Source organism: Petromyzon marinus, chromosome 2 (genome assembly GCF_048934315.1).
Source record: "Petromyzon marinus isolate PM22_M1 ecotype Great Lakes invasive population chromosome 2, UKy_Petmar_22M1.pri1.0, whole genome shotgun sequence".
Taxonomy (NCBI): domain Eukaryota; kingdom Metazoa; phylum Chordata; class Hyperoartia; order Petromyzontiformes; family Petromyzontidae; genus Petromyzon; species Petromyzon marinus.
In genome coordinates, this window is record NC_133668.1 from 19,548,580 (window position 1) to 19,684,424 (window position 135,845).

The 135,845-nt window shown below is 41.0% G+C and overlaps 1 protein-coding gene across 3 annotated transcripts; it reads left to right on the forward strand.

The window, feature by feature from the left end:
* Positions 1-808: 808 nt before the first annotated feature.
* On the forward strand, positions 809-119,379 carry MYG1 (MYG1 exonuclease). 3 transcript variants are annotated; one of them, XM_032959826.2, is made up of 7 exons: positions 835-1,141; positions 2,463-2,575; positions 5,772-5,931; positions 10,016-10,165; positions 116,610-116,732; positions 117,362-117,543; positions 118,057-119,379. In XM_032959826.2, the coding sequence occupies exons 1-7, from the start codon at positions 959-961 to the stop codon at positions 118,244-118,246; spliced, it is 1,101 nt and encodes a 366-aa protein (XP_032815717.2). In that variant the 5' UTR covers positions 835-958; the 3' UTR covers positions 118,247-119,379. The 3 variants fall into 3 exon arrangements, with proteins under 3 accessions (XP_032815724.2, XP_075927304.1, XP_032815717.2); XM_076071189.1 differs by lacking the exon at positions 10,016-10,165 and having other exon boundaries at positions 824-1,141; XM_032959833.2 differs by lacking the exons at positions 116,610-116,732; positions 117,362-117,543; positions 118,057-119,379 and adding an exon at positions 28,615-52,750 and having other exon boundaries at positions 809-1,141.
* Positions 119,380-135,845: the final 16,466 nt, after the last annotated feature.

Here is a 135,845-nt window from a genome sequence, read left to right on the forward strand (position 1 = left end):
ACTACGACGAATGTGAACGAACTCCATGTGCCTTACGTAAACAGCTCGGATAATTCGCCTGTGTTAGGTCCTCGACGTGCATCTTTGCACACCTGTATTCTTGCCGGGAAGATTAAAGCCTAGTCTTTTTTTAAATTTCAAATATTTTTTTGTCGGTGGACTGTATTCATGTATTTCTTTTTAACGTTTGCTCTGTGAACTCTCTCCTGTGTTGAGCTTACAATCACACGACTCACAGCCAACTACTCCACACTAGGGCTGAACGATTTGGGCAAAATATCTAATTGCGATAAAATAAAAATTAAGTCAAGCTTCAGGTCAATATTCACTGTGTAATAGATTTAAAACATGTGATGGAGCATTACCACATTATACCATCAAAATATGAACTGCTCTATATATTATAATGCAAGGATGAGAACTTAAAAGATATTAATTGCTTCCAAGATGTATTTAATTTTTTTTTAAATGAAATAGAACAATCAAACATAGAACAATTGTTAAGCTAAATAAATGACATTATAATAATAAATAAAACAATTCAAACTAGAAAATAATAGGACTTTTCAAATCGCCCAAAGAAAAATTGTTAATGGCATTGTTCAAAATAGCGATTTCAATTTGAAATCGATTAATCGTTCAGCCCTACTCCACGCCCCCGATGCCAGAGTGTCCCTCCCCCCACCCCCCCCGTGTGCTCTTCGTTCAATTTTAGAAGATATCTCTTCACTCATTTGCAGAGGGGATGGGGGGAGGGCACTTTCGCCGATAAGACATCGTCAGTGTGGGAGGCCGCCACACATGTTAAACCATTGGGGGGGGTTGACGGCAGCACGACGTTGATGATGATTATGGGGTTTTTGTCTTTTCTCATTTGTGTGTGTGTATTGTTGCACTAAAGGCCACCGCCAGAGGCCGCTAAGTGACCCGCTGGCCCTGAAATGAAGAACACCGCCCGATGCTGCTGCCACTGATGCCACTGCTGCGCTTCCCCCTGGCGGTGACGCCTCTTCTGATGTCCCCCGGGCCCGGCTCCCCCAAGCGACTCCGCACTATGGCCACGATCGGCACGCACGACGGCACCTTCCACTGCGACGAGGTGCTCGCCTGCTTCTTGCTGCGACAGCTACCGCGCTACAAGGTGCGTTGAGTTGAGTGAGAGCGAAAGAGAGGGAGGGAGGCCGGCCGGGCGGGCCCCGACCGTGCACGCGTGGGCCGCTCCTGCCGGCGGAGAGGCGAGGTGGGCGGCAGCGGCGGCGGCGGTCGAGCGAGGCCCCGGCTCCTCGAGGCCCCCCGGCCTCGTTCCGGGGAGTGGGGGAAAGAGTTCCCGCAGTTGAATTCGGCGATGTCGTGTCGGCTCCCAAGCGGGCAAGTGAGGTGTTTGTGGCGATAGTACTGTGTTGTTGTTTGTGTGTGTGTCTGCGATGTTGGTTTGACAGACGGAACACGTGCGTCCATTGGCATGGAGCACTGTACGGCGCACGTGTGTATACAGTGTAGTCACCAACGCGGCCGGTACAGTTTACGCGAGCACGCGATATGTTTATAGTTACTTTGAAGGTGACTTGTGCAAATAATCCATAAACTAGATTCGAGGCTTTCGTGACTGCAGGAATCAACCGGGTAGGGGGTGTTTGACTTGTTGCGTTGGCCGACTCTCTGTGTTGTATTGCATTAATATGTCTAAGCTTTACTAGGTCTGTCGTCCCGTTAATTCTTACCTGATGATGGTCGCTTGTGGTTCAATCGAAACGTCGTATTCTCTTATTATTGCATTTCTTTCTTTCAACGTGACTTTGCCGATAGAACCAAACGGTGTATAATCCATGTTTACAAATACCGGTTGTCATGCTGTAAGGGTGGTCCAGATGTCTTGTGACACCGCCACTCCCCATTTAATTCTCTAAAACTTAATAGTTTTTTTTTTCAAATAAGGTTGATTTAAAACAGAGTTGAATATGCACAGACATACTGGGACTGACACGCTCAGACTCAAATGTACAAACACATGCTTGGCCGGGCTCTTGCATGCGTAGACTGTACCCACACCATTGATATACCTCCTTAAGTTAAAATGCATGCGCGCAAAAGCACTGTTAGAAGTATTGCTAGCAGACTTGCAGTGGTGCAGGTGTATAGGCGGTGTGCATTCATTCATTTATTCGTATTGCTACGTACCTGTGTGCAAACGCGTGTTTAGAGTAAGACCAAAAAACGTGTACAAACCTGTGCACCCACAAATGCGTGCGCACTTGTCCAAGCACTCGCACTGCTGATGCCAGCACTAGCATACGTGATCCACCAACCCTGTCTCCACAAAGTGCTGGTATGGCATCTCGGGGAGACCGCCATCCAGCTGTCGGTGATGTTTGCTGGTGTCTTGTACCTTGATTGGAATGTTCATAAGCAGTCCAAGCCAGGCTGACCCCTGGGTCCCTGTGTGTTCCTCTGCGCGTGGACAGGATGCCAAGGTGGTACGTACCCGTGACCCAAAGGCTTTGGCCACATGTGATGTAGTGGTGGACGTCGGTGGTGAGTATGACCCTGGACGTCACCGCTATGACCACCACCAAAGGTCGGGCTCGCAACTCTTCACTAAGTTCCACCAATACAGCACAAAGCGTCGTTTTAATGTTTTAACCGATGATACGGAACTTAAGTTCATGTTGACATGTAGACTTTCGCGACCAATATCATCCATAATTGAGATTTTTGGGTTAGATCGCGTAAATATATAAATGTGTCGTTCAAACCCGCCACCACCGACACGGCCAACTAGTAAGGGTTGTCACGTAAACAGAACGTGGTCAATTCGTCACTAGTACAGCACACCGGTGTGTTGGAGAGCCAAGCCACAACATTTACAATCTGAGTATGACTCTGCATTCAGATAGGTGTCAGTATACGTTTTCTCTCGGTAAACACTGTTTTATTTTATAATTTTTACCCCGTCCGAGTAGAATATCCAGAAATGGTAGAGTTCTGTCAGCCTCCACTTCCATGTTGAACTTATGGATGGGGTTTTGTGAGTTGAGATGATTTAGAAATGCGTTTACCGTGTGGCCAGACCACCAATGTGTCATCCACATATCTAAACCAAGCAGATGGTTTTAGTGTGCTTTCTATCTACGTGGCTTTACCGAAAGACCCAAAGAATATGAATTCCTGCAGTCACGAAAGCTTTAAGTCAATATTTAACACACACTGTTTACCGAAAGTAAACGCATACTGACGCCTATCTGAATGCAGAGTCACACCATCACCCCGCACAGAAATCTGCTCTTATCAAGATGCTCATTCATCAAGCTAATAAAGTGTCAGATGGTGACAGTCTGAGAAGTGAAATTCAACATGTTAAAAAAACGCTGCAAATGAACGGTTACAATGATGCACAAATCAACAGGGCATTGAATGCCAAAACCAAATAAAATAACAAGAGCATTGAAACTGTCCAAGCAATTAAAACGATCAAAATACCCTGCATTGTGGGAGTAACTGATAAACTAGCCAGATGTTTGGAAAAACAAAACATCCGAGTCAGATTTAGCATGGTACATGAATACAGAAATTAATATCTGGTACAAAAAATGTATTACTGAAACTATCAACAGACGGTGTGTACAGGATTAACTGCACGTGTGGTAAATGTTATGTTGGGCAAACAGGACGAATGATCAGCACGAGACTAAACATCAGAGAAATATAAAATGATCCCAAATACAACTGTCAGCAGTAGCAGAACACGCGTGCCAACAAGGACACTCAATTGATTTTGATAATGTTGAAGTTTTGTGCAAAACTAGCTACTACTGGCCAAGACTAATTAGAGAATCTATCGAAATTGAACGAAATCAAAATAACTTTAACCGTTCGGATAGCTACCGTCTTAGTGCTGCGTGGAACTGAATCATCAAATAATAAATTATTTAAATGCATGCCTACAAAAGGCAGCGTACACATCTACACCTCTATATAAGGAACGAAACAGTGAGACACCCACAAATCTGTCTGTCGCCTGATGACGATAGTTGTAATTACCTGCGAAACGTCGTACTCAGATTGTAAATGTTGTGGCTTGGCTCTCCAACACACCGGTGTGCTCTACTAGTGACGAATTGGCCACGTTCTGTTTACGTGACAACCCTTACTAGTTGGCTCTGTCAGGTGGTGGCGGGTTTTAACGACACATATTTTCGTGATCTAACCCATAAACCTCTATTATGGAACAAGTTCATATTCTTTGGTTATTTCGGTAAAGCCACGTAGATAGAAAATAATAAGAAAAATATGATAATAGGGTTTTTCCCCTTTTTTCTGGCAAGAAAATTGAAACCTTTTTACAAGGATTCATGTCTGCATTAACCACAATACCTGCAGTCAAAATTCAAACAAAACACATACTATGATAATATATGCATTGTCCTTGAAATTGATTGCGGTCAAAACGTCATGTATTTTACTTATTTTATTAGGGTCGGCTTGGTGTGGACCAATCAGTTTCAAGGACAATGCATATATTATCATAGTATTTTTTTGTTTGCATTTTGACTGCAGGTATTGTGGTTAATGCAGACATGAATCTTTGTAAAAAGGTTTCAGTTTTGTTGCCAGAAAAAAAGGGGAAAAATCCTATTATTATATTTTGGTACTGGCAAAGGAGGTTTAATGATGAAAAAGAAAATATAATTTAAAAATAATTAAAACCCAAAACTCGACCGCTTGTGTTGCAATCGAAACGTCATGAGTTTTTGGTTTTTATAAATGTTTTTTTACTTACTTTATTATTATTTTCTATCTACGTGACTTTACTGAAAGAAGCAAAGAATATGAATTCCCGCAGTCACGAAAGTTTTAAGTCGACAGTGGAACTTAAGTTCTTTCATCACACAATGTTTTTTTTATTTATTGTGATGCACCGTGAAATATCTCAATTGTGACGCTTGATTTGTCTCTGCAGTACAATATATCATCACCATGTACAATGTTTACAGAGGGGGGGGGTTCGTTTTTCGTTGTCTGGAATCGAGTTGGGGTTGCACAGGGGCTCACCATAAGAGCCCCATTCACAGCACACGGCCCACCTCCTCCTCTGTCGCACAGTGTGTCAGGAAAGCCAGAATGCCTCCAGTTAGCTGGGCACAGTAGAACTCCTGCCACACCCTGGCAGAGACCAGTGCCTTGAATGGCATCTCCTTTTTAACATAGTGTCTCATCTTTGCCTGGCTGTTAATTATTCTCAAGATACTATTGGGGTTCACTGAATCACTTCGCCACGAGGCGTTTAATATTCCATCGATTATGATTTACGGTTGATTATTGTGCTTACAATTTCATGCATTGAACCTCGTGTGTAAAAAAAAAATACCTCTTCACTTATTTCCACCAAGACATTTCATCTTTATGTATTTCATTTCATTAGCACATTCGACGAATCTTGTGTTCATTTATCACTGAAACACTGTTTTAAATGTCTTCGAATGCAGAATCTTCAAATAGCAATTTAACATTTAGTCTAATGCAGCAATCAAAACTGCACAAACAGGACAGAATGAAAATAAATAATAATGATAATGTTATGGTAAACATTAGATGAGAAAAAACTTTACCCTTGAATTGTGATGGTTTAGTGAATCGTGGGATGTATAGTAATTTATAATATCCCCACTTTCCAGAATTTCCAAATATGCCTGAATTACAAAATTACAATGCACACCGCATTATATATATTAACAAACTGTGGTTGCCATTTGTGCTTGCGCGTGTATGCACAGGTCATTTGCGGAGACCATGCATAGCCTGTGTGCAGAGAAGCCGTGGGTGACAAAGCTGAGCAGTGCGGGGCTGGTGTACATGCACTTTGGAGAGGAAGTCATCACCAGCATCACGGGTCTGGGTAAAGAGGATGCCAATGTCACGACGCTCTACAACAAGGTAACTTAGAATACGGTGTTTCACGTATGGGGTTTGATTCGCATTGGCGGAGGGCTAATTAAACCTGGTGGAGCCCCTTCATCTTGGTTGAGCTGAAGGGAAAACTCTAGAGAGTACTGCCCGACTTAATGGCTCTCTGCCAATATGTGAATCGCACCCAGAATGTATAGATTAAAACAAAAACTTCGAGTATTAGACTGATAACAACAGCTTATCATATTCGTGCCCGGGTTGATACATTTCTGGCTATTAAGCAACACATTTTGCTGTTTTTCCACCAAATGTTGGTGTGAAGATTTGATTTAAGATTTACAAATCGGCAGCTGCTTTGGTAAAGCACATTTGAGGAAATGTTTACGTGAAAAAAATTATCCATAAAAAAATAATTAGTGACCGTATAATGTAGTGATAATTTAATCTTTATCACCATATGCCACTGTGTGAAGATAAACACTTGCTTGCATCACGTTGAGGTGAAGACATTTGAGCTCACATTTCTCCAACTGCAAAACTCAGCAGTGTTCAGTATGGCACCCGAATTTGGCTCAACTGTTGTCCCTGACAACGTTGTTTTGTATAACTGTGTGATATAGTGCTTTGGTTAGATTGCACTGGACCAGAAGCTCCCCCAACGTTTCTGGATCCACTTGATATTCATTGTGATTGGAAAGTGTTACATTATTTGATTATATAAACCGGTCCTGGGTCTTGCCTAGGTCAACTCAGCCATATATGAGTATAAAATAGGTGACGTTTTGGTCAATTGTCCTTCATTGCACACATTACGCTCATGGAAATCACCGACTAGACTGATTTTGTTTATTGAATGTGTCGGTGTACCATTGTTAAATATCCAGCAGGGGGCAATGTTACATTGGGCACGAATGATATAATACATCTCATACACCCTGAAATGTAAATTGCACGCCTTGTTACACATTCTTCAAGGAAGCCAAATTGGCACAGAGTTGTGTGTTTCTACATTGAAGTGTATTTACGGTTTCTTCAATGTTTTGGAATGGGGTTCACTCCTCAAAATACTTGCCTCTTAATTACATCAACAATTTTTTTTATTTAAAGCTTTCGTGACTGCAGTAATTCATATTCTTAGTTTTTTCGGTAAAGTCACGTTGAAGAGAAACAACAAAATAACAAAATATATATAAAACAATAAAAAATTTCGACCATAACTCAAACGGTCATCATCAGGTGTGCACACCTGATGATGACCGTTTGAGTTATGGTCGAAACGTCGTGAGAATTTTTTATTGTTTTATATATATTTTGTTATTTTGTTGTTTCTCTTCAACGTGACTTTACCGAAAAAACTAAGAATATACATCAACAATGTTTTGATCGTGATAAGATTTTGATAAAGTGAATGAGTTATGAACATTACCTCCTTGTAATTTTTGTTCTCAATGGCACATTAATTACCCAGGGGTTTGCTATGGATGGGGCACTCATCTGATGCTGTGTATGGTGCTTACTGTGTAGTTTTTGAGTGTTTGTGTCATGTCCATCCACCGGGTTTTTTGCATTTTCAGTAGAGCGATAAACATTGTGTATTTGTGTGGCCATCTGCCCATCGCTGCTGATTGTTAATTAGGCTTAATATATTCTGCAGCGATGATGAAACGGGGATGGATAAAGCGACTGCGTCTACATGTTTTGTGAACAAGCCTTAGCTAATGAGGATCAGGTTGCATTAAATCCCAGAGTAAAATAACTCGAATGAATGTGAATGCCATATCCGCTTGCAGTATGTGATTATGTCTGGGTGTTTGCATATCAGAGTAAGCCAAACTATAATAAAGTCGCTGGTTTAATTCGATCTCCAGCCGTTGAAACAATGAGAGCATTGCTGAAATATCCCTACCCCTCTTCTTTGGTTCTTTCGGTAAAGTCACGTAGAATGAGAATAAAATAATACATTTATAAAATAACACAATAATAATCTCACGACGTTTCGGCCACAACACAAGCGCTTGTGTTGTGGCCGAAACGTCGTGAGAATATTATTGTGTTATGTTATTTTATTTTATCAATTTATTATTTTATTCTCATTCTACGTGACTTCACCGAAAGAACCAAAGAAGGTGAATCCTTGCAGTTACAAAAGCTTTAAATCGAAATCCCTACCCCTCTGTCCATCCAGCAGTATAAATATTTGCAGCACTGTTAGGCGATTGACAGGTCCGTGGGGTGAAAGTTTAGTATTCTCCTCTGCTGCCAACTTGTCTGGCTGGCCAAATGCTCTCTATAGGGGCTCTCTACAGTCCCCTTCTAGTGGAGGCTCTTCTGCCAGCAGTGGTGAGAGCAAGCAATTGCAGGGCTGCACCCTTACGTTTTATATACACACTTATTTCTGTAATGATCCCACAATTATAAATGCCGTTTTCCGCATTTTCATTCATTACATGAATACATATACATTGTGTAACAAAACCCACTGATTTGACATTGGGCACATTGATATTCATATTACAATTCTGCCAGTGTAATTTTTCTTGGATTTGCATTTAGAAGTGATGTCTGGGAACTGGGTTAGTTCAACACTGGTGTACATTCTGTGTACTCTACTGTAATTATGCACGGAAGTTCAGAAGGAAGCTGACTTAAGCCTAACATTCAGTGAACTCAGTGCAAGTATAAAGGTGCTGCTGGACCCAATTGAATATTTTTTATTTTGCATTTTTGTAAGTTTGAAACTTCATTTTAAAATACAAAAATATAATTTGAGATGCCTATTACGTTTAAAAATGTCACACGTAGGCTTTCGCGACCAATATGAATCATTCTTTATATTTGACTCGAATTGTGTCAGTGAAATGTGTCGTAAACCCTCCTCCACCCGACACAGCCAACATAAAAAAATGCCTCTTAAGCCATTGGGTTTAACGTCGATGGGTGTGTTGTGCAGTGCAAATGCATGTCACCAACTTGCGAGGATATTTGAATGGAAACTCTTGATGCATTGTTAACTGTTTTATATTTTACATTTTAAAATAATAATTGTTCACGTGCATTTTGGAAGGGACTGCATGCCTGACATGACAGCTGAAAGAACAGTGTAATTGTGTGCCTGAGGGAAGGAGATGCATCAACTTTACAACGTTTTAGTTCTTCTAGTTTGTTTCCCTAGGACGCAGAGGATCGAAAATAATTATTTGCACACCAAACGTTGGCGCGTCTGCTGACATTACATAATTTTCCAAACCACAAGAGCAGGTAGACAATTTTCAACAACAAAAAAAAATTGTGTTGAAAACAAACAGTTTGGGTGGAATTTGAACGAGACAAGCAGCAGAGTAGCAGTACTAATTTCAGAATACAGTAATGAAATGCTTATGGAGCTATTCGTAAATATCACATTTTTTTCCAGAAGGTAGATAACGTGGGTCAATATGCTGGCAGAGAATCGGGTTTAGTGTTGAAATCACTGTACGAAAACACATATTTTGTAAGTATTGGTTTTGAATTTCATTTGGTCCTATTGCAGCTCTGAGAATTAAAAACACCGGTTTTTCATTGGATAAAAAGTCATAGAATGTTATGGAAACTGCTATCTCAACTCTGTAATGGATAAAAATGCGACATGAAGCGTTGATTTTCTAAATGTAAGTGAATATTGTTGTGATTCTCTCGCTCATGGGGAGGGGGTCACTGCACTGCGAGAGTGGATATTTATCTGCATGTAACACATTTGATAACCTTCTTTGGTTCTTTCGGTAAAGTCACGTAGAATGAGAATAAAATACTAAATTGATAAAATAACAATAAAATGCTCACAGCGCTGTCCTTCCAGACAGTCTTGTCCCTTCAACTGATGAAGGCCGCTTGTGCGGTGGCGGAAACGTCGTGAGAATTTTATTGTGTTATTTTATTTTATCAATTTATTATTTTATTCTCATTCTACGTGGTGACTTTACCGAAAGAACCAAAGAAGATGATTCCTTGCAGTCGCGAAAGCTTTAAATCGAAACATTTGATAACATCAAAGTGATGGAGGGGCCTTGTTGTGCGCTGTTGTCCGTGTCCCCGAAGGATCATCATTCTGTGTGGCCATTTTTCCGCCCGCTAGATGTATGAGAAATTTGTCGAGGAAGTGGATGCCATCGACAACGGAATCTCGCAGCATGACGGCGAGCCTCGCTATGCCATCACGACCGGGCTGAGCGCGCGTGTTGGGAGGCTCAACCCGATGTGGAATGACCCCGACCAGAGCGGCGATGTGAGTACACGTGCGTATGTGCAAGGCGGATGTAAAAAAAAAAAAAGCGTGCAGAAACGCACATGAAAAGCACACGTCAATCTTTTGTGCATTTTCCAAAACGCATCAGCAACTGCTGAGGAAGTACATTGGGGTCTTATGGCGACTCATCAGTCCTCATCACAGCTAACGCCACATCACCGCTTAAGCGACGTTGATTGTGAATGTTCAAAATAATTAGTGTATGCTCCTGTTATTCTGAGTTCAAATCCAGACAGCAGAGTCCTTTATTACAACTGGTTCGCAATTCGATTGTGCTGATGGTCCCAGGCCAATCCACATTGGCGGCACCAAAGTACATAATGTATTGCGTAAATAAGTACTTTTGCCTTCATCTATTATTGTAACTCGATCATTGCCATGCACCTAACTTCATGAAGCATAATCGAGTGGCATGTGGTGCTGAGTAAAAGCCTTAACATGTGACTACAACGTCCTGTGGTGTCACTTTTTCACCAGCTGCTCGCTGTGTATTGCGGCTGTTAAATTTTGCAATGTTGGAAAAAAACGGTGCTTTCCTGCATCAGATGACTGATAGCATAATTGAGATTGACGTGAAATAGTGAAACAAATCTTAAAACCGTAAATAATTAAAGATACTCAGATTTGTATCAATCTCTTCAATGATTTGCTGATCTGAATCAAATTCAATGACCTTTTCAAGCTGTTTGGGGAAATTCAGCAGCCAAAATAAAGTGACATGGAGCCCAAAAACTAACTGTAATATTTAGACAGAGGTGCACTGAACAGGGAAACATAACAAAACTCCCAGTATGCTTTATGTCAAGATGCCATGACCATTCTTGCTCATGGTCTGAAAAATACCACAACCTCCGGCTTCCTTTAGCCGGTGGCTATCACTGTCTTTGCAGAATGTGTAAGAATGATCATTATAAATATTGTCATGTACTTTAAACCTACAAACTTAGAGGTATTTACACTTTGGTCTAATGACATTAAACCGGTCGTGTGTCAATTAAACATCCACTCTGATGCTAAAAAGAAATCACTTAAAAGACGTTAAAATAATCGTTGGCTGCCTGCTTCAGAATATTTTTTTTATCGCTGAGATTCTGTTTTAGAATCCCAAAGTTCCATGCCAAGTAAAAAACAAGGTTTCTTGTTTATTACATTGGTGGTCATAGCTTGATGGAAAATATATAAATTCAGTCTGGCACTTCTCAGAGTACATTTATTTGATAGTTGCTGCAAAAGTAACACCAATTTATTTTGCATTAAATGCAGAATAGTACAGAGATGAGACTAGGGTCTTTATGCATCCTTCCAAATTATCTTTTAAATTATGTGCATTCACACTGGTAGCAACACTGGGTCTGTACTTCACATTGGGAGCTGCTCGTGAAACGTTCATGAAACAGAGCAGTGATCAGATGTCCTTCTAGATAAAAATGTATCTTGAATTAACAACCATTATTGAATTGTATTTATTATTATTGTATCGTACAAGTACCTTTCGGATATTCTTTGCGTCTTTTGGTAAAATCACGTAGATAGGTTTTTTTTATATTCTTGGTTCTTTCGGTAAAGTCACGTAGATGGGAAACAATAAAATAATAAAAATATAAAACAATAAAATTCTCACGACGTTTCGACTGCAACACAAGCAATTATCAGCAGGTGTGAAAACCACGGCACACCTGATTGCTTGTGGTGCAGTCGAAACGCCGTGATGATTTTATTGTTTTATATTTTTATTATTTTATTGTTTCCCTTCTACGTGACTTTGCCGAAAGACCCAAAGAATATGAATTCCTGCAGTCACGAAAGCTTTAAGTCGAGATTTACCATCCGGATGATTGGTATTCGGGAAAAAATAGTGGAGAAAGGCACCTGAAGAAAACACTTGCACTGAACAGCCTTCGAGATGTTTGACTGCGGTGAACCCCAGGACAGCTGTCAAACTGACCTTTACTGATTGATGATACAATCAATAAAACAATACAGATTATGCATGTGTATACATATAGCACTCAACGTGTGGAGTATCCCTGGGTGATTTACAATAAAAAAAGCAAAAGCCATTGTCGAATCAATCAAATTGCATCACACAGTGTAAGGGTGATGTTGAGGCTCAAAATTGGTCATCATGCTGTTCAGACGATCATTCATAGCCTTGGAACCTCATAAACCCTTGTTTTCGGTGAGCGTTTCACATATTGACCCCATTTCACAAATAAACACCGTGACAAAGTCGGACGTGTGACGTGAGCTTGACAAGGTCATTGTGCAAAATGTGTTAACTGTGTTCCCCCCATCCACCCTAACAGCCCAGACTTGGGTTTGTTTTGTTCTTCGATGGTGCTGATGAATACAGTTTTAATAATGATGTTGTAAAGGATGTATTTTTTTTAAAAGTTGCATGAAGCTAATCGATGGATATATTTACTGCCTACATTTTATACTCTCACACGCGCGCACATTAGGGTAATGTGGATTTTTTTTTATTTGTGTTCTTTGAAGCTGTCTGTATATAAATGGTTGTTTTTCCTTGTAAAATGTGCAAAATTATTTACACATACGGAATTCGTGTCTATACCAACTTAAGTGCAATTTTTCTCTTCCCAATGTGTTTTACGTTTTGTGAATTTTGATTTTATGAGGTGTTGCAAAACTCTCTCCTGCCTAGGCCATCTGTAGAATAACAACCAGTACAAGACTGATTAATTATAAGCAGTCTGTACATTCACATGGTGATATAAAACTCATTTGTGTGGTGTTGCAAAATGCCACAATACCAGTGGAAAAATCCGTCGGTAGTACAAGTCAATGCTAGATGCATCATAGGAGACATCAAAAGGAGATTTTTTGGGCGTTATATCTTCCAATGTTAGTCCCCAGTGTGATTTTTCCATGAAAGCTTTGCTGAGTCAATATTCATTTTCAGGAGGGTTCTGCATTTAGGATTTTTGGCCAGTCTAGTTAATGTAACTTGAAGTGTTATTGAATGTAGGCAGAACATTTCTGGAGCTGATTCTTAAAAAGTAGTACCCTCGACTGCTTTGGCCGAATCGTTATATAGTAACTGAATATGACTACAGTTTGATTATTATATAATTATGTGCTAAATATGGGAATTAGAAGGCAAAGGTCTTCACGTAGCTTTCAGAGAGCCCAAGTGTTAATGTGCTTTAGCACTCATTAAAAGTCTGTCATTGCAGATACACCAACAGCACCAGGCCATGACCCCATTACTCCTTCCCAATGCAGTAAGGATTTACTGCTGGAATGCGTACGTTTGTGTCAGTATAATACCACTATAGATGTCGTGTCGGGTGAGTTCTAATATTTGCATTTGCTCTGCGGAGAACATCAGCATACAGCCACAACCATTCACAAATGGCAAATCATTTTATCATATAATTCCACATACCTACAAAATATACACATTCACTTATACAAAAAACACACAATAACATGTATTTACAAGGTGCATACCAAATCTCCCTGCCAAGCGCTTCACTCGCCGCCTCCTGAGCAAGGTTTATCGGAATGGCACAGACGTTTGATATGCACCTCTTACAAATGTTATTGCAGGCCGCCAAATAAATAACGAACGCTCTTAGCAGTGATATTTACGGCCCAATGTGCTCTGGTTGAAACCAACAATGCCATTAACTCATAGGTGTATATGTACACAGCAAGCTTTCCAGATTACAGTCCTCGAAAAAATACATGTCAATCGTGACCACTCCTCATGGCAAGCAAATATACCGACTGAATATTCTGCTAATTTGCCAAAATTAAATCCATAATTCACAAAGCTGCAATATCCAACAATTAATGTATTTTTTTTTACCCTTCTTGCTTTCCCATTATTGGGAAATGTACTCTTGACTGCAAAGATTGTGTTGATGTCTTGTCAACTTTGATCAAGCGCAAACGGTTACGCGTACTGTGTGAGCAGCTGGGCTGATTTCTTAACAGGGTCATCAGGTTGGGACTAGTTGTAGCATGTTTAACTCGATGGTGTTTGATACCACATTTTAGTTGACTCAACCTTCATGTCCATAACTTTGTACATTTTACTGTTTTGGTAAGATAACTTTTATACAATGCAGTGCCTTGCTCATAGCATATGAAACTGAATTCCACCCCCAGGAAATAAAAAAAAAAATACCTTAAAAAACACTAGCTCATCTGTGCTCATGGCTTCCAGTTCAAACCCACATTAATTCTCCTACTTGTGTTTAAGGCTTTAAATGAGCTTCCTCCACCATACATGCAGGAGTTGATTCAGCAACACACCTCCACTGAGATCTCTTGAGCTCTACGAATCGTGCCCTACTCGGCTGTAACCGTGCTCCAGGCTTCGAACCTGTGCTGACCACCGGACTGTCTGCATGGTGCCCAGGCTCTGGAATTCCCTGCCCCTGGTGGTCAGGAACTCGCAGTCAATGGAGACTTTTTAAGTTCCACATTAAGACACCACCGCCTGTTTATCAAGGCTTCATATCTCTCTCTCTCTATGGTACTCTCCCTCGTCTCTTTAGTCTTTTTCTTCGTGGTTATTTCTCACTTATTTTCCTTATTTATATGCATGGCGCTCTGCGATCCACTGTTTAAGGGTGCCTTATAAATCAAAATTATTATACATGCATGGACAGGGTGAGGCAGATATATTTCCTAATGGTGTGATCACTCAGCCCTGCCACGAAGGAATTGTCCTGAACGTGTCCCAGTGTTTGTGCCCGATAACCTGGCTGACCACTATTAATACTAGCTGAGATTTTGGTGTGATGGGTTTGCAGTCCATGTACAAATACATATCTTTGTGATTTGTGTTTGAAAAAGCTATTAAATTGTTAGGTAGTTTTACCTTTTTGTCTGTAAAATGTATGCATGCCGTGCTCTATTTAAGTGAATGGAAATGCTAAATTTGTAAGCATGTCAAATATTACATTGGGGAAATGTTTATTGAAAATGGGACAAAACCACAATGATGTTTAAAATTATATTCCAACTCATTTATTTTTTTGAGAAAAGGTTCACCAGACTCTGAAGACTCTTCGGGATGTTTGTTTACCCAGGAATGCCTCACTGAGTCAAAACTCTTTCATGAGGGTCCTGTCAAGTTGTCAGAGTGGGGAGTGATATTGATCTTTGCAATCCAAATTGTGTAATTTGCAGATAATCTTTCAGCATTGGGATGTTTGGCCAATACCATTAACCAAAAATGTGTACCTTTACATACTAGGAATGATCAGTTTAAGTCGGGGTTACGTTCCTAGAAAACGCGACTTAAGCTAACATGACGTTAACTTATCAGCTATTTCCTATAATAATTTACTAAAATACAGGAGTTGCTTTCCTGCACTCTAATACTCCATATGTAAAGTCTTAATAAATAACGAATTATGCAATTTTATGATGAAGAATAACACTAAGCAATAGTGGAAATTAAGTACAAGGTATATTTACACGCAAATAAAACGTATCTTCCATAAACCCATAAAATATGATACGTAATAGGGTACTCATCGTTTGATAGGTACAATTTTTTTACATAAGAGTGTATATTTTTTATATTAGGGAGCAATGTGACGCGAGTTAGTCGAGCGAGGTGGAGTGCCGAGTTGTGGAGACATACGTGGGCGAACGACAACAACAAATGAAGCATGAGAGTATCACTACGCTGCTCAAAGTAGTCCCTCTGCCACCATGCAAGACAACAACAAATGAAGCATGAGAGTATCACTACGCTGCTCAAAGTAGTCCCTCTGCCACCACGCAAGACAACAACAAATGAAGCATGAGAGTATCACTACGCTGCTCAAAGTAGTCCCTCTGCCACCACGCAAGAGCAAGCGCGTGCAGCACAACAAAAAAAACAATTTAGTGAGTGATCGAGCAACTCACAAGTGATAACAAGCAATTTTGTGATACGATGGAAAACTAATAGATGACTTGAGCTGATAATGTCCCTGATTTGGCAACGATGGTAAAACGATAAAACGTAAACTGATGCAACTTAAACTGGTAGATTATTTTTAAAGCTGTACTATTTGCAATTTGACAATTTTTCACTGTTTTCATTTGTCCAGGTCTCTTAAAATCATGTGTATGCATGGCCTCTGACCTTTGAAGGTTATATACATCTGTCAATTAAAGACAGTTTTCTTTTAGTAGGAATATATATTTTTTTTGAAGGCAAGGGGGCCCTCTTTCAGCTAAATATTCTCTTGGGGCAAAGTGTTGTTAATGAACATGGCACATAGGGGTGATGTGGTCAGGACCATACATGCGTGGCTGCTTTTGGTTCCCCAATGTGTAGAGGTTTTCATATCTTCAAGGTAAAAATTTTATTCTGCAACAAGCCGAGAAGAGGTGCAGTTTTCCGAAATCCATTTAATCACAGGCTCCATTGGGGAATGGAACACATAAAATGTTGATATTATGATGCCCTCTTATTAATATTTTTTAGCACCTTGTTTCGTGCCATTGACTGATGCTGCACAATTTGCAGTTTCTTTCTCGATTTTTATCAGCACAGGCTGGGATTACAGGACTGAAGGATTGCACTGGAAAATGTGTTTTGTTATTGATCAAAAACTGACATTTTTACGTGTGAAAAGTGTGTATCCCGGAGGGGCTAATTTAATCAGCGGAATTCAGAAAGTAGGGAGAGTGGAGATGGGATGCATGAATGTTGCCACAAGGCGGCCAAATTGGAAGCTATAAAACATACATTTTCGGTGGATTTATTATAAATTGTGTTTCATTGACCCCATGAACTATACTATACATAGTACACAGAAAACTTTAGTGCGTCATTTGCCTAGCTTTTTTTGAAAATGTGTATATAGTAGAACATTGCCTAGCTCTACAATGATGAATGTCTTCATGAAATCTACATCATGGGCTTATCAACCAAGCATTTAAATTTTGATTTAAAGCTTTCGTGACTGCAGTAATTCATATTCTTAGTTCTTTCGGTAAAGTCACGTTGAAGGGAAACAACAAAATAATAATATATATATATAACAATAAAAAAAATTCTCACGACGTTTCGACCGTTTGTGTTATGGTCGAAACGTCGTGAGAATTTTTATTGTTTTATGTTTATTTTATTGTTTTGTTGTTTCCCTTCAACGTGACTTTACCGAAAAAACTAAGAATATCAACCAAGCATTGTTTTTTTTTCTTCCGTTAACCTTTTTCTCCAAATGTATTCCAATTGTGCTATTGGTGTCATGTCATGAGTCAAAGGTAATGCCCATTCTGAGCTGTTATGGAGCCTTGTAAGAGCTCTAACCGTGGGTAAGAGAATGGCCTGTGGAAGGTGATACTACAGGTAACCTATTAGCCGCACCCGGGGTCCAATTATTACTTAGCATGGCAGTGAAATCAGAGGTGAATTTTACCGAATTAAGTGAAAACCCTAATTGAATAATAAGGGGTTTTTTCCGGTTATTTCTGACTTTCCTAACACCATCTGCTGTCTGCACTTGAGAATCCATTTCATCACATACGGTTACCAGGCTTTGAACCAAGGAACTAAGTGGTGCGGCCTCAGTGTTATTGCCACCTTCAAGAATAAGTATCTGGTGCGCTCCATGGCCAAATAAAAAAACCATGGCCAAATATTGAATGCAAAGCAATTGAAATATTATATTTTCATTGACTGCAAAGGCATTTGGTGTGGTGAAAATGTATGCAGTCGTGTATGATTTCACAAGCTCAAGTGTTAATGAGTATATATCCAGATTTTTTTCTAAGTTAGATTTATAAGGATGGAACAAGTGACACTGAGAGTGCATGAAGTAGTCATGCTCCCACCAAGGTAATGCACAATCCTTCCATTGTAGTCGCGTGGTTCTTAATGTCGGGTTAATGGTGACATGGTAGCGCTTCAACCATCTCTTTGAACAGGCAATTTGAATGTTGAATGAATAGTTGATCCACCGATAAGGCACGCAGCGACTTCAGTTAATGCACAGACTATGACAGCTTTCATAATAAAGGTTTTTGGGTTAGATCGCGTTTATTTATAAATGTGTCGTAACCCTCCACCACCTGACACGGCCAATCAGCAAAAAAAGTGTCACGTTGACAAAAAGACAAATAGTTCGCTACTTTAGCCCACCAGTGTGTTGAAGAGTGAATCCACATTTACAGTTTGAGTACGACGTTTCGCTGGTAAATACATCCAGCATCATCGGGCAATTCGCCAGAATGGGAAAGCCCTCGCTTGCTCCCAGTTTTATATAGAGCAGCAGGGTGACGTCATCACTTAACTCATATCAGGTGTAGTGATTAGAGGCGGAGGGGGGGTATTGTAATTATATAATCTATTAGTAATCAGTTGTAGATTAGTAATTTTTTTATATCAAAATGTAATGTGTATTATTTAATAATACGCTTCCAGGCCGCACTAAGCCTGTAGCTGTCAGAGCGATTAAAGTTATTCTTGTTCCTCTCAATTTCAATGGATTCTCTAATTAGTCTTTGCCAGTAATAATTAGTTTTACACACCACTGCAACATTGTCAAAATCAATTGAGTGTCCTTGTTGACAAGCATGTTCTGCCACTGCCGACAGTTGTGTTTGAGATAGTCTTACACTGATGTTACTTCCCGTCTGCCCAATGTAGCAGCTGCCACATAAACAATTAATCCGATATACACCTTCTGTCGATAATTTAGGTAATGCGTCTTTAGTGCAAGATACTAGTTTTTGAATTTTGTGTACTGTACCAAATCTTCCTGTAATGTTTTGCTTTTGCAAAACACGGGCTAATTTGTCAGTTACTCCTGAGATATATGGAATTTTTATTGTTTTAAGAATCTGGTCGCTTTCAGCAGTATTGCTTTGCGATCGTGATTTGGCATTCAGTGCTGTTAATTTGAGCATTATTGTAGCCATTCTGTCGTAGTGCGTCTTTAACGTGCTTAATCTCTCTCACTAGACTCTCACCATCTGACACTGTTTTAGCCCGATGTATGAGCGTCTTGATAAGAGAGGATTTCTGAGCTGGATGATGATGTGATTCTGCATTCAGATAGGCATCAGTGTGCGTTTGCTTTCTGTAAACGCTGTGTGTTATTTTACCGTTTAGGCCATGTCCAAGCAAAATATCTAGGAATGGGAGTGTGTTATTCACCTCCATTTCCATGGTGAACTGGATGGCTGGGTTTTGTGCATTGAGATGATTTAGAAAATCATTAAGTGTATCTTTACCATGTGGCCAGACAACCAAAGTGTCATCCACATATCTAAACCAAAAGGATGGTTTTAATGTGCTCGAGGCAAGTGCTCTTATTTCAAAGTTTTCCATGTACAAATTTGCTATAGCAGGGGATAAAGGAGAACCCATTGCTGCTCCTTCCTTTTGTTTAAAGAAATCCCCTCTCCATAAGAAGTAAGTGTTATTTAAACAATGGCCAGCAAGTTTCGGAATATCTTTTGGTAAACCGGTATTCTTTACTAGTGTATCAAGTAATTTAAGCGATTCGTCCACTGGAACCTTAGTGAATAGAGAAATCACATCAAAACTTACCAGAATATCATCAGGAGTAAGTTTAATATCTTTAATCACTTTCACAAGATGTTCTGAATTTTTTATGAATGAAGATGTCCAACCGATGTAGGGCTGTATTTGTTTGGTTATATATTTTGCTAATTGATATGTGGCAGAGCCAATTGTACTGACTATGGGTTGTAATGGGATGCCGATTTTATGAATCTTTGGCAGCCCATAGAGTCTAGGTGGTTTTGAGGCCCTTAGCTTAATTTGGTATTGCTCATTTTTAGGGATTAATGAATTTGCAATTATTGCAGTGGTCTTACGTTCTAAAGTATTAGTTGGATCTCGTTTAATTTTAATGTAGGTACTTTCCTCTAGTAAACTTCTAATTTTATTATCATAATCGGCTCGTGACATCACTACAGCTTTCTTTGCAAAGCAACGATTGATTTGATATTTCAATCATTTCAGTAGGAATGTTTTGGCCACTCCAGCTCGACCAGTGATGAGAAGACTCTTTAAGTGTTCACGAGAGTATTAACTTTCAGGGTCTTCATGCAAATGTATGTTAATGCTTTTTGCGACCATTCAAAACATTTCCTGCGGTCCTACATTCATTGCTGTACGTACCGATTGGAATTGTTTTTCATCCATTGGCACATCTGCCACCTCTTCTTCATCTACCATTTGAACTGGTATAGCTTCTTCGAGATTGTTGAGTGCATGAACTTGATGTAATGCGTTCTTCAGTTGTCCGTCGCGTTCACGATGCACTTGCACGTGGTCACTCATCTGTTTGAGCTGTTGTGCATTTGCCAGAAATGCTTCCTTTGCAGTATCAAATCCTCGCAATAGGTCTTGTTAACTTCTGTATGAATTTAGATTTAAAGCTTTCATGACTGCAGTAATTCATATTCTTAGCTCTTTCGGTAAAGTCACGTGACTTTACCGAAAGAGCTAAGAATGTGAACTTCTGTATGGTTTGTATTGGACCAGAAGGCTAGAATAGTACTTTTCATGATCTGTTGCAACCCCAAGTTATGGCACTCTTAGCAACTACTGGAACAGTTATTTTCAGCACTTGTGTTCTATCAGTGAGCGTGGTGATCTCTCTTCCTCTTGCAGAGTTTTCTACCTCTTCATATGCATCTTAATCGATATTAACTTGAATACCGTCTTGTGCTTTTGCATTGTGGTTCTAACAACATTGCAACCTCTACCAAGCAGATATTTTGATATTGCAAAGGGACGCTTTTCGTATCGTTTAAAGATGTTGGCGCAACATCCAGATGCCTGACCTTGTTCATTGAATCTCAACATCCAGATGCCTTACCTTGTTCATTGAATCTCAACATCCAGATGCCTGACCTTGTTCATTGAATCTCAACATCCAGATGCCTGACCTTGTTCATTGAATCTCAACATCCAGATGCCTTACCTTGTTCATTGAATCTCAACATCCAGATGCCTTACCTTGTTCATTGAATCTCAACATCCAGATGCCTGACCTTGTTCATTGAATCTCAACATCCAGATGCCTGACCTTGTTCATTGAATCTCAACATCCAGATGCCTGACCTTGTTCATTGAATCTCAACATCCAGATGCCTGACCTTGTTCATTGAATCTCAACATCCAGATGCCTGACCTTGTTCATTGAATCTCAACATCCAGATGCCTGACCTTGTTCATTGAATCTCAACATCCAGATGCCTGACCTTGTTCATTGAATCTCAACATCCAGATGCCTGACCTTGTTCATTGAATCTCAACATCCAGATGCCTGACCTTGTTCATTGAATCTCAACATCCAGATGCCTGACCTTGTTCATTGAATCTCAACATCCAGATGCCTTACCTTGTTCATTGAATCTCAACATCCAGATGCCTTACCTTGTTCATTGAATCTCAACATCCAGATGCCTGACCTTGTTCATTGAATCTCAACATCCAGATGCCTGACCTTGTTCATTGAATCTCAACATCCAGATGCCTGACCTTGTTCATTGAATCTCAACATCCAGATGCCTGACCTTGTTCATTGAATCTCAACATCCAGATGCCTGACCTTGTTCATTGAATCTCAACATCCAGATGCCTGACCTTGTTCATTGAATCTCAACATCCAGATGCCTTACCTTGTTCATTGAATCTCAACATCCAGATGCCTGACCTTGTTCATTGAATCTCAACATCCAGATGCCTGACCTTGTTCATTGAATCTCAGCACTCTGCATGGCTGCTCCCGTTTTCGAGTATTGAGGAAGACACATTTTCTTGAACTCGCTCGAAGTTTGAGATGACATAATCGGAATACACATTCACTAGCTCAAACCTGTTGCTCCTTCATTATTCTCATGCAGACCTTGAACAGTTTGCGGTACACATAATTTTCTTCAAGTCGAATTTGCTGTATTGCTTGTCTGACTCCTGGGGAAAGCCCTGTTGGTTCAGATTTTGCAATGTAGTACGCGATTGACTAATTTGATCCACATGGCTGGATGTCCATATTTCCTTTGCAGAGGTTGAGTAGTGTAGGATTGTAATTGTTAATCCATCAGTCTTCCTATCTTCGCTTCAGCAAGCATATTCGACCACCATTGCTAATGAAGTCATCAGATGTTTTAAGAGACGATGTGGGTTTCAGCACAAACTTGTCGTGGGAATTTGAAGCGGCACGCTATTTGAGTCGTCATCATTCTCCTTGCATGCGTTTGTATGATGGTGAACCTGACACTTTTTCACAAGCTCATATAGTATTCTTGGTTCTTTCGGTAAAGTCACGTAGAAGGGAAACAATAAAATAATAAAAATATAAAACAATACAATTCTCACGACGTTTCGACTGCAACACAAGCAATCATCAGGTGTGAAAACCACAACAAGAAAAATTTGTGAGAATTGTATTGTTTTATATTTGTATTATTTTATTGTTTCCCTTCTACGTGACTTTACCGAAAGAACCAAGAATATGAATCCCCGCAGTCACGAAAGCTTTAAATCAAAATTTAAGCTCATATAGCTCAGAAGTCTCGTCCGGTTATTTTTGCTGTGCACACTTAATCAATTTTGTTGGTTCCCTCAGGTGTATTGAATAAGGGATGATCTCCTGTCCACACGAGCACGTCTAAGTAGATGTGGACTTCCACGTTTTTGTAACTCGATTCGCCACCAGTAATCCTTCAATCGACCACCAAAACACTTCGTGATTATTTGTCAATCATTTAATAAGTGCGTTAAATCGAATAGTCGAGTGACTATGACCAGGATACTGTTCGATCAATCGTTGTGTGGCATATATGTTGAGTTCATTTGGACCTTCATTGGGTCTTCCATCAGCTCATAAGAGTGCCTTGTGCATATCAAGCCAATTCAAATCATCACAGCTGAATGTCCCGAAGTATGTTGGTGGTCCTATTGAACGTGTTTGTCTGATCAATTCATTCAGCACTGTTTGCCAATATGCAGCTGATCCTCGAAGGTTCTTAAGGTAGAGGTGAAGATCTTCTACTCTACCATGTTGTCCTTGAACCTTCTTTCCACAAGCTGAGATGTTAGAATGGATGTGATAATCCTCGAACATTGATAATGCGTATAAGAAGTAGTTTTGTTGAAATGGTGTATCACTACCCACATTTCTGAATTGAAAGTAGTCCAATGGAGTGATTCTAGCAGGTCTTACTTCTTTGAGTCAATTGCTTCCTTTTGGGAAGAGGTAGAACCATGCAAACTCTTCAACTTTCAAATCATGTGCTTTGTTGGCAATGTTGTTGGTTGTTTTAGGCCTTATTTCGTGAGTATTATCACAGACTTCGTATTCGTCCTTCACATTTGGCTGATCACAATCTATGGAAGCCATGACTGATGTTTGCACAGGCATCGATTCCACTTGTGCTGCCGTAGTTTATTGTATTGCCTCTCGCAGATGTGGTGATGAATCTTCTTCTCGCATTCCTGGATTGACAATGTAATTTATCGGATTAACATCTATGAAGTTGATGGTGAATTGAACATATCTTGATCCTGTTGATCGTCTGCAGATTCGTTCAAGTTCTTCAATTGTGTCGCACTCGATTATGCATGCTCTGCCATTGCCTGCCGGTGCACCTTTCTGACCACATGCATGTGAATCGGTGAAGTAGTATTTGTCATCGTAATACATAATTCCTAGTGATTTCGATCATGTTATTAGTACGGCAGCCTGATGATTTGTGAACAAATCATTAAATGCATCGCCCAAAGTGATTCCTTGTGAATCGCCTTCATCGACTGAGTCTTGTAGACTTCCAACGAGAGTAGTGTTTCCTCATCATCGGCTATTGAGAATGAGTTGTTGAACATAATGAAGTCGTTTCTTGTGGCATCGAAATGTTTGACTTGCAGATATCCGTTAGCTGTCATTGGATATCCTAGATCCGCTAGTTTGGTCAAACGAATGGTTTCATACATTTCATCACTCGCAATCAAGTTCACGTTCAATGTGTTTGTGGTCCATATGCTTGGTGGCAGTATAGCAGCTCTTACAATATTTGCCAACACCATTGCACAACATTGAACACCTGCATTGGCCCATGTAAACACATCTTTATTTGCTTGATGCCATGCAGCGCAAACAAATCTCGATCTTTCATTGATTGGCATGTAAGCATTTGCAGGATCTTTGCGGCTGATTTTGCCCCACTGGTTGTTGCGCAGGAATAGCAATTGAATGTACATCAGCGATGTTTGCTTCATTGATTTTCACATCCCAATAGAGTGGTTTGTTTTGAATTAGCCAGCTGAGTGCATTGTAAATTGTAAATCTGTTCACGATGTATAGAGAATGCACGTGTGATGTTGAGATTTTCAAGATGTTCTGTGATGACAACCATTCCAGTATTAGCCATTGCTCGTGGACGTGTGTTACTAACTTCAAAGATGTCCATAGCAAAGAGCACTGCCTGTCCACGGAAGCCATGTTGACCGAATACTCGAGTTAATTTGATGATGTTCACGAAAGGTTTAACGCTTGATAATATTCGTTGTTCTGGCTGTGGTAAGACTCGAATCACATCTGGAATTTGACCAGGATCCAAATTATTCCAGTGAGCTTTTGGCAGTGCAGCTCTATTGTTACTGCTGATGTGTGGCTTGCAACGTGAACACATTTGCAATGTTTGCTTTGATGACAATTCGGTTGGTAAATAGTGCAATGCATTTTCATTACCTCGTATTTGGATAGCAGCGTTTGGTGCGGACTTCACAGATTTGATTGCAGAATGTTTTGAAAAGGGCAACACTCAATTCATTTGTCCACCACAACCAGCTTAATTTTGAAATGGAAAAAAAACATCAATATTAATGTCAAAAGTTCGCTTTAAATGGGGTTAGTGCAAAAATGACGTCACTAACCATGCATTGTCCCATTGCATGCACTACATCATAATAAACTTTAGTAAAGACGCCAAAGCATTGAATGCGACTGTTGACCTTAAATAAGGAAAAATACAAGATAGTACCAAAAAAAATATGTTCCAGGCGAGTTTCGAACTCTCGACTCCTATGTTGATATTAATATATTGTTCATAATAAAGGTTTTTGGGTTAGATCGCGTTATTTATAAATGTGTCGTAACCCTCCACCACCAGACACGGTCAAGCAGCAAAAACGTGTCATGTTGACAAAAGACAAATAGTTCAGTACTTTAGCCCACCGGTGTGTTGAAGAGTGATTCCACAACATTTACAGTTTGAGTGCGACGTTTCGCTGGTAATTACATCCAGCAGCATCGGGCAATTCGCCAGAATTGGTAAGCCCTCACTTGCTCCCGGTCTTAAATAGAGCAGCAGGGTGACGTCATCATTTAACTCATTCAGGTGCAGTGATTTGGGGGGGGGGGGTATTGTAATTATATAATCGATTGGTAATCAGTCAATGGTTATTTTTAGCAATGAGTGGTAGATTAGTAATTAGTTGTAATGTGTGTTATTGTGATTATATGCTACGTTAGTAATCCGTTAATTAGTATGTGTTTCCCCTATAAGGAATTGTAATATGTATTATTTAATAATACGCTTCCAAGCCGCACTAAGTCTGTAGCTGTCAGAGCGATTACAGTTATTCTTGTTCCTCTCAATTTTAATGGATTCTCTAATTAGGTTTTGCCAGTAATAATTAGTTTTACACAACACTTCAACGTTATCAAAATCAATTGAGTGTCCTTGTTGACAAGCATGTTCTGCCACTGCCGACAGTTGTGTTTGAGATCATTTAATATTTCTTTGGCGTTCTTTTAGTCTTATGCTGATGTTACGTCCCGTCTGTCCAATATAGCATCTGCCACATAAACAATTAATCCGATATACACCTTCTGTTGATAATTTAGGTAATTCGTCTTTACTGTAAAGGCTGTGTTATTTTACCATTTAGGCCATGTCCAAGCAAAATATCTAGGAACGGGAGTGTGTTATTCTCCTCTATTTCCATGGTGAACTGTATGGCCGGGTTTTGTGCATTGAGATGATTTAGAAAATCATTAAGTGTATCTTTACCATGTGGCTAGACAACCAAAGTGTCATCCACATATCTCAACCAAAAATATGGTTTTAATGTGCTCGAGGCAAGTGCTCTGATTTCAAAGTTTTCCATGGACAGATTTACTATAGCAGGAGGTAAAGGAGAGCCCATTGCTGCTCCTTCCTTTTGTTTAAAGAAATCCCCTCTCCATAAGAAGTAAGTGTTATTTAAACAATGGTCAGCAAGTTTCGGAATATCTTTTGGTAAACCTGTATTCTTCACCAGTGTATCAAGTAATTTAAGCGATTCGTTCACTGGAACCTTAGTGAATAGAGAAATCACATCAAAACTTACCCGAATATCATTAGGGTTAAGTTTAATATATTTAATCACATTCACAAGATGTTCTGAAATTTGTATGAATGAAGATGTCCTACCGATGTAGGGCTGTATTTGTTCAGTTATATATTTTGCTAATTTATATGTGGCAGAGCCAATTGTACTGACTATGGGTCGTAATGGGATGCCGATTTTATGAATCTCTTTGGTAGCCCATACAGTCTATGTGGTTATGAGGCCCTTGGCTTAATTTGGTATTGCTCATTCTTAGGGATTAATGAATTTACAATGATTGCAGTAGTTGAAGTGTTGTGTAAAACTAATGATTACTGGCAAAGACTAATTTTGGGAATCCATTGAAATTGAGAGAAATAAAAAGAACTTTTATCGCTCTGACAGCTACAGGCTTAGTGCGGCTTGGAAGCGTATTATTAAATAATACATATTACAATTCCTTATAGGGGAAACACATACTCATTAACGGATTACTAACGTAGCATATAATCACAATAATACACATTACAACTAACTACTAATCTACAACTCATTACTAAAACTAACCATTGATTACAAATCGATTATATAATTACAATACCCCCCCCTCCGCCTCAAATCACTGCACCTGAATGAGTTAAATGTGACGTCACCCTGCTGCTCTATTTAAGACTGGGAACAAGTGAGGGCTTTACCATTCTGGCAAATTGCCCAATGATGCTGGATGTAATTACTAGCGAAATGTCGTACTCAAACTGTAAATGTTGTGGATTCACTCTTCAACACACCGGTGGGCTAAAGTAGTGAACTATTTGTCTTTTGTCAACGTGACACTTTTTTGCTGATTGGCCGTGTCGGGTGGTGGAGGGTTACGACACATTTATAAATAATGCGATCTAACCCAAAAATCTTTATTATGAATAATATTGGTCGCGAAAGTAATATGTGTTAAATTAATATATTGTTTTCACAAAACCTGTTCACAAAGCACTCGTCGAATAAGGCTTGCATACAAAATATAATTTGCTTCAAACGAGGCAAGTAATTGATGCCGATTTTGATTCAGGCATGCATTGTGTCTGGATCTGAGTGTGTGTGCTAAAGTTGGGATCGATTGGACAACGGAAACTGGACAACATTTTGATTACAAGATTAAATCACGGCATACAGAGGAATGAAGTTTCATAACTCGATTGGAAAAGGGGAACAGGACGACATTTTGATTACAAGATTTGACGACGACATACAAACAGAGGAATGAAGTTGAATTTTTTTCACAATTTCGTTTAAATCACCGTCGAGAAGTACATCAATGATGCCACTCCTGCTGCCACATCAATGCTTGCCTGATTTAATTGATTATTTTAGAAATGAACCTGCCTCAGACAAGTGGTGCCTGCTTCTTGGGCGAGACGATTCGAGAGTGTAGGGACCGCGGCGTTTTTGACTTACACAAATCTTTATATATATAAATAATAAGGCGTCCATACGAAATGTTAATTGCTTTAAAGGAGCCAATTAATTGCTTAATTGATAAGGATTTTGATACAGGCATGCATTGTCACCGGATCTGAGTACGTGTGCGAAATTAGGGATTGATTGGACAACGGGAAGTGGACGAAATGTAGATTACAAGATTTGACCAAGACACAGCTTTCAAGTTAAATCAAACCGTTGAAAAATAAGGCATCAATCACAGTACACGATACTAATAGTCGCTGAGACAGAAAAACGAGTTGCTCAACCTATTTCAATAAAAACAGGGCAATTTTACTTTGAATAAGTTGAATAATTTATCCTACCATTTTAATGGCAACCCACTGACTGTACACGTATTAATTCATTTTTAATGTATCCCCATGTCTCCCCTTCAAAGGAGATTTTATTCATTGGGCTCTCACTTGGTTGTAAATTAAATTTATGAACGAAACAGTCATTCCATTCTTACTGACCATGTAGCCACCCCTATGAAGTGTATCTTATTTACTTTTGTATACTGCATGAGTAGCATTGCTTAGTGATCAATCATAATGGTGTCATGAATGTTTACAAGTTTTTTTTTCAAGACTGGTCTACATTTTGCAAATATCGTCATCAGTCGCTTGCTCCTGTCCGGAGCGCGTCGCGGTCCCCACGAGACACCGCAAGGCAACCCCATCCTGAGCGCGCCCCCACTGAGAGCAGTCCAAGACCGTGGTGTTTGACGTCAGCCTCAACAGTGGCATACATCCACATCAACCATCGTCTCTTCCGATGTCGGCTCCAGTCCCGTGGTATAGCGCCGCTGTTGATGATGATGGTGCACATGGCTCTGGTGCGATCGGCTGTGGCGTCCGCCCCGGGCAACATCGGTCCAAAGGGAGAGAAGGTGATGGACCTCGGCGTCGGTGATGCACTCGCCGAAGTCGATGCCGAGTATCCGTCACAGACACCGCTGGTCGATTGCGTCCGGTTTCCTACGCAGATACGCTGTCATTGACCACGTCTCTGAGCCGTACACCAGTACGGTGGAGGATGCATGCTTTGTTGAGGCAGATGTTTGTTGCCAGTGTAATCCTGGAGCGCCAGATGTATCTGTCGTGCAGTTTTTCACACTGGTTGCGCCGAGTTAGGTGAACGATTTTACCACTTGAGCATTGTTGCGTGCTGTTTGCGCTTGGTTCAGAGCATGTGGCTGCTCAAAAGTGGTCTGTATTTTGGTTTTTGCCCAGGCCAAATTTTCAAGTTTCAATTTGCATGATCTCCAGTGCAAGGCGTAGCACCTCGAGCATCTCAGCCAGCAGGGCAACATCGTCTGCATAGTCCAGGTCGGTGAACACTTGGGGGCCTAGGCTTGCTCCCAGGTTACGTTGGTGGACGGTGCATTGCACAATCCAGTCCATTGGGGCAAATATGGTATTCTTTTAAATCACACGTGTATTTAAATTTGTGGGACTTTGGGCTGCAAGATGATAAGAATGCACTTGCAACTTTGCATCACGAAGGACAAGACTGCCATAGAGTGGATCACAACTAACTTTAACTGAAGCCCTTTTACTCAGAATTGCCTAATTTTCAAGACTTGCAAAATGTCGTCGTTCGTATGGGTTACACGAAGGTGGAAACCAGAGAACCGAGAGAAAACATACATGAATGATGGGAGAATCTAAATTACAAATACATCGAGAGTGATCAGCAACAAACTGGCTGTACTACCTCCTGCAGGCACATTTTCTTCCTGTAGGTGGGTGTCTCGAGCACCAGTACACCCCATCCAAGACATCGCATTAAGGAGAGATGCGCCACCACACCTGGCTAACTTAGGTAGCCATTTTACTGTTTCCTTATGCTGTTCACCAATTCTGGTAACGTCTTCAAAAAGAGGAGAAGCATACTTGGAATGACGTGGGCTATAGAACACAAGCAGGTTAAATTTATTATATTGACTGTTGAGAAAAGTAAGCAAGTGGGTTTGGCCAGGGGCACTGTGCTGGAAGGGGATGATGGCCGTTGGTTAAGAATGTTGATTAGTGGCGGCAGCCAAAGGAGGGAATTCACCCAGCAGAATGTCCACCATGGAGATGGAGCAATGAAATCAGCTCGTGCAGGCTGGACTTATTCCACAGGACCGTGGGTAATGTCGTCGGCTTGGCGTGACCTTGGTCCAGCAGTGGATTGATCATGGCTTTTGTGATGATGACTCGCGATATCTTCCAGGCCGTATGAGATGACGTTACATGGCGGTATGATGGGCCGACGTGAGATGGCGTCGCACCGTGACATCATTGTGTGTGACATTGTTCGGAGGCATGGCATCTGACATCGCCTTGGTGAAAAGGCGCTACTATTTAGAGCTTTTTTTTCTTCACTGCGTTTTGGAAAACTCTTTGATCAAATTGGGCAGTTTTAAATCGAATAAGTCCCTTCTAGCAACAATTTAGTTTTTTTTACAAAAATTGCAAAGTCTTGTTCACATTGGGTCATCTCTACATGACCTCTCTACAGATGGACAACAAAGCAAATTATTTCAATCCGAGCTGGAAAGTATTAAAACAACAATTACTAACCCATACTCTCTAATTAATATACAATATTTCCATAATGGTTACTGCAGCTCTTTGGGCAGAGCTAGATTATGAAAGTTAAACGTCATCTTCATAATGATGCTGACAAATTGCAGGTAATTCATACCTTTGACAAAAGTGCCAGTTTGGGAACGAGATCCAATGGGGGTGATTAGAGAGCACTGTGCATGAGCAATGTGGCTGTCAAGTACACCTCAAGGCTGCGCTGAATGCCTTACATTATATTTACTTTTGGTGCTATAAAACCTCACGTTGAGCTTATAGTGGGACTCCGAATGATCCGCTCGAGAAAGGCAGTTGGCGTGCTCGTGAAGCTTCACGTGTGTGTATGTCTGCGCCTTTGTGAGTGCTCTGTGAATTTTGAGGTCGGAGTAATTGCATGACTGCAGTTGTATATTGTGTGTGCTTTGGTGACTGCCTGAGTACAGTGTATATAAGCCTGCTCACACACAACCTTGGCATTGTAATGACCGGTAAGTTGCCCCGTACTTTACCAGGCGTCAGGAAAATTGATTTGAATGCAATGGATACAGACAGCTTGTGCAAGATGTTTATGTGGGTCCGTGTTGTCTTCTCGAACAACTTTCAATCACTCCCTCAGTCTGTTAGTGCATTCATCATACGGCAGTGACGACTTACCAATTAGGCAGCTATTTTGAATATAGTTGCAAAGCCATGGTTTGAAGCGAAATGCTGTTTTGCTCTCTATGGTTTCAAACATTAGGGCTGTCCTCCTGTGGCCCATAATGTAACGTTTTTTACAACTCAATTTGTTCTCATGATTGGTCAAGATTTGTATTTTCAGCTCTTTTACTATTGTGCCGATTAAAAGTTAACATTGCAAAACTTATGTAATGTCATGACGATCAATATTGTTAGAATCGCTTGAAATGTAAAATAAAGCAAATTACACACACTGAAAAGTAGTCTGTCCAATGCCTTTCAATCAAATTCAGGTACATACCTAAATTTGTAGCTATACTGCATAGCATGGTTTGTTAAACTAATAGCACACTGTGAAACTTGGTGCATAAAAGCCATCCTAAGGTATTGATTGGATTGTGATGAATATAGTAGGTATGAACAGCGAAGGGTGAAGCTGGTGATTAATTAAACAAACCCAACATTTTCTTTGGCTCTTTCGGTAAAGTCACGTAGAATGAGAATAAAATAATAAAATAACACAATGAACTTCTCACGACGTTTCAGCCACAACGCAAGCGGCCGTCTTCAGGTGAAAGGTACAGAACTGTCGGGACGGACAGAGCTTCAATGAACGATGTTAAGATTCGTAGCGACTTTTTAAGCTGGTTGGGAGAAGTGAGGCACCTTGACAAAGGGGTTTACATATCAATAGCTGAGGGATTAGCTTGTGACTGGTCACAAGCTAATTACCAACCATGCTAATCCGAGGTAGACAGAGCCATGGTGTTCAATGTGTGAATTGTTATGACATTGACTATTGAATAAGAATCATGGTTACAAAATTTGTCTTCTCCCAAACTAAGATTATTCATTGAGTTAGCCCACATGTTTTAGAAGGCTGCTACTAATCAGATGAATTAAATGATTGACATGTCTTCTCTACCAGATACTAATTACAGTGAGGAATAACATGTTTTCCCATTTTGATAATCCTCATGACATTGCAATGGCCAGAGGTGGTATAGTCGGTATCATACCATATAGTCCAGACTTTATTTTGAGGATGGTGAATTGGTTTATTTAGGAAGGACGATTGTAGGATTATTGTGAGCATTGTTAATATTTGCTTGTGTTGTGATCGAAACGTCGTCATATTGTTGTTATTTTGATTATTTGTATCTATTTACGTGGCTTTACCGAAAGACCCAAATAATATTGTTAATATAGTACGTTATTCAACAAAATGGTGTGCATATTTTTGTTATGTGGGGAAACTGATGAACTGAGCTACGTGGATGAGCCTGTTTTACATTAGCTTCATGACTGCAGTTTTTTGATGAACAGTTATTTCCAGGGCTCTCTTGTAAAATCCATTTCTCAATGGTCTCTCGCCTAACTTTATGCAACGTCTTTACTCATAAGATTATTATTATTGCAGAAAAAAAATTGGGATGTTCAGAAATGTATATAATCCACTAACCATAAGCTTAATATACATGGGCCATCAGCAAATGCGTTCTGACCTGATCTTGTTTGACCAAACAATATTTTCTTCCTGCATATAGCAGATTTTTTTGCTACTTTAGATGGACAGGGGACGTTGTTCTAGATTTAACAATTTTACAGATTATATATTTTAGCTCGTCTATAAATTTGTTTTGTTTCACCCCCTCATGTGGGACATTTTATATCAAATATTTACAGCAAGGAGAAGTTATTGCTGTATCTATTTTCTATCAACGGTTGGCGAGTGTAGGCAGTGTACATAGTCAAAGCAAGCTCTTGAAACAAAGTTCCCAATTGTTTTGGGCATTGCAGACATCGGATTTTCGAATGCATTTTGGAAAGTTTTAAGCGCATCAGTCCTAATCTTGACCCAACACCTTCAATATAAAGTTTGTGAAAAGTGTAATGTGTTACAAACACAGCATTGCACACTTGTCACGTGACCACCGTGAAGATGAGGGGGAGTATATTATTACACGAAATATTTAACCCTAACTCTTTACCTAAACTCCATACGAGGTAAGGCCCACTTAGCTATATAGCTCTTTTGTTAAATGACAGCTCAACGAAGTGGCTTGTCACATGGCAATGCTAATGCAGCCAAATACTCGAAACGCGTGTTTTAAATGTGGAGGGAAAAACCGGAGGATCTGGAGAAAATTCCATGCGACCACGGAAAGAACGTGCAAACTCCAAATGTGCAGGCCGTCAAAGGTCGAGATTGAACACACGACCTCCAATGTAAATTGTAGATGCCAATGTTAAATTACTGAATTATACTGTTAGTCAAAATAAAAAAATAAATAATAAGACTATCCTGTTATCAATTATCCTGTTATTCCAATTTAGTCTTTTATTACTGTGACATCGTATATAAATCAGCCCCCAGTACTGTACTGAAGAAGCTTGACTCAATTTATCACTCGGCCTTAAGGTTGCCATTGAGCTGCCCATATAGGACTCACCACTGTGATCTCTACATTGGGGCAAACTTAACATCTATTAATGTTCGATGGCTTGTGCACCAGATCTTATTTATTCACGATGTACTTACAAAAAAATGTACAGACTACCTGCTGGATCTCCTCTCTGTTTCGAAGAACAAATGTGACCCAAGGTCTTGGCTCATTTACCAGCTTCACATTCCTTTTTGCCGTACAAATACTGGAGGAAGGGCCTTTGCCATTGATGCCCCCAGGGTCTGGAATGCTATTGCCAATAAACTACAACTTGAATCACAACCTATGAGATCTTCACTCAAAACTGCTCTAGAGGAGTTGTACACCCCTAGCTGCCACTGCTATTCAGTGGCCTAAAATCAAATGTTTTGCTCCAGATGACCGCTGTAAAGTATGATCTTGTGTTTTGATTTAGTGTGCTAATCTTTAAAGGTCCATTGAAAATTTTTGATAGTCCTACTGATGCTCCTGCTGTTGTGGAGTGACTCATGCAGCCAGCTATGGCTACAGGGTTTGGTGGTACATGTTGTTTATGTCGTTTATTGTGACATTTCGGTCACAGTTCCTATGATCACTGTTACATTGCTTTTATGGCTTTATTTTGGTGATTTCGAAAACTCATTTGGTTTGGCCATGTTTGTTTGTTGTAGTACGTAGTTAGACTGATGGTTTTAATTTAAGTTGTCTTGTTGTTGTTTGACTTGCATCCCACTGGGATTTTTGCACACAGCGTTGGTGTACGGTGCTATATCAGGAATATTTTGATGTTTTTTCAAGGATTATTTTGTTTGCGCGTAGTCACTTGTAGATGTTTTCTTGTTTTTGTTTTTTGTTTGTTGCGGTTGCACCCGATTCAAGAGCCGAATGGCTCACAGGGCTATACCAAATAAATGAAAAAGCTTTAATAAATTATGGATAACTAGCCTTTTGCCCTTCCTAGGATGGAAGCTGTAATATTTAGGAAAAAATTGAGCAGAGTATAATTTTATCTTGTGTAAATTTAATTGCAGTGAATCTTGCACGAAAGTATGTCATCAAACACTTCATTGCTTTTCACTGTAGCACTGTATTAATGGCAGTGATTCTTGCACAAAACTACGTCATAAAACACCTCACTTCATGTCACTGTAGCACTGTATATAACTGACCTTCAATTTGTTCAAATTCACTGCTCTGAACCTTTATTCTCTTCTGCTTTCGGTCGCTGAGGTTGAATTTAATTGGAAATCGATACAACATCTGGAAAATCAACGAGAAATGTATATTTTACCATAATGTAGAAGCATAAATTAGACTTCCCTTTTGTCTCAAGTGCTGAAGAAATAAAGACACCAAATCCACTTTGTTGCTGCGTAGAATTGTTTATTAGATTCACTTTCAATAAAGAAACGTGAAACTTAAAGCGAATTTGCGAAAAAAACAATATTTCCGCTCGACCTTCTGTGTGAGTGTAAAAATTTACCCGCTCATGAATATTGATGATGGGGGGGGGGGGGTGCGCCATCTAGAGTGATGTCACGTGCGTTACACACAAACAGACAGTAGTAATAGGTAAAACCATGCTATGGATTACGGGATCAATTGCGGCTCAGTGGTTCTCAGTAGATGACATGCTTAACGTTGAATTCATGGAGTTTATAGCCAATTGAGATTTATTTTCTGGAAATTGTAATTGTCCATTCATTCGTAAAGTGTGTGGACGTATCACAGGACTGGGTGGGCGCATTGCATGACATTTCAAAAATGCATCTCTTTCATAAAAAAATGCCATCACGTGAAATAACGAGGAACCTGATATCATGGTATCAGTTTGTGGAAGGAGTAGCCTAGACATAGTATACCATAGGGAGGAAAGGACTTAAGCATTTGGTTTTCCACCGTCACATTTCACAGATGGGTTTGAGCTTGTATAAATCATTATTGTCCAGAAGCTGGCAGGACTTGTATCCCACATGCAGAGACCAGTGCGTCTCAACATTGTAGCAACCAATGCAAATAGAAAAGCCATCATACTTTAAAGACTACCTACACACATTGAGTTTTTTTATTAACTGAAATATCCTGTGGAGTATTTTTGATTGTCTTATGCTATCTGCTGTATTGTGTGTTATGTCGTTGTTAAAGACCGTCCTCTGCTTCAATGGATCCTTGAAAGATTTGCACGAGGATTTGTTTTTGTTGCAGGAATTCCACATACATTCCCAGTTTTATTTTTTTGCAATGAAATGCTTCCATACTTATTAAATGTTTGTTAATATCAACCAGATGTCTTTTAAAGTAAGGTGAAGGTGTAGGCCTACAACTGCTTGCTCATGCCGCTGCTGGCAGAAGGGTCTGCACTAGGGGGAGCGCCAGAGGTATGTTCGGCCTCCTGTTTCCATGCTGGACAAACCTCAAGTATGATTGCATTCAATTGTCCATTCACTCTGTTCTATGAACCAGCTACTCTATCAATTTTACACACATGAGCTTTTAAATGTCAATCTGGTAAGGCACTGCCTTACCGACACATGCTTCACCTGGAATGGTACATTCTACAAACAAAATGAGGGTACCTCAATGGTTTCTCCTTTATCGCCAGTGGTTAGCGAATGTTTTCATGGAGAAATTTGAGACAGATGCCATCCAGACAATCCACCCTACGTCCTTCCACCAAAATCCTCTATAAACTCTTGTTGCAGCAGCTCTTTCTCCTATGTCAGCAGTTCTCCTGCTGCATCTGTTCCACCTGATGACGGACGCTTGTGTTGCGATCGAAACGTCGTGATTAATTTTATTTTATACCTACGTGACTTTACCGAAAGAACCAAAGAGTATTTTAAATGTCAATTACGTAAATAATTGCCTTAATGAGATTGAAACTATGAATCTTGTTTCTCTATATAAACAAGTATTTCCTGGCAATTAGTGTAATTATCTTAGTAATGACGATAATTATACATTTATACATAATGGTCAAATTGGATTAAAACTATTTAAATAGTTACCGTAAAACAAAACACGAACATGTTTTTTTTCTTTTCTCCTGAAGCTGTCTGCAGTTTGGAGCACTTGCTAAATAAATGCCGTTGCCTGTATTCCAAGACGGTGTACTTTTCATAGCTGACAAGTGCTAAATAAGTCATAACTTCTGCATAGGCAAACAGTGGTTGTCATGGATATCCTGCTCACAAACATAGGACTGTGGAATTTACACTTGGCCTAAGACTTACATCGGTAGATAAGTGCTGGCAAGCACTGTTTTGAGCACGGAAACACTTTGGCTTGGCTTGTGCAAAAAACCTTTCCAATAATAATGTTTTTGTATTAACTAAGAAACTAATTTCATGGCAGACAATGGCTTCTTTCGCTAATGTCTGCAATGAGCCACAATAGACATTGTGGCTTAGTCACGGTGTTCAAACCGTGGTGATTGTGCACATTGCATCATTGATTCGGGACTAAATGTTTGGAATTTGTTACAGTAAATCTCAGGTTAATGTGACTGTAATTGCATTGAGCTTTGCAAAGCTATTGATTTGTTAATGATAGTTGTTATTTTACTGTATATGTTTAACATGTACATGAATGAGGCAGCATTTATCTCTTAATGGTTGTCCTGAGCCAGTGGTGTATATTGCATATTGCTATGATCATGGAATATTTTTTTATTAATTTTCCAGAGTGGATCTCATTTTTGCCTTGCTCCAGAGGGATCATAGCCTGATTCGACCCTTGGCCAATGTTTTAACTCAGAATCTTTATATAAATTGCAGCACAGTACCATTTAGCTTTTCAATCGACATTGTCAGTGCATGGCAGATAGTTTGGTAGCCATTGGTCGAGACTGATGATGAAGTGGCAGCAAAAATGAGGGAACGCATCCCACGAGGATGACCACCGAGGAGAGATGAAGCCATGAGATTGGCTCATGTGCAGGAAATGCATGTTTTGTTGAATTTAGTGAGACTTAGGGAAGGTGCCGACTTCATCCAGCAGTAGATAGATCATGGCTGCTGCTGATGACGATGGATAACTCTTCCCATGTCATAGTTATTCAAGTATTTTTTTTGTGCAAGAAACGGTGATTGTCAACAGAAACGAACATGCCTCGATAATGTATGCCAAGGAGGGGATACCACTCAACGATGAGTGCAGAGGAATGAGTACTACCAGTTATAGGCACCTTGTTCCTCTCAAACGTTGCATCTAAAATGCATTGTGACTTTTATTTTGTGATAAGCCTTCATATCGCTGGCTTACAACAATCGCGTCCTTAATTTGTCCAATGTTAATAATGTTACACTTGCGGGAAAGTGCTGCATTGGGATGTTTTCCTAATTCACTTAATGAGTGGTTGAGCATCCAGGCATGCAGGGCTGCCCAGTGGTTCCTGGAGGCCCAGGGCGTAATGCCACGTGGGGCCCCCGTGTTCATTAGCGACAGAAAAACTGGCCTGTTTTGCGTGAGGCACATGAAAAATCAATTCCCGCTCCCCCGCGGTCGCACAGTCACGCATTACCATAACATTAAACTTATTGTTTCATAGTATTACTTACGAAGATTATCTTGTACCTCAGTTACTTTAAATTCACTAGCTCGTCTTATCATCTGCCAACTGGAAGACATGTTTAAACTGTGTTACATGGTGTGTTCTCAAAATGCCTGGCTAATTCAGGGGTGTGGTAGGAAACCGCTTTACAGCTTGTAATGTTAGTTATATTGCCTATTATGTTACAAAAATACTAAAACAAAGGATAAAACACTGCCGAAAATCACAAGAGAATCGTAGGACCACACAATCCAATGCTACAATAGTTACTCTGCACCACAGTGGCATTGCCTGCTAAATGACATATCTACGCTGCATGGAGACAACTCACAAATCAAAATTGCTCTTCACTAGAGGCCGACCGAAACTTAATTTCTGGTTTCAGCCAAAGCCGAAACCAAACCGATAGTTACAAATTGACTTTCGGCCGAAACCGAAGCCTAAAGTTTAACTTCACTTTGGGCCGAAACCGAAGCTGAAGCCGAAAGTTGAACTACACTTTCGGCCGAGTCCGAAACCGAAAGGTATATAACCGAAGTTAACGAAAACAAGATTCATGAAATATGTCATGATGCAATGCTACTTGAATTAAAAATAAATCTAGAACTAATCATTCAGAGCCTGCAGTGAGAGTCGCTAAATATCAAATATTTTGGTGTTGCTTAGTAATTATATCCAAACAAACGAATGTTGTAGTGAAGAAACAACGTTTTTTCCGCATTCAGCCAGACAGGCTGCCGTCTGTTGACCGGTCGTATCTACATTAGCAGACCATGGTTGCGGCTGTAACCTCGCTCCCAAGCTGCTGCTGCTGACGTGTGTGTGTTTGTGTGTACGTGTGTGTGTGTTTGCAGCCTATCGCATAGGGTTGCCTAGCGGCTGATAGGCAAAGTAATAGACGTAGCACTACCGTTATATTCTAAAAATAGATCTTCGGTTGACGAATGACGACCAAAAGTCAATATCAGTTTCGGCCGAAACCGAAACCAGACCGAAAGTTAAAAATTGACTTTCGGCCGAAACCGAAACTATGCCGAAAGAGGCCATTTGCCAACTTTCGGCGCCGAAACCGAATTTCGGTCGGCCTCTACTCTTCACGCTGTTGAACTTTTGAACTTCATGAGTACGATTTTCAATTATTTACACTTTCCCCATTTTTTGGGGTCCAGACCAAAAATCCCCATTATATGCAGAACTTTTAATATACAGGGTGTTTAAAAAAAATAGACCCGATTTTAAATCGCGATATCTCTGCAACCACGAACCGCCCATGAATTAAACTCTTACCACTTGAAAGGGCGAGGCATGGAGTTTCAAATGATTACCGCTAGATGCCTTTCCCAGCGCACAGACAGCCCTGAGCGTCAGTCATTCGCAAGACAACACCGCCTCAACGTTGGATAGGTCGCATGGGACCCCAAGACTTGGCGCTACACTCTTGGCCCCCAAGATCCCCAGACATCACCACACCCTGCGACTTTTTCTTGTGGGGATACGTCAAAGACCGTGGTTTTGTGCCACCATTAGCGACTAATCTGGATGACCTTAAAAACAGAATCACGGCAGCGGTGACTTCAGTTGAAGAAGACACTTTGAGAGGCGTTTGGGACGAATTCAACTATCTTCAGTCAAAATGCAAACAAAAAACATACTATGATAATATATGCATTGTCCTTGAAACCGATTGGTCCACACCAAGGGACAGCTTTCTTTTGAGCCTCGACCCAATTGGTGCTCGACCAGATGACACCAAAAGGCGCCTTTTTTTGACTGCAGGTATTGTGGTTAATGCAGTAAACATGATTTCTCGTAAAAAGGTTTCAGTTTTGTTGCCAGAAAAAAGGGGAAAACCCCTATTATTATGCTAAACATTTTGAACAGACACACATTCACAAATTTCCCTTTTATAGATTGAAGACCATCGAGATGGATGACACATTTTCTTTTCATAATAAAGGTTTTTGGGTTAGATCGCGTTATGTATAAATGTGTCATAACCCTCCACCACCCGACACGGCCAATGAGCAAAATAAAGTGTCACGTTGACAAAGACAATTAGTTCAATTCTTTAGCCCAGCGGTGTGTTGAAGAGTGAATCCACAACATTTACAGTTTGATTACGACGTTTCGTTGGTAATTTCATCCAGCATCATAGGCAAATTCGCCAGAATGGTAAAGCCCTCACTTGCTGTCGGTCTTAAATAGAGCAGCAGGGTGACGTCATCATTTAACGCATTGTCTTTTGTCAACGTGACACTTTATTTTGCTGATTGGCCGTGTCGGGTGGTGGAGGGTTACGACACATAAATAACGCGATCCAACCCAAAAACCTTTATTACGAATAATATTGGTCGCGAAAGCCTACGTGTTAAACTGACGTTTTCTTTTGCAAAGTAAAAACTCGCTAACACGTGTTCAGTTTCAAAATCTTGAAGTTATTAAAATGTAATAAATGTGTTCCCTTTAACATCTGTTCGTATGGATAGCATGTAACTTCAAACTCCATTTTCATTTGTGACAAACAGTGCTTCCATCAGTTATATTTCGGAAGAGAGTCTGACAAATAGTTTCGTATGTAATCTGATTGGTTGAGAAGAAGGGCTGGCCCATGATAACTCAAATAGGAGCCAATATAAAGTATAATTTCAGCCAATATAAAGTATAAAGCTATAAGAGTTTCCATGTAGAAACCGGCCACATTGATCACAGGGCTTTCAAATGCATGGTGACAAAAATCAGCGCAAAAAAGTATTCCAATTGCCAGCCGTGATCAAAATATCATTACATTTTGAAATAACGTGGCACATAATAATGTAATCTAGCAAAGTCACACGTTGAGTGCCCAGTGACATCTCATTGTGATGTTTGGAGCGTGTGATGTTATTATCGCTAATTAATTCTTCCGAGGACAAACGCATGTTGGAAAGCATTCCATGTCCCATGCATATTCGTGATTTATTTTTAAAATGTTATCACCTTTTAAGTGAAACGTTTTTTTGTTTATTGCATTCCATCACACTCCTTTGTTACAAGCATGCAAGCACTTCTGCTTATTGAAAATATATTGCAACCAAGCGGCACAATTAGGGCACAGGGCCTCTAAGTCTCTGTTAGCTGCTGCCATCCTATGGTTACATTCGCTGACCAGCATAACCATGGGTTGCTACTGCAGGAAAATACATAGTAATTGCAGGTATCATCCGAATTCATAAATGAAGATGTGCTCCTTTGTGTGTACCCCCTATCTGTCTGTAGATGTGCTTGTGTGACCTTGGCACAGACTCAGCCCAAATAGTCTTCACTGAATCAGTGCCTCTGTGCTTAATTCTATTATCGTTTTGCGATTACGTGGACCCCTACGAGATAGTGTCACGATATTGACTTCTTTCCCCTCCTAGGGCAACCCCATTTCTTGTCGCCACTGTAATTGGCATGCAGCCATTGGCATTCGTGTCAATCTGCGTTTGTCTTGCCATGAACCACCGCAAAATGTATTTTCTGTGGCACAACCTAAGAGGTGTGAGTTTTTTCGAGCTTATTTCAATGGCTATTACGGTGGCTGTATGTTTAATAGTGTCTGGATGTAGAAAAAGTGTTAACATTGAAAAGAACACAATGACATTGAAATCAATAGTAAAGGTGTTGTAATCAAATTTGAATGCCCTTTGTTTACTTTGGCCATTGATGCCATTGATTTTCTTTTGTCGTCTTAAAGGAAGACGGAAATCCAAAACACATTGGCTTAATCTTAACTCGGTGGTGTATCTCTGGCTGCCCAATACAACATGAAAACAACTTTATTATATAAAACAATAAAATTATCACGACGTTTCGACTGCAACACAAGCAATCATCATCAGGTGTGAAAACCACAACAAGAAAATTAGAAAAAAGTGGCGGTTTTTTAACATAAAAAAAACCCGCCACTTTTTTTCAAATGATGATTGCTTGTGTTGCAGTCAACGTCGTGAGAATTTTATATTTTATTATTTTATTGTTTCCCTTCTACGTGACTTTACCGAAAGAACCAAGAATATGAATCTCTGCAGTCACGAAAGCTTTATATTTATGGTCGGGTGTGCTCCCATAGCTCTCCCATCACATCACTGCATTGCTGTATTAAAATGTATGGGAGTGACATCACAGTGATGTTACTCGATTGTTATCATGTCATGGTGAAGATTTAAATACTTTTTTTATCATAAATTATCATTCAGATTCATGTCAGACATAGCAGAAACACATTCTTTGTTTTAATTGTCTACGTAGGTTTTCACAACCAATATTGTGATTCATAATTAGTTTATTTTGATCAACCCAAAGAAAACTTATTTTGAAGCACTCTGTATATCTACAAGTAAAGAACCCTGTTTTTTCAGTCATTTCTTACTTTCGAAATTGGCTTCGAGTTCTGGAATTTAAAAGCTGAGCACGAGTGAGATGAATGTATAATGAATGGTGTTTTGAGTGCTTCGCCTTGTGTGAATTTTAATGCTAGCGGCCAAACATGTTGTGATTAATGTTGAAATACGGTGTTTGTGTATTTTAATTGTGCATTGTAAGGCACCTTTGGGTTGTAATTCACCGAAAGTTATGCTATAAATGTGGTTTACATTTTTACTGCAACGAGAATGAACAGTTAAGAATTTCATTCATGGAGCGGAATTGAAAAGCAAAATTTACGTTGTCTGATGTTGGCAAGCAATCAAAATGCCGCGCTTTCACTTCAGGGGGGGAGGACTTGCGTGCTCAGAAAGTTGGCACCGTCAGATGTAGGCAAGGTTGCACTGATCTATGCGTTCGTTTAGACGTGGAGTGATTCATTTCTGAAACCAATGTTCGCGCTTCACTTGCTTCATTCGCAATGTTCCGTTGCCCTTGCAAGAAAGATGGAATTTATTAAGACGTGGCAGTAAACTATAAATGTAATCATTAAGGACAATGGCCCCTTGCCCTGTCTCTACTGACCTGACTGACATTTAAACCTCTAAAACTCCAATGAGACTTTTTGAAAGATGTTTAAATTGCAGTAACCCTAATCATTTGGGCAGAAATTATATCTCCATCATTTACATTAAAAAAAAAAGTATGTGGGAGCAAGAGCCAGAGCACTTTTATCTGGGTCCCTGCTGGCTATACGACACAGATTTTGGAAGGCTCCCAATCAAATGTCCATCTCTTCAGACCTGCACTATCATTAATTTCCCCATTAAATCATATTAATTTTTTTTCATTTGCTCCTTGAGGAAATATTGCTTTTTATTGGACATATACCGAAATGTAAGGAACTGCTATGAGTAGTGTATACGCACAGACCAATAAAACCTCACTACCACCAAAATTAACACTGCCTTAAATATATATTTTTTATAGCATATTAGCTTCCTGGGCAATGTCCCCCTTTTCAGAGTACACAGAAGGGACGTTTAAATGTGCTGCCTTTAAATTGCTCAGAAATAGTACGTTGCAAGTGGAGTGAGCGACTTCTGAGACACGTCGAGTAGAGCATACTGGGCGATACATTGTGTAACGCAGCTACACATGGGAAAACCCAACACGTAGCCCCATCTTCGGCTTCGCCACGCAAGCTGTTCGACTAACGCAGCAATGGCGACGGAGAGAGTCTTCCAGAAGATCAGCCACATGGTCGGAGACGAAGAGATGACGACGATACGCGACGCAGCCAGGACCCAGGACCCGCAACAACCACGAACCTCTGGTTCGGGGGACCCCCTTATGTCTGCCTCGGCGGGGCCAAGCTCTACCTCTGGCCACGCCCCCTTTCCAGAACCTTCGAGCTGGTTCCCGGAGCTTCTCGACTGACTCCGCCTTTCACCTTTACCCCAGATAATGCCCCTCTTGTAATAAGGTATTATGTAATGCAGCTATGACTGTAATTACCACTCCCGGCCGACAGGTGTCACCCTGTCATTACACAAGTATGGAAATTATTATTTAATTAACAGTTTCCATGAACAGCGATTGGACGGTGATATAGTGTTCATTAATTAAATTGGGTATCAAGGATAATGGAAATAGGGTTCCTGTAACTAATAGGCTACACGGTCGAAATATGTAGCCTTCAGATTTATTTGTAAAAAGAACAGGAATAACATCTTGCGGTATAGGTTTTAAATGCGTTTCTTTCGCACAGATGTTACCTTTATACTGGTTCACCCAACATGATACATTTGCAGAAGGAAGGAAGACGTGCACAAGCATTGATGAGCTAATGTTTTGGCAATGGGCAATGTTCTTGCTGCCAATTACTTTTGGCTCAAATATAGCGATGGATACCGTCTGAGTAATTAACCCGCTCCTGCTAAGATTTCGGCTCATAATAGCATATCCATTCTTACTTTTTGGGTGCTTTGTGTACTAAAGAATTAGGCAAATAGTCAACATTATTATTGCACAAGTGTGCAGTATATAATCAATTTACTCACTGGTATAGGAAAATTACTAAATATTTAGATTTTTAATTTGACATACAACTATAATGATAAAAACAGAATAATGATTTATACTTCTAAAGCAATTTTCATCTGGAGGGCACGACGCTGTACAAAACATGCATACATGCAGGTTTACACTATGCCCAACCTGCTTCTGTGTGTCCTTTAATTTCTGTGTCACTGAGGTTTATTGACACATTAACTTCAGAGCAGACTAATCAGTCATATTGAAACATGCTTTTAATTTGGAATAAGGTGGTTATTACATTTTGAGTGAGATAAATAGACATGTATTGTTTTACATTGCCATTGACTTACATGTTTTTAGTATTCACGTGGCAATTGGCCTACTTTTACAAAATATGCAGGTTTTTCACATATAAATCTGCCCCCAACTTAGCTGCATAGACACCTGAACTTCTGAGCTGACATGAAGACTGATCTGTGTAAAAGCATGTGTAGTGTGTATCTCACGAGGCACACACAGTGTCTGGAGGCACCACAATTTATTAACAACTTCACAGGGCTAAGGGTTAACAACACTCAGGCTACTCTAGACCCCTTCAGGGGTCCCACCTATCAACTATCCCCCGATGCCCGACGCTCTCCGACCATTCCCCGTCCTGCGCCGTCAGCTCTCACCGCCAGACTGGCACGATCGCTCCGCCCCCGTGCCTCTTAACTTCCCGGGCGTGGCCTCCCTCTGCCTCTGGCCACGCCCACACTTCGGTCTCTCGAGACGGAACCGGAGCCGGCGTCATATGTCCCCCGGAGCCCCCATTTCCGGGTCCCCTTTACTCCCCTGAGGTGGCACGTCCCCTCTCCCTCTCTGGGACGGGACCCTGCTCTGCAGGGCCTGCTTCTCCGTCACGTCTCCGTCGACTCCCTCGAAAGGTACGTGCACACACCATTTCCATTTGTAGCTGCAGTCGGCATATACGCCGTAGAGACGCCCTTTATGTCTCTACACATGTGTAGTGACTGTACTTGTCACTGTGTGGTGCCGGGACTTGCGAAGTCACGGACGGTGATGTCATTGCAGGCAGCCCGGGTTACGGGATGTAGTACCAACCCTAGCGGTGGTTGGGTGAGCGCTGGTTAGCACGGAGGCACCGCGAGCAGCGTGCGGTGCCGGCTCCCAGTGAGGGAGCGAGCGTCAGCCAGCCAGGGTCACTCTGGGGCATGATACTCTGGCTGACCTGTTGTCACGTGACCGGACGATACTGGAGGGGGGCCACCGGAGTACGGGGGCTGAGGGGTGGTCACGTGGTCCCGGAGAGCTCTCGGCAACATTCGAGAAGGAGCTCGAGAAGCCTGGAAGGTGGGCGGGGCTAAGGGCGGGGCTAAGGGTGGAGCCAGCCCCAGCCCAGGAGCGTTTAACGAGAGCTCCGTGAGGAGCTCGGGGTTCTTCAAGTGTTGGTGTTGGGAGATCCACGTCGGGGAGAAGAAGCCTCTAGCCACGCGGTCCGGGACCCAGCTCGTGGTCCGGACCGGGATAGCAAACCGTGTCTAGTTCTGCCGTAGCGTGGCTAGATGGGCATTCGAGACCCGAGCGTAGGTTGTGTTATGTTGGTGCTGTTGTGTTAAATAGTGTTGCTCCTAAGTTAATGTCTGCGACTCAGTTGGACTCACTACACAAGTATTACATTTAGGCTCGTATTTAAATATGCTTCAACAATTCCCCTCCCACTGCCCTTGAGATTTGATTAATGGTTCTGATCCAGGGATCACGATTGTCCTATTATCCACATCCAAAATTTATTCATGGCTAAGAGGAGTTTTGCAGCAAATTCATCCTCATGAAAAAGTCATGAAACTCGTTGAGGCTCTCCTGAGTAAACAAGCATAATAATCTATGAAGCAGTTGGCAGTGAAAGTTTTGAATGAAGTTGAATGCAACCGAGTAAAAAGGCTCTTTAACCTGTTTGGACTGATAGCCTCTTCATACCATAAATATCTCACAGGCTCTAACACAGACTAGTGAGCAGTGTTGTATCTATAAAGGCAGACCGAAGGCAAAACGGGGGTAGTGTTTGCTGCCAACAGATGTGGGATTATACGCATATTTATTTTTGTGGACCCCTTGGCAATTTGCAGAGCCATAATATTTACGGTGACGTAAGGGGGTCCTGGGTGAGACCCCCTGTAAATTGTAGATTTGTCGTCTGAATTTAAATAGTGGATCGAGTCGGAACAAATAAAACACATGCTATGTTAAGGAGGACGTTGGTTCATAATGTAGAAACGGCAGAGCAGAGGTGACCTTCTCCAGTCTATGGTCCGCAATATGACGTTGATAGAGACGGCAACAAATATTTGATGGAGAGTTGTGAAATAAAATAAATAACGAGGAAAAAATCTGTTGTGGTTTTTTTTAAGACAATGAAAGAGACATGGAGCCAGGTTCACATCTTTAAGAAACACATCATCCTGGTTATTTGTCCCATTTGTTAGAGATGGAGACATTGGCACATGGGCGAAGATCCCAGGGCCGGCCCAGGACACGCTGGTGGGACTATGTCGCTCAGCTGGCCTGGGAACGCCTGGGAATTGCCCAGGAAAAGCTAGAGTCTGTGGCCAGGGAAAGAGAGGTCTGGTCCGCCACTACTCAACACGCCGCCACCGTGACCCTCACCAGGACAAGCGGATTGAGAAACGAACGAATCAACATTGGAACATTTTCACCAATTTTTTTTTCCCCCCCAAAAAAATCATGACCGACAAGTGAATCTGGCAGGAAGTTAACATTTCGTATGAATGGCAGGCCAGTAAAAAGCAAAGGTTCAGCCCTGCAATTGCTCACACCACTGCTGGTGAAAGGGCGTCTACTAAGTGTAGCTCTAGAGAGCCCCTCCAGAGGGTATTTGGCCTACTCGTCTACACTCGGGAGATGTCTTGGAGGAGGTGGGACTATGCACACTTCACCTCACTGCATATGACATATCGAATAACAAAGCATTGATGTACCCACAGCAGTCCTGTGGAAAGTCAATAATTCGTATAGTGTTGTCACTTCTAGGAGTTCAGGTTGACCGCGGAACTGGAATATTAAGTGTGGATAATCTGAAGTGTGGTGATTAAGGGTTTACAAAGTCTCGAAGAGGACAGAATTGCAATAATGTGTTTGGAGTTTGTGGAGTTTTGCAAGGACACACAGAGATAAATAATAAATAAAGTTTCACGCATACATGCAGGCAAATTACTTTAGGAATGTAGGATTTCGCTTTGAGGACATTACTAGTCTTACTATAGATTAGAGAGTACAGAGGAAATTAATCAGTGGTATATGTAAATATTTTTAAAAGTAAAGCACGGTGTAGAACCTTGTAGAGGCTGCGTAGCCTCGACACGAATGGTTAGTGCTTGCCATATGGTCAGTTTGCAATTTGAGGGCAGTTTGCTTCTCATACTCGCTCTCTATTGCAGCTGGAATTTACCAAAGTGTGCTGTCTATTAATAAACTGAACTTTAAAGGCTCGCTGAAGTAAGTCACAAGAGTAGGTTGATTTGTCTGCCAGTGCTGTAGCTGAATGCCGAATGGTGTCGACTGCCCTGCTTAAAAAATACTTTGGAGATTTTGACTGGAAGGCCATTGTGCCAGACCATGTTGTAGGCAGCTGTTAGGGCTACACATTCGGCACACCTCTGTGGGTTTTTGTGGAAACTTTTCTCTTAACGTTGTCAGGACCAGGACTTGGTCGCAGGTGCTACACCCTCGTCGATATCCTGCCTGCTTGACATGGATTTTCTCCACTTCTGGGGATATGCACTGTAGTATGATACGTTCCAGAACCTTGAAGCACACAAACAGCAGTGATATCGGATGGAAGGTCGCCGCACTGTGTAGGTAATTTGATGGCTTTGGAAGGGTGACGATCTTCGACATCTGCCAGATCTTTGGTAGCCCCCTCTCTGACGAATTGTTTTCATAGCCCATGGCCGTACCAGATTTTACATTGAACGGTACGTTGTCTACTTCTCTGACTAGAATATTCTGCATAGATCTGATTGGAACTTCTCTGGTGATGTCATCATTCATTGCGAGCCTGCCATTTGACATACTTCACCATTAGGGCCCTTGATACATAGAGCAGGTGACTTGCAACGTTGTTTGGCATGACAAGCGGGTGGCTTGGAGCTGATGTTTGCTTGAAGATGCGAGAGTTTTTTTTTACCCCCAAATATTTTCCAGTAAAGATTCTCATTTTACATACTTAGCCATATTATTTGAGATAATTAGAGCAGTTTTCCTTACTTCGTGTAAAAAAGGCTTCACGTAATCAACTGTTCTTTGGCTCCCCTGTGCGAATGCCCCAGGCATCGTTCACACTCGCAGGTTTCTTGTGGGAATTTCATCAACCATGTAACGCCCTTGACAGTCAAGTGGGGATGTGAAAATTGTGTGCTTTGAGTGTCCAGACAGGTGTCTGAAAATGAATTAACACACGTCTTCTTAAGGATACTGCTGTCCACCCTTAGATGTCTTGGCTTAACCGTATACCTATCTACTGTGCTCCTGTAGACTGCGTCTGTGAAACGTATTGCTTTGGAGATCGTTTTGCGCGATAATAATGCCGGTAATGCCAAATGTTCTCAATTAACATTTTTCTTTGGTTCTTTCGGTAAAGTCACGTAGATAGAAAAAATAAAGTGAATAAAATATCGCGACGTTTCGATCGCAACACAACGCGGTCGTCATCGGGAAAAGGGGTTAGCCTCTAAAAGGCAAACTGTTTATAAAGCTTTGGAGATGGGCGTAGCCCAAGTGTATCAGCAGCACCAGCAGCATGGCTGGGGCAGCAATGCCAATGCAGCAGCAATGCCAATGCAGCAGCTAATGCCAATGCAGCAGCAATGCCAATGCAGCAGCAATGCCAATGCAGCAAAGGGCAGCCAAGAAATCACTGCACCCCGCTCCACACACCACACTGCTGACGTAGTTTGTTCAAATATCTTATGGTTATGTTTTTTTTCTATCTACGTGACTTTACCAAAAGAACCAAAGAATATGAATTCCTGCAGTCACGAAAGTTTTAAGTCAATGTAATTATCATTATGAGTTTAGAGCATGCTTATGTTTGTGTCCTTTTAACTGTACATTGTCATAAAATGCGTGTTTTGAATTATATATATAAAAAATAGGCATGTAAACATACTTGTATACGTGTGTAGTGACTGGGTATGTCACTATGTGGTGCCGGGCCTGCGAGGCCACGGCGGATAGTATGTTGCCATTATGTGTAGCCCGGTTACTGGGCGCAGTACCAGCCCTCGCGGGGCTTGGGTGAGCGCTGGCTAGCGCGAGGGCACCATGTACAGTATGCGGTGTGGGCTCCTGGTGAGGGAGCAAGAGAGAGTGTCTGCCAGCCAGGGTTACGTTGGGGCATGATACTCTGGGTGACCTGCTGAAACGTGACCGGATGATATTGGTGGGGGGCCACCAGTGGACGGGGGCCGCTGGGGGGTCACGTTGTATAGAGGAGCTCTCGGGAGCCTTGGGGAAAGAGCTGGAGAGATCAGAAAGGTGGGCGGGGCAAGAGACGGAGCGAGAGGCGGAGCCAGCTCCGGCCCAGACTGATATAACGGGGGGCCCCGTGTGGGGCTCGGGGTTCTTGACTGTTGGTGAGTGAAGATCCACGTCGGGTTGAAGAAGCCTCTAGCCACGCGGTCCGGGACCCAGCTCGTGGTCCGGACCGGGATAGCGGGACTGTGTCTAGTTTTGCCGTAGCGTGGTTAGATGGGCGTTCAACACCCGAGTGTAGTTTACGTTATGTTGTGTTGAGTTGCTGTAATAAATAGTGTTGCTCCCAAGATAACGTTTGTGACTTAGTTGGACTTATTACACGTGTGTATATTCCAGTGAATTTGTAGTGACGCTTTTAAAGTTTGTGCCTATTTGTGTACATCTATATGTATATAAAAGGGAAATTTGTGAATGTGTGTCTGTTCGAAATCTTGATTTGAAGCTTTCGTGACTGCAGGAATCCATGCTTTTTGGTTCTTTCGGTAAAGTCACGTAGGTAGAAAAAATCATAATAGATCACGACATTTAGATCGCAACACAAGCAACCGTCATCAGGTGAGAGAGAGAAAGCTACTGAAACAAGGTCTTGTGTAGGCCTGAGATGGGTGCAGCCTCTGGGTAAGAGGGCGGGGCTAGAGATGGTATCCTTGAGGCTGTGGAAGTGGCTATGGTATTGTGAGAGATTAGCATATCAATGCACGAGCTTAGTATGCCACCGCATCGGTGACTTGCCTGGTATGAGAGTGCAATCCAAAGGACATGTGAACATGAGAGTGCAATCCAAGAGGCACAGAGAGAGAGAGATACACACAGTCGGAAATAACAGCTGACATAGGCAGGTAGGATGGAAACATCACAGTTAAAACTTTACCTGGTTAATAACGTCCTTCAAATGATTGCTCAGTTTGTACCCATCTCGGTTGAAGTTTTGTCTGCGTTAAAACAATGATCGGCAATGGCAGAGGTATTGGTCCTACCGTCTTTCAGATCTGCCTTGTGTTCATGAACGCGGTCCGAGACATGTCGTTTCGTTTCCCCAATGTAACTGCTGCCGTAACCACAACTCAGTTTGTAGACACCAGGGTATTGCATGTTAGGAGTCACATCCTTTACAGATGGGATCAAATCACGGATTTTGTGTACTGTGTTGAAACGAACCTGGATTTTGCGTTTTTTAAAGATTTTGGAAATATTTTTGGTAACCCCTGCTATGTATGGTAAAGTGATGGTTTTGGTTGGATCCTCAGAAGGTTGTCTCCCCATTGCTGGGGTGACAGCTTTGCGGATTGTACGGTCAGAATATCTGTTCATCCTGAGGGCTTGGTGTACGTGCTCCAACTCACTGGCTTGGTGGTGCTGGTCGGAGATGCAATGGCTCTATAGTGTAGTGTTTTGATGAGGGAATTCTTCTGGGCTGGATGGTGAGTCAGGTTTTAGATAGGGATCCGTGTGGGTGGCTTTCCTGTAGACCGAATGTCCCAACGAGCCATCAGGTCTCTTCTCGATCAAAACATCCAGGAATGGTAGCTTGCCATCCTTTTCCACTTCCATGGTGAATTTAATAGACGGGTGTATGGAATTGATGTGGTTGAGAAATTGGTTCAGTGCTGGGAGGCCATGTGGCCAGATGACGAACGTGTCAACTACTTGTATCTCTTCCACAAGGAAGGACGTAGGGTGGATGTCTGGATGGCATCTGTCTCAAATTTATCCAGGAAAACATTTGCTACCATTGGCGATAAGGGAGAACCCATAGGGGTACCCTAATTTTGTTTGTAGAATGTACCATTCCAGGTGAAGTAAGTGTTGGTAAGGCAGTGCCTTACCAAAGTTGGTACATCTGGATTCAGTCCTTGTTGTGCCAAGTCTTCAATGATTGCAATGGTGTCAGGTACAGGTACCTTGGTGACCAGGGAAACTACATCGAGACAGTGAGATTTCCTTGATTAGAGAAACCAAGTGAGCTGAGTTAAGTACAGCTGAGGTGGCCTTGTTCGTGAAAGGAAGTAGGGTCTCAGACAGAAATGGGGCCAGTTTGTAGGTGGGTGAGTTCATGGTGGAGACGATAGGACGGAGCGGGGTACCATCTTTGTGGATTTTTGGAAGGCCATAAAATCTGGGTGGTCTCGCAGCCGAAGGTTGAAATTTGGCACGTGGGTAGCTTCCAGATCGTACACAGTGCAAAAAGTATAAAAATAAACTTTTTGTCTTTGGGGGGATGGGGTGCGAAAAAATGGATATATTTTGCACGGAAAGTGAGCGGTGACGTCACATCTGTGATGTCACCCGCATGCGGCAGCGTCACGCAGTGTGCCTGCTGACGTCACGCATCCCCCCCCCCACACCCTCTGCGTAGGCCGTGTATTAATCCAAGACAAGAATCCAAGTCTCGGGCGAAGCCGGGTAGTAAAGCTAGTCTACACTGAAGCGCGCGCACACACACACACGGTATACATAATTATTTCTGCGGGAGTGCTATATTCAGCGAAACAGAATAACAAACAAATTAGGGACTAATTATAACTGCAGGAGCAAGCAGGCTTTGTATAATGTTCCTCTACCATCGGCCACATGCAAAACGATAAATCAGATTGTGGAAAAGACCAATACATTTATATAACCATTAAGCTGTGAAAGGCATTCGGCCCGGTAGAAATTCATGCAGCCTTCTGAGTTTTTATGAAACAAGGCCTGAATTAAACAATATATTTAGACAACTAAATTATCCCAAAAATGGAACGGCCAGACTGAGATTATTTGAAGGAAATTATATTTACTTGTTAAAAATCAGATAAGATGACGTGCTTTTGTCAAAGTTATTCACAGTGACAATAATTTTCCTGAAAATTTGATTGGAGAACAAATGCATATCAATGGAGAATCATTAACCATCACACAATCTAATAACAGGGTTTTTCCCCTTTTTTCTGGCAACAAAACTGAAACCTTATTTGCAAGGATTCATGTCCGCATTAACCACAATACCTGCAGTCAAAATGCAAACAAGAAACATACTAAATTTTGATTTAAAGCTTTCGTGACTGCAGTAATTAATATTATTAGCTCTTTCGGTAAAGTCACGTTGAAGGGAAACAATAAAATAATAAAATATATATGAAACAATAAAAATTCTCACGACGTTTCGACCTGATGACGACCGTTTGTGTTATGGTCGAAACGTCGTGAGAATTTTTATTGTTTTATATATATTTTATTATTTTATTGTTTCCCTTCAACGTGACTTTACCGAAAGAGCTAAGAATAAGAAACACACTGATAATATATGCATTGTCCTTGAAACTGATTGGTCCACACCAAGGTGCTGTTTGGTGCACCAATTGGGTCGAGGTTCAAAAGAAAGCCGTCCCTTGGTGTGGACCAATCAGTTTCAAGGACAATGCATATATTATCATAGTATTTTTTTGTTTGAATTTTGACTGCAGGTATTGTGGTTAATGCAGACATGAATCCTTGTAAAAAGGTTTCAGTTTTGTTGCCAGAAAAAAGTGGAAAAACCCTAATATTACATTTTGGAACTGGCAAAGGAGGTCAAATGATGTACATCACACAATCTTTGAAAATTTAAAAACAGCAGAATGTGTACCAAGGATAGTTATTAAAGCTGGACCAGAATCAAAATTATGAAATGAAGAGACGGACGAGAGCAAGTTGGAGCGCTCTGGAAGCTGAATTTGCTCATGGAAAGTAACATAGCAATGCTCCTAAAGAATAAGGTTACTAATCAGTGTGTACTACTGCCTATGACAATGTTCAGGCACATGGACATTAATACAAAAAATGGATACAACAAAGTGAAAAATGCGCAAAGAACCATGGAGAGGGATACATTCTTGTAATTACATTGGAAAACTGAAAGAGGAACGTGTGCGTTATGGCACATACCCAAGTTATTTAGATCGTACAGATTATGTGGAAAAGTAGTGGGCTTGGCCAGGACACTTTGCATAAAAACGGGACAATGGCCTATGGGTAACAATTATCATGGAGCGGCAGCCAAGGATTGTAACGTGTCCAAGAGGATGTCCGCTGAGAAAATGGAGTGATGAAATAGGTTAATGTGCTGGTGCTAGGTGGATTGTTACATCGCAAGATCGTGAGAGATGGTGATGGCTTGGCGGAGAGGCCTTCATCCACCAGTGGATTGACCGTAGCCAGTGATGATTAGGATGACTATACGCAGTTTATATCGTTTAAAAAAAAGGTGCATTTCAGAAATTATAATGCTAAACTTGCTATGTACTTTCACTCTCCCTGCAGAACACATAGATGACCACCTGCTACTGTTTTCCCAGATAACTGCTTTGCTTTAACTCAAACCTATTGCTTCTAAAAATAGTTATTTTATACATTATTTTCAAAGGTGACATTCGTTCAAATGACCTGTGCAACTCTTTCACAGTAATGCACAAGCCGGTTGTACAGTGAGCGCTAAATCATTCCATGGCCATTACAAAGGCATGGCCGTGCGATCATTGTTGACGCCCTCTTTACAGGGTAATTTGCCGTGCTGAAAGGGGGCACAGGCTACCATTATCCAACTGTGCTCGGAATAACGATGGGACCCATTGATTGATTTTTTTTTAACCCTTAGGCACCTCCCTGTCCTTGTCTACCACCTCATTTTCATTTTTGTTATTTTCCCGCAAATTGGTGCGCGTGACACTTGATGGGGATCATAATACTTCTGCGGTGCAAGCGCACAGTGGAATCACAAGCTGCCCATTTCTCACATTGCCTCTGTGTTTGTGGCCAAGTGTTAAAACGTAACTTTTAACACGCTCGAAGCAACGTTTTATACGAGGACTTGTTCTGAACAAAAATCTGAGCCTTTTTAAATGTGAACATCGAGAATAGGCTTTGCACGCATGTTCTCAGCAGCATATATTTTTTTAACTTAAATCTACGTTGTGTTTGTTGCACAAACACAACGTAGATGGACGTTTCTGGTATGAACAGTGACAACTCTTCAATAGAGGAATAGCAAAACTGTACAAACTCTCTCCTAAAGCCCTTTCGTGACCAGCAGGCCTCGACATTGGCATTTAGCTCCTGAAGGATATTGTCATACGCAAGAATAGAGTCGTGACAACCCAAAGCACTTTCAAGTGGGTTTGGCAGGTTTCCCTGTCCACAAATGCACACCTGAAAGGATGCCATAGGCAGGAAGGTATATTCCAGTTTGAAGGCCAAAGGTTTTTGAGGATGGAAAGGGTTTTATTAGTAACTTTCTTTGGTACCAAATACTGGGAAGGGATTATATCCTATTTTATTTTGCCAACAAAACATGATTCATTCAAATCGTAAACAAGCCGAATACCATTGTGTGTTTCCACATATAAAGCTAAATATGTTAAGTCAATCAGCCTATTGGCTTCCAGACCCATATTACCCAGTAGCATTTTTATTACATTTTATAACATTAGTTTGCTTAAACATGCTCGTGAATAATATTGGGCGGGAAAGCCAATAGCCTCCTGGACTAAAACATTTTAGATTTATATATAGAGACATAAAACGGAGTTCTGCTTATGTACATCATTATGGGTACAAAAATGTGTGTTACTCATAATGCTCCACAGTAAGACATGAGTTGTTTATTTCAGACCAGGTCACTTCAGTCCAGAGCAGACTTGAACACAAATAGCACCCTAATGTAAATGTTGCTGTATTTATGGTGTTTGTATCAACGTTTAAGCAATTGATTTAACCTTTATTGCTTTAATATGATAATAAGGTTTTCCCCTTTTTTCTGGCAATAAAACTGAAACCTTTTTACAATAATTAATGTCTGCATTAACCACAATACCTGCAGTCAAAATGCAAACGAGCACCAATTGGGTCGAGGCTCAAAAGAAAGCCGTCCCTTGGTGTGGACCAATCAGTTTCAAGGACAATGCATATATTATCATAGTATGTTTTTTGTTTGCTTTTTGACTGCAGGCATTGTGGTTAATGCAGACATGAATCCCTGTAAAAAGGTTTCAGTTTTGTTGCCAGAAAAAAGGGGAAAAACCCAATTATTATTACATTTTGGTACTGGCAAAGGAGGTCTAATGATGCTTTAATATGAGTTTATCATAACCAAAAGTAATCGTACACACACAATGGCAGTTCGCTAAAACGAAGTTGATTTCTAGTTCTGCTGTTGAATGCTTTTAAATTGACCCCATAGGGGGGAGAGCGTTTTAGTGCTGGAACCTGTGTCCATTGGCTTATTTACAATTGGGAGTGCATGCAAAACAAGTAAGTGCTTTTATATTTCACTCATTGATTTTTATAGTTGGATTGAATAGTACTAATCAGGCTGGCACTTTCCATGGATACGTAAATCGGCATGCCCTTTTGGGTTCCTGGAAGGTGGGAAATTAAACGAGAGTTAAGAAAATTTCAACCGGTCGGCGATGTACAACAGAAATTGCTCGATGCTCTTTGCACAGCCACGTTAGATTTCATCTCGGGCAATGCATCCACGCACAGTTGAACGCTTCAGTTTTCACCATTGTAATGCATTGCTTGGATGTCACAGAAGAAGGCTCAAGTGCAGGTTTCTGCTGAAACGTGTTTAAGGTCGCAGAGATCGACAAGCGTGATGACCTCTAAATTCATGGGTGGATGATCGCCTACCACGGCTTACAGCTGCTATTGGCTGATTGGTAAACGACACGGTTTGCAAAGGCACCAAGCGGCATTGTTTCTCATACCGTCTTAACCAAGGCTCAGTTGTTTGTGTGATGTAGGTTAACAACCAGTGGTTTGTTGACATTGTGTGTTGCACAGATTAGCCTTAGAATTGTCTGTTTTACAAGCTGAATTTTGAAGTGATATCACAATACCAATATGTTGTATTTTGATCGTTTTCTTGAGTAAAAAAAAAATCTGAATCAACAAAAAACAAACTTCATATGTTAAGGACCCTATTTTTTTCTTTCATCTATATGTATAGATGAACATTTATTGGTTATTTTTTATGGATTTTGTCAGGTTAAAGTGTGTCCCTGCTGTAATGAGATGTTCTGGCAACCATCTCGTTTTGGCAGACATGAGTTTTAGCGGTGGCAATTCCACATTCTTATGGTGGGGTTCAGTTACCCAAACAGTGCCTGCCGTTGACTTCCCCACAGAGTGAGTCATTTAGGTTTTTCATAATCTGGGTTGTCCAAAGTGTAATCAGAGCTTCCAGTTTTTATTGATATAAATTTTCATTGCCAAGAGCTTAGATATATGTAATGAGACGAGCATAACACATTTCAATATCCGTGGGGAAAAAGGCGTAGCTATGAATGTAGGTCTAACAACGGTTGAGTGGCTCGGAGGTAAGAGTGCTGAGCTAGCCCTACAGAGATCCTGAGTTCGAATTTGGCAGCTGCAGCAATAAAGCCAGGTTTTTCATTGCGTTGATAATTTTTTGTTTAAATATGGTTTTGAACTGAATTTCACTTAATTCCCGTTCTGTTTTGGAACGTTACTCTGTCGCCGGATGTGTGGGAAAGTGCTGCCCCTAGTGTGGATGAGTCACTTTTAGGTATGTGAAGTAGTTCTGTATCCTGTGGATCATTCTCTAATATGGGCAGGATGCATTGCTAGAAGGGATGATGATGATGATTGACCACCCATCCAAGCACTATCATGGTTTAACCATGCTCCGCTTTAAAGATTTGGTGCAGTTGGGTGCATTCCAGGTCATTTGGGCATAGGCTGAAAATGTGTATGGCTTTAATATTACAGTAGTTAATTAACACTGAGGCTTTGTGAGCTGTAATAGCTTTAAAAAAAGTAGATTCATCATTAAATCCTAAGCATTGAATCTTTTTTTTCTGTAGCAGTAAATCGTGGTATATCAGACACTCAGAAATCAGACCTTGTTTGGTAGATATGGGTTAAAACCTATTAAACCTGAGGCAAAACACAGTTGTATTGTGGCCTTAAAATCCAGGTTTAGGCCACTGCATTAGCACAGAAGGGGAGATATGTTGGACCATAAGCCTATAATAGCAAAATTATGGTACACCATGAAATGTAATACACTGCAGTAATGCCTGTATGAAAACACACACAAAAACACTGTCTCTAATAATTATCGTATTAACCCTAGCTCTACCTACAGCCCAAACCCTGACTAAAACCCTGGTCCTAATCTTGGATTTTGCTGGAATATTTCTTATTTTGAATCGATGGAAATGCTAACGTGTATGACACCAATGTTCCATATTCTTTGGGTCTTTCGGTAAAGCCACGTAAATAGAACAAATAATAAAAAAAATAATAACAATATCACGACGTTTCGATCGCAACACAAGCAATCGTCATCAGGTGAAAAATATAGCGGAAGAGCTGCTGAGAATATATGGTAGAATATATATATCATAATACAGGTTTTTTTGGGGGTTAGATAGTGTAAATATATAAATGTGTCAGTTAAACCCGCCACAAACCGAAACAGCCAATTAGTAAGGCTTGTCACGTAAACACAACATGCCAATTCGTTACTAGTTCAGCACACCAGTGTGTTGGAGATCAAAGCCATAAAATTTTCAATCTGAGTACGATGTTTCGCCAGTAATTACAACTAGCTTCATCAGGCTACAGCCAGACTTGCTTTATGTTATAATATGAATACTGGTCATGAGGATCCATGAATATCAATGGCTCGGGAAATATGTAATATCCCAAAATTGTAATTGCATATTTTGCTGAAAAGCTTTTTTCTCCAACTTTTTAAACTTCTTAACATTTGTTTTACGTCGGTGCCGTTACATAATACATTTCCATTATTCAGCTAGGCAAGAGCCCTTAAGTTGTTCATACCATATTAATTACGTAATAATTTTAAACATTTCACATCTACTTGTATTTTCCTTTGTAGACCATGGATGCCACTTTTCCCCTACAAATCCACAAAATAAGCACCCAGACAGTTCGGAATAACACATTAATGTCTTGTTTATAATACTCACTCTAGGCTGGCTTATAGAATCCAACAGAGAAGAAGTGCACTTTGTATTCAGTATACATTTTCATAAAATATTGTTGAGCGGCCCAAGAATGAGCCCAACGAATAAGTAAAACAAAGAGCAGTTTAACACGTAGGCTTTCGCGACCAATATCATCCATAAGAGCATACAGCAATGTTTCCAGACACGATTGAAAACTTCCCACTACACATAACCAAATCGTGTAATGAAATTGGCTCAGCCAGCACATCAGCCGGAGATGCAAATTGAAATAAGATATGCTGGGATCCACAGAGTCTAAAAGCAGACCCCCTGATGTCTTAAAGCTGAATGGGACAGCCATGTAAGCTAGGATGAGCATATTTGTTCTGCTGGTATCTGGTATGAACATTTTACGTTGGCTTTTTCAGACTTCAGTTTAGGAGATGAAAACAGGCAAACTTAGTTTCCTGTTTTGATTTAAAGCTTTCGTAACTGCAGTGATTCATATTCTAGGTTCTTTCGGTAAAGTCACGTAGAAGGGAAACAAAAAAATAGTAAAATATATATAAAACAATAAAATTCTCACGACATTTCGACTGCAGAACAAGCAGTCATCATCAGGTGTGAAAACCAACGGCAAGAACATTTGAAAGATGTGGCAGTTTGTATTTATTTATTTTTAAACGTTAGGACCACGGATAGCGATTTGACAGTTTGTTTAGATGGACGAGTCCATCTATGTTCGGAAAAGAGGAGGGGGGAGACGAAGATCCAGGTCCGTTTCAACACATTACATAAAATCCGTGATCTGGTTCCGTCTATAAAATATGTGAGTCCAGACACACAGTACCCTGGTGTCTACAAACTAAGTTGCCTCTGTGGTAGTAGTTACATTGGAAAAACCAAACGACATGTTTCGGACCGCATTCGTGAACACAAAGCAGGCCTTAAACACGGTAGGACCAACACCTTGGCCGTGCTAGATCACTGTTATAATTCAGTAGGCTCACATGACATTGATTTCTCCAAGACAGAGGTTCTTTGCAAGCCATCTGGCTACCATGAGAGATTCGTTCATGAGGCTATCCACATATATAAACACAGAGACAATTTCAACCGAGAAGATGGATTCTGGCTTAGCAATCATTGGAAGGATTTGATAAACCATTTCGGGTCTTAATTGATTGTTCACGCTTATGGTGGCTTTCAGACCGCATCCATTATTTTCGTCTCCCCCCTCCTCCTTTCCGAACATAGATGGACTCGTCCATCTGAATAACTGCCAAATCGCCACTTCTTTCAAATGTTCTTGCCGTTGGTTTTCACACCTGATGATGACTGCTTGTGTTGCAGTCGAAACGTCGTGAGAATTTTATTGTTTTATATATTTTTTATTATTTTATATATTAGTTTCCTGTTGTTTGCAGAAACAATACAAACAAACCATTCCCCTACATTTCCCATTAACAGGACCCGAGAACATTTATTTAGTTGGATAACATTTCAGGCAGTGGCTTTCCTTGCCCCTAGCCTGTCCCTTGTTAATGGTGAAAGTGCTGCGGTTTTTGTTGTTTTTATGAGTCTTGGTCATTTAACACTGAATTTACCAGGTGATACGTGGATATGATCCAATGATTAAGTCAATGCCTGCAAGGCTGTCCAGTATATAATGGACGAAAGAGGGACCTCGTTTATAAATAGGAGTTGAGTACAGCTGAAACTAATAATCTCTTATCATTTGAAAAGTATATCACAAGTGTATGGTATAGGTCAATCTTAATAGCAAACCACAAGTCTTATTGGTGTCCTTTGAGTGCCTCACTCAGGATCTTTGTGCTCGGGTCATTCCCAATATATCACTACATCAACCCTCTCCTATAACCCCCTGTTCCAAATCCCCCTCTCTGGATCCTCCACTGCTGCAGACTTGCCCAAATAAGACCACGATTAGTGTCACTAGATGGCAGTGATGTGATGAATGGCTTGTGATTGCACTGATTAAATCCGTGGTACCGGCCTGATTAACTTTGAATGGATGGTTTGGGGTGGGATGCCGTGAGGAAGGTGATGGCAGTGTCGCGTAGGCTTTGAACTGCCACAGCCAGACGGCCCTGCATGCTAAGGCTGCTGCTAAATGAGAGTGGGGGACCTGGACATGTCTCTGCTAGTTAGAGCCTTTTGTGGTTGTGGGGTAGAAATAGTGGTGAGATGGAGAGACTTAGCAAACACGATGGTGCATGTCCGTATTAGTCTAGCACTTTGGAGCCAAGGTTGGAGCTTCTCAAAAAGACGATAATAATTTGATCGAGATTTGATTCTTGTTGGGCTGTGAGTTGCCCAGGAAATGGAAGTACAAAATGTGTGTTACTGACCTGTCCATTTAATTCATTGGCCAATTACTCCAATGCAAAACTCTCTAAAAATATTTTCAGACTTACACTTTATAGGTATTAATGCAATATTTAACATTAGTAATTTACACTTTTTGGGATTGCACACCTATTCTACAAGAACCTTACTTTACTATTATTTAATTATTACGTACTCCTGCCTCATTTGCAAACCTGATATTTCTATGCCCTGTGTTGTAACAAACTGTGGTGCTGCACTTGGCTCTACGTAGCATTTGGCTACAGTTAATCTAGTCTTTTTCTTAACATTTGCACCACTACATTTCTATTATGTTGTTCGCTGTGATTTTCATTCCGTGGCTAAGTAAAAGTGCAATTGTAACAGCATGCGACTTTGTCTTTGAATTGCACAAGTTAACCATTGCAGATGTGAGTATTTGAAACAATGGTGTAACTTGTGATTTAAGCCTACAATAAACTTGCTAAATGTCACCACAAACCTTTTCTAATTTACATTTTCCTTTGGGTGCATTACACAAAATGAACAAAAATGTGCAGATCAAAAATATTGCAGTACGCGTTTTTGCTTAAGTGAATTTGAAAACAATAATAATGTTATAACATACACTGCTATGAAAAATAAGCAATTGACGCAGCATCAATAATTTTGGTTAAAAAAAATCAAGTATTGGCCGAGGCAAATTGAGCGATTCAGATGTATAAACACTCACAAATGAGTAAAGCAATGTGGGGTTCACGAACACATCAATGGAGACCCTGAGAGAAGCAGCCTTTTATTTTCACATATCAGCGTGGATGCATCAATCTGATTGGTTTCCCCGGGAATGGGTGGATGTGCAAAAATTAATGTTAAGAGCCAATGATGGCGCAACGATGCACACGCTGCACTATGAACCCAACCCCTTTGAACTTCCTTTCCAGGCCATGGCTGCCGTAAGTGGCACGTGATATCTGAACTGGTTTCCGATGCCATCATTTACCGAGTGGCAATGACTAGTGTGGTGAAGTATGGTAACAACAACAACAACAAAAAGCTTTGCATGGCCAACACCTCGTTGCAAGGCCTTCATCCAGTAGTCGATTGGCAGAGGGTCCCACATGCAAAAGCAATTTGTTATTTCAAACGTATATAATAAATGAAGAAGAAAAAAAAACCTGTTAGAATTCCACTTTACATTGCACGTCACATAACCTCGCCGCTATAGTGATTACATTCTATTTAAAATTGCATGCAGATTGCAGTAGTCGTGCCCGATTTATTTTCGTTTCACAATTGCGTTTTACACATGAATGTGCAGGCTAATGAACACACACGAGTGCGGGGGTGGGGCGTTAGGGTGCACACGGAGACAGATGTCTGGCAGCAAGGGCTTCTACTCTGGGCTCCCTAATTTCGTCCCTGTGTCCAGGGAAGCGTAAATGTAATAGTTAAAATCAATGTTGCCAGCAGGAACAGATACTTGCTTGTCGGAACACGGTGTGTTAAGTGCCCAGCAGCAGCAGCAGCAGCATCTCTCTCTCTTTCTTATGCTCACACAAACAAAAGCAAAGACACGGGTCCCCCGTGTAGCCTTAACAGACTGTTGGGGGCAAGTGCTGCTTGCGAGCGTTTATGAAGGCAGGGACGCAGTACGAGGAGGACGGTGGCCAGCACCACACCTGGCTGCTTTTGTTTCTGGAGTGGCGGAGTTTACACACCGCACCAGGTGCACACACACATTAGGAAATGATTGATATATTTGTAGCTGAAATAATGGCAATGTAAAACATTTTTTTTTTTACAAAGAAAGTCCTGAGGTTAAGAGAGGGGGGGGGGTCCTCCTTGAGATGGTTAGATAATTTTTTTGCATTTTTCAATTTCGTAATAAAGGAGAGAAACACAACATCTGGAGAACTTACCTGAGCAGAATGACACTTGCATATCCACATATTTCAGCATCCTACTTGCAATCCTGACTTCCAAATGTACTCGCTTCCCCCAGTGGGTCGGGTTAAATGTCTTGATCAATCGGCCGCATCTCCAAGCCTCTGACGTACAAGAGTCTGCCACCATGTCGGGCCGAGTGTTCATTTCATTGGCATTTTATGTTAAGACATCATTTTAGAATGAGTGTTCTCTGTCTGTATTGTTTTGGTAGAATTTAAACAGCAACTATTGACAATGTGACCAACTTAATGTGACCAACTTAATTAAGATTACCTTGTGCAGTAAATTAGGATTAATTGTAAATACGCGCGCTCTATTTAAATCGTGCAATTCACTGCATGCAATTTGTGTCTTCGTCAATGCCACCAAAATGTTCCAGACGTCGATTGTCATTTAGCAGCTTTTATAAATAATTTAGTTATGCAATAATGACATTGCATTAATTGTGTTTATTATGCAATGCATTCCGTAAAGCTGTCACTAAAACAATGTGAGATAGTGTATATTTTTATTATCATGGCATCGATTTCCCTTATTGATATCAATGAGCGCCCCTCACAGCTTAGCCAGTGCCTGTGATATTGAATGGAATTTCTAAAGCAAGTGATGGTCAGTCCTGGAGCTACAATCACTCACACACACTCCCTCCTGCACTTGCCTTATCTCTGTCATCAAACTGGCTGGAGAGATGCTGAAAAAAACACAAGTTAAATATTCTATCTGACATCACTTAGTAATAATCACCAGTGGAATGTGTTTTTTTAGCCACTTGCACTTTTTGCACTTACAAATCCATGGCGTTAATTGATGTGAAATATATCCTGTAATTGTAATGCGTGTGTGTAAGAAGGGTATGCTGACCTGCTGCCATGAAGTGCTGTGCTTTAAAAGTGCCAACGTGAAGGAGACGGCTGAAGGATGGTTTGACCTCAAAATGTGAAATGTTCCGGTTTCACTTGGAACCACAGAACGTGGGTATTATGCCCATAAGGTACATGCTGTGTGGGGTGGATGACAAGCTGGCTGTGAGTTGGCAAAACAGCACTATTCCAGGAACATTTAATATGGATGCTCTGTATTCTTTGGCCTTTTGAATAACAGACACATAGATTCAGGTTCTTTGCCGAAATTAAAGAATAGCATATTGCATTTACTGCAAATGTATTATTTCAGTGAAACCTCTCGAAGCTGGACTTGAGTAAGCCAGAATTTGGGATATGCCAGATGGCTACCCGCAATAAAAAAGAGACTATTAAAGAAATAAGCCAAAATTGAGAATTGTTTGTGCACTAATTAAGATGTGTGGCTCGAGACAGCATGAATATGTACACTTGAAATTGTAAAGCTTGATACGTATCTGTTGTATGGAATTGATGAACTTGGGTAATGGTTGCTACAGCTGGGCCTACCCACACTTTGCCCCACCACATGTGATCTCGTGGTCGACTTAACTGTTGTGGACCTCATGTTCTGTACACTGCTGAGATTTAGCAAAATCGCCCCACTGTTTAAACTGCCACGCCAGGAGATCTAACAGAACTGGAGACCACTGAATTGCAAGGCCAGTGTTGCTAACCATTGCATCACGGCATCTCCCTTAATTTCTCAGTTAAAAAGGCACACATTCTGTATTCATTGCGAGACAGTTTATACATGTGTTGAAAACTGGTGAATACTGAATGCATCACAAAGATTTTAGCGAACCAAGTATGAAGCACTCAAGAATGAAATGGATATCAGCCTTCTGAAATAATGAATCTCTCACTGGAATATAAAAGAATGTGCTTTGGCACTTTTAAAAGTTTTTGCCCATTATATAACATTTGCTGGAATAATAATAGGCTCATTATTTTATATCTTTAAGTGAAGATGACACTTTGCAGCAAGACTTTAAAAGTTCCCCATTTGTGTGCAAAATCTGTCCCTCCGATATTTACATTTTTACGCTAGAGACTAACGCTGTTAACTTTGTGCATAAATTAAAGTTCTTGTTTAATGGAACATGAATGTACACTTTACTGGATGCCTATAATACACTGTGAGCAGAGTCCAATTGCACTATCGGCAAAATGTCACGGGACAACATATCCATTCGGGGCTCTCGCAGAACAGTGCATCATCCCATCTTAAGATAATGGCCCGTGGATTGAGACATCACATAAGCGCTTATGAAATCTCAAGTGGCATATTTTATCTACGTCGTGCGGAAATGCACTTTCCCCACACAGCCTTGCAAAGAGGAATATTAGTCGAGTGGCAGTGAAAACCAATTAATTGTCATTCTCGCAGCTATAATATTGCCAAATTAAATGTTATTGATGGCTGGGCTAAGACCTTCAGATCACTGCACATGAAAATCCAGTTTAATCACAGGTGACTGAATCCAAATTCAATCTCAACATGTCAGCAGTGCAGGGCACAACGCTTTGACCACCAAGCCCCACTCAGCCACCTCTTCCCTGAAAATGTTTTGTTTGTGTGCACAGCATACGTATGATCGGTCGATGTCTTTGATGGAATTATCCCATGGGATTTTTGGTCTGAACCATAGATTGTTTAAGATGACCACCATTGTACTTAGTGCTTCACGATGATAGAATGTTATTTATCACTTCTTAGAAATATAATGTGAAGGCTGTTAATGTTTTGGATGATCAATTTCATCCTGCTCGTCTGGTTTGTCGTGCCTCCGACTCATTATCGCTCTCTGAGAATTAATAAAAACTGCTCATTACATATAATGAATTATGATTTCGTATTAATATGTGCGTGAGCCCGCGACAAGCAGGAGCAATTGAGTGCTCACTATGCATGATTCCCTCGCTTTCCATATGTGCAATTTCACGTATAATGCTACTAACCTATTTCTACCCAAAATTCGCTGCATGCTGTTTGAATTCGCTCATGTGGCTACGCGGTCGGACGTATGATAACATCGTGTGTACTGTACTTGGCATGCAGCTCTTTCGTGCGGTTTTTGCTTTTTGTACCCATTTATTTGGAAAGCATCTGCCACATAAAGCGAGGGAAACCTGTATGTAGTGCGGCAAGTAGGCAGCTGGCTGATCCGTTTGGACTTTTCATTTGTATCCCAATGTGTATGCATTGTTCCACTCACAGTCTTAAATGCTCTACATGGAATGGCCATACATCTAGTTCCGCTTATTCCCATCTTGAATGAGTATTTATTGTCCTATAGCCTTGGCTTACAATGCAAAGTGATGGAATCTGTCGTCAGCAATCAGCTCCCCATCACTTTGGAGTCACCATTGTTTATTGATCAAGGGTATGGGTTGTATTTCGATTCAATGCTAAATTATATGCTAATTCCTTTGTCAAGGCGCTTTGTTCCCTCTCACACAGCTTAAAGGCCGTGATCTGAACGTGGCTCTTTCACTCCAGCGCTGGCCTACCAGACAGTCTCGTCCCTTCACCTGATGAAGGCCGCTTGTGTTGTGGCCGAAACGTCGTGAGAATATTATTGTGTTATTTTATTTTATCAATTTATTATTTTATTCTCATTCTACGTGACTTTACCGAAAGAACCAAAGAAGAGGTATGGGTTGTATCGAGCACGATCAAAACATTTTTTTACTCCTTCCATTGTCTTATTTACGAAGTTATGAACCCAGATTAACTCAAGAAATGTAATAACTCGTAAATGATGGCTTCAATAGTGGTTTGTTTCACACTTAAGCTTTCGCGACCAATATCCATAATAGAGGTTTGTTTAAAAGTTAGATCACGTAAATATATAAATGTGTCGTTTAACCCGCCACCACCCGACACAGCCAATTAGTAATGTTTGTCATGTAAACAAAACATGTCAATTTGTTACTAGTTCAGCACACCAGTGTGTTGGAGAGCAAAGCCATAAAATTTACAATCTGAGTACGATGTTTCGCCAGTAATTACAACTAGCTTCATCAGGCTACAGCCAGACTTGCTTTATGTTATAATATGAATACTGGTCATGAGGATCTTTACAATTCGAGTACGACGTTTCGCCGGTAATTACAACCAGCCTCATCAGGGGACGGCCAGAGTTGTGGAGAAATCCGATTTCGGTCTTAAATAGTGGGGTTTTTTTCGATACTTTTTTTTGTTTGGTGGGCCGCTTGATATTTTTGGGCCTGTGGTCGATAGCTGTGATTTTTTAAATTTTCTGCGTTTTTTTACTGTGAATGTTTGGACAATCTGTGGGAATTATACCAAATTATCATTAGCATTGTGGAGAGTGTAAGTTACACATTAAAGTCGGATAACTATCCTGCTTCCCATGTTAGTTATTGCAGGTAACAAGTAACATTATTCTTACACATCTCATCAATCGCACAGAAATTCGACACTTGCAGAAAGCTGTGTGGTAAAATATACTTTTATGCTGAAACAGTATGTAAATGAACAGTTCTGGGAAGGAGGCACATTATTTACTTTGTACATATATGGATTTATTACATAATACTGTATACAGATAGTCCCCGAGTTACGATGGGTCCGACTTACGATATTTCGATCTTACGATGGCGATAGCGATACTACAAAATTGTAAAATATTTGAAATTTCGCGTGGCAGGCAAACGCAGCAGCTTACGAGGTACGAGACTTGTACGTTGGGACGCTGCAGGGATGTACGCGCCTCACGCCTTGTGTGGTGATGCCTCACTCTCAACAGCGGTCGACGGATTTAAGTTGTCTCGGTGTTAGCGCGTGTATTTTTTATGTGTTTTTTGTGTTTCAAAGCCCAATTTTAGTTAAAAAAAGCATGTCTTCCAAACGCCCAAGTAAGCAAAAACATTCCTATTCTTGGTTCTTTCGGTAAAGTCACGTAGAAGGGAAACAATAAAATAATATTTTTTTAGTTATTTTTATAATTTTATTGTTTCTCTTCTACGTGGTGACTTTACCGAAAGAACCAAGAATATGAATCCCTGCAGTCACGAAAGCTTTAAATAAAAAAAAACTTTCTATTAAATTGCAGTTCATATAGGTAGGCTAAGAATTCACCTTGGTTTTTTGTTACTTTACATTTTACTGTGCAATCCAGTATTGTAATTAATAAATAAATACAGTTTATAGTTTATGCAGTACGGTACTGTAAATTGCTCTGTTTTTCTAAATTATCACCATTCTTTAAGACTCCTGGGTAGGCTAGGCCATATTCGACTTACGATATTTCTGACTTACGATGGGGTCGTCGTAATGCATCTCCATCGTAAGTACCTATAGAGTGTAATTATTTTGTTATGTAATGGTAGTGAAAGACGGCCAAGTTTATTCATGACTCTTTTTTTTTACTGAAATTGAGTGTGAGTGGCAACAGCATTCCGAATCAACTTCCGTCACATTTGATTCAAGGCTGTTGGTGGCTCCATGGTGGTGAGATGTTAACTACCTCGCCTAGTATACAGGAGGCCATGGGTTCGATCCCGACCCTAACGCCTGTACATTTGGAGTTTTCATGTTCTCATTTTGTAGTTTATTGTAAAAAGTCGGTCACAGTCCCTATGATCACTGTTACATTGCATTTATGGCTTTATTTTGGTGATTTCGAAAAGTGTTTTGGTTTGGCCATATGTGTTTTGTTGTAGACTGATGGCCTTAATCTAAGTTGTCTCGTTGTTGTTTGACTTGCATCCCACTGGGATTTTTGCACACAGCGTTGGTGTACGGTGCTATTTCAGGAATATTTTGATGTTTTTTTCCTGGATTTTCTGTTTGCACAGTCACATAGTCACTTTAAGATGTTTTTCCTGTTAGTGTTTTTTTTTGTTTGTTGTGGTTGCACCCGATTCAAGAGCCGAATGGCTCACAGGGCTATACCAAAATAAATGGAACTATCAATAATTGGCCGCGTGAGTTTTTTTCCGGATCCTCCAGTTTTTCCCTCCACATTTAGAAAAACGCGTTTAGAATATTTGGCTGCTATCAATTTCCATAGCTCAGTGGGCCTTACCTGGTGAAATGAAATAGTTTAGTTGAAATAGTTTCAAATGCTTTACAGTTTGATATATGCTCCCATACACAACACACAATTAACTGATGTTACTGAAGGTTATTTATGCACCCATTTACACCAGATAATTACCCATAACAGTTTGATTTGTACTTGGAATATTATCTTTTTTTTATTTTTACACGGTTGTATTTCCAGATATTTTTGGCTCATGAAACGTGGAACCAATTGCCTGTTTAAAATGTTTTATTGTTAAAGGATCTTTAACATCCACATTGAAGCAGTCGCCTAAGGGCTGTCGAAATTAAACCACAACATTCTCTGCAAACCTCCACTAAGAGCTGGTCCTTGCCGATATTGCCAATGCTTGCAATCAACTTTGTGAAACAGTGCCCCTTTGAAATTGCTGTTCAAATGCAATGGCTGATGAAATGCATGAAAATAGGCAAATTAATAGCCAAATGAGTAGCACCCCTTGAAACATTCTACAATGGGGTCACATTCAGTTTGGAGGCAGCTTTCATCTTCTGCACTTCATATTTCATTATCAGGCAGGTTTACAAAATAAATGTATGTTGTTACAGCCGTAAGAAAGAGCACGGTGATTTTAAGGGTGAAATGACTGCTGATAGTTAAAACTGCGTTTTCTGGTTGTTGGAAGTGGATTTCATAAAATACCTGCTCTTTATAAATGTTTCTGCTCCGTGCATATGCAGTGCGACGTCTATAGATTGAATAGCGTGTCACTGGTCATTTTCACCTGTTCATATTGCGGCATTTCTAATGCTTAGAGGTTGTTCAGGCATAACGGAGTGTTATAATGCCCTCGTGATAAAATCATAAGTGATACCCACGTGATAATTCCGTGTGATTATGTAGCCAGGAAGGCTCCCAGTGGTAAATGCATTTTGACAATTCAGCGTTTCATATTGCAGTCTTCTGTTTGGTGTGCAAAGTATTATAGGTTTTTCTCAAGGAGCTTGTAGCCTACGTGTTATGTCATGAAACAACACATGGTTATTGCCCAATAGTTCATAAAATATAATTTCAATATGATAGGACTTTTTCTGTTTGCTGGATTGCTCCAGTTGCCTGGATGGGTCATGCTATGAGAATCACTGCTGAGATGGTGGGTTCACACTTTGAGATATATTTTTTTTAATTCTAAAAAATCGTGAGGGCCACCCATCCCGAATCACAGTTCCCCCTGCTTAGCAAACTGAACCCACGCAAGATTGATCGTCATTAATTACCTGCGGTCACATTGATCAGATTTAAGTTTGTCTTTATTCTTCAAAACATTTAGCATTTCTGTACTCACCAATTTAAGTTATTTATATATACACAGTATGTATAAAGGTTCCTTTGCCGCCCAGCATGCGATTTTAGGAAATGGTCATATATGAGCTGTCTCCAGAATTATCATCCTTATAAAAGTACCAGCTGTAATCCCAAAACAAATAGACGTTAACCATGCTCTCTGCATGAAACATTAACCCATTACATCCTATATTTTTTATCTTGAAATGCAGCTTTAATAATGACAAGTGATGAGGTGTATTATTATGAGTTGAAGATGTGCTTTCTCCCTTGGACAGCTCTTGCAGCGAGAGCTGGTGTCGAATGGAAATGAGCTTTGTAAAATGAGTGAGTTTACAGGACGATGTGCACTGTGCATTGCCCCAGTCAGCAGGGCTGTCTTTGTCACCAGCTGTGCTCCTAGGATCAGTATTCTTGGCCGAGAGCCAATGAAATAAGTAGAAATTTGTCAAAGTGGAAATGCTGGTTTTCTGCGGGGTACCTGCTAAGGTGCCACTTTTTATTTAGTTTACTTTATTGATCGTATTTATTCGTTATATTCCATTGGAGAACCCTGGCATCAATTGATATTTGCACGTTTTTTTCTCAAATGCGATTGTGCTTATCGTCAAAATGTATTTGTTTTCATAAGTTCATTGTCTACAAGAGGGTCAGTAAAACATTTAAACATATTAACAATGTTTACGTGCACCTATTAGATTATTTTCACTTTACTTTTCAACATACTCCCAAGACACGTATCCTGTTTTATATTCACATCAGATACATGACGGCTCCTAAAAAACCTTACAATGACATTGATCTCGTTCACAAAACCTTATCATCACATCTTAGTTGTAAGCCTGATGGTTATATTGTGTCTGTATTTTATCAGGCCTCCCCTGCAAGCTACATTTGTTGTCTTAGGTTAATGTGTTCGTTTTTAAAATACCTGAAGCTTAGAAAGTATATATTCTTTATTTTCATGTACAGCCCTTTTGTTGTTCCACTGCCAAAGGAGGGCCTCTCCATGGCCATGCACGTACAGGTGTTGGGGGTTATTTAACCGTACTTCATGCTGGTCACCCACCTCAGCACTATGCAGGCTCAGTTCTATAGGTTGGGAGCACGGTTGGCTATGTATGGTGCAAAATAATTCCAACCTGCATACATAGATATTGGAGGAGCAACAACAATAGTTGTGTTCTGTACTACTACCCTCTACCAACAGTAGGCTTGCAGCAGCCTACAACCAACACCCTATTGAATGCATGGTGGTCATGCATCCAAGCACTAGACTCAGTCCCGCTAAGCTTCCGATATCTGATGAGATCGGGCGCATTACAGGATGATTTGATTGTAAGCCAATCTTAATTTCATTTTACTAATTGCTGACTCAGTTGTGTGAAATACATTGAGTTTAAATGCTTGGAAACATTAAAAATTTCCATCGCACTGGCTTGGCCAACTGTTATGAATTAAGCAGAAATATATTTTGTGTCAGAACTGTGCATTTGTACTACATTATAACTTCTAATTGCAATACTGTGGATTTTCAAATGCATCAAAACGTTAACTGCCACCTGTAACTTTCAAATGGAATGAAGTATATGTGGTTTTTGTGTGATTATATTTGCAGAATGAGCATTTTCTCATCATTGCAATCACAATAGAATAATTTACTTTTATATTTTATTTTTGTCCTTAATTTCATAGCACATGTTGCGAGTAGTTATTTTCCTCAGGTTATCCGTGATTCATCTTTTGATAGCCGTATTTCCTGTATGTCATATCCTTAATGGCTATAACAGAGCACAAAAGGTATCTGGGGAATATTCTAGACACATGGGAGGGAGCCGTGGACTCAATCAGTGCAAAATACAATCAATGAGAATTCAAAAATTGTCTTAATACAAAGGGGAAAATAACAGATGTACACTTCATAATTGAAAATTACAGACTAACATAATCCAGTATATTCGTTGGGTCTTTCGGTAAAGTCAGGTAGATAGAAATAAAACGTTGCGATCGAAACGTCGTGATATTTTTTATTTATATCTACGTGACTTTACCGAAAGACCCAAAGAATATGAATTCCTGCAGTCACGAAAGCTTTAAGTCAAGATATAATCCAGTATATCTTCCTACTTACATGGCTAATATTATTATGGAGTGAACCCATAATGTTGATTAATTAAATTTGTTCCACTTGTTGAATTTCCCAAGCCAGTTATGGGTAATTGGAATTCTGCCGTGGAAATTCAATTGTACTTCAATCCTCTAATGTATCGAGTGGAAGGTGACGTTGTTAGAGTTATTATTTTTGTACTTCCAGTTCCCAGAATCCGAGTTGTTGAGTGTGGAATTTTTTTGGTCTCTTGTTGAAAATGTGGCCACATGAAAGCCAGGGCAGTATGTCCCAATGCTTACCGTGACCCCCACCACAGGTGGGAAAACACTATCACAGCTGCACCCTTTTCAACTCACGCTGTCAATTAACTCAAACAAAGGCAGATACTTTTGATTTAAAGCTTTCGTGACTGCAGGGATTCAGCTAAACAACCATATTAACAACCATATTATCGAGTGTTATCTCATATCTGTCTTTTATTCTACATTCAGTTTCGTCCCATACATACGATTTGCCTCAATTCAAATCCAGAGGCCCTCCTGCAAAAGGAGCTGGCACATGCTGAATTAAGTGAAAAATAAATAATGATGTTTATATTTTTTATTGTTTCCCTTCAACGTGGCTTTACCGAAAGAGCTAAGAATATGAATTACTGCAGTCACGAAAGCTTTAAATCAAAATTTAGTCACCTAATTTGTAAATTTTCTCGTTCGTGCAGTCCCCCCCCGCCCCCCCCCCCCCCCCCCCAGCTGTTGCCGGAATAGAAACGAGCATCTCATCTATTTTTTATTTTTTTATACCTATGTGACTTTACCGAAAGAACCAAAGAGTAAGCATCTCAAGTTGTACTGTGCTGGCACTTGGTTTGTGTAATCCCACCCTCCACACCGTGGCCTGTGCAAATAATTGTGTTATTTTCTGTCATTCGAGCAGCACATTACTGCCTCTGAAATGATTATTGATTACCATTAAAGCTGCTGAAAGCTTCAACACGCCGCTGCCTTTCCCTTAATAATGGTCGTTTTGGCCATGAAATTCACTTCCAGTGATGCTTTTAACAAATTAAATAGATTGCTGAAGACATTTTCTTGTTACATTCGATACTGGTCAGACTCGGGCTAGTTATATTTTTAACACTTGTTAGAAAAGCTATTATTCACATCATTGTCCAACTGAATTTTCTTCCACATTGTCCTGGACAATTTTAGCTCTACTTTATCAGAATTTATACCAAATTAGTTTATTTAAAAATAAATTATATGGTATGGTTTTGGTGGCGGTTAAAGGGCATAGGCATTGCTTTTAACATTAAAAGCCAGTCTTTGCCCATTCAAACACCACGAGATGAATATGTTATTGGGTTTAAAAATACAGGTAAAACAACATTGCCATGTGCACTTGTTTTCCAGTCACTGCTCGTTATTCGCAATATTGACACGGTCTGTGGAAAAATTACAGATCAATAACAAAGATGTATGCAGTTCTCAAGAGTCTGATGAGAAAATCACACTAATTATTTTATTTTTTTTAACAATTATAACTAGACACAAATTACTACATTATATTTAGATCTTAATTAATTGTCATTCTTACCTAATGAAACGAAGATTTTGGGACCTATTTAGAAACATTTCATTTATCAAATCGCACCGTGTGTCAGAGTGGATGTTAAGGGTCTTGACTGCGTAATAAAAGGATCTCATTTGCTTATTTCATGCTAAATTGGCCACAAATTAAAAATATTTTTTATACTTTTACTCCAAATCTTCAAACACCCATGGGTCCGTTTAAAATAGGTATATTGATTAATCTCGGTATCTATTTGTATTGAGGACATTGATTTTTCAACACTGTACCGCACATGTTCAATATTTTGCGCAGATTTTCCCAGGATGTGTCCTAACTTATTCTTATTGTTAGCTTTGCAATTCACAAAAACAATGGATGCATCAGCTATATGTTTAAATACACATTTTACCTTGTTGAATATTATTAAGTTGCATATGTCTGCTCATATGGAGTAAGTGGATACGAATCAACGACAGAGACTGTGTTTGTAACAATGTGACATACAGTAGTATTGTTGCGGACCGTCTCCAGAATTATGACGCATGAACAAGTTTGCGATCGGGTAATATAAATGGCAGCATGCTGGAATACAGGGGCGAGTATTTGTTTTCCAGAAACTTTTTCTGGTACAACATGTAAAAAATGCAAGTGCTAAAAAGTGCTCTTAGTGGAGTTTTTTCCATATATACATGTGTAATGGGATTCACTTGAGGCAACACTATTTATGAAACAACGCAACAGACAACTCGAACAACTATATATATAGGGTGGTGATACACCGTTCCTAATTTAACTAACACTTGTAGGGATAACTACATAATGGGACCAGGACAGGTTAACAGGCTGCCTGGTCCACGAGCGTATTGACATAATTTATGTCACTACATGTGTGTCCGCCATAGGTGAAATGATCATTTAGTAGTGTCCATCTTTATCTTGTTTTATTTATACTAGCAATGTTCATTTTCTTTCGACGTGACCATCTGTCTATCCCTTGAGATGAAACAATATCGAATATTGTTTCACTTGGAAAATTCACTTAAGATGAAACATCTCATTGGCAAAGGATGTCCAAGGATTGTGGTCCTGAACAGCCCTTATAAATTGAACGCTTCTGTCTGTAGAATAAGCAATGTCCACTTCCAACTGTGTGATGCAGCCGAACCAGATGGTGTTAATTGTACTGGCCATAGATGGATTTTGATGGGCTAAGTTAGCTTTAGCCTGCATTTCAACTCAAAATTTCACCTTTTGGAGCCATGCTACTCTACCATGTGAAGCATATTCCAGCTTAGCTTGTTAATAAAATAACACATACTCGTGCAGAATTAATCAGTGTCTGTGTGTTGTTTAATTTGTGTGGAAGTAACTCTTTGTCAAATTACTTTGGAAAACTATTTTGTCCTCGAGGTGATCTTGACAGAAGGTGTGAAAAGAAAAATGTGTGAAAGTTAAGTAAATGTGGCTTGTGTCAGCCTAAGGAGCTGCTTTGGCTGTGATGGACCAATAAGCAAACCTGTAGTTATATTTGTAGCCATATCTGTGTTTTTCTGCTCTTCAATTCAAGCACAAATTATACCGGATAATTATGCAAACCATATCTTCGAAGGGCTTACCAACACTGTTTACCCATATTTCAATCCATTAAAAAGCATGCTGCTGGAATTAGTGCTTGCTTTTTACCATCCCCCCCCGCAACCCTTCGCGAGTAGAGCCACCCACCCGGTGCTGGTGACGACTTTGGTTTATTGTGTCTCCGGGGCAAACCGCCAGAACTGTGTGTATTGTAGTGCACAAGACATGGCTAAAATTAACTCATTGGTTTAGCACGAGTTTTTTTTTTTATAATTTCCATTTCATGCTTTACCCATGAGACCCTTTCCATTGTGTAGATAGACACAGCATATTGTTTTGTGCTGTTCCCTCAACAAATAATGTAATTAATGGCTTGAATTAACCACCTACAAAGCAATAAGATCACTTGAGTTTAACACGAGGCTTTCGCTACCAATATCATCCATAATAAAGGTTTTTTGGGTTAGATCGCGTAAATGTATAAATGTGTCGTTAAACCCGCCACCACCTGACACAGCCAATTAGTAAGGTTTGTCACGTAAACAGAACATGCCAATTCGTTGCTAGTGTAGTGTCAACAATTCAGACAGAGTTTATAGGAGGCACCTTCTTTATTAACAACTTCCACGGTCTCATCCACACACTCTCCACAGTAGCTTAGCCTCACCTGTACACAACACTAGCCATCTAACACTGACAGCGCTGACTGAGATAGCCAACTACTCTCCTTCGTAGCGCAATATCTAGCGGAGACGTTTAGTGACGACGGCGACGAGACGACAGCAACAACAAGACGAGTCCACTCCCAGAACCAGCAGCCTTGAGCTCCCGCTCTCGGCTACTTTTATGCTCCCAGCGCTGCCTGGCTCTGCCCTGGCCACGCCTCCCTTCTCGAACCCACTAGCAGGTTCCAGGGGCCTCCAGATGGGGTCCTCCGTGCCCCTTGCCCCAGTTTCTCCTCTCTGCCAACACACCGTGCACACGCTCACCGGCATGTGTACTGTCTGTCCACCACAGTTGCCGCTGCTGTCCACCAGCCGGCGCTATTACACTACACTTGTACATCTCACTGTTGTGTTGGAGAGCCAAGCCACAACTTTTCCAATCTGATTTACAATCTGATTGAAAAATGTTGTGGCTTTATATATGCATGCGATATAACCCAAAAAACTTGTATTATGCACTTGATAATGCCTTTGTAAATTATGCCTGTGCCTGGTTGTTTGCAACTTATTGAAGCTGTTTTGTCCGCAGGATGCATATGATAAGTGGAATGTACATTTTTCTCACGTACTCATTGGTAGCAAGATCATACAAAGTTCCCAGTAGCCATGTATTCTGAATTAACCCATTCGTGTGCAATTTCTTCTTCGTGTCTTACTTTGGCGCAAACATAAATTGCAACGAAAATATTTCCTGTCAATGAAATGTAATATTGATTTACTCAGGAGGACCCATTAAGTGACATCAATACGATTGCAACTCTTTTTTTGTGTGGCATTCATTGGTTATAATACATGCTCTTCCCATCATTCAGAAGTGGGGTTTTTATGCATACTGCTGCAATATTTCTTACAACACACATTACCTTCATACCCCAATGAATGTTTGGCAGCGCTCATGCATCGACATAGAAGGACCTGTCTTACCATAGAACAACCTCTGAGTGGTACTAATTTTATCTACCCCAGAGGGATTGTTGATCAAGTCTTTCCTCGACCACGGGATAGACTCGCTACTGTGCCACGGTGCCACCCAGCTGCCCTCTGACATTTACGCGTGCCGAATATTGCTTTGCATTTCACAGAAGTCTTTTCCAGAGGAACTTAATATTTCAGTCTTTGCAAGTACAATAAATAAATAATCACTGCCTTTGTTTAATAGGACAGAATGCTAATTGGGCATTTATAAAAGTGGAGTGAGACAGGAGGTAACATTTTCGATGTTTTCAAAGTCTAATTTACTGTTTTTTTTCCCATGGTTATTGATTTCATCCAGGAATAGTATCAACCTTTATTCGACAAAAGACACATCCATTAATTAGTCTTCTTAGCTTCAAAAAGCGTATTTGTTTGTGTTTGAACTATGGCACTTTCATCAAGCCTTCATGGCGTTCATTCGGATGATCTTCGTCTGGTGAGCAGGAGATGGAGCCTCTCATTTAAATGCTAATCCATGGCATTTCTTCAAATTGTTGCCATTTTCCAATGGAAAGAGGGTTACACCTAAAGGAAAACAAAGTCCCTTTACAATGACCAAGTGACATGAAAGGTCAAATAATCAAATGGCTGAATAATTCCTTTATCTGACATTTTGATTACATTTACTTACAACTTGGCCTTAACGCTAATCCGTTGTATTTAATTTGAATTTCAAATTCATTGTACTCGCACTTTACATGCTATATCATTGTTGAACGAGTAGGCAGTGGTAAGGCTGATCTTGATGAGATGTCGCATTTAATGTGCCAAAGTTAGAGGTGATCAAATAGAGAAGCAGAATGAGAGATGCAGTGAATTGAGAGTGATGATGTAAATATGGATCTTAAAAGTTTGTGATGAGAACTTAATAGCTGTATGGAGCATCACCAGCGTATTCATATTTATGTTTAACTCGGTCTGAAATGCATTCGTTCGTTGCATAAATGAATGCTTGCATGAACAAACCCTAATCTAACACTGCATAAACAGTTCAATCAAGCTTGTTAGGACCATTTCATCTTTGTAAAAACAAAAGACCCAAAAAATATATAATTTTCTGTTAGATTTTCTCTTGTTTTATACGAAGCCATTTCAGAAAGATAATTGCTTTTGGCACATCAAATAAAAGGATAAATTAATGTACTTCATATTTACACATTCAAACACGGGTTAGAGTATTTTTATCTCATGCCTCTGTCATACATTTTCATCACAAGCTCATCGCAGAATTTGGGAGAGTGCTCATTTCATTGCAGCAAACACACATATATGTGTCGACAAACGATAGCTCAAAAAATGTTAAATTATTATACCTTGGGGCTGAATGATGGATGGACCAGATTAGTGCATACACGTCAAGTTTCAAGGATTATGCTCAAGGATTCCCCTTGAGACTGATGGTTTTAAAAAGGTCGTGTGTTGATTACCTGAAAGTAATTCACCCAGTCATCTGTTGCTGTATGTATGTTTGTTTAACTTATTTCGCACCGTATGTAGCCAACTGCTAATCGGAGGTGTGGGGGGAAGGACAACAAACTAAAACCAAAAAACAGTTCGAAACATAAATTTGGATTTAAAGCTTTCGTGACTGCAGTAATTCATATTCTTAGCTCTTTCGGTAAAGTCACGTTGAAGGGAAACAATAAAATAATAAAACATACTTTAAAAAAACATACTTTTCGTGTAAGGGTCAGCTCCAAAAGTTGCATCTCTTTACTCACTGCCTTTTCTTTGAGAAACTAACACGAAGCGAATAATAACTATCTAAGGCTATCATTGTTTCATTTACTATGCTGCTAGCAAACTCATTTTGTAACCGCCCCTCCCCCTTTTCTCCAAAAGTAGACTCACTCTCACCTGCGTAATAGTTAAACGTTTCTGTGCCTCAGTTTGTTGGGTTTCCCTCTCAGTTTCATGGGCCTGTCCCTACGATTTTCAGCAGGGACCTCACTGATTTCAATCATTTGAGGTTAACATGTACGTATGATGTGGCCCTCTGACTTTCAGGTACAGTACCTTTTAAAGATCTTCAGTGCGAGCATTGCCTTCAACTATGTAGCTCAGAGGGAGCTTTTGCTGGCCTTGAATTAAATCGCCACAGTAGCTTCATATCTGTTTCTAGATTTGAAGCTTTCGTGACTGCAAGGATTCATACTTTTTGGTTTGAATCCAATTCGTGAACACAAAGCAGACCTGAAACACGGTAGGACCCACACCTCGGCCATGGCAGATCACTGTTATAATTCAGTTGGTTAACATGACATTGACTTCTCCAAGACAGAGGTTCTTTGCAAGCCATCTGGCTACCATGAGAGATTCGTTCATGAGGCTATCCACATATACAAACACAGAGACAATTTCAACTGAGAAGATGGATTCTGGCTTAGCAATCATTGGAAGGATTTGATAAACCATTTCGGATCTTAATTGATTGATCACGCTTAAGGTGGCTTTCAGACCGCATCCATTATTTTTTCGTCTCCCCCCTCCTCTTTTCCGGACATAGATGGACTCGTCCATCTGAACAAACTGTTAAATCTCTCTCCGTGGTACTAAAGTTAAAAATAACCGCTACTTTTTTTAAAATTTCTTGTTGTGGTTTTCACACCTGATGATGATTGCTTGTGCTGCAGTCGAAATGTCGTGATAATTTTATTGTTTTATATTTTTATTATTTTATTGTTTCCCTTCTACGTGACTTTACCGAAAGAACCAAGAGTATGAATCCCTGCAGTCACGAAAGCTTTAAATCAAAATTCAATTTGAAATAGTTAACAGCCTTTTGTCAAGCCACTGGTGGATGAGGCTTCCTCACATTGCGTCAGACAAGGAAGTTACTTGACCAGGTATCTTTGTGATAGTCAGTACCTCTTCATCAACCTGCACTAAGAACCGGTTCAGGTATCAGGAATCACCTGATGTTAGCCATTTCCATGAATAACACTCCGGTAGCTGGGTACATAGCGTGATGAGGGCACATTTCTAAGTAAGCATAAGTATAAAACTCTTTGGTTCTTTCGGTAAAGTCACGTAGATAGAAAATAAATTAAATAGAATATGACGTTTTGATTGCAACACAAGCAGTCGTCATCAAGTATAACTAAATTCGAGAGAGAGACAAAACACAGACATGGAGACACACAGACAGACACAAAGCAGAGAGAGACAACACAGAGACACAGAGAGAGACACAACATAGACACACAGAGACTCAATGCCACTGTGTCGAGGCCTTAAATAGAGAGGGGGGGGGGGGCAGAGAGAGAGGTGGGTCTGCTGGAGTAGCTGCTGGAGCAGAGAAATTAGCATGTCAATGAGAGAGCTGTGTTGAAATCCACCCCGAAGCGGCCGGGGGAGAGAAGTATAAAAGTCCTTAAAAAGACGTCCGTGTATATTAATGAAACAGTAAGTAGAAAATAGTGGCAAAACGCAGTGGGTTCTGGGACAGGAATATGGAGGATAATTAGGTCGAATGGAATTATTTTCACAATCCACAGTTATCCCGCAAAAGTGGAGAAGGGTACTTCAAGATACTTTCATAAAGCTTCTATTCATGTATTAGTGGTGAGTCCAACTGAGTCGAAGACGTTATCTTGGGAGCAACACTATTTATTCACATAACAGTACGTAACATAACACAACCTACGCTCGGGTCTCGAATGCCCATCTAGCCACGCTACGGCAGAACTAGACACGGTTCGCTATCCCGGTCCGGACCACGAGCTGGGTCCCGGACCGCGTGGCTAGAGGCTTCTTCTCCCCGACGTGGATCTCCCAACACCAACACTTGAAGAAGAACCCCGAGCTCCTCACGGAGATCTCGTTAAACGCTCCTGGGCTGGGGCTGGCTCAGCCTTTAGCCCCGCCCTTAGCCCCGCCCACCTTCCAGGCTTCTCGAGCTCCTTCTCGAATGTTGCCGAGAGCTCTCTGGGAGCACGTGACCGCCCCTCGGTCCCCGTCCACCGGTGGCCCTCCTCCAGTATCGTCCGGTCACGTGACAACAGGTCAGCCAGAGTATCATGCCCCAGAGTGACCCTGGCTGGCTGACGCTCGCTCTCGCTCCCTCACTGGGAGCCGGCACCGCACGCTGCTCGCGGTGTCTCCGCGCTAACCAGCGCTCACCCAACCACCGCTAGGGTTGGTACTACATCCTGTAACCCGGGCTGCCCGTAATGACAACATTACCGGCCGTGACTTCGCAAGTCCCGGAACCACACAGTGACAAGTACACTCACTACATATGGAAAGATAAACTAATGCTTATCGATAATTAAAAGGCTGAAATCGAAAGAGAAGCCAAGGAACATGTGGGAAGTGTGCAATGGTGAAATAGTGAAGAAGGCACTATTTCACCATTGCCAAAAAGATTTCCAAAATTCTAAACAAACACAAGATCCAGGTCCGGTTCAATACAGTACACAAAATCCGTGATCTGATCCCATCCGTAAAGGATGTTATTCCTGACTTACAGTACCCCGGTGTTTACAAATTGAGTTGTACCTGTGGTGACTGCTACAGTGAGGGAAAAAAGTATTTGATCCCCTGCTGATTTTGTACGTTTGCCCACTGACAAATAAATGATCAGTCTATAATTTTAATGGTAGGTTTATTTGAACAGTGAGAGACAGAATAACAACAACAAAATCCAGAAAAACGCATATCAAAAATGTTATAAATTAATTTGCATTTTAATGAGGGAAATAAGTATTTGACCCCCTCTCAATCAGAAAGATTTCTGGCTCCCAGGTGTCTTTTATACAGGTAACAAGCTGAGATTAGGAGCACACTCTTAAAGGGAGTGCTCCTAATCTCAGCTTGTTACCTGTATAAAAGGCACCTATCCACAGAAGCAATCAATAAGATTCCAAACTCTCCACCATGGCCAAGTCCAAAGAGCTCTCCAAGGCTGTCAGGGACAAGATTTTAGACGTACAAAAGGCTGGAATGGGCTACAAGACCATTGCCAAGCAGCCTGGTGAGAAGGTGATAACAGTTGGTGCGATTATTCGCAAATGGAAGCAATACAAAAGAACTGTCAATCTCCCTCGGCCTGGGGCTCCATGCAAGATCTCACCTCATGGAGTTGCAATGATCATGAGAACAGTGAGGAATCAGCCCAGAACTACACGGGAGGATCTTGTCAATGATCTCAAGGCAGCTGGGACCATAGTCACCAAGAAAACAATTGGTAACACACTATGCCGTGAAGGACTGAAATCCTGCAGCGCCCGCAAGGTCCCCCTGCTCAAGAAAGCACATATACATGCCCGTCTGAAGTTTGCCAATGAACATCTGAATGATTCAGAGGACAACTGGGTGAAAGTGTTGTGGTCAGATGAGACCAAAATGGAGCTCTTTGGCATCAACTCAACTCGCCGTGTTTGGAGGGGGAGGAATGCTGCCTATGACCCCAAGAACACCATCCCCACCGTCAAACAAGGAGGTGGAAACATTATGCTTTGGGGGTGTTTTTCTGCTAAGGGGACAGGACAACTTCACCGCATCAAAGGGACGATGGACGGGGCCGTGTACCATCAAATCTTGGGTGAAAACCTCCTTCCCTCAGCCAGGGCATTGAAAATGGGTCGTGGATGGGTATTCCAGCATGAAATTGACCCAAAACACACGGCCAAGGCAACAAAGGAGTGGCTCAAGAAGAAGCACAATAAGGTCCTGGAGTGGCCTAGCCAGTCTGCAGACCTTATTCCCATAAAAAAATCTGTGGAGGGAGCTGAAGGTTCGAGTTGCCAAACGTCAGCCTCGAAACCTTAATGACTTGGAGAAGATCTGCAAAGAGGAGTGGGACAAAATCCCTCCTGAGATGTGTGCAAACCTGGTGGCCAACTACAAGAAACGTCTGACCTCTGATTGCCAACAAGGGCTTTGCCACCAAGTACTAAGTCATGTTTTGCAGAGGGGTCAAATACTTATTTCCCTCATTAAAATGCAAATCAATTGATAACATTTTTGATATGCGTTTTTCTGGGTTTTTTTGTTGTTATTCTGTCTCTCACTGTTCAAATAAACCTAACATTAAAATTATAGACTGATCATTTCTTTGTCAGTGGGCAAACGTACAAAATCAGCAGGGGATCAAATACTTATTTCCCTCACTGTATGTTTCCGACTAATGTCTGCAGAGCTGTGTATTTTACTGTCGCTCACATGGGTTTTCTCTGGGTTTCTCCAACTGCCTCCTCTCTTAAGAAGACATTCCTAGAGTGTGTACTCTTAAAATATAACTTTGACCCAGTGTGGCTTTCATGGGTTAAAACAAATACATTTTGGAAATTGATGAACTAAAAATACTTCAGAGAAAAAATACAATTTTTTTTTATCAAAACATAAAATCCCAAGAGGAAATTGCTCATGCGGTCGTCTTGTCCTTTAGAACTTCACTGGTCACGCTGACATTAAGTGTCTTCACCAATTACCACTGTCACTGCTGTCACATGTGGAAATCTGGAATTAACCCAGAACCTCTCAGTTGGTCTGCAGTAGCCATCTGCCACCCGTGCTCTTTCACATGACACATTGTTACAGAGTATGAATTGTACCTTCTGCTTCTGCTAACGAACCAGCATACTACCATTTACTTGCCCTTTTGAGATACATTTCCAAGCAAGTGTCTTTTTCTAATTAGGATGGTATTTTACAAATGCAATCCTCCTATATTTGCGACTGCTTTTAATGGTAATAAAAACAGCTTCAGCTTTTTACGAATTACTTAATAAGACTGCACAAAAACATGCAAAATATATATTGTTTGGGTCTTTCGGTAAAGTCGCGTAGATAGGTTCAAAGAAGATAACAAAAAACTACGACTTTTCGATCACGACGCAAGCGATCGCCATCAGGAGGAAAAAAAGAAGGGGAAAGCTGCTGAGGCAGACTTTGAACCTATCTACGTGACTTTACCGAAAGACACAAATAATATGAATTCCTACAGTCACGAAAGCTTTTAAGTCAAGATGCAAAATATAATATAGTAATTGCTTTTTAATGTTTTTAACCATACTTCGCCATTTATATCAAGTAGAAAATCTTTTTCTGAAGACGATGAATGACAAAGTGTCTCTCTACTCAAATGAGCCAGTGGTGGCAATTCCACATTCTAATTATGAGAGCCAGTCTCTCCAGAGGATGACCAGTCTTGCCTTAGGCTTGTGATATATACACACACATATGCATATGTGCTTGTGGCATGTTTAAAGTCACGAGTTCATATCCTTCATGGAGGTGAGAGGATATCGACGTGGATCATTTTCTTTTCGTGGAACGTGGATATCCATAATTGCAGCGGGAAATATTTGCTATTTTCCTGTATTCTAATTGCAGATCATTTTTAAATTTCACAAGGACGTGTGGATGCAGCATTTTATTATTTCAGGCGAATATATGTGTACACAGTACATACACACACCCTATCTAAAATACCTTATTGTATTCTTGGTTCTTTCGGTAAAGTCACGTAGAAGGGAAACAATAAAATAATAAAATGCTGTGGTTTTCACACCTGCTGATGATTGCTTCTGTTGCAGTCGAAACGTCGTGAGAATTTTATTGTTTTATAATTTTATGATTTTATTGTTTCCCTTCTACGTGGTGACTTTACCGAAAGAACCAAGAATATGAATCCCTGCCGTCACGAAAGCTTTAAATCAAAATTGTACATTATTGTAGTAATTATTTCACAATTCCGTGTGGCGTGCATTTAGTCAAATTCATGTTTCGTCCATCACACGCACAAGTGCACACCGATGCACTCGTGCGTGCAAGCCGACAAGCCGTATGTGATGTCTGCCCTGCTGTGTGCAATAACCGTCTTCGCCTGTTCACATGCACACATTCATTTGTGCGCGTCACCTTGTATCCCCCAGCTGTGCCTGATTCATTGTGCATTGTCAGAATAGTAGGGAGCGGCCGTGTAGCGTTTAGCACACTGCGCTACGAACCTGGTGCTCCGAGTTCAATTCCCGCTGATGGCCAACACCAGTGCCGATTATAATCTTAACCGGTACTTGGCCTTCTCTAGGTCGACTTCAGCCTCTAATGAGTACCTGGTGCAGTGTGTGAACATCGCCACTGGGGAGACAAAGGCGTCCAGGCGTGGTGCTGGCCACCCACCCCCTTGTGTGCTGTGCTGATTTTCATAGGTGCTCGCTAACACCACTTGGCCCAACAGTCTGTTAAGGCTATACGGGGGATCTTTGTCTTTGGTTCTATATCGGGGAGACGAAACGACATATTTCTGACCGAATCCGCAAGCACAAATCAGATTTGAAACACGGCAGAACGAATTCTTCGGCCGTGGCTGATCATTGTTTCAACACAGCAGGTTCTCATGACATTGTTTTCTCTGATACCAAAGTTCTCTGCAAACCTCCCAGTTATTACCAAAGATTTTGTCCATGAAGCCATCCAGATATACAAACATAGACACAACTTAAACCGAGAGGATGCTTTAAAATTGAGCAACCATTGGAAAGATGTCATAAACCAAGTCAAACGTTAGCTGCCTTATAATTGTACAGCCATTTCCATTACTCTCAGTGGGTTGTATGTCAAACTTTATCTGCCTTATAATTGTACAGCCATTTCCATTGCTTTCAGTGGGTTGTGTGTACTCATGCATCTCTTCCCCTGAACCCCCTGCAGCATAACAAAAGGCGACTTAACTCAGCCCTCCCCCCCCACCCACGTCCCTTTCTGGCTCCTCCCCCCCCCCCTCTTAACCTGTATATAATCCCGGTCGTCTCAGAGCTCCCCACTTGGTACAGCTATTCTCCTGTGACTGTTCCACCTGAAGACGGAAGCTTGTGTTGCCTCCGAAACGTCGTGATTTAATTTAGTTTTCATTTTATTTTATTTTACCTATGTGACCTCACCGAAAAACCCAAAGAGTATCTTTGTCTTTGTAGTCAGAATGTTCTCATAGACCGACATGTTCGGCACATACGTGTCTGTGTGCAAGGTCTGCGCGCCCCTATATGGTCCCATTGGAAGCATTATAACCGTTGGGAGTTTAAAAGGACAATACTATTGGTTCACCTTTTATAAAGCAAACACGATGCCCTCTGGAAAACATTTGTCCGGTTACAAAATGTACAGACTACATGAATACCCGGCCTAGACAATGCAAACACGTGGGATGTGTGCACCCAACAGTTATGCACACCCCCTCGTATCATATCTGGAAACACAGTACTCTTTTTTTGCACATTGTTACATGATGAATGTGTAGGAGGTAACTCAAATATGTTTCATCCCAGGATTGACTGTGCTGTTGTGTTATGGGAATAGTATATATAGCAGTACAGTCATAACGTTTTACTACCCATCCCATTGAGACAATAAGACAAATTTGCAATCAAAACCATAACCGCCATAAATGTGTAATGATTTTGTGTGAATGTAATTATGTAGTGTGCATTAAAATGTAGCGGTTTCCTCTTGTTGTAACTTTCTGACCCGCCCCGACTGGACATCTGTGAAAAAGAGCTTGATAGCTCATCGGCTTCCTCCAGTCTAAATAAAGATTCTGATTCGGTACTTGGAGTAATTCGTTGGATGCTATTTCAGAATCTAATATTAACATGTGTAGTATTGCTTGGTTGAATAGGTCTGTCAAATAAGGTTTTATTCACAGAGAAGAGAATTAACCATAGATTCAATATCATTCTTCAAGTTATATTTGTAAGCCATTTATTCTTTCAACAATGCATGTGACTTTATAAATAAAAGTCAACTTTTTATTTTCGTGTTAGAATCTAAAACAAAATACGAAATTTATACCGAACCTGAGACAGTTTGTACCTGCATACGTTTATTTAACATTTTCAGCGCGCACGAGAATGATTGTATATATTTCTTGGATGTTGCATATACTGCGCACCACATAGTATTGCATGCAATGTGACACATAGACCAAAGGAAATATTCCTTTGTGGGCATCATTCTCATTATAGTGAAGAACAAAACATAATGATTTATGTATTTGTAATGAAATATTCACACCTGTGGAAGAGTGATTCACACACGAGACGATGTGCCAAGCTACCCGAGTTTGATACCCAGTCAAGATTATATATCAGTGGCAAGTGATATCTGAACAATTCCTATGCCTCTCTTCACCAACCCACACTAACCAGCATGGTGAAGTATGCTCAGATAACACCTGTGACCAACGTGACATGAGGAAGCCTTTTTGATCCAGCAGACAATGGACATAGGACTGTGATTAAATGTATTTAACTAACTTTAATTCAGTAATGCATTGGCAAAACATTGTGAACAGGATCCTCCTGAATAATATAATTTGGACTTAGTGAGGCTTTCCTGGTTAAATAAAAAGAAATTGCAGTGTTAATGTAGTGAGTCCAACTGAGTCGCAGACATTCTTCTTCAGAGGCAACACATTTATTACACAACACGTATATACAAAAGGGGTAACTGCCCCTTTACAAGATACAGCCTAGGGTGGTGACCACCCAGCTAACGACACTACCATACAGGACTTATGTCTACAATGGACCGGACCCGGACTCGGGTCCTGGGCCACGTGTTGGTGCCTCTTCAGATGTAGAACGTGGATCTTCCAGCTTGCAGAACGTAGCGACCCCGATCCCTCCCAGGGACCCACCTTATAGCCTCCCGGGTCGGGGCCAGCTCCGCCCTTGGCCCCGCCCACCTTCGAGAGCGTTCCAGCTCTCTCCCGATCCCTCTCGAGAGCTCTCCCCCCGGACACGTGATCACCCCCTAGCCCCCCCCCCCCCACATGGGGGCCTCTCTATGGACACACCGGATCACGTGTCTACGGGGTCAACCAGAGTGCCATGGCCCGGGGCAACCTTGCCCCTGGGCTGACACTCTCCCTCTCTCTCTCTCGTGGGAGCCCGCACTGCCATCGCTATCCCAGCGCTCACCAAGCCCCGCCTGGGCTGGTACTACACCCACCTACGGTGGTGTACGCGATGACGGTGCATCGCACGCCGTGCTCTGCTAGAGCCGGCCTCACTCAGCAACACACACGATGCTGTCCGCGATGTAAGTACATCGCACGCCATGGCCCTCTAGGGCCGGCACCATACAGTGGCATCCCCAATGTCACCGCATTAATAAGAAATTACAATTCCACATTTTAAAAAAAGATGTGATATCTATTATGGCAATTATAGCATGTTTTAAACAGTAATTTTAACAAATGTGCACCGATTGATGATAACATATTTCAAGATATTTTTTTCTGAGTGATCCAAATTGGTTGCGGTCAATTTAATTGCCTGTTGAATTTAACGGCATAGATGCCTATAAGGAAGATTAAAATTTGTCGCAGGAAAACTGTCTTCTTAAAAGGGACTCATCGATTTCAGGTCCTTCCAAAATGTGATGGGTATATATAGAGATACTTAGGTGTTTTTCCCCCAATTATATTCCAGTTGTGCTATGGGCATATGCCATGACAAACAGAACCTATTCACAGCCCTCAGAACAGTACATTTACGTGTGTGAGAGAGCTGTCCTCCTCAGAAGCAGCATTTTATTAGAACTTCTGAAATCTTTTCTCGTGATCTCACTTGATTGGAAAAAAAGAATACCCATTCCTACGTCGTGGGGAGTGGTGGGACAGTGTTTACGACACTGTGCATTCGATATCAACCAAGCAACCTGAGGGGTGATATTTGAATCCCCCCCCCCCCATTCACCAATTGTAACTAACCGGCGTGATGAAGTATGGCCAAACAAACCCCACAACTGACACGGCATGGGAAGGCCTTCAACCGACAGTGGATTGACAACATGTACATTGTATGCATCTATATCTTCGAGATATTCTGCACTTTATGACAGCATCAATTAATGGTCACCAGTCAACCTATGCGAAGGAAAGGCGAGATGGTATCTTCCTCGCTTGCTATGCAATAGGTCATGGATTTGATCTCGACGCTGACGATGCCTGTGTATTTGGAGTTCACGTGTTCTCTCTCCCTATGGTTGCGTCGATTTTTCTCCGGGTCCTCAGTTTCTTTCCTTCCACATTAATAAACATGCGTTTAGAGTCGATTTGGTGCTTATGTGACTGCAGGAATTAATCTTTGGTGTTTTCGATAAAGTCACTTAGAAATAATAAAAAATAAAATTACATAATATACGACGTTTCGATTGCAACACAAGCAGTCATCATCAGGTAGAGGAAACACATAACCGCAGATATATATACAGACCTTAAGTAGAAGGAATTAACACAGATATACCAGGGGATACAGAGAGACGGAGCATCACACTAAATCAAACAGGGTTTAGCCAAATTTGGAAACTATGTAAAGCAACACAGACGGTCGGTTAAAACACAATTAACGCATGGTCTAGTTGAATACACTATTTCAAAGATTGTTAAATTGTAAGTTGAGTGTGAAATTTAAGATAGTGATATAATACATACCGTAGAGAGACCTATGGGGGGAAACACGCACACAGTTAAGAGGTGAAGCAGCTCTGTACCGAGGGTTTAAATAGCCAGAGATGGAGGGACTGGGTTTCAGAGAGTATTGAAGTAGCGGTGTTAATGTGAGAGATTAGCAGGTTGTTAAAGTCAGAAATTAGCATGTAACTGGGAGATTAGCATGATGTTAGTGTGAGGGATTAGCAGGTAACTGGTCACGGAAGTAGCTATGTTAAAGTCAGAATTTACATATCAACAAAGGCATTTAGTATATTGATGCTAAATAACTGCAACTACCCAACTATCATACAATAAACCGATCTGAAAGAACTAAATATAAACTACATCAATATAATCAATGTACTCAATAGATTATCCAATAAGCTGAGCTATTAACATAAAGTAACTGGGTATACACTACACTATATAATGAATACCATATAGTAAACTGATAAAAAAACAAAAATATAAACTACATCAATATTATCAATAAACTCAATATACTCTCCAATCAGCTGAGCTGCTAACAATAAGTCATTATACATTACAATTCTATGTTGAAAAAAGTGGCGGTTTCTTTTTTCCTCAACGTTAGCAATATGCTATAAACCATACCATTGACCGTCATGTAAAAGGTACTAAGAGGCAGTGCCAGTGAATGGACTGCGGTCTGAAAGTCACCGTAAAATACAATCAAGAACTGAAATGGTTTATCAGGTCTTTCCAATGATTACTAAGCCAGAATCCATCTTCTCGATTGAAATTGTCTCTGTGTTTGTATATGTGGATGGCCTCATGAACGAATCTCTCATGGTAGCCGGATGGCTTGCAGAGAACCTCTGTCTTGGAGAAGTCAATGTCATGTGAGCCCACTGAGGTGTTCGTCCTACCGTGTTTCAAGTCTGCTTTATGTTAACGGATGCGGTCCGGGATATGTTGTTTGGTTTCTCCAATGTAACTGCTACCACAGAGGCAACTTAGTTTCTAGACGCCCAGGTACTGTATGTCTGGAACCACCGATGGGACCAGATCACGGATTTTATGTACTGTGTTGAATCGGACCTGGATCTTGTGTTTATTCAGGATTTTGGATATCTTTTTTGTGACCCCCGCAATATAGGGTAAGGTGATGGTTTTGAATGGCTCCTCAAGAGGATCCTTCTTCATGGTTGGAGTGATGGCTTTGCGGATTGTGTAGTCGGAGTAACCATTAGCCTTGAGAGCTTGGTGTACGTGCTTGAGTTCACTGGCTATGTGTTCCTGGTCGGAGATGCATTGGGCTCTTTGGTATAGAGTCTTGATGAGGGAATTCTTCTGGGATGGATGGTGGTGGGAATCCGGTTTTAAGTCAGCATCCTTATGGGTAGCTTTCCTGTAGACAGAGTGGCTCATTGAACCATCAGGTCTCCTTTTCATTAGGACATCCAAAAAGGGTAGCTTGCCATCTTTTTCGACTTCCATGGTAAATCTGATGGCTGGGTGTATGGAATTGACGTGGTCGAGGAATTGGTCTAGAGCAGGCCGGCCAGATGACAAAAGTGTCATCCATGTACCTCTTCCATAAGGTCGGGCGTAGAGTGGCAGTCTGGATGGCGTCAGTCTCAAATTTCTCCATGAAAACGTTGGCTACAACCGGAGATAGGGGGGAGCCCATTGGGGTGCCCTCAATTTGTTTGTAGAAAGCTCCATTTCAGGTGAAGTATGTGTTGGTTAAGCAGTGTCTCACCAGGGGGGTACATCAGTATGCAGTCCTTGATGAACCAAGTCTTCAATGATTGCGATGGTCTCAGGTACAGGAACTTTGGTGAATAAGGAAACCACATCAAAACTGACAAGCAGGTCGTCTGGGGACGGAAATGCCCTTGATTGTCGATTCCAGGTGAGTAGAGTTTTAGTACCGCAGAGGTGGTTTTTCCAGTACAAGGCCGCAGGATTTCAGACAAAAAAAGGCCACTTTCAAAAAAAGCCCACTATCGATGAGCTTTCGTCATGTATGACTAGATCGCCTATGAAAATGTTCTCACAACTCAGTGGGTTTTATCTGGTAAAATAAAATAGTTTAGTAAATATAGGCTGGGTTTTTTCATATTCTCGAAAAGCCAATTTCAGCAGTGCCTGTAAAACCCACAACTTGTTTGTAATGTTCCATTATCCAAGTATCTCTCGTGCCTGTATATGTATTATAACATTGTTTATGATAGAATATATAATATTCTATATTTGTATTATTTTATTGTTTCCCTTCTATGTGACTTTACCAAAAGAACCAAGAATATGAATCCCTGCAGTCACGAAAGCTTTAAATCAAAATAATATATAATGTTTCTGCTAAATGCTTTACAGGTTTGGTTGTATTTATCTCGCACATAACAGTTGCAAAAGAGATTTATTGTTTCTTGTGTAATACTGTATATTGTGTATTTTTAATGTGTATTTAATGAGACATTTAGAATATTACATTCAATTAGGGGTAACATGCACTCAAAACATTTATATTTTGTGTTTATGGAGGTTTTGTTTTTCACGTAGATACTTTTGCCATTACAGTGTTAAGGATGCACATCTACAAAGGGAATCGGTTTTAGGCCATAATTTTTTAAAAATATATAAACACATTGGCTAAATTACTTTCATCTTATTTCAAACCAAAGAAAGCAATCACAGTAGACGTAATCTATATAATGACAATAGTTCTGCATTCGTATAGAGCCATACCGAAATCTAGAAATAAAGCACTGATTAACAGTCTATTTTCTAATTAACTTTTTTTACATTACTTTTCGAGAATAATGCACAAGACGTGTTGTGGTTTGCGTCCCTAATTTGAGAATGTCAATACGAAATTAATGTTATCAATCAGCATGATTGCACTGAAGTGAAACACATCTTTCTAATTTACCCTGAACCTGCATTATTGATAATTAACCATCCGTTTCAGCACGCGCCTTTATTAAATAACAATAACCTTTCAAAAAATACTCCAGAAACAAGACTTTACGTGTATCTGTTTACAATGAGCATTTTATTTTTACATTTGCAAATAACATATGTAAAAAGTATAATAATTATCACAGTCGTCTCCGATGACTTGTGCAAGCCATTGGTAGAGTTGAACAAGAATAAGGCTCGCTTATATCGCACACAAAATCTATGCAAGAGAGTCGCTAACAACACATCTTCAGAGGCGATACAATGTGCATGTACGGACCTGGATGTTTTGTCACCAACACAACACCACGTGGTATTTGCACACCAGGGGTTCATATATATATTTTTTATATTCTTGGTTCTTTCGGTAAAGTCACGTAGAAGGGAAGCAATACAATAATAATAATATATTTTTATTAAAATATTATTTTTATTATAATATTATTCTATTGTTTCCCTTCTACTTGACTTTACCGAAAGAACCAAGAATTATAATCCCTGCAGTCTTGGAAGCTTTAAATAAAAATATATATTTTTAGTTATAGCTTAAAATGCATCGGCAAGTGATTACATGCGTCAGGAACAGTGTGCCTTAAGATATATTTGTTGAAACGTTTCAATTGGTTAAAATGTACTGCATGCAGTGATGCACATGTATCCATAAACTCTTAAGCAGAGTTGGTCGGTCAAGCAGTGATGGAGCTTTCATATGTGTAGTGGGTTCCAGTGACACGGAGACGGTAGAGTAGAGGCAGCACTTATTTATTTATAGCAAGGGGTCACACAGAAGGGGTAGCGGCCCCTTCACCCGAATACGCTTAGGAATATCCCCCTAGGCTATCTAGCCTAAGCCTATGTTCCCCGATTCCTCCAGCTAAGGGCTCTAGTGGAGGCTGTCTGATCTGGCCCTGGTTAAGCGCAGATCACGGCACCACGCCAACCAGACCGGCCCTTAGAAGGACGTCGGCTCTGTGGCTCCTGGGGCCGTATTGCTGGCTTGCCCTGCCGATCCTGAGAAGGACAGCGGTCAGGGGAGTCCCAGGGTTCTACTTAGCTGGTCTTCCTTCTTCCCTGGTACTTCATTCTTGGCCCCAACACTCTGCTCCGAGCTTCCTCACTCCCCGCCCTTTATACCCATACCCACTGGGCGGGGCTGTAGAAGCGGACGTCATTGTAGCCACCTAGGATCACACCAAGGTTCGGCTGTACCTCTGTATCACACAACACCCCTACATATGTATGAGGTACTCGCTTGTAGGGGCTATACTGTGTTGGATGCAGTAAAGCAAGTAGATTCCTCAACTATTTGTGTTCGGCTGCATGCTGTTTATCATAGTTCTCCAGAAGGAATGAACCAATATCCTTCTGAAAACAGCGTTGACATGCAGAGACATTTTCCTATGTGATAATGTGACTGCTGTTCTATTTTCTATTTTACCACGTAACGTTTTACAGTTGAACTCTTTCAGTCTTGGGAATGCATGCAAGAAGAAGCAATTTGGTATGCTCCATGCTTATGCGCAATGTTAGTAAACCAGTAAAAGATGATTCTCCTGGTGTGCACAATGTCGGAAAAGCTAATATCTTTCGGAGATGTGAGGTTGTAGACTACCTGTACGCAAAAATGTCCAGGAATATACGAGCAGTTCGGATTTACCTGATGCCTATTCGTTCGTAGATGAATTATGTACTATTAATGTGCATTTTCATCAAAGAGTCGATGCTTTTCTGAGCCCACTGTAAACCTAAAACATGCCTTTAAGAGTATTTGGCTGCTATACATTTCCATGTGATGATAAGCCACTTGGTTGAGCTATCATTCGTAGCCAGGTCGCTTCTGAAAAAGATGCTACATAGCTCAGCGGGCCTTACCTGGTAAAATAATGTCTCGTTTTTAACCTAAACTATATATATTACGTAATAGGTATGGCCTGTGAGTACTGATCCACCACAATTGAAATTCTATTTAAAGTTCCAGGCACACATTCTCAATATTGACTGCATGACACCACAATGTACAGTGAGTGAAAAAAGTAATTGATCCCCTGCTGATTTTGTACGTTTGCCCACTGACAAAGAAATGATCAGTTTATAATTTTAATGGTAGGTTTATTTGAACAGTGAGAGACAGAATAACAACAAAAAAATCCAGAAAAACGCATGTCAAAAATGTTATAAATTGATTTGCATTTTAATGAGGGAAATAAGTATTTGACCCCCTCTCAATCATAATGATTTCTGGCTCCCAGGTATCTTTTATACAGGTAACGAGCTAAGATTAGGAGCACACTCTTAAAGGGAGTGCTCCTAATCTCAGCGTGTTACCTGTATAAAAGACACCTGTCCACAGAAGCAATCAATCAATAAGATTCCAAACTCTCCACCATGGCCAAAACCAAAGAGCTCTCCAAGGATGTCAGGGACAAGATTGTAGACCTACACAAGGCTGGAATGGGCTACAAGACCATTGCCAAGCAGCTTGGTGAGAAGGTGAGAACAGTTAGTGCGATTATTCGCAAATGGAAGAAACACAAAAGAACGTCAATCTCCGTCGGCCTGGGGCTCCATGCAAGATCTCACCTCGTGGAGTTGCAATGATCATGAGAACGGTGAGGAATCAGCCCAGAACTACACGGGAGGATCTTGTCAATGATCTCAAGGCAGCTGGGACCATTGTCACCAAGAAAACAATTGGTAACACACTACGCCGTGAAGGACTGAAATCCTGCAGCGCCCACAAGGTCCCCTTGCTCAAGAAAGCACATATACATGCCCGTCTGAAGTTTGCCAATAAACATCTGAATGATTCAGAGGACAACTGGGTGAAAGTGTTGTGGTCAGATGAGACCAAAATGGAGCTCTTTGGCATCAACTCAACTCGCCGTGTTTGGAGTAGGAGGAATGCTGCCTATGACCCCAAGAACACCATCCCCACCGTCAAACATGGAGGTGGAAACATTATGCTTTGGGGGTGTTTTTCTGCTAAGGGGACAGGACAACTTCACCGCATCATAGGGACGATGGATAGGGCCATGTACCGTCAAATCTTGGGTGAGAACCTCCTTCACTCTGCCAGGGCATTGAAAATGGGTCGTGGATGGGTATTCCAGCATGACAATGACCCAAAACACGGCCAAGGCAACAAAGGAGTGGCTGTAGAAGAAGCACATTAAGGTCCTGGAGTGGCCTAGCCAGGTTCCAGACCTTAATCCCACAGAAAATCTGTGGAGGGAGCTGAAGGTTCGAGTTGCCAAACGTCAGCCTTGAAACCTTAATGACTTGGAGAAGATCTGAAAAGAGGAGTGGGACATAATCCCTCCTGAGATGTGTGCAAACCTGGTGGCCAACTAGAAGAAACGTCTGACCTCTGTGATTGCCAACAAGGGTTTTGCCACCAAGTACTAAGTCATGTTTTGCAGAGGGGTCAAATACTTATTTCCCTCATTAAAATGCAAATCAATTTATAACATTTTTGACATGCGTTTTTCTGGATTTTCTTGTTGTTATTCTGTCTCTCACTGTTCAAATAAACCTACCATTAAAATTATAGACTGATAATTTCTTTGTCAGTGGGCAAACGTACAAAATGAGCAGGGGATCAAATACTTTTTTCTCTCACTGTATATATAATATATTGACAACATCCAGCATATCCCAATTATTCGTACTGAAATGTATCAAATATATAAGAATGCACTGACTTCTGTTTATCTATGGCAATATGCGGGGGGGGGTATGCTGTTCACGGATCATGTTATTCTGATTTTCGGGTTTGATAAAACATCGACGCAAGGACACCATCAGGCAAGTGTGGATAATATTATTGGAGACAAACTGGCCACTACTTTGACGCAACCGCTCTTATCTGCGGAAACCGCCACAATGCTTGTGGTTGTTTGGTTGCTTTGGTTTGGTTTGGAACATTATGAACTCTTCGACTGCAGTTGAGCAAGGACTATGGAATCTACTTTTGTCCAAAAAGATGTTGGTTTGTGTGTGATCATTTTACTAAGGCTGCTTGTTTTTTTAAGAAAAAATATAGCCATGTGTTTGCTCGCAAACATTTTGGCAACGCTTGTTATTCAACAGCTGGGAAAAAAATAAATCTGTTAATTCAAACGGATCATTGAAGTACAGGTGTTTTTTTTCCTAACAAGGTTTTATTGTTAATTGACCACATGGTTTGTGCCGTTCCTCACTATAATGATAATGATTCCCGATTAAACAAACTCGTAAAGTATTATTTGGAATTCTTTTTTTTCAGTTAAGCTCTAAAGTATACCAGTCAGTTACGCATTGATTTACTGGCTGGCATAACGAAATGCACTCCAGCGAGAAGCACATGTGTTTGGGGTTTAGGAAAGACTTGGGGTTTGGTTCCTTTTCCCGTCGACTAAAAAATAATCCTCTTTGCAGGTATTTCTTTTGCCTAAATTAACACGGTTGGCATGGAGGCCACCACTTTATACTCGGCAATTAAAATGCATTTGATACAGTTGATTTCCATACGTGTTGGCATTGCATGCCTGATTGTGACCTCGTATATCATTACTTTTCCAAGTGCAGTCACTACTTCTGTTTTATTTATATTTAGTTTGTTGACATCGTTATTGTCTCCTCTGGCGCCTGTGTGCAGCGTTACGGACTGATTACAGCGGTTGCGTTTCGCCTGCTGCCCATTTCAGAATTTATATTCTGAGTAACGGCGGGAAAATTACTGCTTTCATAAGTAAATGCCATCCTCTTGCGCCCACACACTGAAATGACTCTCGCGTGTTTGTAGGGAATTCCTACGCTTTCTTTATTTTTTTCACGCATGGAATTGTTAACTTGGATGCACATTGAATGCAAGTTTGTGTTTTCCAAGTAACGGGCTCCAAGTGCTGTCTTTTGCACCTTTGTGGAGGACGAATTGCACACCGGGTCGTTTAAGCCACTTTCGCTGCAGTTGCCCTGCATACATGCAGATGGCTCTTGCCGACACCACCAGACATTTTGGCAAGGTTCGTTTATTGGGCTGCACCATGCGAATGCCATCCAGAGAAGTCGAAACTGGTCTGTTGGGTTTGCCTTCTTTACACAAATGTTGCTGGAACACACTGCCGCCCAAGGCCTATTGGTTGATGGATTAAGTACCACCCTTGTTTATTTATGGCTCGTAATGTGCCAGGGCAGTGCTTAATGGCGCTGAATGTATGCATGTTTACCACTGCCAAAAGTAGCTTGTGGACTATTACAATGAATAGTGTGTCAAGTACTTTAGTTCTTTCAGCATTGTATTTGATTAGGCTTGCAGTAGTTAGATTTTTTTTTAAATTTAATTTGTGGAATGGTATTGCATTTTTCTTCGTTTTTTTTTATTCATGTCTACATCTTTGATTTGATTATTAGTTTGAAGTGGTAATTGACAAAGCATTGTTTGTTTCAGTATTAGATGTAAATTTTTTCTGAAGGACAGATTGTGAATACAATGCATTGCTGATTGCGCAATTTGCCTTGGTGCCTTTTTCATTTTGCATATTTAGCTGATAGAGGGTTAGCTTTTGTATGTTGCCTTTGCAGCCATACAGAGCTTTGTGTACATGCATGTGGAACCTGTGCGTGCATGAATGTTAGTGCTGTGTGCATATAAACACGTTTCCTTGCATATTCTCTTCACCCTTTGTGTATGTACCCGTTGTGTGACTGTATTTGGCTGTCGTAATGCCGTTTCCACTGAGATATCGGTGCTATTTTTCCTCCAGATGGAAAATATCTCATTAGACTTTAGCACTTCGCTTAAATTGCTCTGCTCCTGAACACAATTATGCTCTTTATCTGGCTATTTGAGATTTTCATTACATTTTTGCATTTGTCATTGCATATCCATGTATTCCTTATTCTACGTCTCCATTTAATTCCACACATGCATCCCTCCCTCCATGCTTCTTAGCAAACTTTTTTTTAATCGAAATATGGATTGGAGATCGTATGGGATTTTTTTAAAAGAAACTACATGGCCTTGGGCAGGACATGTGAATCGATTGGCAGTAGCCCGGGTCACCGCAAAATATTGGTGGGCCGGGCATAGTTTCAGGTTTTTTGTTCTGGGAGCATCGCTGGTACTACCACCCTGTCCTGCCGGAGGGCGACGCTGGGAGCGATGACGACGATTTCGATCCCGCCAGCACGACCGTGACCGCCGGCCGTACCAAGAGAGCACCATTGCCTCCAAGTGGTCTCGCTCCCAAAGACAAGGAGGGTGGCCGCCCCCGTAAGAAGCAGAACGTGCCGGGGAATGACCAGACCAGCATCCTGATGTACTTCAAAACAAGCAATAAACAGCCGTTGCCACGCACAAATCCCCAGCAGCCCCCCTTTTTTATGGGTGTTTTGCGTGTGTTTTTTTATTTCCATATTTGGCATGTGTATCGGGCTCAGTGACATCTCCCGTCTTCATAGGCCTTCTGGTTTCGGAGTTATGGAGGTTTTGGCACCCCCGGCTCACGATGGTGACCCGGGTCACCGCCAATCGATTCATGTTACTATAAAGGATGTTGACCGATCGTCAAGACTTACAACAGTGACAGCTAAAGTAGAGAACACACGCGCACAAGGGGAGATTGAGTAATAAAATCTAGCTTGTGCGCAGGTTGCTAGGTACATTCTTACAAGACGGTGACAAATGAATAGCAACAGCTTGGGGGGGGGAGGCCTTCATCTAGCAGTGGAATTATCATGGCAAAATGATGATGAATTATGTTGTCACCTCGCAGTTTCTTCTAGGACAGAAAAGCAATTGGGGGACATGATTAAACCTGCTCAAGTGGAGGCAGACCTTGGCCTCGGTGAAAATGACAAGCTCTTAAAAAAATGACGGAGTTGCACTAACTTTAAACGAAACTAAAATGTGCCTTCATAAGGATGATGGAGTTGCACTGACTTTGTACGAAACTAAAATGTTTAAACATTAATAATTTTCAGTCCTTTGTTAGGCCACCTTTGGATGGTGTCGGTCACGTGGGTTGTTTGACCATACTTCGCCGTGCTTCTTTAATTGCGGGTTGGTGAAGGGGAGGGCGGGGAAAGGGTCCCAGGTTCATTTCGGATATCATTCACCACTGATGTCAGCTGTGTGGCTGGAAATCGTACTGTAGTGCAGTGTGCTAACTATTGCACTACCGATCCACCCACTTGAATTGAACTACCACGAAAATGTTTATTTTTTTCCACATTGAAAACGTTGGGAAACTGGTTTCCATATTTCACGTTTTTCCTCATGATGCAGACTATTCCATGCTCTTCTCTTTTATGCAGAATGAAGTAAAGTTGTGTTAATATATCTTTGGGAGGCTGTACAGCCACCAGCAGTCACCATTCTTTGTAATGTTTGTACAGAGTTGAGTATTCCCCTCTTGTATCTTACATTCTCCAGGTGCTCCAATTTATTCTATTAAAATTAAAACTCAGTTTTATTTTACCAGTTAAGGCCCACTGAGCTATTTTGCTTTTTTTCTGAAGCGACCTGGCCACAAATGATAGCTCAACGAAGTGGCTTATCACGTGGACAATTTTAACAGCCAAATACTTTAAACAAATGTTTCTAAATGTGAAGGGGAAAACTGAAGGACCCGGAGAAAAATCCAGGTGACCACAGGGAGAACACGCAAATTCCAAATATTTACACGTGGAAACGTATCCATTGAGCAAGGATCATCTTGAGAAAATGTGGAGACAGTTAGGCTTTAATAAATAACCAAATAGGTTTAATAGAAGTTACTGAACAGCTGCAGCAATAAAACCATCTGTTCCAATGTAAATTGGTTCGCTGGCAAACAAACTAAGAGGCTGCTCATGTGCCCATTTCTTACGTAATATGCAGAACAGTATTACTACTGTACTGTAATGAGCCAAGAATGTATGTTTGTGTGTAACGCGCGTGACGTCATTCCACATGCCCCCCCCCCCCCGTCATTAATATTCACGAGCGGGTGGATTTTTACACTCGCGCATAAGGTCGAGCGGAAAGCATTTTTTTTCGCACATTCACTTTAAATTTTACGTTTCTTTATTGGAAGTGAATCTAATCGATAATTTTTCACAGCAACAAAGTGGATTTGGCGTCTTTATTTATTTCTTCAGCACTTGTGACAAAAGGCAAGTCTAATTAATGCTTCTACATTATTGGTGAGATAGACATTTCTCGGTGATTTTCCAGATATTGTATCGATATCAGAGCAGTGAATTTGAACAAATTGAAGGTCATACTCCACGGTTCTTTCGGTAAAGTCACGTGGGTAGAAACACAATAGATCACGACGTTTCGATCGCAACACAAGCAATCGTCATCAGGTGGGACAACCACGGCAAGAAAACACTGCGGAGGTAGGCGAGAGATCTGCCGTGGCACGAGGTTATATAGTAGGCCTCGGCAGTAGGGGGGAGGAGGCGGGGCAGAAAGTGGACCCCACAGCAGCACCCGGGTCACTGGAGTAGAGATCGGAGAAAGACACAGAGAGAGAGAGACAGAAAGACACAGAGAGAGAGAGAAATACACACAGAGAGTTGGGTGTCTTTCAGCCGACCTCTCCAGTGCTGCGGCGGTGGACCACTTTACTCCAGTGACCAGGGTGCTGCAGCGGGGTCCACTTCCGGCCCCCCCTACTGCCGAGGCCTACTATATAACCTCATGCCACGGCAGATCTCTCGCCTACCTCCGCAGTGTTTTCTTGCTGTGGTTGTCCCACCTGATGACGATTGCTAGTGTTGCGATCGAAACGTCGTGATCTATTATGTGTTCTACCCACGTGACTTTACCGAAAGAACCAAAGAGTGTGGATTCCTGCAGTCACGAAAGCTTCAAGTCAAAATTGAAGGTCGGTTATATACAGAGCTACGGTGACATGAAGTGAGGTGTTTGATGACATACTTTCGTGCAAGATTCACTGCCATTAAATCTACACAAGTTACAATTTTACTCTGCTCAATTTTTTGTCGTAAATATTACAGATTCCGTCCTAGGATGGGCAAAGAAGCTAGTATAACTAGTATAACTTGTAACAATAATGAAGATCGCAAAAGTAATTCTTATTGTTGTGATTATAACATTAACATTAATTTGCATGCCAGGTGTGAAAAGGAAAACGACATGAGAGAATTGCTGAACTTGAGATGCATTTCAGACTTTAATTGGTGAATGAATGCCTGTTAAAAGAGAGGGGGAAATGGCATTTAAATGCAAATGACACTAAAGATACAGCATTTACAGTGGTGTATACGCATAGACATGACAGAAACCTCACGGTCATTCTTTTATTTTGCACAGCCATACAGCAGAGAAATATATCCCTTGCTACTTCGCCGTGTGCAGGCCTTTCTTCACGCAGTGGATTATTTTCACTTGTGAATTTCAATATGGCATGAGATTCACACTGCATGCAGATCCTTACACTTCGCCTTTCAGTCCGTGCACCCCTGCATATTCCAGCCACCCGCCCTGAACCTCACCATCGATTCTCCCAACCTGTAGTCTGGCGGTGCAGAATTAGTCTATTACTGAAAATAGCATCCTTGCAGTAGCACTGGGGAGGTGGTGGAATAGTGAGAAGCGTGCCCCCTCCTTCTCTCATCCTCACGTCCCCAGCTCCCCCCCCCCCCCGAAGTGTTGATGCCCCCCTGCCCCCCCAGACGTGTCATCCATGCCCCCCCGCCCCCCCCCAGACGTGTCATCCATCACTGAAGCAGCACGCCGTGGTTGCTTGACACGGCGAGGCGCGTTTGTTGAAACCTGTTGAAACAATTGGCATGTGCGGCGCTTCTGGCTGTGACATGATCTGGAGTAGTTTGTTTTAGTTTTTTGCCTTTTGTGTGTATGTGTGCACAGATCCAGTGAGAGCTTTTGTTCGGCAGAAGCTGCACACGAGTAAACTTTGTGTGCGCATGTGGAAGTGTGCAAGTGAATGTGTGGTGTATGTGTGTGTGTGTCGTGCACGATGTCGGTTTATACGCTGCCTATGATTCCGGTGACACCAATGAAAACTTTTTTTTTCTGAACTTAGTTTGGGCTTGCCCTTGGTCAACCTATGTATGCATATATAGTCTGTTAAGGCTGTACAGAGGATCTTTGTTTTTGTATGTATGTTGAACTTCTTTCGCACCTTACATAGCCAACTGTGAGAATCGGAGGTGTGGAGGAAGAACAGTGGCAATGTGGAAAAAAATGCAATGGAAACCACACATGGTAATTGGGAACCCTACCTCTGAAATGTGTGCCTTGCCAGCCTTAATGCAACCTCAGCCAGTCTATAATAAGTATCAAAGGGGGCCTTTGTGTTGTGTGCATTATGGCCTTTTTGTATGCATTGCATACTGACAGCACGACTATGCTTGGAATTAAATTGTATAATAAAATTTTGAAGCCATTTTTCTGAAGCCCTTCGAGAGCCACTGTGAAGTGAGAAGAAGCGATCCTTCATTTTGTGGTTATGTTGCTTAAGCTGTGAGGGTTCTACACTATCTCTCTGAAGTTGTACCACAAATTAATTGAAAAGGTGTGTTGTATGGGAATACATTATTTCACCAATGCAGTGTTTGGACATGCATTAAACAAATAGTTAAAGCGCTAATCTCTCGTTTACAGCCCTGACCTCGTGGTTGAAAATCCCACATTCTGATAACGGGTGGCAAGTCGATCCATAGGACAACCACTGTTCCCCACAAGGCCTTACTCGTTTTATTAAACCTAATAAGATGACGGGTGAAGTCAATTTGAACTCACAACCTTCCATCTGTGAATCAGGTTCTCTAACCACAGTGCCTCACTAGCCCTTGTGATGTTGCTCTGGGGGGGGAAATGTATCTCGCTATACCATTGGAACTCTATGCACCTGTTAACTGATTCATTATATTTATCTGCACACTTCAGCATTGGGGCTTTTATTCTGCTTTGTCTTGTGCCTAGGGGCGTTCGTACAATTTAAAACCAGCGATGTGTGCTTTAAGCTGGCTGGCCATGCACCAATTGTTACATGGAAGGCAGCCAACTAAGCCAACCCATATTTATTTGTTTAGTTTTACATACTTGTCGAGTACAGTCCAACACGTTAAATGGCCAGCAAGAAAAAGCACTATCAAATTGTATTTGATGAGCGTTAAAATCACGTTTCTTAAATTCAGCATGGTTATAAATTCTTGGGAAAGGCAATGCCAAAATCGAGTAATGCGAGGGGAAGAAGCAGAAAGAGAGGTCTTTGATCTTCAGTGTTGGATGGTTGAACACAGCATGAATGAGACGAAACAGTGTAGTCTGGTGAAAGAATAAATTAAGGAAGTTCATGGGGAATAGTCACCATGGTAGTAGCGGTAGAAGAGTAGTACAGAGGTGACTGACCTCCGGTGAGCTCATTAAAAGTGAATCAGTGAGTGCTGGATCGTCGATCAGCCTAACTGGCTATAAAGTATAGTGAGGAGGAACTGGGTGCTCTAACCCAGATATGACGACAGTATTTCAACTACAGCTGAATTTGTGCTTGGTATAGAAGTAATAAATAAGTAGGCTGCGACAGGAATTAAAACCCTTCTCGGATGCCTCCTTGCCAGGTTACATGCCAAACTGCATTGGCCAATAATTAGCAGCTGGGCATCACAATAGCGAGCGTGCTCGCCACTGAAGCAGCATTCACCAAGTCGATGGTTTTAGGCCTGCCGCTGCCTGGTTATTTCTATGGGGAATAACCAAAGTGCGACAATTACCAAATACCTTGTGACATAACTTACAAGCGTTGGCTATATGGCGGTTCCAAAATATAAGTTCCAAATGTGAAAATTGTCTCAACACTACTATAACTAGGGTGCCTATTTCCTTTGTTGTAGAGATAATGAGTCTACAAGGCCTTTTGTCAGAATACACAACATTTACTTCTTTCGTGATCGATTTGCTTCCGGGAACACAGGGACATTTCCGTGTGTTTCCCATATGCAAACATAAAAAAAATGTAATGCAACCTCATGGCTTTAGATTTGTCTTTCAAATACGTGCAGGTACATTCTCACTCTTTGAGCTTCTGTGGAGTAGAGGCAACAACAGTATGGTGCCTCCAGTGAGCACAGTTGGTTCCTTACAGTGCGAAAAAAGTTCAACATACAATATTTACATTCACGTTGAAAGAAAAGAAAATAAGTAATGGAATACGACGTTTCGATTGCAACACGAGCAACCGTCATCAGGTATGAACGAAGGAGAAAACAAACCGAGTAAACTTAGAAATGTAACGCGATGCAACACAGAGAGTCGGCTAACACAACAGTTAACACTTTACCCGCTTGATTACGTTCTTCCAAAGATTGCTAAATTTGAAGTTAAGTGTGAGAGAGAGAGAGACAAACACAGACACGGAGAGATACACATACACAGAGAGAGAGAGACACAGAGAGAGACACAAAGCGAGAGACACAAGCAGAGAGACACATACACAGAGAGAGAGAGAGACACAGAGAGAGAGACACAGAGCAAGAGACACAAGCAGAGAGACAGATATAGAGAGAGATGCACACAGAGAGACACAGAGAAACAACGACTCTGTGGCGAGGCATTATATAGAGAGAGGGGGGGGCAGAGAGAGAGGTGGCTCTGCTGGAGCAAAGAAATTAGCATGTCAATGAGAGTGACTTGTGTGTCTCTCTGTGTCTCTGTCTCTCTTTTTGTGTCTCTGTGTTTGTGTGTCTCCGTGTCTGTGTTTGTCTCTCTCACACTTAACTTCAAATGTATCAATCTTTGGAAGAACGTAATCAACCAGGTAAAATGTTAACTGTTGTGTTAGCCGACTCTCTGTGTTGCATTGCATTACATTTCTAAGTTTACTCGGTTTGTTTTCTCATTCGTTCATACCTGATGACGGTTGCTTGTGTTGAAATCGAAACGTCGTATTCTATTATTTATTTGTTTTTCTTTATATGTGACTTTACCGAAAGAACCAAAGTAATTCCTGCAGTCACGAAAGCTTCAAATCATATTTACATTCCATCAGTAAGGGACAGGAACGCCTGACAGTCTCTCAAAACTATTTTTCAGTTGGGTGCTGAACTGAGATATTTTGAAACATTCCTGAATGAGCATTTCCTGCAAGAGAGAAAAATGGAGTACCTGTAAATAAAACCCACCACTTAAGGCTCATGTAAGGAAAAGTACTCAACATTTCACGTGGATATAAATTCTGTATGGACTCAGTGTAATCATTCACATCGTGGAGAATATAAATATCATTATCGATAAGCAAAATATGTCTCCTGCACACATCCCTGGACCAGCTTTGATACACTGTATCTTATCAGCAGTCAGGCTTGATTGAATGAATGGTGTACTGCCGTTTATTGAGCTACCTTTGAGCTCGGTGGGTTTCCCAGTCTCACATCCATGATAATTTCTACTTATTGCCAACCCTGCCTCCAAAGGACTGCATCACTGGTACTTGTCACATTGCCCAGGAGCTCATTTTACATTGTTTCCCCTGCAAAAGAGAATCTTGATCCCAATGGGCCTTTAAAGAAAATGTAAAGGAGTGAATCATCGGCTAAAAAGGTAGTGATGGCATACGAGTGCTGAGCTGGGACTATGTCACATGGGAGACTAAACTATATATTGCGTTGTCTGGTTGGCTTTGTTTATTGTAATATAGACACAATGTCAGATTCCTCAACTGCCCAGATTAAATCCAGGCAAGCAGTACCCCCAGAGTGTTGGGGTTTACTACCTGCTGACAAAGATTGACTGAACAACGTTTCTCATCAACATCCCTTTCGAACACAACGCTCAAGGCATTCCCAATTATAAATTTTTCTAACATAAATGCATTCCATGCCAATAAATTACATCTGATTTTACGGCTCCTGGGTTTGTAATTTGTCACTGTTGGCAATGGCTGTGGATGTGTACGCTTATCTCTGCTCACATGTGCTGGGAAATGAAAAGAGTCTTCTATGCCTGATGGAATATTCTGCCAGAGTGAGTGAGTAGTGCTTCATTTAATCAATTAATCATGTAGAACGTCGCTGCACCTAATTCTTGGTCCGTAGGGAAAATGCAAATGTGTGTAAATAATCAAATTTTGGATCTTTACAGCGCCTGAGGAAAATCTGTTTGAAATATAACTTTTGAATTTGCAATTTTATCTTGGTGCGTTTAATTGCCAATGGCATTAGTAAGTTTGAAGAAATCCATTTACAATGCAATTTTCTTGTAAATTTGCATTTACAGCAATTTGTCAATCCACTATTTGATAATAATAATAATAATAAAGAAACCTCCCAATGTCATGTCAGCAATGAGGTTGTTTAACCATACATTACATACATCACCATGCTAGTCATATGTGATTTTAGTGATTGGCTTGTCGCAGGACCAGATCAAATATTACTCACCACTGACGATAACCGTGTCCAGGAATTGAGCTCTGGTAGCTGGGTTCATAGCAGCAGTGCGATAACCACTGATGTCACCATTTCACACCCTTGACAATATAAATACATAACAAAAATTGCATACCTCAACTTTTGTTACATATTCTTTGTTTAGGATATCCACCGAAGAGCCGGCACAATGAGACCAGTTTGTGGGCAGAGGGTAGATTTGTTACATGACCCAACCGCGATGGTTTTGACTTGGGGAGGCCTTCAACCAGCAGTAGATAGGTCATTGCTGATGTTGATTTTAAATTACAAATATTAAATAGTTTGACCAGTTTTTTTTGCTGTGTTTCTACTAAAACAATGTGGAGTTGTTTGATTCTGGCTTCAAGGCTGCCAATCGAAATGTCCTCTAAGGCACGTTTGTTTGCGGGCTTTTGGGTGAAATGTACCATAGTAAAGCAACAATGTGTAATATTACATTGTAGATAATTGTGGAATTTACCAATTGTATCACGTGCTATTGTGATACTGTTGATGTAATGTGGATTGATTGATAGGAAATGTTTATTGAACCGATCTACGTGACTTTACCGAGACCCAAAGAATATGAACCCAATTCTAGATTTGAAGCTTTCGTGACTGCAAGGATCCATACTCTTTGGTTCTATTCGGTAAACTCACATAGGTAAAAAAATAAAACAACAAAAATCACATTTCGGCCACAACACAAGCGGCCTTCATCAGGTGAAGGGACCAGACTGTCTCGAAGACTGCGCTGGAGTGAAACACAGCCACGTTCAGACTACGACCTTTAAGCTGTGTGAGAGGGATTAAGGTGCCTTGACAAAGGAATTAGCGTAAAAAATAGCATTTGATTGGCGGACTTAGCATGATGAAAGGTGTAGCACACGGCAGTGCACCTTTAAGCTGTGTGAGAGGGATTAAGGTGCCTTGACAAAGGAATTAGCGTAAAAAATAGCATTTGATTGGCGGACTTAGCATGATGAATGGTGTAGCACAGTGATCGGCACCGGCAGTGCACCCGCCTGTGCTGCGAAAGTTTGGGGTACCACTACTTGAAAAAATATACTGTACCAATGAAAATTAGTTTAATGTTTGGTTCTATTTAGAACATTTGTCCAATGGTTGTTTAATTTGAAACCATCTTCTCAGTTGAAATTGTGTCTGTGTTTGTAGATCTGAATTGCCTCGTGAACAAATCTCTGATAAAAACCCGTGGGTTTGCAAAGAACCTTGGTATCAGAGAAAATTATATCGTGATCACCCACAGCGTTGTAACAGTGATCAGCCACGGCAGAAGAATTCGTTTTGCCATGTTTCAAATCTGATTTGTGCTCGCGAATTCGGTCAGAGACATGTCGCTTCGTCTCCCCGATATAGCAATCACCGCAGGTACAACTCAATTTGTAAACCCCGGGGTACTGTAAGTCAGGAATGACATCCTTCACGGATGGGATCAGATCACGAATTTTATGTACTGTATTGAACCGGACCTGGATCTTGTGTTTGTTTACAATTTTGGAAATCTTTTTAGTAATTTTGGAAATGTTTTTAGTAACGCCTGAATATGAACCCATTCAACTTTAGGAAAATGTGTGCCAGAGAAACTTAGTCAAAATCGATACAAACGAGAAAAGACAGCCTTCAAGAAAGCAAGAGGTCAATTGTTCATGATTTTCACAATCTGTATAAAAATACTGAATGTGTAACCTTCCAAAACCATTTAGAATTGTACCATTTGTAAAGGATGGGGAAATCAGCTGAAGTACAAACACTGTGCCGATTCCTTTGAAGTAGCAGTACAGAATACCAAATCTCTCGTCTGCATTTCAGTACATGTGTCAGTATACAAATATGGCTGCCATTTGTAATGAGAAGTCACAATTGTAGATATACTGAAACCAAATTGATTTTTATTTCAACCTATTTCCAATAGCTAGGATGAATTCGGCTCTAAATTGCATGTTACATTGTAACATTTTAAATGTGACAGTAGAATTCTGGTACTTTTTTATTGTTATCCTTTTGTTATTAAGTTATATACATTTCTTTATTTTGTCTTTGTCGAATGTATATTTTTTTATAATTGTTAAATTTTTTATGACATTTTTTTATACGTACATAGTTAATTTCACTTGCAATTTATCTCAAGTCTGGAGTGAATTTTTTTTCTTGTGTCAGTGAATTCCCACCTGCTTTCAAATAAGAAAAAGCCTGTGTCAGTTCTTATTGCAGTGTTATATGTAGTAGATCATTTGAAAATCATACATGTGGAATATATTGATAATGTACCTCATTAGAACAATTATAACCTGAGGTGGATGCGGAGTTGTTTGAGAAAAGGCAACATTCTAGATTTGAAGCTTTCGTGACTGCAAGGAAACATACTCTTTGGTTCTATTCGGTAAAGTCACGTAGGTGACTTTACCGAATATAACCAAAGAGTAAAAAAGGCAACATTTTTAGCGCCTCGCGGGACATTTACATAAATTCAATATATACATTATACAAAGTTTTTACTTATTCTGACATGCTTGCATTTTCTTTGACGTTCATTGAACCAGGTGCATTTACCTTGGGGTGCCCAAGACACGGATCTAAGCTGGATATTCCCAACCTGTGGGCCACGTACCACTTGTGATCTGGTCTGCGAGGCCGTGGGCAGCGGTCTGCAGAACTGTTGCCCATTAAACAACTATTTAGATTGTATTATTGATTCTGCAACACAGCTGACCGAATCTACTGATTTCTGCCATTGGTTTCTGACCTTATGCAATGTTATGGGTGCGTTAAAAGTGGCCCGCGCGTGCAGAAATATTGGGAATCACTTGTCTCAACAATCCTGGACCAATTCTTTTTCGCAGGCATTCGCATGAACCCTTGCGAGGTCGTTATCAAACTGGAACTTCAGTATTTAAAACAAAAGACATGCTGCTTATGAATGGATTCTCGACGTCACGCGCCGCGCGGCTTATGATGTAGCGAGATGCCATTACCCATAGTGGCATTATCCTGAGCGGGGAGGTGAGTGCATTACGTCTTGGCCGGCAAGGTGAATAACTTTTTTCGCTGTTTTTTGTCACTTGTGAATTGGAGGCGTTTCACATTGGCATATACAGCCCGAGTAAATGGAGGTAAATTGATCATTTAGAACACTTTACGTCGCATTTTATCGTCCAATTAAATGTCAACGTCACATAATGTGACTGCAATGCCATGCAACGGATGCAGCACTAATTAAGTCACTGAAGGTGATTGTTACTTTCCAGCAATGCGGTTGTGGAAAGTTGAACAATCACTACTAATGTGTTCATAAAATGCGACTTCGGTGATGAAGCGGTGTGAAAGGGCACCGCAGCGTAAACTCAGGGTTAGGGAATCAAAGAACGATGGAATCAGGAGCCCGGAGATTTTGTCAGCCGGCACAGAACACTTGCCGGTGAAATGCTATATGCTATTAAGTCATGGAATGGAAAGATATCGTCAACGAGATAACCTTTGCTTTATACCTTCAACTAAAATACCAGGGGGACACCAGAAGGTAATATTCAAGTGGAATTCTTAAAAGCAGCCACAGTACTTTCAAGGAACATTTATTGACGAGGGACATTGATGAAAATAAGGAGTGAAATCCTGGTTGCTTTGTAACCTGCCCACGTGGTATTGTCGAGTTTCAGTAGAGTTGCGTGTGCTGTGCTAGTAGTTGTTCCTGTGGTGCAGTGAGCAGGATTGCCTCCAGAGCTTTGTTCTTATTTTTTTTCTCATTTTATAAACACGCCCGGCCGCCTTTGTCTCCCCAGTGGCGATGTTCACACACCACACCAGTTAGTCGTTTGAGTCGACCTAGGGGAGGCCCAGGACCGGTTAAAATAATTGTCACCGGTGGTGGCCGTGAGCGGGAATCGAACTCGGGTCGCCGGGTTCTTTGCGCAGCGCGCTAACCACTACAGTGCAATGCGTTACGCTTCCACATGCGCGGGTCACATGACAGATTTGACGTCACAGCTCACTTGCCGTGCAAAAATTATATGCATTATTGAGCTCCCCCCCCACCAAAAAAAAACCCCAAAAGTGTATTTTTATCATTTTTGCATCATGTTCAGTCTGGAAAGTACCCACATGGCAAATTTACGCTAAACATTTTGAACAGACACATATTCACAACTTTGCCTTTTATATATGGAGATAAAAACTATACTAGACACTTTTTTTATTTTACCAGGTAAGGTCCACTCAGCTATATACTGTAGCTCTGTTTCAGCTTCCTGGTCACAAATAATAGCCAAACGAAGTGGCTTATCAAAGTGGAGATTTTCAGCAGCCAAATACTCTTAAACGCACGTTTTTTTTTATGTGGAGGGGAAAAATTGGAGGGCCCGGAGAAAAATCCACACAACCACGGGGTGAGAGAACATGCAAACTCCAAAAATACAGCAGCAGGCGTCAGGGTCGGGATCAAACCCACAACTTCCTGTATACCAGGCGAGGTAGTCCACATCTCGCCAGCGAGATGTTTTCCGTCCCCAGCATTCATCTACTATTAGTGCTATAGGTATCTAGGTACAGAACAAAGTAGGTGTCCTTGCAGACAACACGTACCATGTTGTGTTTTGGAACATTAAATGACCTGGTAGTGATTGCACCACCACAATTCTGGCAGGCCTCGGTTCAAGTACCATCCATGGATGAGTGATATCTGAGCCGGTGCCGAGTCTCGCTGGCCAGCGTGGTCACACAACCTCCGTTACCAACAAGGCACACTGAGGTTTTTATCCAGCAGTGCATTGTCAAAGGGTTGCACGTTTTTCTTTTTTAACACACGTTAATTAAAATACACTCTGAGCTTTGTGCAGGTCAGTGGGAAGCCAAATACTTTATTTTTGAACCACATGCAAGCCCAGTGATACAACTTGATTCTTGAAATGCAGTGAGAGAATCAAATTAGCTCAGGGGAAAGCAATATTGGTTATGTAAATTCATTTGTGCAAATGAGCTGAATAGATGTGAGAAGGAAATGCGTTTTTTTTAGTGCAGTTTCATTCGCATGCAATGTAGACTACTGAGAAGATTAAAAAATAAAGCGGAGGTACAGTATGTAGTGGTTTTCCGCTGACTTTAGTATTGGGTATTGCTCGTCCACTGGTATACAACCCTGAGCCAGTGGTGAAATGTACACTTTCCTGTAGCAATACCACAGTACCACAATTGGTACTTATTTTACTGACCATGAAGGGATGAATGGTTGCAGCAATGCCCCAACCGGGAATTTAACTACACGCAGACTCCCAGTTACAAGTCGCACTCTCTAATTACTGCTGTTCCCAGATAGATTCATGCATTCTGAACATTTTAGTAATATAAAGGTCCTGTGCCAACACTGGCACAGTTGTAATAATTAAATGTTAAGTAAATTAACTTCAGTTGAAAAGGCCATTGCATAAATGCCAATGACCTTTGCGTGAATTTTTTTTACGTATGCAATGCAAAGCATTTTATTTTACATTCATGTTTTTGTCTGTGACTGAGCTGGCAATGTGGTCACGCATGGAGAGCAGACTTCATCCGTTGCGAGAGCTCAGGATTCAGTACGCAATATCTTAACAGTGCTGGCTCAGTGCTCTGACATGCACAACACATTATCTCAGTAAGCCAGCCACTCACCACAGTTCCGTGTCCATATCTTGTGTTGAAATTTTCCTGACATTGGTCGAAGATTTGGTTTAAAACAACACACAGAAACGTGTAAAAAGCACTCTTCCTTTGTACACTTTGCAACAAAAACCATCAGCAGCTGCTGAAGAACTCCATTGTGGTCCTCTCGTCTTCGGTCACTGTCAAAATTAATGCGTCTGGCTGACTAGCAGGTGCCCGAAGACAAGAGGAGCACAATGCAATTCGATGCAAGATTAGGTGTGACATTTTTGTTTGTGGGACACACCGTGAACTTACTTGTGCGAAGCACATATTTATAGTCATGCAATGTCTTGAGTCAGTAGACGTTGGTCTAATCAGTTGGTGTAAATGATTTAGTATTGAAACATGTCTGCTTGAAATTTAAATGTCTTTAAATCACTGACTCTTGATGTGTGCTTACAAATGAATGCATTGAAAGTTGGGTTGGGATTGCACTGAAACAGAACATTTGCTATGCATAAGGCATAATTATTAAAAACAGCAGGAGAGACAGAGATAAAGTTAATTAATATGCATGTATATATTATTTATGTATAATATATCATTGACATGAATTCAAATACTAAATAAAAAAAGGTAATTTAAGGGAATAATCTAACGTGGTGCTAGTACATTATTTATCCAGGGATGTATGAATGAGTCTGATACCTTTCTCAGATAAGGTTATACTCATGGGGATGTGAGAAAAATCTCGTAGTTCCTAGAACGTCATGCAAATGACAGTATAATACTCATTACACTACAGAGATAGGTCAACAACCTGTTTTGCTTTAATATTCTTTACAAAGCTCATTGTAGCTCTGCTGTTGACTGTTTCATGCACACGGTGCTCCTATCTCTGTGTGATCCACCAAACTCACCTTCCAGTCGTTTGATTACAGCAGAGGTTCATAACCTTTTACTGCAGCCTGCACCCCTTTGGTTCTCAATCGTAAAGCAATGTATCGTGTTCATAAATACATAGGTTTTGATGAAACTAAATATTTGTACTTACATGCTTGTGCTTAATTTGCCTTTCGATGATTTACCTTCTAAACAAATCTTGCATGTCTCGCACCCCCAGAAAGAGCATCTCGTACCCCATGTTAAGAACCACTGAATTCCAGGCATACATTTTCACTGCACACATGAACATGTATTTGATTCTAAACAAATTGGTACAAAACATGGTTAATTACAGTCAGACACCTCTCATCCCATATAGAGTTAAGTGCAGATAAACGCATATACTGTCATGGGATTCATTTGCTATCACCCCTAAATCAATTCCTTTCATCCACACAAAGGATTGGCTAATTGTAGGCATGCAGTGCACAGGTAATAGGAAGAAGCTATGCAGATCACGGAGAGGATGCAGATACTAGAAAGCACAGATAACAGGGCCTTGGAAAAGAGTGCTCTTGTCATGCGGTTATTTTTTGTTATATATTTCATGCATACCTTTGTTCCAGCAGCATACCTGTGCCGCTATTTAATAATGAACAGATAATACAAAAAAAACAGACAAAACTCTTAACTATCGAGACAGGGAGATTAAGTTTTTCTTGTAGTCACTTCAAGCTTAAGTTCTCTCTCAGAGAATAATGGCACAATTGTCACCCATACTTGCCTTGGCTGGCCCATTGCGCTTAATTTACTATCAACAAAAAAATAGCGGAATTATTTATAAGGTGATTATTCATAATATTAGAGTTAGGTGGTTTTGAGAGCGGTGGCTGTCCAAAGATAAATTAATTGTCTGGAAGTTATTGACCTTCATGAGACGTAAAATTGCTTGACAACTCAGTACAATATAAAATGTTTACAGCTGGAACTAAAACCCTGAATGTTAAATGATGAAACGATCTATGTGTATTCATTAGCGCCTGTAGATTACGTCTTCATAAGTACCTCCGTAGGCTATTTAATGCGTTATCTCTTGGTGTTGATTTGAAGCTTTCGTGACTGCAGGGAATCCATACTCTTTGGTTCTTTCGGTAAAGTCACGTAGGTAGAAAAAATTAATAGATCACGACGTTTCGATTGCAACACAAGCAATCGTCATCAGGCGTGAAACAAACAGCAGGAGAATTGCTGACGTCAGCAGAACTGCTGACGTCAGCAGAACTGGTGACGTCAGCAGAACTGGTGACGTCAGCAGAACTGGTGACGTCAGCAGAACTGGTGACGTCAGCAGAACTGCTACATCAGCAGAACTGCTACGGTCAGCAGAACTGGTGACGTCAGCAGAACTGGTGACGTCAGCAGAACTGCTACGTCAGCAGAACTGCTGACGTCAGCAGAACTGGTGACGTCAGCAGAACTGGTGACGTCAGCAGTTCTCCTGCTGTGTTTGTTTCACACCTGATTACGGTTGCTTGCGTTGCGATCGAAACGTCGTGATCTATTAGTGTTTTTTCTACCTACGTGACTTAACCGAAAGAACCAAAGAGTATCTCTTGGTGTATGGGTCATTGAGTAATATCTCAGAGATCGGCCATCCATTTGTCATTCTTGTGGGTAAACATTTCCACGATTAGGCCATTCTGATGTTTCATAACCCGCACTCCAAATTTGAAGGTTTCCCACAATTGACTTTAAAAGTTAACAAGTTCATGCAAATGTATGGCTAATCAGTCTGCCATTACACGTGGAATAATGCATATCGGTGGGTTCTTAAGCGTTTAAAAATGTGCGCTTTCTGATGTGTGTGAATTGTTTTGATAAGGCAGGGCGCTGACCCAGCAACCCACTACCCCCTCAGCCCCAAGTGAATTTAACTTCCAGCCTGTTGTTGATCAGCAATCATCATCCAGCCTATAGACTACAAGACAGCCAGCTTGTAGACTCGTCATGTGGAATGCAGCACAATAACACCTTTTCCCCATCTCCCTGCACACTCCTCCCCAACTCTTACCTCACTTAAGAAACATCGTGCAGTAGTCTTTACACGGTTGCTTTTGTTCAGACTTCTATTTGCTTCATTGCAGTACTTATTTGAGCTTTTTTTCATTTTGGAGAAAATGAGATTTTCATGTTACGTTGATTTCTCACCTGGTTAAACAAAACGTTTTTGAAACTATACCTGCATTATCCTAATTTATTTATTCTAGTTAAACATTCATGCTTACACTTGCAATTATTTGCTTTCCTATATGCCACACGTACATACCTGTTCAGTATTTTCTGTCACAAAAATCTAAGGCAACTCAAGATGATCAGTGCTAAATTTGTACATGTGTGCTTTGCTACGAACCCAAGGATCCGAGTTCGATTCCAGGCTCACGGCCAACACCAGTGACGATTATCTGAACCAGCCCTGGGCCTCCGCTAGATCGACTCAACCTTAAGTGGGTAGCTAGTGCAGTGTCTAAACATGAGCACTGGGGAGACAAAGGCGGCCAGGCCCGGCGCTCGCTAACAGCACTTGCCCAAAGAGTGTCTTAAGGCTATACAGGGGATCTTTGTCTTTAACCCCAGAAGCGATTTTGGAAGGCGGTGGAGATGGTGGGAGCGGAGTTCCTGGACAGGCTGCATTTCTACTGGAAGGCCTGGCTGCCTGCACGGCAACTCGTCGAGATGGCCATCCTTTCCCGCCACAAGGTGCCGTAGCTACATGCACCGTGCATTGTCTGTATGCACAACACCGTGCAACCGTGCATTGTGTGGACTGCGCTGCTGTTATTCATATGGACTTGAAAAGTGTCACCTTGTGGCACTCTAGATTGGAATATTCTTATTTTGTGTGTCAATTGAAAAGCAACTGACAAAATCGTACTTTGAGTTTTTGTAATGCATTCGATAGCATCAGGAGTTGCTTGATGTACAGTGTCCGTGCCTCCAGTGCAAGGGTGTAATGGGGAGTAGTCGGTGATATGATGAACAGGTCACACTTCACCAAATTCACAATCGGCTGATTAGATTGGAGTCACAGTGATAACTGATAAATAGTCTCATCAAAGTTTTCCACCCGCTGAAACAAGCAAAGGTGCAGTGCTGATTCTCATCGATGACCCTGGGCCAGCTGTAAAAATTGTACATTCCCAGTGCCGAGGTCAGTCCCTCTATAGGGCGACCACCGATGACCTCCCACAAAGTGATCCTGAATGTAAAGTTACACGTGTGTTTCGGGTCATGCCTTCCCATTAACCCATTGGCAGCGATAGGGAGGAACCCTGGCGTAAGTAACCGTGGATATGTATGTGTGGGACTTTGTATTTGTGCCGCCCTAGGTGGATGAGAGTGGAGAGATAGTGGAGTTTCAGGCGGGTGGATGCCCCTGGAAGGAGCACCTCTTCACGCTTGAGGAGACGCTGTCCATTGACAAGGCCATCAAGTATGCCATCTTCACCGACCAGAAGGGCAGCTGGCGAGTGCAGTGCGTGCCGGTCGCCGTGCACTCCTTCGAGAACAGGTGCGAATTTTGCAACTCGCATTGAGTGCATTGACTTGCCCAGGTGGTGCTAGGGTAGATCGCTCGATGCGCAACACGAAGAACAAGCAAAATAAGAATGCCTTTTTCCACCTTCGTTGTCATAAAAGTAGTCATCAGTCGTAGTAATCCCCTGCTCAAATTAGCGATGAGGCGTTGGTGCTCATTTCCCGTTTACAGCCCCCGGAAAGTGGTGGAAATGACACATTCCTATGGCGGGGGAGAGCGTATCCATATGGCAACTTCTCCACAAAAGTGGGCAAGTCAGTAGCCTTAAATAAACGTGGATTCATATACTCATTTGCATTTTATGCATTATTAATTTGATACATTATTCGATATTGAATCATGGAAAGTGATGCATGCCAACCGTACTAATAGCACGTCCGATTAGCACGGTTGGCGACGTACGGTGCGAAAGAAGTTCAACGTACATACGTATGAATGGGTGTGGGTGAGGAGTAATTCCCCTGTCCCCTGGCCGTGCCCTCCCAGGCTCTCTTTGCCGGAGTCGTGGCGAGGCCTACGCGACGAGGCACTCTCTTCCCACTGCGGCATCCCAGGCTGTGTGTTCGTGCACTCTGGCGGCTTCATTGGAGGCCACAGCACGCGGGACGGGGCGCTCGAGATGGCCCGCCGCTCCCTCAAGGCGGCGGCATCACAATGCTCTGTGGCTACCGCTTAGGCTTTGTCCTGGCATGCATCTTCCTTCCTCTCCCTCGCCTCGTGCCGTTTATGTACAACCTCCGGTCATCACGGCTGGCTACGTACGGTGCGAAAGAAGTTCGACATAAGCACGTGCGTGCGCGGGGTCAGCAGCTCTCCTTATCGGTTGCTTTATATGGCGATTGTTTAAATACAGCAGCAGCAGCAGCAGCAGCAGCTCAAAGCGCCTTGCGTCACATCTCATCTCAATCATTAAAAGGACCCCCCACCCCTGCCCCCCAGCAGCTGTCCTCATGCAGCACAAGGTGACCCAGAACTGGCCTACAAGTGTGCATGTCTGCCAGTATGGGGGGTGGATGATTGCTATGCGAGTAAATTGGGGGTCGTGTTTTCGAATCTGCAAGTTTTGACCATGACGGCCAACACACATTGGCCCACTCATTTCCATTGGCGTCACGGGATCTTTAACATCCACTGTGAAGGAGGAGACGGCGCATATTCATGGTTTATGCATGTGCAGTATTAACTATGGAGACCTGCAGGATCAAACCACGAAACCTCGGTTACAATAATTGACTGTGTAACCAAAAAAAATTGTTCCTGGGTATTAAGTGTTATATCCTAATTGCTTATGCCTCAAAAGTACAGAAAATGTCTATTATTTCCCACAAACTTTGCTTTTGTGACCAGGATGGTGATATTTTGAAATGTACCTATTTTCAATGAGAAAATGTGGTGTGCATTTGTGTCTTTCGTTCACATAAAGTCCTGGTCACAAAAGCAAAGTTTGTGGGGAATAATAATAGCCATTTTTTATACTTTTTAGGCGTAAGTAATTAGAAAATAACACTTACTACCCAGGAACAAGAATTGTGTTACGTTTATAATCGGCCCATTTCCCCACCTCAATGGCAGCCAGACCACCTCACTATCTAACCCCTGCCCTCATTGCCAATAACTGGACATTGTGCAGATGGCACAGGAGAGTATAGAGTGCATCTCAGCACTGAACATCATCAGACAGTTGAACATTACAATCAACTGTGAAAGTAAAATACAATTGTATATGTCAGTGGTAAGGGAAGTAGTGAAATGTTTTTTTTGTGTTTCTGTACCAATCAACATTAAATTTAAATAAACAGCAAATTCTTATCTTTTTTTTGCATCTGTTTTTTTTTGTTTGATCATGATAATGATAATCAGGACATCTACCTGAGCAACATAAATCTTTGAACAATTAAAACATTGTGTCTCTGTGGATCTTTTGGAGTAGTAGCAAATAGAAGCTTGGGAGTCATGTGGTGCTGATTATTTTTACTGGTGGCTTACATCATCATATTTTTTTTATGTATTACCCAAATTTCGAATTAGATCAATTCACAGGTGGATACAGAATGTTATTGTTAACGTTTTATTTTCTGTGCAGGAAAAATAACAATCCAGAACGTGAATCATATTAAACGGCCCAGACATACAATTATTGCTTGCGGATGTGGATTCAATTTGGTTTTGGGAATTTCCCCCCACCTTTAAGTCAACATTAATGTTAACCATCATATCTAACTTTATCCCTTCTGTCTTCCATTATCAGCAGTATACCATGAGCATCAGTAAAAAAAAACACACTTATGAGTAGTATCAGTATCAGTCACCGTGTGCTTAATCGCCGAGCCATATGATAGCATCCTCAGTGGCCACGTGTAGTTCTCATAGACCTCCACTGAAGTTGGTGGATGGTCATCAACGTTGTGCGACATTGTTTGTATCGTGCCACAGTCATGAAAACCCCAACGGTGGAGGTTGGCTGCACAGAGACTTTGCCCTGTCCGGAACCCGTTCACCAAGGCCCACTGACAGTGTGCCGGTGTGAGGCGTGGAGGACACTTGTCGGATCCGCGATAAGGAGCTGGCTTGGTGCTGGTTTTGCCCTCCATTCCTTCTGCCAGCCAGTCTTTGCCAAGCAGGCTGTGAAATGGAAAGCTTGGAAGTCGCTTTTCAGGCTGAAATCAAGGGCACGTGTTAACACCGTTGTACTTCTTCAGTGTCATCAAGAAGCCCTCACCGTGACCGTTTGCTAGTTCATTTCAAGTGTGTTGACCAATGCTTCCTTCGGAATCTTGTTACCTGACACTTTGCAAAATCCTTCCAAGCCAAGTTTCTATATATTTGCACCGAGTGCCGTTTGCCCTGAACCCTATCGATACCCACAGTGAATTAAGTGATACGGCCGCATCACGTGATATATTCCTAGGGTACCACAACTGAGAAGCATAACACTTTTTTCCCCCGTAAAAATGTATCTTGCTTCTTTTGAGTAATATTTTAAAAATAATTGTCATGAAATTAACATGCGTGTCATGTGTTCTATTTCCTTTTTCAACAAATGCAAAATGTATTGAATATGTAGGCTTTCGCAAACCAAATATTCATGACCTCTTTCTTTTGGGTTCTCCGCCATCCAACGGCGAAGTAACAACATGGCGCACTGAGAGATGCTTGGAGGAATTGCGCCTTGTAAATGTAAATTATGAAATGTTTCATGTGAATGAAGCATTTTACGACTGCTTCAGCACAACACAATCGGTGCTGCTGAAGCAGTATGACATTTGCCTAGTTTTAGTCACGTTATACTTTTATAAATTGGCTGGAGGAGGGTCTACAACACACATTTTACACAGTCTAACACGAAAGAAACCAATTGTGTAAAATCAGTTCGTTATTTATAGATGTTGTTTTATAATTTAAAAAAAACGTTTGCCATGTGTGGATGCACATCTGGAATCTGGAGATGGCGTCGGTGGATCATGTAGTGATTCTCATAGGTATGAGATACACTTCCGTGTGGCTACAAGGTGGCTTCCAGAAGGCAGTACATCAAGTTGGTTGATAATTTATACGTCTGGCTTTTTGAAACTATATTATTTTCTATTTAGCTTTTCCCCAGGTACTTTGGTTTAATTCCACACATACATAACAAATAATACATTACCCGTATGTTCCAAACAAGACCTCCCTTCAAAGGACTTTTGAACCCCATTGAGAATGTTCTGGGTGCATGTGTGTGCAGGTGAGTACATGTCTGTGCATTTCAGTATGCCAAGGTGGGTGCTAGCTAAATTGCATTTGTGCCAACATCCAAGTACAAATGAATTACCTTGCATCTATTCCTGGTTCTTTCGGTAAAGTCACGTAGAAGGGAAACAATAAAATAATATATATTTTTTATATTTTTATTATTTTATTGTTTCCCTTCTACGTGACTTTACCGAAAGAACCAAGAATATGAATCCTTGCAGTCACGAAAGCTTCAAATCAAAATTTACCTTGCATATGTTATATACAACATGCCTGTCATTTAAGTCACACCACATGAAAAGGTGCTTAATTTGATTAAATTAAAGTGATTTATCATTCCAAATGGTGTACTATAAATATTGAAAATAAAAAATGCAATTTCATATTAGTTCTGAAGCATCCAGTGTGTTCACCTTCAAAAAGGTATTACCCTTTTCCTATAAAAAATCACAAGCCAATTATCTTGATTTCCTATTACATATTTCTGTTTCCTGAGGCTAGCAATGTACAATAATATTGCCAATTTTCTTGATTTGCTTTCGTTTCATGTGTTTTGTGCAGTGCACCAAACATAGTTTTGATCCCAAAGTATATTTTATCAGATGGCGAACAAAAACGTATTTCATAAAAAAAAAAATGTTATTTTTAATACGTACAAATAACTGGTTATATACGTCTTTGATGGCTGTGGTGTTTTGATGTTTGCTTCGTTACAGAAAATACTTTTCAATTCATTGAGTATTGACTTCCATGAAGCAGGTAAAAATAAGTATGATAATCCAATATGTAATTAAAAAAAATGTATGTGGCACAGAGGTTTGGACTTTATACGTATACAGGAAAAATATTTAACAATTTAATATACTCTTTTAATTACGTGTATGTATTTGAGTGATAGAAATGCTTACTGCCAATAGGTTATTGCTTTTGGAAAGTTTGGAGTAGCAGAGCAATTGACAAGACATACCTTAAAAAGCTAAGTCACAGTGAAAACAGTTTTGATTCTAACGAACCAACCTAACCTTAATTGATTCATTGATGAGCCTCAGAGATGTGTTCTCTGGCTTGGCCTCTATCAACGCTCGGCTTGGTTTTGGACCACTCGGTTGCTTCCAATGACGCATGAGCTGCTCAGAGACGTGGCTTGACTCAGCTCATGGAAATTCTGAGCATGGCTGGAACCATGTTCGGAGCTGGCTCATGTGAGCCGAGCCGTGACTAAAAATGCACGCGCTTAACGCTGCGAGTTAATAGAGTTTGTTCTTATGCTTGGTTCTTTCGGTAAAGTCACGTAGAAGGGAAATAATAAAATACAAATATTTGTACCAAGAATATGAATCCTTGCAGTCACGAAAGCTTTAAATCGAGAGTTTGTTCTCTTTAATTGCGGCAAATATATTTAGAAAGTAATTGTAAAATGTCTTTCCAAGATTAAAGTATTTCCATTTGCAATAGCATAACGAGGACTCCGAGGTGCAATAATGTAATTGTATTGCAATGCACTCCAGATATATCAGCCACGGTCAATCCACTGCTGGATTAAGGGCTCAACAAGCCACCACCACTTATCACGATCCTACGATGCAGTGATCCACCTAGCACCTACACAAACTGATTTCACGATCCACATCCGTCGTGGATGTCCCCCTGGATGCGTTACATTTCCTTAATTGGCACTCCGTTGGTATTCTTAACCATGGACCATCATCGCTTTAGCGATCTACAATGATGTGTAAAAGTATGGTGATGGAATTTTTGATTAAAAAAACACTAAGTATTTTTTTATTGAACATATTTAAGAGCATTTTCACATTTATAGAACGTGCATTGTGCAATTTGGTTTTACAGTAAGTGTTAGTCATGCGTAACTGAGTTTGAATGGGAGATGTGTATGTATGTATGCACTCATGCAATGTATTCCATTCGCTTCGGCAAGATGTGGCAGGTATGTGTGACACAGAGCATCGCAGCAAAATTCTAATTATCAACTGGAGTGTCACTGATTGAAACTAGCGACTGACTTCCACATCTGTTTTGGGCAACGACAGCAATTGGCAACTAACTTGTTATATTACGTCGTGTGTTCCATGCGTTTCGTGTTGTTTAATGCCACTTCCGAATGGATTTTCCACTGATTTGGGGCAGGGCATGAAGGCGTTCAACGTGAAACTGTCATCTTTGATTCTCACTCATCAGGCCAAACCGCATCGCACAAAATCACGCGACGTGACAGAGAGTCTTGGCAGCAAAATAATGTCCGAACGGTGCTTTGTGAGACTCGCAGTGAGTAAAGAGTTGAACTTTGTTTGGCTCATGCTGTTTGCAAAGTTGTGAGATGTCATTTGACATGTGATATTTATTTACGTTCGTGCATTATCATACGTGGTTATGACAGCGCAAATTCACGTATTCAAAGGGTACATCTTTGCTTCACAACGTAATTATCCCATGGGGATGTTGGCAAAAGCGTAACGTTGCTGCAAGGTAAGTTATAGACACACAATGGGTTTCTCCACAATTTCCACTCATTTGTTCCTCGGTGATTTCTTTCTATTTTCGACCTTGAAAAACCACGAAAGCACTCGAGCAATGACGCAGGCATCTGTGTAATTAACGTCCCGTCATAGACAACGAATATAGAGGTGCATTACAAAATACACATCTCTGTATTGACAAAACATTGTACACGTAAAACATTTGGCAAGTATCGGTGATCTTAAACGATTATATTTGCCACAGTCTTTATTGTTTGTGAATACTTGTGTTAATGCCTCTTTCCCAACTCCCTTTGCTTCTGCTTATTCTGACCTAATCGGAGCTGGCCTGTATTAACAGGCCATATTTTTTATATATATACCAGGCATAATGAAAGAAAGTAATACTGAAACCATGCTTGGCCTGTGCAGCCATCCCTCCTCTTCAATCTGCTGATGGACCACACAAACATCATCACACGTGACTCGACCTGAGGAGCCACGAGCTGACATTTGCTGCAAAAAACGTTGCCTATGTGGATTTCTGAATACTCTTTTTCTCTGTGTCTTTCTGGTTTCCTCTACATGGCTGAAGAATTCAACTCAAAATCTTCTTGAAATAGCATAGAGACTCAATGATTTTCCTTAACACAAATTTGTTCGTACGAGGCATCATTTTATATGACAATAAGTTCGGTAAAATGCAACGAATGTGCGTAAAAATTTATCATTTAAGATTAATGCAAATGTTATATTAAAGGTATGTTTAGCCCAATTAATCATACTATATTTACAAGACATGAAAAAATATATACATTTCTTAATCGACTTGTGAGAATGTATGGTATCCATCATCATCATGCACATTCCCCTCGGGGCATAGCAGTCCTCACGAGCCACCACCAGGCAATCCTACCCTGCACTCGGCGAAATGTTACATGGTAGTAGTTTTTTTTCCAAAAGAAAAAACTACTTTCATTATTGATTGAATTTTTTGCAGGAATGGTAACCTATACACAAACGTTTTACTTTATACAACAAATATTACGTTAAGCGTGACGCAGGGTTTTGAGAAATAATTATCAAAATGTCACATTGACCTAGCCTTCAACTTTTAATGTATTCTCATTTGGCTGCTGATAATGCTTTACACTTTAATTCCATTTTTAAAAAATAGTATGAACAGTGTTGTAAATATTGAAAATATTGTACCGTAATGATGAATAACAAACAGATGATTTAGCCTGAATAATATACAATAATATAACATGTCAGACAATTACTCTTTATCTGCTGCCTGCTCTAAAGATGGGCCATACCCTTAAATGTTCGCCTTATAATTTGTTATACTGCGCATTGTGTTATTATAAGGGATTATGAATCGGGGAAATGTATTCTCGGCATATGCTTTTCAGTGTGTGTGTGTGCGTTTAGTTGGAAGAACATAGCTCTAAGAGCACACTTAAATCCTGACATTTATAAATTAAATTTAGAATGTGCCGTGACTTGCACACCTAAACTTTATTGGGAATATCAGTTATTGCCATGGTATTTCTATCCACTTAGCATTTCATGCATTCTATTTCTAAACATCTATTAATTTAAAATGATAGCGCAGGGCACATTAATTGAATATGGGAGATTGGTATAATAACGCCTTTTCTCCGTGTTAAGGAAAACTTATGGCACTGGAAAGGGTTCCATTAATAATAGTTGAACTTCATCCAAGGGAGGGCGTAGAATTTGTTTAACCTCATGTAACGTTAATTAAACAATTCATGTTTTCTTGTTATTGCCTTCACAACGCTGGAAGTATGGGCTCCCTCTTGTGGATAATGCCACCCAAGCAATTATTTGGCTCTATTCGCTAAAGTCACGTAGGTAAAAAATAAAATAACAAAAATCACGACGTTTCGGCCACAACACAAGTGGCCTTCATCACGTGAAGGGACCGTACTGTCATGAGGACAGCGTTGGAGTGAAAACAGCCAAGCCCAGGTCGCGTCCTTTAAGCTGTGTGGGAGGAAGCAAAACGCTTTGACAAAGGCATTAGCATGAAAATGAGCATGATGTACGTAGGAGGTTACATGGACCATGATGGACCAGGCGCGGGTGGGGACCATGACGGACCAGCAGCGGGGGGGGGGGGGGGGGGAGTAGAGTGAGTGGAGTGAGTGAGTAGAGTGAGTGAGTGGAGTGTGTGGAGTGAGTGGAGTGAGTGAGTGGAGTGAGTGAGTGGAGTGAGTGAGTGAGTGGAGTGAGTGAGTGAGTGGAGTGAGTGAGTGAGTGGAGTGAGTGAGTGGAGTGAGTGAGTGGAGTGAGTGAGTGGAGTGAGTGAGTGGAGTGAGTGAGTGGAGTGAGTGGAGAGAAATAAGCAGCTGTGAAAGTTTGGGATACCACTACTTTAAAAAAATATATTGTACCATTGAAAATTAGTTTAATGTTTGGTTTGATTTAGAACATCTTTCCAATGACTGCTTAATTTGAAACCATCCTCTAGGTTGAAATTGTGTCTGTGTTTGTAAATCTGAATTGCCTCGTGGACAAATCTCTGATATAAGCAGTTGTGAAAGTTTGGTATCCCAAACTTTCACAACTGCTTATTTCTCTCTACTTACTCACTCCACTCACTCACTCCACTCACTCACTCCACTCACTCACTCCACTCACTCACTCCACTCACTCACTCACTCCACTCACTCACTCCACTCACTCCACTCACTCCACTCACTCACTCCACTCACTCCACTCACTAACTCCACTCACTCCACTCCACTCACTCACTCCACTCACTCACTCCACTCACTCCACTCACTCACTCCACTCACTCCACTCACTCCACTCACTCACTCCACTCACTCCACTCACTCACTCCACTCACTCCACTCACTCCACTCACTCACTCCACTCACTCCACTCACTCACTCCACTTACTCACTCCACTCGCTCACTCCACTCACTCCACTCACTCACTCCACTCACTCCACTCCACTCACTCCACTCACTCCACTCACTCACTCCACTCACTCCACTCACTCACTCCACTCACTCCACTCACTCACTCCACTCACTCACTCCACTCACTCACTCCACTCACTCCACTCCACTCACTCCACTCACTTCACTCACTCCACTCACTCCACTCACTCACTCCACTCACTCCACTCACTCACTCCACTCACTCCACTCACTCACTCCACTCACTCCACTCACTCACTCCACTCACTCACTCCACTCACTCCACTCACTCACTCCACTCACTCCACTCACTCACTCCACTCACTCCACTCACTCACTCTACTCCCCCCCGCCCCCCGCTGCTGGTCCGTCATGGTCCCCACCCGCTCCTGGTCCATCATGGTCCATGTACCTCCTACGTACATCATGCTCATTTTTATGCTAATTCCTTCGTCAAAGCGTTTTGTTTCCTCCCACACAGCTTAAAGGACGCAAAACCCACGGGTTTTTTTTCATCAGAGATTTGTCCACGAGGCAATTCAGATTTACAAACACAGACACAATTTCAACCGAGAGGATGGTTTCAAATTAAGCAATCATTGAAACATGTTCTAAATCAAACCAAACATTAAAATAATTTTCAATGGTACAATATATTTTTTCAAGTAGTGGTATCCCAAACTTTCACAACTCCCTATTTCTCTCTACTCACTCCACTCACTCACTCCACTCAATCCACTCACTCACTCCACTCACTCACTCCACTCACTCACTCCACTCACTCCACTCACTTCACTCACTCCACTCACTCACTCCACTCACTCACTCCACTCACTCACTCCACTCACTTTCTCCACTCACTCCACTCACTCCACTCACTCACTCCACTCACTCCACTCACTCACTCTACTCCCCAACCCGCTGCTGGTCCGTCATGGTCCCCACCCGCGCCTGGTCCATCATGGTCCATGTAACCTCCTACGTACATCATGCTCATTTTTATGCTAATTCCTTTGTCAAAGCGTTTTGCTTCCTCCCACACAGCTTAAAGGACGCGACCTGGGCTTGGCTGTTTTCACTCCAACGCTGTCCTCATGACAGCACGGTCCCTTCACCTGATGAAGGCCACTAGTGTTGTGGCCGAAACGTCGTGATTTTTGTTATTTTATTTTTTTACCTACGTGACTTTACCGAATAGAACCAAAGAGTATGGATCCTTGCAGTCACGAAAGCTTTAAATCTAGAACCCAAGCAATTGTCTGTGATTTGTGAGAAACAACCCAGGTGAATGGGATCTGGCCCAGTTTCGAAGGTTATAATTATTACGTATGTTTATGTTGATCATGGCTTCAGTGCCCCACTAATTGCTACATATACTTAAAATAAAAATGCTGCCAATCCATTCCATAAAGGGTCTCTTCGTTTGTAAATATCATTTAACACAAGACTGTACATCCTAATGGGATGTCTTAAACTGGCTGTCCGATCGTTCAAACTGAACACTTAAGATTGGTGTCAGTCTGACTTTGAGACTCAGAAAAAAACAGATTCAACGTTATTTCTGCCGTCAAAATATGGAATTCATGCCAAGGAATGAAGGTGGTGGCCCTTGTTTGAGCAAGAAGATGGTTTCACCTTTTTAACAAATTAATTAGTGTGTGCCAGGAAAGATTTGCGGAGGTTGTAATGTATTTGCTTAAATCATTGGAATTGTATTGTAAATCTGCTTAGAAATGTGCCGAGAAACTCTTGGTGGTTGGTTTTCTGTTAAGTAAGTTTTAGAGTCATTAGTTTCAAATTGCAAAAATCGCACTGATTGCAATGATGCCTCTTTTGAAATTTAAAAAGGTATCTTGAAAAATAACTACTACATTTAACTTTCTCATGAATAAATCATTGTAATTATATTATTTTTTCTACATTTTTTGAATTAAAATAAGGTATCTTAAACAACAAACTAGCTTTTAATTTGATTCAAGGAATAATGTGTTCTGCTAAATTCTACACGTACAACCCTTTCTCAATGTACTGCTAGATGAGGGCCTCTCCAAACCATGCACATACTTCACCATGCTGGTCAGTGCAGGGTGGTGAAGGCAGGGAGCATGCACCTGAGCGAATAGAAGCGCAATGCAACAATGGATTTTGATCCACTCCTCTGCCACCCAGCCTACAACAACCTATTGTGCATGGTGGTCACCCATGCAGGAAATATCCAGGCTCAGCTCTCTTTTTATCTTCGTAGATCAAATGAGATTGGGAACATTCCGCACGATTCAGTAATTCTGATATATATTATTGTTGCGCAATATGATGTACATCTTAAGTATACCCCACAATTATAATGCAATCTGAGTTCCATAACAACATATCGCCCAACACTTGCATAATTACACCAATGTGTTTCATTTAAAACATTGAAAGTTATCCTCATGGAATTAGAGTAAATAAAATGTGATAAATAGTTATCAATATTTGTTTACAGTTTTCATTGTCCAACATGCAACTTTATATTAATCAATCTACATGTAGAAGGGAAACAATAAAATAATAAAAATATTAACAATACAATTCTCACGACGTTTCGACTGCAACACAAGCAAGCGGGTGTGAAAACCACAGCAAGAAATTTTTCAATATTTTCTTGTTGTGGTTTTCACAACTGATGATGATTGCTTGTGTTGCAGTCAAAACGTCATGAGAATTTAATTGTTTATATTTTTATTATTTTATTGTTTCCCTTCTACGTGACTTTACCGAAAGAACCAAGAATATAATCTACATGTAAGTAACATTTACACGTGGAATTCAGAATATATACTTTACGCGAAATAATGTCTTCTTGGTGTGCTTACATTGGGTCGTGCTCATATCCATTGGTAATACTGAGTCCTTAGTATAAATTCAACATTCCTTTGCTGAGGACCAGTTTTTTACAGGACCACTATGTTTGTAAAGGATGTTGTGGTAATTATAGCATATCAAAAGGAAAAACAATGTATAGACTTGACGAAAAGCATACCCAAAGTAAGTTAAAGGCTTTGATTTATGAGTAGGTCAATGATCCTTTTTTTTTACAATTTTGTGATGTGCCAAATTTTCTATTATCTACAACGTGTTTGTGGTATTTTGTTGAAATGTGAATCTGGCCCAGATTAATGACTTGGTGCTCCTCTCCATTGGCAGCTAGTGCAGGGAATTTGCATTGAGTGCAGATCTCTTCATAGAACTGTTGAATGGAACATACTTTGTACATTAAAACAAAAACCCAAAGGTCTCATCGCCATTGAGTCACGTGTTTCTTTTTTCTTTGTGTATTCCTCTTCTTCTCCACAGCCCGAAAGAAATGGCTGCTTCAACACAGAAACATGATTTGAAAATATCCGGTTATTTTTTTTTCACCAAACCAACTTCGATTCTGAGAAATCAAATGGGCCCTTGTGTTGTAACAAGTGCTGAAAGCCAAGGGCTCTGTTTAGAGAGAAGAGAGCTGACCGGGTGGCTCAAAGTGCTAATGCCCGTGTCAGACACGCTGAGGCAGCACCATTGCCATGCATGATTCAATTCCAAGGTTTCTACCTGGGATAAAACCTGGTTTGTTAGCATTGTGAGGTGATGATAACACATTAACAATAGTTTAATGCATTTGGTATTCACGCTTTTCGTTTGCTGCAGGGCTGTTACAAATACGCTATGTTTCAGAGACGGATATAGTCTGCCAGTAGAGAGCCACGATTGGTTTGTGCAAGCCCAATTGTGTAATTTTACATGATTGCCCAATGTGCACTATAACGCCAGCATATAATGAATGACCTACTAATTTTTTAATTACGTCAGGAGATCTTTAATGTCTGCTGTGCAGGATCTAGCTTTTAATTGTATGATTAAAACACCTGCAGTATTAGCTAGGGCGGCCTGCCGGATTAGAACCACGAACCTCTGCAGTAAACGGAAAATGCCTTACCGCTAGGCCATATTGCTGTCTGTGTCTGTATATATATAACCGCCTCTACGGGGAGGGTTTCCACACAACTATTAGATATTTTAACAAACTTAGAGACAAGAAGGCTCATCTGATCTAGTCGCTCAGATTTCTGAAGAGATGCCGTGACACTAAGGTAATACCGATCGCCTTTACATTGACATCTGCTGCTGTCACGTCTCCCAATGCTAAACGGATCTTGTTCAGAGAGAATAATATTTCTCTGATTTGAACTAGACAATTTAGACAAGGCTCTCCTGAAATCACACTCAAACATTGACGGAAAAAATGTCTACATGTGATTGGGAATGTAGATAACATGACAGCCTCTTCAGCAGCCTCAATGTCAGTTGAATACAAAGATAACCTGATTTCCAAGTTCAACCTCCTTTCCAAGAATAAGCCAGATCCACACATTTAAAAGTTAGACGGTGACAAGATTGTTATCAATCAGAGTAACAGTCTAATTTTCGACAGCCTAAAATCGGTTCTAGTTAAAGAGTTGAATTTCGTAGTCACCCCTAAACACATCCCAGTTGATGATATCATTGCCCAGGTCAACGTAGCCCTTAAGGGTTTGGGACACATTAATGCAGACGTGGCAAGATCGGAAATCACTGCAATCCTCAAAAACGCTAAAACACCTATGAGCAACATCAGTAAGGATGAGCGCTTTGAGCTATCTCATTTAAAAAAGAGAGATGACATCGTCATCCTCTCAGCCGACAAGGGCAATGCCACAGTCATCATGGACATAACCACATACAATTACAAAATTAAGGACCTACTTAATGATGGTAGCTCAACAAAAATTAAAAGAGATCCCACCAACAGCCTTGGAACGAAAACCAGCAATATCACCGATTCGACATCTTTAACTGAACCAACCAAGCGGGTTTCCTTAAAACCCTCGGCCGCCAGACCACCCAGATTGTATGGCTTACCAAAAATCCATAAAGAAGGTACACCCCTTCGTCCCATCATCTCCACCATTGACTCACCCACCTACAAACTGGCCCGATTTCTGTCTGAGACCTTACAACCATTCACTAGCAAGACAACATCAGCTGTACTTAACTCAGCTCACTTGGTATCGTTAATTAAGGACATCTCACTATCTCCAGGTGATTTGCTCGTTAGTTTCGATGTCATCTCTTTGTTTACCAAAGTTCCTGTGCCTGACAACATTGCAATTATTGCAAATTTGGACCAACAAGGACTGCATGCTGATGTACTGGCCCTGGTGAGACGACGCCTCACCAACACTTACTTCACCTGGAATGGAACATTCTACAAACAAGTTGAAGATACCCCAATGGGCTCTCCCTCATCTCCAGTTGTAGCCAATGTTTTCATGGAAAATTTTGAGACAGATGCCATCCAGGCATCCACTCTATATCCGTTCCTGTGGAAGAGGTACGTAGATGACACGTTCGTCATCTGGCCACATGGCCGACCAGCCCTGAACCAATTCCTCAATCACATGAATTCCATACACCCAGCCATCAAATTCACCATGGAGGTGGAAGAGGGTGACAAGTTACCATTCTTGGATGTTTTAATCGAAAAGAGACCAGATGGCTCAATGGGACACACTGTTTACAGGGAAGCCACCCATACGGATGCCTACCTAAAACCTGACTCCTTCCACCATCCATCCCAGAAAAATTCCCTCATCAAAACTCTACATCATAGAGCTCGATGTATTTCCGACCATCATCACCTAGCCAGTGAACTGGAACACGTACACCAAGCTCTCAAGATGAATGGATATTCAGACTACACAATCCGTAAAGCTATCACCCCAACCGTTGGGAAAGAACCATCTGAGGACCCAATCAAAACCATCACCTTGCCATACATAATAGGGGTCACCAAAAAGATTTCCAAAATCATGAGCAAACACAAGATCCAGGTTCGATTTCACACAGTACATAAAATTCGTGATCTGATTCCATCTGTGAAGAATGTGATCCCTGACATGCAATACCCCGGCGTTTTCAAACTAATCTGTGTCTGCGGCAGTAGTTACATTGGGGAAACTCAGCGACATGTCTCGGACCGTGTTTGTGAACATAAGGCAGATCTGAAACACGGTAGGACCAATACCTCGGCCGTGGCTGATCATTGTTTTAATGCGGTGGGCTCACATTAAATTAATTTATCTAAGATGAAGGTACTTTGCAAACCCACTGGCTGTCAACAAAGATTCGTTCATGAACCCATCCATATATAGACACAGACACAATTTCAACCGAGAAGATGGGTACAAACTTAGCAATCATTGGAAGGACATTACAACCAGTTGAAGTCATAACTGGCTGTGATGTCCCCCATCCAACCACCTTCCGATGTTAGTTGTTATTTTCAGCTCTCCGATTTTACATTAACAGGTTACATTTTTCACACTAACACAGCCACCGTCGCTTGTGACCTCGAGGTGGTGGCAACTCTGCGATCTTCCATTAACATGCTAATCTCTCATATTAACGTGCTAATCTCTCTCATTAACATAGCCACCTCAGCGTGCTCGCCATGGAGGCTGCTCGCCGATCTTACATCAACATGGTAATCTCTCACATCAACATGTTAATCTCTCACATTAACATGCTAATCTCTCACATTAACATGCTAATCTCACACATTAACATGCTAATCTCTCACATTAACATGCTAATCTCTCACATTAACATGCTAATCTCACACATTAACATGCTAATCTCTCACATTAACATGCTGATCTCTCACATTAACATGCTAATCTCACACATTAACATGCTAATCTCTCACATTAACATGCTAATCTCTCTCAATAACATGCTAATCTCTCACATTAACATGCTAATCTCTGACATTAACATGCTAATCTCTCTCATTAACATGTTAATCTCTGACATTAACATAGCCACCTCAGCGCGCTCGCCATGGAGGCTGCTCACCGATCTCACATTAATATGGTAATTTTTACCTGGCAGCCCTTTGATTGGTGGAAAACCAACCACCGTCGCGGTCACTGCCCACCACTAACATTAACATAAAGTGCCCCGCCCATCCTGCTGACATTTGGGCTACGCGCATTTCAAAACCTTTATAAACAGTTTGCCTTTAGAAGCTAACCACCTTTCCCTGATGACGTCGTAGTTTTTTCTTACTTTCTTTGAACCTATGTATGTGACTTTACCGAAAGACCCAAATAATATGAGTGTCTGCCATGTTTAATATATTTATTGAAATCATGCAGTGTAAGTTTAACCCCTACAGTTTTGCATTTATTTCCCACAAAGCGATTCTTTTATTGATCCCGAAGAGATGAGGGGCCCCATTTATCCCCAAACGGGATTTGAACTCATAAAGGGCCGTCCATAAATGACGTGACGCGATTTTGGACGATTTTGACTCCACCCCCCCTCGTCACACGACGTCACAAAAAGTCAGACCCCCCCCCCCAAAATAAACACATGCTTCAAATCACTTTAAACTATTGTCATTGTAGTGCGTATTTAATGTGACGCTGCACTCTGATGTTGTAGGAGAAAACATTTATTAAAAAGTCAATTTAATTAAGTAGAACGTGTTGTCTATATTTATTTAAAGTTGCGCATTTTTATGTGACGTCACATTTCTCAACCCCCCCCCCCCTCGTCACACATCGTCACAAATGTCTGACCCCCCCCCCCCCCCCGGTACGTGACGTCATTTATGGAGGGCCCCTAACCGATTAATGTGGGTTACGTGCTTTGGCAACACTTCCACCTGACTGGATATGATGGCCCCAACAAAAATATCAGTTCCATAAAATTAAGTGAATGTGTCGTACATTGAAAGCAATGACATCACAACAATGACCGCTCACATACCCAAGCCACATACAGTACTTTATTTGTGACTTCCTATAATGCTTGCGGTCAGCAGGGGGCATCTTAACTTTGAGTCGAAGCTTCTGTAATGCCTTCCTGGCTCCTGTCATAGAAAGCACTGATTGTGTTGCACGTTGTTATTTTAATATAGAGTTATACACGTATCTGTCCACGAACCTTGTGGCTAGTTTGATATACCCTTCAACTAAAACAAGGGAATTTTCCCCTCAAATATAACTGCAGTACACACCAATATGGCATTCTCTACAGTATGAACACTTCTTCATTTAAAGTGCAGTGAATAAAACCCAAAGTGAAATCTTGCCTAAAATGGTTCTGCCTTTTCCAATATATATATTTTATGGTAATCAACGTAATTGCTATAATGCCTCCTACATGCACCGCATTACCATTACGACTGAGTACTTTGGACACGTACTGTCTGCGAGATCCACCAACCCTACCGTCAGCTCACTGGATGAGAGGTGCAAGTTTCTCTTGTAGATATTGTGTATATTGTGTATTCTCTATGCCTATCTTCAGTGTTTTGTAGTGTCTTTGCCTGGGTGGTGGGTTATCGTACAAAAAGTCTGCTCATGAACATGTGTTGAATAGGACCTTTAATAAATACATAATTAATGCAAAAACACCAACGCGTATCATAATTATTTGATATATGTGTTGAACATCAAGATCCTGCTTCTACTAATAGTTACGTATCACTGTGAACACGTGTGTTATTTGAACTTTTCTTTTTTAAACCAACAGGTCAGATAAATATAATAATTGTCATTAAAGCAGCGTGCTTCAAATATTCATCTGACTCCCAAGACTGGACATAGTGACATGCCCTTTTTTTCTGAAATACGTCTCTTTAAGACGTGGTGGTTGAAGGATAAATTGTTTAATATTTGTGTTCGCAGTCATTTAATTAGCTTTTAAATGTCATTGTAACACGTGTGCCATGACATTTGCCAGAGGGATGGAGACAAGGACTGTTATATGAATGATCATGATTCTAACATTTCAAAGGTTTGCATTTACTGTAGTTAATAAATGATAAGATCGTAAAATATTATTTGAGTCATTGTGGTTTTGTTAAACAAGAGTGGTTATCCTCAGGATGGAATGGTCCTCTTCATAGGAATGTGGAATTTCCAACAACGGCTCGGGATCAACAGAGACGGACTGCTAAAAACGCATGTACGTAGTGGACACACATTTTAAAACGTTATTTTAGACGATTTCAGATTTGCGCCGAACACTATGTAA

Coding starts and splice junctions, on each gene's coding strand:
- MYG1 (XM_032959826.2), top strand. CDS start 959: ATGCTGCTGCCACTGATGCCACTGCTGCGCTTCCCCCTGGCGGTGACG. Junction 1,142..2,462: donor GACAGCTACCGCGCTACAAG/GTGCGTTGAGTT, acceptor GCGCGTGGACAG/GATGCCAAGGTGGTACGTAC. Junction 5,932..10,015: donor TCACGACGCTCTACAACAAG/GTAACTTAGAAT, acceptor TCCGCCCGCTAG/ATGTATGAGAAATTTGTCGA.